Genomic DNA, 144,179 nt, shown 5'->3' on the forward strand with positions numbered 1-144,179 from the left:
GCGCAGAAGAACAAATTTGAGCTGGACTCACACTGGTGCGAACATGACTGGCCCACCCTACTTATTGTATTTGTTGTATTATTTCTAGTGATCCCTGGAGTCAGGTACAAATTCTTTCCATAGTAGGCTGCTGTACCTACGGATGATAATAGAGGTCACTGCAGTCAGGTGCATGCCATTGTTGTAACCAGGCTGCAGTGCCTTATGCGATAACTTGAGGTTTCACATGTGTCCACCATTTACAACTGAATCAGAGTTTTACGAAGAGAGATGTCCTTGAATGTCTTTTGTTGAAAGCGGAACAGAACTATGGCAAAGAGTTGACTCTTTTTGCTTTCAGTATACTAGTTAAAAGAGAGAACTTGGCTTCCATGTAAATGTACATATTCACTTTCACATGTCTAATGATTTTTACCTAAATTCTTTGACCTACATAAGTAAACTAATGATGGGTTGTGATGAAAAGTAACTGTGTACAAGTTCAGGAGAAGGGCATGGAGGCAAAGGATATAGAGTAGTAAAGTAAAGAATGGAGACAGTGATAGACAAGAACACAGGAATGAGCAATGGAAGGGAAGCTAGGGTACCAGTAGCACAGGCAGCATAAGTATATATACAATGACGATTTTTTGTACATCACCATACAATGGGATAATGTAATCTTCCACAAAATACCATGGGCAATATTGGCAGCCCTCCCAAGGAATAGTGAATCATTAAAAAACACATCAGAATCAGTGGTTGTGGGAAGCTGACACAAAGCTCCCACTCTTTGTACTGATTTAATTATGTCTTTTTTTAAAGTATTGGTGACACGAGAACTCCCAGACTCCCAAATCAGTCTGTAGTGAGGCCTAAAGAAACACAATAGGCATGCTTATGAGTGCTAGCCTCTTGTCATCTTGCCTAGTCAGATGCTGGGAGCAGAGCTGTGAAACAATTACTCAGGAAGAAGAGAGTGTGGTAACTACAACAAGAAGCTCGAAGTGTCCTGTCTGTGGCCTAATCTGTGTGCAGAGAGCAGAGGTCAGCAATGAGCACAGAGCAGAGAGAATGTAGCACAGAACACAAGGAGTACAGCATTCAGTAAAATGTTTATTGCACTGACACAGCATACACTGAGTAGAGTGCATGAAATTAACCAGCTGTATGCACGACTAGTTCATACACTCGAGGTTTGTAGCTTTGTATTTTGGGAATTGTAGCTCTGATCTTACAATGGGATAAACTGTACTTCAAACTCCAGAAAATAATGTAAAATTTGGACTGTGTGAGCTATTAGTAAGGGTTTGAGAAACGTTATAGCTCTGTACACTGTGCCGATTGAGTGCATTGAAGCACAAATAGTGCACAGGACAAAGTACAGCACTCACATCAGTTCAGATTGCAGAACATAGTGAGTACACCACAGAGTGCAAATTGTAGGCTGCAGAAAAGAGATAGTATAGCACAGAGCACACTAAGCCCACAGAGCTGCATAGTGAGATCAGAGAGACACAGAACATGTACTAAATGCATGACAACCCTGATCGCAGACTAATGTATGCTGCACTATACAACAGTGACTGATCAGAATACAGCACCCAGCAGATAACAGGGTGTAACTGTGCTTGGTAGATCTGGTACATCAAAAAAACAATACAATTGTAAGTTTGCGCTGCTTTTGCGTAAAAAAATGACGCAAATGCGGCGCTAAAAAAGAATAAGTATGGGCCTTAGTGCAGCGATTTTGGACTGGTTGGGACACATTAGCTAAAAAAAATGAAGCCAATGTGGCGCAAGGAGGCGCTAGGGGCTCTTAAATCTGCTCCATAAAACAGGAGCAGGATGGAAACTACCGAGAGCAGAGTTTATAGAGAGTTTACTTTAGACACCTTTGAGTCAACTGTATGAAGAACTAACAAAACAAAGCCAGTGTCTAGGTTTAGTCCGCGTTCTATTCCTACCTCTTGCTCTAACAAGGGAGCAATGGGTGGGAAATAATATGCCCTTCAGTGAATTACATGACGCTAACCACTCCGTATCTTCCGCCGTGGTTATGAATAACAATGTCTTATTCGCAAGTAGCTGTTATTCCTTTTTGACAGTGTTTCTGTTTATGTTGATGATGGTCGTACAGAAAAAAATATATATCTCAGTCGTTGAAAACAAATTTATGTTGAATTACTCTGGCACATGGAGTGTGAAATGAAGAACATCTAACTGTGACTGAAAACACCAATATAGGTTTCAGATCAACTCTAAGCCAAAACTTCTCTTCAGTGATGTTGGTGAGTTTGAAAGAGCGGAGCGAGGTGAATATTGGTCCAATAAAGCCAGTGTTATGAGACAAACTGAATTCGTGCAGCATTTGTGTGCTGGAGCATAATGGGCGCTTTACCGTAATGCAAGGATTAACGCAAATGTTGTGCTGCTTGCCATGAATTCTGTTCTAAATGAATAAAATATGAGTGCTGCTAATCCGCCGGAATGGAAACAGCAATTACAATGAAATAACACTTAATGTGTGCATTTATTTTCTTGGGGAAAATAATAAAGATGATAACTATAGCCCATCAAGTGCATCATTAACCACTCAGCGATAGTAATCTGTGATCCGGCTATACAGAAAAAATAGCTCAAATCTAATAAAACTCACAGATCCTGCGCAATCCCAAGTGCCACACGAGCTAAAGAAACAGTTGGGAGTTGCGAATATATCAGGGTAAGGATACATTTCCTGTTTATCTAGTGCTATAGATTTTGCTCAGGCCATGTACATGTTATAGGTCAGAGCCAATTGAGTGAAAGCTGCCCTGGCCCGATCTTTACATACGGACCGCGGAGTGGAGTGGCTGCTACAGGAGCGCAACGACTGAGCGTCTAATCCTTAATAAATAAGATTTCGGACATTCACCAAACTCCGTGTTCACACCGGAGCCTTTGCATTCTGATGGGTGTAGAGATAGAGCCAAGCTTGTTTTAAGAAGTATATCTTTCCTTGATGCAGACATCGAAAATCCAGAGACCTGGGGACAGATGTAGCAAAGGGTTTTACCCATTCTGTGTCTATGGGAAAATGTGTTTGTACTTATGGCCTGGTCTTAAATTTCCAGCCTTAACTTAACATTTTGTATACTCATGAACAATTTAGACTTTTCAAGATTTACAAGGGCCTGTGTGCTGTGAGGGAGGGATGCTATAGGTAATGCAACTAGGATCATAGTGTGTGTGTGTTTTACCAATTGATAAACACTCTACTTCATGTTATTGGCTGTTTTGTGAATCATTCTTCCTCCTACACAGTGCTTGCGTTGCAATACATGAGGGGCCATTTTACCATCTCAAAATGATAGTAATCACACATTCAGTTATATGTGACATACATTCATTGTATATGTACAACGCAATCTATTTTTATTCAATTTTCGTTCACTTCAACTGTATTATAAATGTTTTTATCTGAACACACGTTTGAGTGTGACCCTAGTATTGATGCACTTCTGGGTTACCCCTTTGCAGAAAAGGCAGCCATACCCTAAGATGGAAGTCATATAACTAGACCTTACGATATAGCCATTTGAATCTTCAAACACCAATGCCTTCATGCCATGCAGCCAGTGGCGCCGGAACGAGGGATGAGAAAACTGCTGCCGCACCCCTTAAAACCTGAAATAATCTAAACTGAGAGTTAACAGTAAACGTGATTCCAAATGTTTTTTTTCTGGCATCATTTGTTGTGTTTTTAAAGACTGCCACACGTACACCGTTACTGAGGTAGCCAGAACCCCCACTCTAAAACTCATTGCAGCACCCCTGCATGCTGCCTATCTCAATACAAATGCCTTGATTTTCTATTGTTATGTGTACTTTACATTTACATTTTAAAATTGTACATTTTACAGTTCGTATGTCCAGCAGCACCTCTGCCCTTCTGCAGCTCTCCTTTTACGCCAGAATTAAAGGTGCTAGGTGAAAATGTCAGTGACAACATAACGTCATTTAAACATACAAAACCACTGGAATTCACCAGTTATAGTTCTATCTAGTAACTATAACTTTTGCCGTAAGGTAACTATAAATTACACCCTCCTCCATACACAGTTTTCTCATCAATAATTTAATTGCAAATATTCCAGTGATATTATCGATGATATCACCGAAGATGTCATGAGTGATCTAATATATTGGGTAATTAGCAGTGCATGGCAAGATAACGAGTGGGTGGATGCACAGTGTATCAAACAGTACGTTGGAGGTCCGGGAGGGCATTGTGCATGTTGCAGAATCTGGTATTGCTGCTACCCGGCAGGAGCAGCTCTTTATGTTTGCTCCCACTGGGCAGGAGCAATGTGAGTTTCTGTGCCAGCAAGAGTGCTTCAGGGAAACAAAAGTCTGCTCCCGCTGGCAGGTGCACTTTTAATGCTCTCAGTAAGTGGGAGCAGGCCTGCAAACCCTGCCTTGTTTTTGTAAGCAGGAAAACGTCTGAGTACCAGGGGTGGGCCCTTTCAAACACACTCATTGATCTAGCCTCGAGGGATGGGATCCTTAGGGCCTTTACAGGCTCGGGGAGGAGCACTGCACACCTCCTCCCCTTTAATATTTATACAGTGGGCCTAGTGAATGGGATCCCTGGGGCCTCCCAGAGGCTTAGAGAGGGGAGACCCCCAGTCCTATGAATTAGGTTTTCCGACACACCCTGGTCTTTAGCTCATCCTGAGGTGTATGTATTTCAGCCGCATTATATCAATATTTTAAACACTTTTAAAACAAAATGGCCCAGGTGGGGTTCCTCCACCAGGCTTTGGGAGTCAGGGTATCCCTGCCCCTTATCCTACTTTTTAACCTTTTTGTAGGACTCAGGTGGCTGCTGGCACATCCTTGTTGATGTGGTGGTAGGCAATCAATTTTCAGTATTAAAAAAACACTCTTTTTAGACCAAGATCTAGCTTTCTGCCAAATCTGGTGTAAATTTGTTCAGGCTTTTAAGCTGTAGCTGTGTCTAAAGGTCTTATGGAAAAATTAATGGTGAAACCCATATCTCAGGTAACTATACCCCATGCCCTATAGTAACCATAACTTGCGCCCCCGCAATGAACAGTTTTCTCATTAATAATTTAATTGCAAATGTTGCAGTGATTTTATAAATGATGTAATCGAATATGTCTAGAGTAATGTATTATGTGGGGTAATTAGTAGTGGTGGGGGAAGTTTAAATTCTGCCAGGGGAATTGGAGGAATTTTGTTATTCCGTGTTAATCTTGTAATGAGGAATTACTGCTAAAATTCTTGTGGAATTAATCTGCAGTAATTTTTTCATTTAACAGGTTTGGAAGAGGGGGCAGTCCCCATGTGTTTTAAAAAACACACTGCAGATAAAGTTTAATCTGCAGCATTTTTTAAACATAGGGGACTGCTCACTCTTTCAGCCCTCAAACCACTGCATAACAGGGCATACCCCTGGGTGCTCTTACATACATATGTAAGGGTGCTGAGGGGTATGAATACAGTCCAAGTGGGAGCAATGATGGCTGGGCCTGGGCAACGGGGCTCTTACGTTCCCCTACAGCCCCAACTAGTGGTTTGTGGGTGACCTGGGTGGGCACCCAATACTAGAACTTGAGAACTGGATCCCTGGGGCTCAAGGAGTCACAGGGCTGGAGGGTTGCATGCCCCCTCCTTTTCATTAAAAATTAGGCCCCAGGAATGGGGTCCCTGGGGCATAAGGAGACTTGGGGATGGGTGACTAGGCACCCCTTCCACTTTATGAGAAAGGCCCCAGGGATGGAGTCTTTAGGCCCAAGGGGCTTAGAGAGGGGGGCTGCACTGCCTCCCCTTTATTTATATGAATGGCCCCGGGGATGAGGTCCAGGAGCCCAATGAGTGGTTGGCTGCTCAAAAGAGACTTGGGTGCAGGGCCTGGCCACAGCCCATGCCCTGTGGCCAACCCACCGCTTTGCGCGGCCAAAGGCTGAATGCTGAATGGTGCAGGGGGTTTGGCTTTATGTATGGAAATAAAATATTACTTTAATTTAAAAAAAAAAACTAGAAATTCACTGAAAAAAGCGACAGTTAAAGTGAAAGAGTTAGGTGGAAATTTCAATTTAAACATGTCAATGTGAACATATAAAACCACTGAAATTCACCAGCTACAATTATTATCTCAAATAACTGTAACTCAAGCCCAAATGTAAGTCCTGCTCTAACTCTGCAGTGCTAATTACCTCACATATTACTTCACTCATGACATCTTCTATGACATCACTGATAATATTACTGCAACATTTGCAATCAAATTATTGATGGCAAAATACTGTGCTTGGCGGAGGTGGGATTTATAGTTACCTTAGGGCACAAGTTATAGTTACTTGAGGCAACTATACCTGATGAATTTCAGTGGTTTTGTATATATTTAGAATTGCCTGTGGTAAGTGACATTTTCACCTAATCATAACATCACTTTAATCTTAGATTTTTTTGGGTATATATATTTATGTGTGTGTGTTAATATTGGATTGATTGATGTTGACACATACAGCTATACATTTATATACCTGAACAAAGTTGCATCACCACTATAAGGTTCTCCTATTGTGAATTAGGTACATGGTCAGGCAGGCCCTGAGAACTAGGCCTGAAGTTAATGATTGACAGGTCACAGTTGAGGTAACACTTTGCCAGCAGGCAAACCACAAACAAAAAAGTTTAAATTGTATCCAACAAGATAGGCAGCAACACCACAATGGTCCCTGGATACCATTGCCAATAAAGCAGACATGACCAGAGGGATGCATTCATTATCAAACACACCATAAAGTTAGATGCTACATGTAGTTAGGAGCACACAGCCAATCAGGACACAGCATACCCAGCACACACAGCAACCACACACCCCTCAGGCCAGACATCTGGATGCATACCTGCTGGCCCACGTTGTGTCCACTCCAGGTCAAGGCCCACCTGCGTTCACTATCTGGCATTGGATTCATCACTCTGTGAAAACATTTCAAATTTGTTACCAAGAAAATAATGTATTTTATGGTTTTATGACACCCACAGAAATTTACTAAACCCTTCTTCAATCCGATGTACAACAAGAGACAATCCTTGGATCCCAATTGTGTAACTGTCCTCCCGGCTGTAATGTTTAATTAAACAAACCATTCCTGTTTTGCCAGATGTCTCTTGTCTTTTGTGTGTCTGTGTGTGTTTTTGGGTGTGTTTTTGGGTGTGTGCAAGTGGGTGTGTGTGTGTGTGTTATAATGGCATGTGTGGTAAAGACTGCGTGATGAAGGCAGCGTTGTGAAGGTGGCTATTTCCCTCCTTAAGCCTCCTCTCCCCTTTCTCAGCGTTCCAATTCTGCCAAGGTGATGCACACACACTGAGTACATCAAGCAGGTCCTCTCTCTTGTTGCAGCTTAGCACACCTGGTTAAGGATATGGAATTACTTTGGTCATTTTTTTCCAGGGAGGTCCAAATGCTGCATCTTTCTACAAATTAATCCTGTAATTCTTTTCCTGTCAAATAGTCTAAATTCCACACTGAAGGACAGGAAACTGCCTCATCCATCATGTCTCACTTAATATAAATGACAATAACAATCATTTATGCTGCAAGCTTTGCCGTAAAGGTGTGCTTCCAAAAGATTGTGCTTAGATCTAGTATAGCCAGGTGTGGGTTTTGGTTTGAAATTCATTACTACTATCAGCTTGTGTGACTGAGATCCAGGAAGAAAGGAGAGAAAGCTAAAAATTAAGAAACTATTCTGAAGAATAACAAGCTTTGCAAAGGATATAGATCTGGCTTTCACGTTACAATACATGCACTGGCCTATTGTTTTAGCCTGTGCTTCTTGTATGAAGAAGCCAGGTTATCTGAAAGTAAATAAATAGTATGAATAACTGTATCAATAATAATAAGCTTTGAGATAACCTTGAATTCAATGTGATAAGTGCCAAACATCTCCTATCAGTCGGTTATCTGCATACTAGAGTGGGGTGCGCAGGTAAGATTAAAAAACAAGTGGGATGGTTGTTGTGAAATATGACTCACACCATCTCAATACTGAGAACAAATCAACTATTAACCCTAAACTTAGGCGGACCTGATACATATGCTATGGAAATGTAGAGCTTTAAAACAATACTATGATGAGGTTATACACGACATTATGATAGTGACAAATAGGAAGCTCGGAACCACCCCAGCGGTGGCACTGCTGGGAGGTTTTCCCAGTCCTCACCCGAAGAGAACCACAACTAAATACATAGACTTAGCATTGATCCTACCAAAAAGGGAGATCACAATGCACTGGAAGGACCCCAGAGGCCCACAAACATCTAGATGGCGGGACGCACTAATCAAATGGGCCAAAGCTGAGGGAGAGGCACTACACCACGAAACGGCAAGAGGGGCCGGGAGCTTAGAGGGGGTGCAGCAGTGGTTGATCGCTTAAAGGATTCAACAGCCAACTCTCTGGAACAAAGCGCATCCTCGGAGGAGTCAGATTCGGCTGAGAACAGTGTCACTAGCTCACATAGAGGCTAGTGCAGTGCCAGGCAATCACTGGGTGTGACTAAGAATGACAATGTCAGGGAGGAAGGAGCACAAGGAACTGAGCCGAAATAGAAGTATGGGGTGGTGGGAGGGCGTTGAGGGACGAACTGTTTTTTTTTTTTGTTGTTGATAAAATGACAACAAAAATATATATAAAAAAAAAACTTTTAACCCTAAACTTCGGGTACCAGTGGCTAGGAGTGGGCATGCATAGGCGGACAGTCACAATGTACCTTTGATGTTTATCCGATTATAAAGGACAACGTCCCCCTCTTTGACCAGGTAGTCGTATTCCCTAAAGTTTAGGGTTAATAGTAGATCTGTTCTTCTCAGGTAGACTCATCTGAATACATAAATAACTTTTTTTCTTCTTTTAATATTACAGCATTTGGCATATCAGCCGGTAGGAGTGACTTAGGGATACTTGGTTCTGACGAATGCCACCCGGTCTCTTAGGGCAATCTAATAAGGGCAGAAAAATGTTGGCCTAAGTATTGAGATGATGTAAGCCATACTTCTCAACAACCATCCCACTCATTTTTTAGTCTTACCTATGGTCCCAATGTAATCTAAGAATCTTCTCCTGCTTTGAGTCCAACAGGAGGTTGAGTCCACCCTGATGGCACTGTCCTACCAGGGCGGGGAGAGGTTGCTGATGATGAGGCTTCCTCTTTCACAAGAATGATCTTCCCTTCTCTTGCACCTGTACAGGAATTCAGAAAGTATCCAAATTGGATTTAGCTCCACTTTCGTTGAGGCAGGAATAATGTAACTTGTATTCTGCCTCTAGCTGCCACACTGATTTGTGATAGTTGTTTGTACATGTGGCAGCTTGACCTCTGTCTCCCCCTTGTGTATTAAGAAATGACCAGCAATAACATATATTGGGCAAATCAGGATCATGATCATCACTAAACCTATTATAGCACTAATTCATTTCTACGGTAGAGAAGATTTTCTGTTAGCTGCCACATCAACAGCAGTTTGGATATTTAGAATGCAATGTGAAACATTCTCAAGAAAAGACCCATACCCTTGTGTGCTAGCATGCTTGCATTGGAACTTACAGATGAAACATACTTAAGAACATTACATCAGGAACATGATGAAAAAGGTTCATATACTATACATAGTCTCAAAGGAAAATAAACCAATATGTAACAGTTTCATGTGCTCAGCAGAAATTGTGGGGTGAGATGACTTGCAGGGGAACACTGATTAGGAGGGATGATAAGCAGGAGCAAGATGAACAAAACACCAGAAACAGCATTCATTTTAATAAAATGGTGACTCTATTAAAATGTGGTATACCTAAAGTACATTAATAAACAATATTCTAAACCTCTAAGTACAATTTATTTAAATGTAACAAGTGAATATTCTTCATCGGTTATGACAGCATAAAAATAATTTCTCTGCTTTGGACCTCAGGCATAGAAGGCCTGGATAGGGCAATAAAACATTGGTCATTGCATGCAGGGATCAACTCTCAGTGCATCTGGGCCATTTATATGTCAGATCACTGAACAAAATACTCTCACTTTGGGAGTTTGTGCTAGAAAAAGAAAGGAAAATGTAGTGATGACAAAAGACGCAGTGGTCAGTCCGTTAAGTGTTCCGTTTCCTGACTGAATGCTTTAGTAATGGCAGCAATAACAGTGAAATCCCAGAGAGGGAGGTGGGACTCATAGTATATGGTGTCCCGTCTTCTGCCACAAGGGTTGTACAGCATTATTCTAAGAAAAGCAATAATAATATACACATGCTTTGGTGAATAAATATTGAAAACTTTACTAACATGATCCTATGTTTAACCCCTTCGCAGCCAAGGACGTAACGGTCATGTCCTTGGCTGCGGTGATGAGGCGCCAAGGACGTAACCGTTACGTCCTTGGACAGGCTTATGGGGGAAGCGCTAGCGCTCCCCCTATGAGCCTCGGCGCCCCCTGTGCAGGGATGGGAGGGGAATCACTTTCCCTTCCATCCCCCCGACCCCCGTGGCGTCTGAGGACATCAGCGTACGATCGCTCACTGACCTCATCAGAGGCCTACCGCTCCATGCTGGAAGCTCAACTTCCAGCGCCGAAAGGAGGTATTTTTTGGAAAGTGCCTAGCTGTGGATTTTGATCTTTAGCTCAGCCGACACCTAGGTAAAGCTACCAAACCTGTGCATTTCTTAAAACTAGACACCTAGGGAAATCGAAGATGGGGTGACTTGTTGGTCTATCACCAGATTCTGTTACCAAGAATCCTGTGCAACCCTCAAAACTTTGGCAAAAAAAAAACACTTTTTCCTCACATTTCGGTGACAGAAAGCTCTGAAATCTGAGAGGGTCCACAAATTTTCTTTCACCCAGCGTTCCCCCAAGTCTCCCGAAAAAAATATTACCTCACTTGTATGAGTAGGCTTAATGCCCTCAACAGGAAATGCTCCAAAACACAAAGTGGACACATCACATTTTCCCAAAGAAAACAGAGTTGTTTCTTGGAAAGTGCCTAGCTGTGGATTTTGGCCTCCAGCTCTGCCGGCACCTAGGGAAACCTTCCAAACCTGTGCATTTTAGAAAACTAGACACATAGAGGAATGCAAGATGGGGTGACTTGTGGGGGGTCTCACCAGGTTCTGTTACCCAGAATCCTTTTTCAAACCTCAACATTTGGCAAAAAAAACACTGTTTCCTCACATTTCGGTGATAGAAAGTTCTGGAATCTGAGAGGAGCCACACATTTCCTTCCACCCAGCATTCCCCTAAGTCTCCCAATAAAAATGGTACCTCATTTGTGTGGGTAGGCCTTGTGCCCACGACAGGAAATGCCCCAAAACACAACATGGACACATCAAATTTTCCCAAAGAAAACAAAGCTGTTTTTTGCAAAGTGCCTAGCTGTGGATTTTGGTCTCTAGCTAAGACGGCACCTAGGGAAACCTACCAAACCTGTGCATTTTTTAAAACTAGACACCTAGAAGAATCCAAGATGGGGTGACTTGTGGGGCTCTCAACAGGTTCTGTTACCCAGAATCCTCAACAAACCTCAAAATTTGGCCAAAAAAACACTTTTGCCTCACAATTCGGTGACAGAAAGTTCTGGAATCAGAGAGTAGCAACAGAAAAAGGACAAAACCTGTAGAATTTGAGGGGATAGCACAGTAAGATGATAAGCACATATTTTTATTTTATACATCTTTAGGCTGACTCTGCTTTGAAGACCCACACAAGTGAGGTATCATTTTACTTGGGAGACTGAGGGGAACGCTGGATGGTAGGACACTTGTCTCGGAGCAATGATCCTACAAAGAAAAGTAAGGAAAATATGTGTTTTTTAAGCAAATTTTGAGGTTTGCAGAGGAGTCTGGGTAAGAAAATGTTGGGGGATCCACGCAAGCCACACCTCCCTGGACTCCTTGGGCCTGTCTAGTTAAAAAAAATGTCTGGGTTTGGTAGGTTTCCCTAGATGAATGCCGCACCGGGACCAAAAACATAGGTGCCCCCCCAACCACAGGTAGTTTTGTAACAAATCATTCTGATGTATCCACATCCTTTTGTGATGTTCCAAACACTAAAATTGTGAATAGAAATGCACTTAGGTTATGTTAAAAGACCCCTCACCCACCAACCAAGCTGTCGGCATGCTTCATTACTGGGGTCCCACCCGAGACACCTAATCCCTCATTAGGACATTGGTGGTGAGTGATAAAGTGGCGGTAATACCGCCAACAGGCTGGCGCTAATTACCACCAAATTATGACTATGGCGGTGATAACTCCCATAGACAGACAATATACCACACCAACCGCCAGGGCATTAACACCACTGACCACGGAGGTAGCCATCAACAGTCACGCGGAAGACAAAGTACTGCCCTCCATATCATGACCTAGGAAACTGCCACGATTTTCGGGGTGGTACCAACGCCATCAAAAGCCTGGCGGAAACAGAACACAGAAGACCAAAGACTCACTATCGGAGACATAGGGAAGAACAACGCCGCCATTGAACCAGAACTGCAAGTCTTCCCGATACTTATCTACGCCATGCTCCACCTGGAACACCAATGCCGGCGAAGACGACGACGGTGAGTACAGCTGCCCAGCACACAAGGGAGGAAAACAAGAGTGACACACACATGCACGACACACACCCGACACACACACCATACACACAAACAGCCGCAGACAAAAAACAATGGGACACGACACACGGCATAATAATGCATGGACAACAAGAATGTAGTAATGAGAATGTATTGATTGCAAACAGCTACCAAAAGAACCAATTGTATGAAAAACATATATATAAAAATGTACACAAAGGTCCAATGCCAAGTCCAAAGTAGTAAGGGCCCACATGGCCACAGTCCAAGGCCCAACTCGAATCCTGACTTCATCCGGATGGAACTCTACAGGGGCATCAGTTTGCAAGTGGGCAGGAACCTCAGGGGAATGAGGGGTGGGGGGCTCCTCAGCCGAATACAGGAAAAAGCCCACTGGTTCTGAAGGGGGCTCCATGCCCATTCCTCTATGCTGGGGAGTGCAAGGTCACAGTCTCTGAAGTAGGTGACTTTCCCACTGGTCCTGGAGGGGGCTCCATGCCCATTATCCTCTGCTGGGGAGTGCAAGGCCACAGTCTCCAGAATAGGTGACTTTCCCACCACTTCTGGAGGGGGGTCCATGCCCATTTCTCTCTGCTGGAGAGTGCAAGGTCACAGCCTCTCAGGTGAGGAACATGCCCACTGCTTTTGGAGGGGGGCCCTTCTACAGCAGTCCTTAGAGGGTGGCCTACATGGCTTCCACTGGTGGTGAGGGCTGCACGGTGTCATCTGGAGGTGAGGGCTGCACTGTGTCAGCAGGTGAAGATGCCTCCTGGGCAGAATCTGCTGGAGGTGAGTGCTGCACTGTCTCAGCAGGTGAAGGTGCCTCCTGCGCAGCCTCAGCAGGAGGAGTGGGCTGCACTTCCTCAGCTGGTGGTGAGGGCCCTGTGACCACTGGTGGTGGTAGTGTCACCCTGACAGCCTCTGCAGGAGGTAAGGTCTGCACTGTGTCAGCAGGTGAAGGTGCCTCCTGGGTAGCTTCTGCAGGAGGAGTGGGCTTCACTTCCTCAGCTGGTGGCGAGGGCCACGTGACCTCTGTTGGAGTTGAGGGCTTCTTTCCCTTCTTGGCAAGAGGTGTGGGATCCTTAACCTTCCTGACAGGGGTTGAGGGCTTCTTCCCCTTCATGGCAGGATGTGCGGGCTCCTTCCCCTTCATGGCAGGATGTGCGGGCTCCTTCCCTTTCATGGCAGGAGTTGAGGGCTTCTTCCCCTTCAAGGCAGGAGGTATGGGATCCTTAACCTTCCTGGCTGGTAGAGTGGGATCCTTCACTGTCTTGCCACTACGACTAGGAGGTGCCTGCACTGTCCACGTGGACTGTTTAGCTGAGGTGCTGGGCTGGGTCGGTGGGACCCTGCTCTTATGGGCATGACTGGGGGGTGGAAGGAAGAGGTCAAGTTAGGAAAGGAAAAACTTCTTAGCTACAGTGGGGTGGGATGAATAAGGATGGATGGGAGTGGAGTTTCCATCGCCCTCTGTCCCACTGGTTCCCTCGGCGTTGGTGGACTCTGCCTCCAGGGTCCTGTGGGATGCAGCTCTCTCTGCCGCCGGTGCCCCTTCTCCTCCCCCAGATGATGCTATTGCACACATGGACAGGATGACAGAAGAAAAAAGGGGGGAAGAGAGAAAGGAAACACGGGGTCAATTACTGCACCAACACCACAGTTGGCATACACAGCACCGTCACACACAGGGATCAGGATTGAGCACTATGATTTGCACTGCCAGTGATTTAGCTAGATGCCACGGCAAGATGAGGGCCACACACTGCCAACTGCACCCCTCCTGGGACCCACAAAGCCCTGACTGACATGCAATGCTAACAAGCTTGGTTACCTGCATTTGCATACACCCATTACCCTTGAGCTGGATCACGCTGCAATGTCTGACCTGACATTAAGGGGCTCCCACTAACTGACACCAACCACCAGGATCCCATGCCACCTACAAATAATTGTAGTAAGGCCCACTGTACTCAACCCCTTGTGGCTGCTGTGATGCCCTCAAGCGTCCATCCAGCTCTGGGTAGGCCAGCGTCAGTATGCGGGCCATCAGGGGGATCAGGTTCCGACGGGCAACCCGTCCTCATTGCGAGGCCTCCCCAGCTAGGCCTCCACGGTCTTTCGTGCCCAGCGTCTCAGGTCCTCCTTCTGTTTGCAACAGTGGGTGCTCCGCCTGCCATAGACCCCAGGATCCGCACATCCTTGGCGATAGTACATCATAATCTCTACTTTTGATGGGTGCTGGCCTGCAGAGGTAAAACAGACAGGAGAACACCATTAACCATACAATCCAGCCTGTCACACATATGGCCCACCAATCCCATTTCCATCACCATTTGCACACACATCGTCTGGCGCACACCATGCACACCACCAGAAGAGATTCCCCCCGATGACACGATGCTTGCACACACATCTCAATGCATCCTTCCCACATGCATTGTGCCCAAAGTGTACTCACCTGTTGGTCTGGAGGCCCATGCAGCAGTCCGTATTGGAGTAGGACCCCATCCACCAAACTCTCCAACTCCTCGGAAGTGAAGTCAGGGGCCCTTTCCCCAGTCACACAGGCCATGGTAGGTTGCAGACACAGGTCACAGCAGCACACGCAGTGTAGGTGTTCTCCTGTTGAAGGTCAGGAAACAAGTGAGGAATCTGGTGGAAAATGGAGGTCATGTCCGTGGCGGGCTACACCGTCACTGCCGGCGCTGATCCGCATTGGCCACTGTACTCCATAGAGCCCCATATTATCCAATGAGGAGTTGCACGGTGGAGCAAGACCGTCTTCTGCCATGATGCCAGCGTCGGTGGAGCTACCTCACTTCCACCTGTCCCTGGATACAGGACAGGCGGTTGCCATTTCCTGTTGGTGTACAACAAACATATCAACCTTAACTGCGTCACAGCCTAGAATAACACATACCTCGCCATTCCCACTATCCCATCACATAAATGACCTATGTACACGGAGGTGGTGGTTCCATTGTTCAAATTGGGACAGCCTACTCACTATTGTGTCCCTTAGATACCTACTGCTTGCGGATGAATAGGAGGAGGAGACAAACCCTTGTGTACAGACTGGAGGAGAGGCACACTCACCTATAGACTGTACAGGGCCACAATCACAGAACTGTGCTCCCAATTGGAGCCTGACCTCATATCTGATATCCGTCATCTCACTGGGATCCACCCTCTTGTGCAAGTGCTATCAGTGCTCTATTTCCTGGCAACTCGTTCTTCCCAAGTGACAGTGGGCTCATCAGCAGGAATGTCACAGCCAATGTTCTCAATCGTGCTGGCAAGGGTTTTGTCTGCCCTGGTGAAAAGCATGTGCAGCTACATAGCTTTCCCCCAGGTAGAAAATTTGGCCACTGTGAAGGCCCAATTCTATGCAATGGAACATATCCCCAATATTGTTGGGGCGTTTGATGGGACACATTTAGTGTTTGATCCCCCCAGCCAGGTGTGCAGGAATCGTAGGAGTTTCTACTCACTGAATGCACAACTGATGTGCCTGGTGGACCAGTACATCTCCCACGTCACTGCCCGGTATCCTGGGTTGGTGCATGGCACCTTTGTCCTGAGGAATAGCAGCATCCCAAATGTGATGGCCCAACTACAGAGGCACAGGGTGTGGCTGATAGGTGAGCCAAGGTGCCCACCCACTGTATGTTAGTGTATGCCTTCAGGTGTCACCCCCATAGGATTGTGTATGGCTAAATGTTGTCCCTGAAAACTTGAGGGTGACTCTGGCCACCCAAACCTATTTTGTCTGCTGACCCCTGTGAGGAATGCCAGGACAGGGGCTGAGTAACGTTATGATGAGGCACATGGGTGAACCAGAAGGATCATCGAGAGGACCTTCAGGCTTCTGAAGGCCATGTTCAGGTGCCTCCATCTGACAGGTGGATCCCTGTGCTACTCACCCAGGAACGTCTGCCAGATAGTAGTGGCATGCTGCATGTTGCACAACCTGGCCCTCAGACGGCACATACCTTTTCTGCAGGAGGAGGAGACTGGAGGTGCCCCTGTGGCAGCAATGGAACCTGAGGACAGTGAGGATGAGGAGGCAGAGGAAGAGGATGAGGAAAACCGAACATCAGTTATACGTCAATACTTCCAGTGACATACAGGTGAGACAGTGCAACTGACCATTCCCCTAACTATTGATGTTTTATGTGTGGCTGTAGCATGATGGCATTAACTTCCTTTGTATCTCAACTTACTGTCACCTATGGTTTGTCATTTTACAGATGATGGTCATATAACAACTGTCTACTGATGTGATGACTACAGACAGCTACAGGTCATTATTTGAATGCACTCACAGTGTTCAGATCATTTGCACTAGATGTGGCTGTTTCCATAAATGCACAATATCAACACATAAAATACTAGTAGTCAAGTTGTGTTTAAAGGTGTTTATTGTTGTGCTATGAAATTGAGGGGAAAGTGCAATGGAATGGGGTGATGGTGGAGGAAAGTCCAGGGTATTGTTCCAGTCTCTTTGTAGCACAGGTCCAGTGTCAAAGGGGATATTGGAAGGGGAGCAAAGGCAGTTCAAAGTGGACAAGGTGACTGAGTGGGACACAAGGGGGACAATCAGTAGAGTCTAATTTCCTGGCGGGGTCTTGGCAAGTGTCTCTGGCTTCTGTCTGGGTCACTGGGAAAGTTTGCAGGGTGATTCACCTTATGTAGGGGGAGGGGTGCTGGTGGCCTGTGGGTCCTGTGGCTGGGCCTCCTGCCCACTAGCTGCAGCTGAAGTGGAGGGCTGGTCAATGGACTGGCTAGTGGTAGGGGCCCGCTGCTGTGCTGTTGCTTCCCTCATGATGTTGGCCATGTCTGCCAGCACCCCTGCTATGGAGCTAAAGGTGGTGTTGATGGCCTGCAAGTCCTCCCCAATCCACTGATACTGTTCCTCCTGCAGCCGCCTGTTCTCCTCTACGTTGTCCAGGATCCGGCCCATCTTATCCTGGGAATGTTGGTAGGCTCCCAGGATCTCAGTGAGTGCCTCCTGGTGAGTCGGTTCCCTGGGCCTGTCTCCCCCTGGTGCACAGCGGTCCTCCCAGTGCCCCTGTTGCCCTGTGCCTGTATCCCCTGAACAGTGTGCCCACTGCCACCGACCCCAAGTCCCTGATTGTCTTGGGTATGAGATGTGGGCTGGGGTCCCTGTACAGATGGGCACACTGCTGATTGATGTGTCCTGGAGACAGAGGTATGGGGATGCTGGCTGGGTGCTGTGGTGTTGAATACTGATGAGGGAGGCTCTCTGGTGGACTGCGAGTAGGTTGGGGTCACCGACTGCCCAGTGGTCCCAGATGGGCCAGGTTGTTGGTCCAGATCTGAAGTCCAGAGTTACTGCCATCACTGGGGGCAACTTCGGTTGGGGGACCGGATAGTCATGGCACCTCTTCTCCACTGCCATCGGCTGGGGCACCTGTGGGGATGTAAGAGATATACTATGCTTCATGTCTGTGACATATTGTACATCCTGGCTTCCCCTCTATCACTGCTATTGCCCTGCCACTTTTGTTTGTGTATGGTGATGTATTGTGGGATTGTATGTTTCCCTATGCTGTGCATGCTTTAGTGATTGGTGTCCATGCAGGGCTGGTAGGGCTATCCATGCATTGGTATTGAATGCAGGATTTGTCATTGGGGTTAGTCATATGTGTAGGTGCAATCGCATGGGATGGAGTTGAGTGATGGGAGTGAGGGGGTGTGATGGCATGCAGGTATGGGTGGTGATTAATTATATATATATATAGTATTAAATATTGACTCACCAGTGTCCAGTCCTCTGGCTACTTCATTGAGTCCTCTGGATGGCAAGCTGGTGCCTTGCTGCCACGGAATGTACCTTCCCCTGTAGGTCATTCCACCTCTTCCTGATGTCGTCCCCTGTTCGCGGATGCTCTCCTACGGCATTCACCCTATCCACATTTCTCCACCATAGCTCCATCTTCCTGGCAATGGATATTTGCTGTACCTGTGCTCCAGCTGTGGCTCTAACCTGACAATTTACTCCACCATGACCCGTAATTCCTCATCAGTGAAATGGGGGTGCCTTAGTGGGGACATGGGTGTTGTGTGGTGTGTGTTGGTGAGAGTGTATTGAGTAATGTGGTGGGGTGTTGATGTGGGGTCCGTGAGGGATGTATGGGTGTATGTGGTGTGTGTGTCTAGTTGTCTCTGTGCTGTTCGTGTCACTCTCCTGGCAGTAACTGTTGTTCGTAAAGGGTTGTGGGTAATGTGGGTGTGTGTTTTATGGTGCTGTGGGTGGGTGGGTGTGGTGTGTGTATGAGTGTCAGGTGTGTGTTGTTTTTAGTGGCCAATGTAGTGTTGTTTTGTATGCGGGTGTTCATTGTGAGCGTGGCAGTAAGTACTGCCAATGGTTTACCGCCATTGAATGTCTGCTATGGTGACTCGTGGGTCATGATGTGGTCGGCGTTGTTTTTTTGGCGTAACGGTGTAGGTGTTGGTACCGCCACTTTAGCACTGACCTTTGGGCTGGCATATTTGTGTATATGGCAGTATTCTGTCAGATTGGTGTGTGTTTGTCATAATATGGGGAACGGATATTCACCACCGCGGCGGTATGTTGGTGGCCGTCACCTTGGCGGTAAGTGGGATTTATTGCCAATGTCATAATGAGGGCCCTAGTGTGCCACGGGTGTGCTGTGATTCCTGATTACAGCGGGGAGGCTTTGGCATTTTTATCACACATACTGGTTGGATTTGACACAACGGTGAGTGATGGCTCAGTAGATCAAATTTTATTAACAAGAGATTTCACACAATAACATGCACTGTTAATAACTGAAAGGCTAAAAAACTGAACCAATGACTCACAGCTCGTGAGCTGTAAAGCCATGACAAGGCACCAACAGCTTTACAGTCCATTCGCACTCCTTTCATACATGACATGCACATGACCATTCAAGCCGCCAGCCATGGGTCCAGCACATTAAAACACTTGCATCGACAGACAGCACCACCAAAGGGCCCATCACTTACATACGCCCACATGCCTGATACAGCAATGAAACTAGCTGAAGGGAGTGTGTGGACTGGTGTTTGGCTGACAGTGTGTTGCAGTAGCCAACAGCAAGTCACTATTTACACCGTCAGCCAAGTGCCACTCCGCGCACACCACCATAACATTTTATTTTATTCAACAAAGAAACCACTAACTAATTATAAGTAAGTACAAAACTACAAACACAAAAGCTGTAACTAAATACATGACAGTAATGCTAACAAAGAAACTGAACATATGAAACAGGCAGTTGATGCTCATGGTATTTCCCAGAATTTTGTTTTGTGTGGTAACTCCTGAAACAGCCACCCACACACAGCCCAGGCTCTGAAGGACAATCTGGGCAGTATGTTTAAGTCTCCCTCCAGATAACTCTTTGAACACAGACTCTACATTTCTTAGCTGGAAAGTCTTTCTTGGGCATTGGAGGAATGTGCCTAACAAAGTAGTGATCTCTCATTCTAGCCACATCCTCCACCACTGCTTCTCTAGGATCTCTTGCCTGTTCCACCACAATAAGGCTCTCTATCACTGACTCCTGAAATTTCACAAATGTCATCTTTGACACTAGAGAACTATCCTTGAACACAATAAAAGCATTAAAAGTTGCCAAGTGTAAGAGGTGAACCACTAACTTCTTATCTCAAATGTAAGACTTACGAACAGCAGTATAAGGTTCCAACCTCTAATCAACTCTATTCACACCTCCCATGCGCTTATTACAATCAAAAATGCACACAGGTTTGTGCACTTCGGCAACCTGATCCCAAACAGTCACAGGGGAAATACTCTTATCATGGATGATAGTTAGCTTGTAGGCATCCTTCCTATCTGCAAATTTCATAGCTAGCAGCTCATCATTCCGCAAGGCACTGCACTGTCCCTTCTCAAGTTTTTTACAGACAAGTTCCCTTGGATAGCCTTTCCGATTTGAACAGATTGTGCCACAAGCAACAGTGTCCACTCTAAACAATTCCTTGAACAAATTCACTCCAGTGTAGAAGTTAGCTACGTAAAAATGGTGACCTTTGTTAAACAGTCGTCTACCAAGTTCCCAAACAATTTCTTCACTACCTCCAAATGTGGGCGGACATCCAGTGGGGCCAATACTGGAATCCCTATCAGTGTAGACTGGAAATTATACACATATCCTGTACTACTTTCAGACAGCATATACATTTTAATTCCATACCGTGCCCTCTTGCTAGGAATGTACTGTCTAAAAACCAAACGACTCTTGAACAGGATCAAAGACCCGTCCACAGCTATTTCTGTGCCTGGAACATAGGCCTCTGAAAAACGATCTACAAAATGACCTAAGACAGGCCTAATCTTAAAAAGACAGTCAGAATCAGTGTGATCTTTTGGCAAGGCTAAAGCATTGTCAACAAAATGCAACAACCGCAGAAGAAGAAAATACCGATTACGACTCATGGTTGCAGGAAATATAGCCGTTGCATCAAGGGACTAGTAGACCAATAAAAAGCCAGTGACAGCTTCCTTTTGAACCCCACCAAAAAAGTCAAACCCGAGAACTTTTTCATCTCTTCCAAATTTCTGGGAATCCACTGGTAGCTGTAGAATGTGGCCTAAGTTTGGCAGCATTGTCCCTCAAATCCTGCTCCACATACAAATTACTCTGCTCAACAGTCTCGTCCAAAAATACATCTTCCATAAACAACTGAAAGAAATTGACAGGCAAAAAGTTTTCCATATTGACTCTACACCACAGGAGACCAGTAAAGGCAGGCAAATCTGGCTGCTCCATGTTTGGGGCAACCCAGAGTTCAGGTCTTTCAATGGGAAATGTTTCCACTCCAGGCTGCTTCACTATTGGCACATGAGTGTCCTCCTCTAAAACAGGCCCTTCATCTGCACTGAGAGTGGCTTAATCATCAGAAGATTCCCCTCGGACAGAAAATTCACTGTCAGAATCTCTCACTTCCTCCTCTGCCTCAGATGCAGAGTCAGGCTCATAATCACAGTCAGAAGATGACTTAAAAAGAATTCCAACAACCTGCTGAGAGGTCACTCTGCGGCTAGCCATGATCCTGTCTGAGAAGTGTAACTTGACAAATGTGCCAACAGCAACAAGCACTGTCTAAAAAAAGTAATAAACAATGTGTGGCTTTATGAAAAGAGTTAGGTACTCAAAAATTATACCACTCACTTGCCTGAAAAAGCTAGACTCACCAGCAACTACTCTGCTCAGACACAGCAATCACCAATAATATCCCAATAAAAGAAAAAAAAGCTAATTAGACATAAGACAACACAAATATCATTGTGCACAAATCTAAGGACAATTTCACACACAATCCTGCATTTAGTATACCACCTGCAAACATGTCATTCATGCATGGCAACAATACTCCTTTGGAGTAAATTGTTTTTACTTACCTAAAACAAGCAACTACGCAAACCGCAGGTCAACCACTGCCAAAACTGCAAGGACCCACAGCAAAGGAAGCAAAAGCTTTGAACTAGAAAAAAAAGGAGTAATAAACTGTTATAATCACAAATGCAAATAGTTCGCCAGTTGACAAACACCACACCACCAAGCATTTAGAAATTTTCCTTGGTGCCTAAGTGGATTCTGCATCCCTTGGGGACAGATTGACCTACACAAAAAATAGGCCAATCTGCCCCCGGGGGAGGGGGATAAATGCCCACCAGTTCTGTGCCCCCTTTGGGGGCTAACCCTTGCCCAAGAGGCGGCCCCCCACACACAAAAAACAAAACTAAAACAATCCATGGTGTCTTTGTGGCTTCTGCCCCCCTTGGAGGCACATCAGTCTTTAAATTAATAGGCCTATCTGGCCCCAAGTGGGGCAGAAAAGGCCATAAATATTATGCCCACCTAAACGGAGCAACCCTTGCCCAAGAGGCCGGCCCCCCAAACAAAAAACAAACACACACTATCCCTGGTGCCTAAGTGGCTTCTGCCCCCCTTGGGGGCAGGTGGGCCTAAAACAAATAGGCCGATCTGCCACCCTTGGGGGCAGAAATGGCCAACAGTTCTATGCCCTCCTTGTGGGGTGATCCTTGCTCAAGGGGCCGCCCCCCACAGAAAAAAATAATAATAATCCCTGGCGTTCCAGTGGTTTCTGCCCCCTTGGGGGCAGATCGGCCTAAAAATAATAGGCCGATCTGCCCCCAAAGGGAGCAGAAAAGGCCATAAATATTATGCCCACCTACCTCTGACAGAAAAAAACTAAGAAAAAAATCCCTAGCATTCCAGTGGTTTCTGCTCCCCTTGAGGGTAGATCAGCCTAAAAATAATAGGCTGATGTGCCCTTTGGGGAGGTGACCCTTGTTTAAGGGGCTGCCCCCCACAGAAAAAAAAACAAAGGAAAAATCTCCCTGGCGTTCCAGTGGCTTCTGCCCCCTTGCAGGCAGATCAGCCTAGAATTAATAGGCCGATCTGCCCCCAAGGGGGGCAGAAAAGGCCATAAATAATATGACCCCCTGAGGGGAGCAACCCTTGCCCTAGGGGCCACCCCCCAAACAAAAAACACACAGACACATTTTCCATGGTGCCTAAGTGGCTTCTAAGGGGGGCAGAAATGGCCAAAGGTTCTATGGCCCCCTTGGGGGATAAGCCTTACCAAAGGGGTCACCCCCCCCCACTGAAAAAAAAGCAAAAAAACTAAATAATCCCTGGAGTTCAAATGGTTTCCAATATTAGGCTGATCTGCCCCCAATTGGGGCAGAAATGGCTATAGATAATATGCCCCCATAAAGGGAGCGACACTTGCCTAAAGGGGCGCTCTCCCATAAACAAATACCCCAAAAAAGACAATCCTTGGTGTCTAGTGGGCATTCCTGCTGCCCAATTGCATTGTGATCGGCAGCAGGAATGCTAAAAGAGACATTGAGATCCCCTGATGCCTCTTTGTTAAGAATCCCCTACCCCCGGACGGTGGAGAAACTCACCTGTTTCTCCTAATGTGCGCTGGAAGCAAATGGCTTCCAACGCGACCGGCACCCTCTAATGACGTCAGCGCGCAATCGTGTGCTCATGTCATTAGATGGGGAGAGGTGGCTGAAGGAGAAACGATTCGCCTTCCATCCGTGCCCTTGGGGGTGGAGGGAAGGCTCACGGGGAGCGCTAACGCTCCCCCATGCTCCAGTACGAGGACGTAATGGTCACGTCCTCGGCACAGGAGCACTGTGCCGCGGGACATAACTGTTACATCCATGGCACAGAACCGGTTAAAGGAAGGAATTTACCTGCAGGCAGCGTCACACATACTGTGCTGCCATGGAGCTGATCACACACTTCCTGCTGCTGCTCATAGGTGAATCAACTGATGGTAAGATTACACACCTACCCTTGTTCTTAAAGTCAACAACAGATCGAGACACTACTATCCACCTGGTAGATGGATATGCTACCTGGACCAAGTATACCTTTTATGTGTCCCAGGGCAGCCTCATTCAAAACAAATGACCCATACACAGCAACATGATGCTCCCTTTGGGCAGTTCACTGACACTGCGCCGCAACACGCCACAAAAACACACATCTGCTCATCCCAGTGTCAGGGACAGTGAAGTGTATAGAACATTGTGTCACACAACAGCAACACCACATGAGCATCACGCATTATTACACTGACACCCTCACATTGCTCACATGCCATGAACTGCTGGTATATCGAAGACACATATATATGGGTTTGTCTTTTAAACCAAACAGACGTTCTATTAAATATCCCTGTGATGGACCCACACATATCACTCACATTGCAACACAATGGAAGGTCAATGTGATGCACAATATTTTGTGAGACAAATATGCAAAGCTCAAAATGTAAACAATACCTGACCAATAGGGATGACTGCATCAGGGGCAATCCAGGAAGGACACTGTCCTGGGACACAGTTCACTTTGCACATGCCCCTAAAACACCCTTTTACCGGAACTGGACCTTCATGTACCTCAGGGACAACCAATAGTATAACCAAGTGACATGCCTATGTGCCAAATATGTAAGTGCAAGTCAAAAAAGAAAATACAACAGCATAGGTCACACATGTAGATGAAGTAGCTGAAAAATGCACACATGAAAATGAACACATGGTCAGTCAAATGTAAAGGAAGGCAGCACAATTGAACATCCTCCAAGGGTGGACAAACAAAACTCTAGCTTGAAAACCTGAGACAAATGTGCAATCTACATCAGGGGGACAAATCTAACACAATACATGCCGACAATGGTCAAGTCAAGATTAAATACTTACCATATGAAACAAAGCACAATGTAATGACCCCCCAATTGGGTTACCACCGACATATCCATCCATTGAACATCTACCCTTGTCTTGGGTGACACCAACACTGCAGACAACGTCAGGGGCCAGGGGCCAGATGTAGCAACCCGTTTGCGAGTCGCAAACGGCGAAAATCGCCGTTTGCGACTCGCAAACGTGGGTTTGCAATTCAGAAATGCATATTGCGAGTCGTTACCGACTCGCAATATGCATTTCAGACTCGCAAATAGGAAGGGGTGTTCCCTTCCTATTTGCGAGTCGCATTGGGATGCAATACCATTTGCGACCGCATATGCGGTTGCAAATGGCATCGCAGTTACCATCCACTTCAAGTGGATGGTAACCCAATCGCAAATTGGAAGGGGTCCCCATGGGACCCCTTCCAGTTTGTGACTGGACCCCAAAATATTTTTTCAGGGCAGGGAGTGGTCCAAGGCACCACTCCCTGCCCTGAAAAAAAATCCGAAACTAAAGGTTTCGTTTTTTTTTTAAGTGCAGCTCGTTTTCCCTTAAGGAAAACGGGCTACACTTAAAAAAAAAAAACTGCTTTATTTAAAAGCAGGTCGCTAACATGGAGGTCTGCTGACGTCAGCAGGCCTCCATGTTAGCGAGTGCCTATACTCGCAATGGGGCCGCAATTTGCGACCCACCTCATGAATATTCATGAGGTGGGTCATTGCGACCCCATTGCGAGTTGCAGTCGGTGTCTGAGACACCGTACTGCATAGCAATTTGCGACTTGCAAATTGCGAGTCGCAGGGACTCGCAATTTGCAAGTCGCAAATTGCTTTTTTGCTACATCTGGCCCCAGATGTAGCAAAGGTTTGCGACTCGCAAACGGGCCGAATCGCAATTTGCGACAGTGCAAAATCGGAAATGGGATGCAAAAAGCCCATTTCCGACTCGCAAAAAGCGATGGGACCCGTTTGCGAGTCGCATCCCTTGCGACCCCATTTTGCGACCCGCAAATAGCAAGTCGCAATTTGCGAGTCGCAAACCTTATGCAATTGCAACTCGCAAATTGCGACTAGTCGCAAAAAGCCCAGTTTGCATGTCCCATTTACCACTAACTCAGAGCAGGTGGTAACCATTACCAAAGTATAAAAGGGGACCCAGAAGCCATCTGGGTTACTCAAGATGGCGGAGATATACCTGATAGCAGTGAGGAGGAGAGTCTACGCAGCCCAGCAGAGGAGGAGGAGGGGCCACAGACAGGAGAAGATATATAGAACCAGGCAGACTCTTTTTCAGCAAACTGAAGAGGAGATCTATGACAAATACCGCCTTAGCAGCGCAGCCATTCTAGAATTAATAGATTTACTCAAACCACAGCTAGAACACCAGACTCTGCGTGGCTGCGCCATTCCTACGCATGTGCAAGTACTATGCTCACTGCACCTCTTGGCCTCAGGGAGCTATCAGGGGGTCATTGCTGTGGCAGGTGGGGTATCCCAAAGTGCAGTGTCAAGGTTCCTCAGGGCCTTCCTAGATGCCTTAGTCATGCACATGTCTCACTTCATATACTTACCAAGGAATGAGGCAGAAATGAACAGCACCAAGCTGGACTTTTACCGCATTGCCCACTTTCCCCATGTCATAGGGTGTGTAGATGGGACACACATTCAAATATGCCCCCCTGCAAATCTGGAACACATTTTCCGCAACAGGAAGTGTACCCACTCACTCAACATACAGGTTGTGTGCGATGCCCATTATGTCATCACGGACATCGTAGCTAAGTTTCCAGGCAGTACCCATGACTCATACATTTTTAGGCATAGTGGGATACATCAACGCCTGGAACGTGGGGAATTCGGAGACGGTTACCTCCTAGGTAGAGCCACAGACACTTGCAGACATACACACAGGTCACTGTGCACGACTATCTGGACTTCCTAACAGTGTACTTTTGTGCCCAACAGGTGACAGTGCCTATGCTCTCAGGCCTTGGATCATGACTCAGTTTTTAACACCCAGAACTGAATCTGAGAGGCAATACAACAGTGCGCATAAGAGGACCAGGAACCTGATAGAGCGCACCTTTGGACTCCTGAAGGCAAGATTCAGATGCCTCCACCGCAGTGGAGGCGCCCTCCATTACACCCCCATTACTGCATTCAAAATTGTGGTCGCATGCGCCATCCTCCACAACATAGCCACCCGACGTGGGCTACCTCTCACCCCTGCAGACCCAGATCCTGATGATGAAGAGCAAGAACAACCACATCGCCATCATGGGGATAGGAGTCTAGCTAATCAAGGCAGACTGAGACGGGACCACATTGCAACACAATATTTTGGACGGTACGTGTCAACTCCCACCATACTCACCTATTAACCAAAAGATCCATTTGTTAAGTGGAACAAAAATAACTGTTTTATTACTGTAATTAAGAACTATATACAAGTAGAAATTGTCCATGGGCAGGAAAATGGCAACCAGTCATGTGGCACATTAACGCCATGTGCCACAGTTAATGGTCCTGAGTGTTATCTATGTTCTCCTGCCCCTCCTGCCAGCCTGGCTGGTCCCTGCTGCGTCCATGGTGCTCTGCCTACCACTCCTCAGCACCCTGCTGTCAGTGGCAGAGACACTGCTCACTGTTGAGCCCTCTTCACTGTCTTGGGGTGTTTCCCCTGTGGCCCTTGACATTTCCCGTGTCTCCATAAGTTCTATTATGTGGGTGAGACGTCCCAGGCCCCTGGCAACATCCCCAGCAAAATGGCCCATCCCTATTTGCAGCCCAACTGTCCTCCTCGACAGGCCTGTTGTATTAATGGCGAGCCTGCCAATCGATGTGGCCATCCTGTCCAGTCGTTGCATTATTTGGCGATCTCTGCGCCGCCCAGCCTCTGCCTGGGCCAGCAGTCCTCCCGCCAGTTCCCTAATGGCAAGGGCAATGTCCCCAGTGTTCTGGCACATCATGTCCATGCGTCTGTTGAGGTGATGCATGCTTGCATGGTTGGTTCTCACAAAGCAGTGCAGCACACCACTAATCCTGCCCAATATTCTGTTCTGCAGGCGCTGACCCCGCAGCAGATGTGCCTCACTGTTGGTTGGAGGAAGTCTCCTGGATGCAGAGAGCAGCCCAGATGGTCTTGCCCTGCGACGCCTGCGCAGCGGTGGCTGCCCTGTGCTCCCACCTGTGTCCTCCCTGCCTGTTGCTGGGGCAGCTTCTGGCGTGAAAGTTGCAGCAGGTGTTACTACTGCAGGGATGCTGCTGACGGTGCAGGTGGGGGTGCTGGCGGGTCCTGGGGTGTCCTCCTGGGCCTGGGTGCTTGGGGTGTTGGGGGTGTCTTGCTGGAGACCTGTGGGACATGGGGAACAGACTGTCAGTGTCTACTATCTATTGCACACATCCTATTAAACATTTGTCTATGAACTGCCTATTTGACTACATTTCCCATAATGCATAATTCTGGCAATTTCTACCCTGAAATGGAGCTATTTTGGTTGTGCATGCCCCTGTGTACATGGTGGCTGGGGGTTGACATTGATAGGGGTACAGGCTTATCACATGGTACTCACCGGTTGATGTGCTGGGCTCTGAGGTGTCCAGGTCCCCAAATCCACACACTGCCTCCTGGTCCAATGTTTCTTCCACCCTTTCTTCCAGGGGTGTGGGTGGTGGCACAGATGATGGTCCCCCTCCAGTGCCTCTCATCTCCCGGAGCCTTCAGCCACCCTCTCCTTGGTCCGGGAGCGGAGGTCATACCACCTCTTCTTAATGTCCTCGATTGTCCTGTGGCTCACACCCAGGGAATTGATTTTATCTTGGATGTCCTGCCAGAGTTTTTTTTTGGTGGCCTCAGGAACATTGAGGGCTGCTCTCCCAAAAAGCTCATCATGGTGCTGACAGCATTCCTCTGTCAGCACCTCCAGCTCCCTCTCAGAAAATGTTAGTTTTCTTTTTCGTGGGGTTCCCTCCATGGCAGCTGCTGTTTGTTCTGTGTGAAGACTGGCAGTTATAAAAGGGTGTGGTCCTCCCTCCTCCCAGATGTATTAGTAAACTTCCTGGCTGTGATGTCATCATCATGTGCCAGGAAGTGTTTCCAGAGTGTTCTGGTGTGCTTTCTGGAGTGTTCTGCTGCACCTGCAAGCAATTTTCGAGGTAATCGCTATTTGCGACATCTACTCGCTAATTGCGAGTTCGTTTTTTGCACACTCGCAAAAAGCGACCTCGCAATCTGCGGACTTGCACAATGCGTTGCGAGTCTGGCTGCGAGTCGCAAAATCGGATCGGTTTTTTTTCTGGCATTCCAAATTGCGACTCGCATTTTGCGAGTCGCATCAACTCGCAAAATGCGAGTCGCAATTTTTATTTTTGCTACATCTGGCCCCAGATCTTGACAACCACAGCAGATGAATCACCAATCAGGGTGAAGCACACACAACGGAAGGCATACAACACAAATTACTAAAGAACAACACAAATGTAGAAAAGTAATGGCAGGACAAATGTGTACCCAAAAAAACAACACCTTGGGTTAATTAACAGAAAACCATAAAGTTCAAAGGCCATTGGCCAGTCCAAATATAAGTCCAAGCACAGTACTGTGCACTAACTTGACTCCAATCACTGCCGGAGAACATCCACAGGGCATCAAGTGGACATGCAGGCACCTCTGGGATCGTTCGTGGGCGGAGGTGGGCGGAGGCGGGCGGATTTGGGATGGGTGGGCTTGGGAGTGGGGCTTCTTCTCAGGAGGTGTGGCTTCTTCTTCAGGGTGGGAGGTTTATGGCTGCCTGCCGGGAGAGGCAGGTGTCACAGGGGAGGACTTCAATGTGGAAGGGATGGGTTGGGATGTGGGTGGGGTTCTCTTGGTTTTGGGAGGGTGTGGGGATCCCAGGGGTAAGGGCAAGGTCAAAAAGGAAACTTTCAGAAAATGGGTAGGCTTTCTTTGGGGAAATGGGTAAAGTGTGTAGAAAGAGTTAGGGGTTGGGAGGTCGAGGGAGTGATTGTCTTGTCTGAGAGTGTTGATGCTGCTGGTGTGCACGTGTCTGAGAAATTATTGGGTTTGGGTGGTGTCTGTTGCCTTTGTGAGTGTGGGCATTCATAATTCTTCAGTGGGCTGAGAGGAGGAGGTGCTGGGTAATGTGGGAATGGTCGCTGTGTGTGGGTGTTGGGGTATGTCTGGAGGTATAGTGGATGTGGTGGTTGTGGGTGTTGGGGTGGTGTCTAGGAGCATGTTCAATGTGGTGGCTGAGTGTGTGGTTAATGGGGTGGTGTCTGGGGGTATGGTTGATGTGGTGGCTGTTTTTGTGTATGTTGGGGTGGTGTATGGTGGTATGGTGGATGTGGCGGTTTTCTGTGTGGATTTTGGGGTGGTGTCTGGGGGTATGGTGGATGTGGTGTCTGTACCTGTGGGTGTTGGGGTGGTGTCTGAGGGTATGGTAGGTTTGGTGGCTGTGTGTGAGTGTTAACATGGTATGTGGAGGTATGGTGGATGTGTTAGTGGGTGTTGACATGGTGTCTGTGGGTATGGCGGTTGTGGTGCGTGGGACAATGGGAGGTGCTGTCTGTGGGAATGGTGGTTGTTGTGGTGTGTGTGAGTGACTGTTGAGTGTTTGTGCACCAGTGTGTCTTGTGTGCTTGTGTTTAAGTATGCTTCTTGTGTGTGTTGAGGTGGGTGCATGTGGATGTGTCTGTGTGCTTGGGACAGGTAGGGGAATAGGGAAATTGGATAGGGAAGAGGTAGGTGGTAGGCTGGAGGATTGGGAGGTGGGTGGCTGCCATCAGTGAGGAGGCCAGAGCCTGAAAAGTTCTCTGTAGGCCAGACATTGCACTATGAATGCCTTCCAGGTATGTAACCATCTGCTAGAGCTGACTGCCCTGCGCCTGGATGGTATTCAAAATGGCAGTCTGTCCCACAGAGGTACTCCTCAGGAGGTCAATAGCCTCTTTACTCAGGGCAGCAGGAGTAAGAGGGGCAAGGGTCGAGCTGCCTGGGGTGAAGGAGACACCCACACTCTTGGGTGAGCAGGCATGGCCAACTGGGTGGGGAACAACAGGGAGGATGGAGATGGAAGTGGGGGTGGCAGACAAGGATCAAACAGGAGCAGATCCTGATTGATCCGCCACCACTAGGGAGTGGTCACTGGAGGATGAATCTTAAGATAACAACATGGATCCTGTGTCCTCTGTGACACTCCCCTCACCCTCGGGCCACCGGGTCCCTCCATTTCAATTGTCTCATGATTGGAGGTATCATGGCCAGCTGCTATTTGGTTCTGCTCTGTCTCCTCCGCTCACCTGGGATGATCCTGAAATTGCAAAGAGAAAGATGGTCCCACATGTGTCTGATCACACTTGAACAGCTGTGATCTGTAAACATTATCATGGTGTATGGTAGCCACCAGCCACAAGCTCCGGCAAAGTGGCTCCAATATTTGCCACACCATATGCATGCATGCTACATGACCTGTCAACTGTTTCCCACAGACATTTTCGAACCACAGACAACTCCAATTGCATAGGTGACGATCTGCAATCAAAGTAGCCATTGAATAAGTAGGAGACCTCATCACCTTCAATGGTTTGTCTCATGTAGCATCTCTCAGTTACCTGTTGTCACACAATTGCAGGGCAATGCCAAGTTCAATTCCAGAGATCCCAAATAAGGTGATGCATACAGTTATTCTTCATGTATCCAATGCCACATCACGAAGAAATGATGACCAAATAATTCATCCACATTGCTGAAAGAAGTACAGTAGGCAGAAGAAAGAGACATAGAAACACCCACGGCACACTGGAAAAAATCAACAATGGTCACTTCACTATATGTACATTGTCTAAATGGACTCCTGGGAGTTGTGCTAAAGTTTGCCAGATAGATAGTACATATTGCACAGAAATATACACTGGAAACAAGTTGGGCAAAATTTCAGGGAGATGTGTCCACAAAATCAACAGCATAACGAATCATGTAGTCCCAGGGAAATCACTTCTCTTGATTGGTACTCCAGAAAATACCATTCTTTGATTGCATCAGTAGAAGCCAATAGCCCATTGAATGTTGTAAAAGCCCTTAACATGTTACTCAAAGGGAAGGCATATCACTGTCTATTTTTGTCATGAAAACACAGATTTCCTTGGCTGAACGGTTGTACACAACCATATTTGATTTCCACATTACTGCAAGTCATTCCTTGATGCATGTCAACACTTAGGTAATGAACCTTCATCACTTAACATGTTCTAAGCATATGACTAAAGGGATCTACATCAATGGCATGCAAAAGCATATTGGTGTAAAAAAGTGTATTCCTACCTGTCATGTCCTTCATTGCTCCTGCAGTTGTGCATGCCAAATTACATGGAATAACAGGTGAGGGTAAGTGTGAGCCACCAATCAATGGTGACACACTCTTGACTGTAGCACTACATGTACTGTAGCCCCATCACGTATGTCCAATTCCAAACATATGTTGGCATGCACACATGTGTGGGGGAATCAGACATCCCCCGTGAAGACAGGTAGACCATGCATGAAACAGCAGTGAAAATGATATGGCAAAAGAGAAAGGTACACATCCTAACATGTAGCCACAAGGAATGGTGGCAACAGTGATGTCACCAAAATCATGTCACTGGACAATCACTACTTACCAAGAAAAAGTACTGATCTGAGACTGCACCAAAGGGCAATGTATGCTCTGTCACAAGTATGATGAAAACCTTCACATGACAGACAGTAGTCAGGCACCACCACTCGTCACACACTGAAGACAAGTGGCCTATGGGGGACAGATGCCAATAGACTCAATGACCAGACACATGGATGAGTACAGTGATCTATTACTCCATGTTGTTTGGGCTGACACACTGTAGACAAGTGGACTGTTGGGTACAAATGACACCCACAACAACAAACAACAAGACCAGATTGATATCTGTTTTCAGCCATATATTGGCCCCGGAGAGTTAATTAGTTGTCGACTGTACTTGGTTGTGTCCTACATCACTGGGCCAACAGGCAAGGCACATCGGCAGGCAACAACTATCATACCTACACAATCACTCATCTTGTGTGTCACACATAGCCCATCTCTAATCTTCAGGAGGGAATGGCAGATTCTAACACATCAGCGTGGCAATGTAACAGGCAAGAATATGTCCAGGACTCACCCCCTTGTTGTTGCTGTGTTCCCCTTACATGCGCTTCAAACTCAGGGTAGGCCACCACTAGAATGCAGACCATTAGGGGTGCCGAGGTCTGAAGTGCTTCCCACCCACATTGGGAGGACAGCCTCACCTGGACCTCTGTGATCTTCCCAGCCTACCATCTCAGGTCCTTCCACCTCTTCCGACAGTAGGTCCTCTGCCACCTATGGGCCGCATCTTCCAGACAATGGCTCTACAAATCCCCTTCTTCTGCTGTGCAATGACCTATATGGATGCAAGAGAAAAATCGAAAGGTTACAAATCCATTTTTTTCCCCAAATGGCTGTGTTACACACATTTCAGAAACACCACCCACAAAAGTTTAGTAATTCTAAACACAACACAACTGTAAAGCACACATGCTGATAAGTACAGGGACATGACTGCACACTTTTGGAGTCATCTGCAGACTAACCCACTACCCTGCTCATGACCTACTCTGACTAAGCAAGCCTACTGACATCATTCAGTCCAGCCTGAAGAAACAGGAACAGTGATGTGAGCCACAATGATGCACAACACATAATTGTGGCCTTCTAAAGGATAAAATACTTGACCCAGATTAGGCAGACACATTCACATCCAGCAACATCCAGTCCCTCTGGGCAACTACTATAGTACAGACTTCACCATAACACTTATGTTATAATGAAAGGGCGTTCATGTGTGGCACAGAAAGTCTCTTTTTTGTGGATGTGTGGACATGTGGGCTACCCAGTGTTAACTCATACCACTTCATGGTGGGTTTGTGTGATGTGTACTTGTAGCACACAACACACCATTTGCCATATGTTGCAATCCTAAAGAGATACCATCCAACATACTTAGTCAGTTTGGTTTGATTGGTTGCATGCACCCAAGCTAATGAGTCACATGTCATGCCCTCCCCAGACTCAACCAAATATCTGCACTGTTGGTTTGGCACTCGTGCAATACACATGTATTGGACAAATAAAATTTATGTATAGGTGACAACAGAGCTGTGGGATTAAGGTACCTGTCAAAAGCCAATGACACACATTAGAAATGAGGCAAAATGCACATATGTACTAGGTCATGGAGTAACCTTAGTATACATCCCTAATGTAGTCAATGGACAAAGGCCTTCAGGCCAAGTCTTGTCACTGGAGACCATTATGGCCACATGCCAGGATCTGAAGGTCTACAGGGAATGGGCCTGGTGCCACAGTAGCAAAGCCACAGTTACTCTACACCAGACTGGCCTATGTGCCATACTGGGACATAAACGTGACAGGCTCTGGTCTCTGCAGGCTGAGTATACAGAACTTAAATTTTACTCATATGTCCACCACTTCCATGCATGACAATACATCATGTGCCTATCCCCTATGTGGGCTGTGGCTTTTGAGGCACTCTGAAGGGCAAGGGCATAGTCACTTTCATATGCTTCTCATACAACAGTTTGCCACTACAAGATGTGGAATGAGTGTTCTGTGGCACTATACACATTGCTAACAAGATCCTCATGTGTCTCAAACAGTATACATACACAGCTCATGCTGTGATGCACATATATGTAATTTGACATTTACAACCATCATGTCCACAGAAATGTCATTGTATGGCTACAAATTCACCTGTCTAGATGTAGGAATGCAACACAAGGAGGATCTAGGTCTTATCTCACATCACACAACAAAATGTTAATCTGAAATCAATAGGTACTATTCTACACCACCCACACAATGTACATTCTTATGTAAGGCACACAAAATGTGACAACAGGCACCTAAAAGGTCCAACTGGCACACAGAGGCACATTGTACCTATAAGGAAGGAAAAGATGGTGTTGAACAGTGTCAAGTATGCCTATGAGGATCCTACCTGCTCCTCTGGTGAGCCATAGAGCTAACAGTACAGGGGAGGCACCTCCTCAATGAGCCTCCCCAGTTCCTCAGGAGAGAATGCAGGTCCTTTTAACTGCTTGGCCTGTCCTGACTGCTGCGAGAGGCAGCAGAGAGCAGCTGAAGTGGTGGAGGTGTTGAAGACAGCAGTGCCAGGAGTCAAATGAGTGAATCTGCAAAACGTGGCATACATGTAATGCATGTACGTGGTCATCACTGCCAGCAGTCACACCTATTTGCCCACGACTGCGACAGGCAACAATGTTAGCCTATGGCTGTGTCTGCATTGTTGGAACTGCCCATTGCACGGTCAACTTCTGCCAGTGGCCGTGGGCGGGTCCTAATGTCTAGTGAAGTACGTCAGGCATCCGCCATCTTGGCAGTTGGAAATACAGTATTGGGCCCTGATAAATGCATCACAACACCAATATAAGTGTTGGATCATCACAAACATTCTAAAATAGCCTTGTTGTGTAGGCTGTACTACACAATCACCAGTGTAAAGTATTGTTAGGCACAAATGGCATATGACATTGGTGCACTGTCTACCGCCACTGATGGTATTTTTGGTGGTCAGAACAGACTGTTAAATTTCAAGGGGCATCTTAAGAGCAGATAGTTGGGTATTGCTCAAATCCATGTTGAGGACACGTGTTGCCAACCATGGGGGTCACATTTGACCCTTGTGTAGTTGACAGCTGTGATGTGTACTGCGTGTAATGTATTTCCAGTTAGAAATGCTTTGTCACATGATTTTGATACTATATGCCATGTCTGTTGTGTGGACATAGTGACTAATGCTCCAACTCATGTATTTTCATATATAGGTACCTTAGGAGAGGGAGGAGGCGACAACCTCCAGTGTACCATACACTGCCAGACCTTCAAAATATGGAAGATTGTCACATCATTAAACTGTATCATCTGAATAGGAAAACAATTGTGGATTTATGTGGTCAGTTGGAGCCAGATCTGATGCCTGAAGACAGTAATACAACCTGCATACCACCCATTGTTTAACTCATGGCAGTATTGCACTTCCTAGCCACAGGGTCCTTCCAATATAAAGTAACCACATCTGTTGGCATATCCCAACCTATGTTCAGCCTTGTGTTAAGAGATGTCCAATCAGCAATGATTAAACACATTGACAGCTATATCAGGTTTCCCCCTACGTGAGGATTTAGCCAATATGAAGGCTGACGTCTATGAATTTGGTCACCTCCCACATGTGGTGGGAGTCATTTATGGCACACATGTTGCCTTGGTGCCAAGACAGGCTAGTGAACAAGTCTACTACAAAAAGAGAAACATCCACTCTATAAACAAGCATGTTGTCTGTCTGTCAGATTTCTACATCTCAAAAATCTGTTCTCGATTCCCTTGTTCAGCCCATGAATCCTCTGTAATATGGAACAGCACTATACCCCAGCTGATTTCACAACTGCAACCAGAGAGGGCCTGGCTGGTTAGTAAGTCACATCTGTCTTAATTTTGTGCGACTCATTGTTTCACTTATGTCTCATTCCTAAAGAGGAGACTCAGCATACCAAAACCATCCTAGGTTATTGATGCCACTGAGGAATCCACCTATGCCAGGGGAAGTCCATTGCAATAAGGACCATGGAAGAACATGACGGGCAGTGGAGTGGGCTACTGAAGGCCAGACTTCACTGTCTGGATGGGACTGGTGGAGCCGGGAAAGTGTGTCAGATCTCTTTGGCATACTTCATGCTCCATTACATCACCCTGCGGAGGAATATTCTTTACATCCCAGAGGGGGGAAGCCTGCAGTGCCACTGGGTGAGAATCCTGAAATGCCAAATGAAGATGATAGTGGTGAAGAGGAAGGAGCTGACGTGACAAGATCTCATTGACAGCTTCTTCTCATGAGTGTAATTATGTCATGTGATGTCATGACTTTGAATGTACAATGAACTGTAGTTGTGATAAAGTCTTCAGTAAATTCTTCGAAATAGGGAGCTGATGCTCAGACAAAATCAGACAAATGGTGCTGATGAGGCACCTTTTGAAACATCCACATCTTGATGATGTTGATTTGTTTGTGTTAGATTTATTGTAATGTACTTTGCTCTCCAGATGCTTGCTATGTGACTTGTGTTATATGTATGGTTTCATACCTATCCTCCTTGTTTTGTTCTTTCTTCAGGTACCTTCACCATGACATCTTCATGTTGGCATTTCAGAACTGTGACACTGGCAGATATGTGATGCTGTTCGGACAAACGAAGTGGACATGGATTGTTCCAGGGAATGTAAGTCACATGCTTTGGGTGTAGAAGACCTGTGCCAAGAAAGCTTGCACAGTGTTAAGGTGGAAGTATTGAAGACTCCATTGGACTTGTTCCTTATTGTGTGGTTGCTCTGATGCATAATGTGTATCAACACTCTTTTTGTGTGAACTGTATGTAGCTGTTGATGTGTTTCATCATTGTAGTCCAAAGTGCCTGTGCCTCACCAACGACATTTGATTATGTCATATCACCAGACTGGATGTAATGACCTTGCGATCAGAAACTGTTGTACTGCCATTTGCCTGCATCTTGCACTATATGATGTTGGATACCTTCAACAACAAAAACTCCACTCAAGATTGGCACTCCGCATTATCACATCACCATACAGGAAAAATACTATAGGTGGTACATCCTTCGCCATTCAATCAGCCAAACTATGGAGTTCATTACCCCCAAATATAAGTTCCACGGATAACTATCTGATCTTCAAAAGACTACTCAAGAGTTGGCTTTTTCCGTCATAACCACCATATTCAAACAGCAATGGACTGCCTATGCCTGTGTTGATAAATATTTTACATCTGATTATGTGTATATTCTAGATATGTATAGTTCTTTAGGAAATATGTATCGCTACAATGTCATAACAATAAATTACACACATACTCTTTAAACCTGTTTAACAAATGTATATTTCCTCATGGTTAAATATATATATATATATATATATATATATATATGGGTATATATGTGTGTGTATGTGTGTGTATATGTGTGTGTATATACATATGTATGTGTGTGTTATTCTATACTTAACTTGTTCATAGGTCATTGCAAAGCTCCTGATACGTTGTTTTATTAGATACTTATGAATCCCTGCTCTCGTTTTTATATCACACTGATCAAATGTTTTATTATCATAAGCATTTCCCTATTCAAAAATTCAGGAAAGATAAATAAATATTAGAAAAGTACACTTATTAATTACCTTCAAATATTACAAATCTTGAAAGTCTGGGGGTCATTATGACCCTGGCGGTCGGTGACCGCCAGGGTCACCGACCACGGGAGCACCGCCAACAGGCTGGCGGTGCTCCCTCGAGCATTCTGACCGCGGCGGTTCAGCCGCGGTCAGAAACTGAAAGTCGGCGGTCTCCCGCCGACTTTCCGCTGCTCGGGAGAATCCTCCATGGCGGCGGAGCGCGCTCCGCCGCCATGGGGATTCTGACCCCCCCTACCGCCATCCTGTTCCTGGCGGGTCTCCCGCCAGGAACAGGATGGCGGTAGGGGGTGCCGCGGGGCCCCTGGGGGCCCCTGCAGTGCCCATGCCAATGGCATGGGCACTGCAGGGGCCCCCGTAAGAGGGCCCCACAAAGTATTTCAGTGTCTGCAAAGCAGACACTGAAATACGCGACGGGTGCAACTGCACCCGTCGCACCTTCCCACTACGCCGGCTCAATTCTGAGCCGGCGTCCTCGTGGGAAGGTAGATTTGCCCTGGGCTGGCGGGCGGCCTTTTGGCGGCCGCCCGCCAGCCCAGGGCAAATCTCAAAATACCGTCAGCGGTCTTGCGACCGCGGAGCGGTATTTTGTCGGGGGAAGACTGGCGGGCGGCCTCCGCCGCCCGCCAGTCTCAGAATCACCCCCTCTGTGTTTACACAATACTACCTTTCTTCTCATATCATTACACCCATTATACTATTCCTTGAACATATATTCCCTTACTATGTATTTTCATACCTATTTATGTATTACTCTAGTCCTACTGTACTAGAGAAACAATTGAATAAAAATAAATAAAATAAAACCTATTAATAAAATTCAAATTATAAATAAGTAAATTAAAGTAAAAATAATAATAATAATGAATACATAAATTGAATAAAATAAAAATAATTATTACAAAATTTATATATATATATATGTATAAAATAAAACTAAAAAAATAAAAAAGTAATAATATAAATGCACTATCTTGTAAGCTTTACTTTGTCTACCCATCACTATATGTCATGTCTCTATCAATCTACCCTCCATTAACATTCTGACTCATCCCAAACCCATTCTACTACTTTCATCTCCAAAATAATCCTGCATAAGCTCTCCCCTCCTCTTCCACATCTAGCTCTCCCAAACCTCAGTTTACTACCATGATCTCCCAAACAACCCTACTAAACTCTCCCTCATTTGTCTTACCTTTGACTCATCCAAAACCCCTCCTGCTACTATGATCTCCCTAACCCATTTCCACAGACTCTTCCATCCTCTATCTCTCCTTTACTCACCCCAAGCCTCATCCTATTATTATTAACTCCCAATTAACACTTCTGGCTTCTTCCCTCCTCTATCCCTCCATTACTCTAGTCAATCCAGCTAACAAACTCACATACCCTCTGCTCAAATTGACTCATCATAATATTAAAACTGTACTCATATGTCTCTATACTAATCTACCACTAATTTCTCTTGGGTTCAGGAGTAGTGTGCTACTCATCAAAAAGTGCTTCTACACCTTGTCATGGGTAGTAAGCACTATATAAAAACAATTACAATAACAATTACTTTTGTAAAGCAAAATGGTTCCAGCTAATGTTATCAACCACTTTAATGTTTGCTTATTCTAGAGGACAATGTCTGATAAATCCCTTCCTTCTATGGTCTGGAGGTCTGTGCCTGTAAATTTTATTATTTACCCAGTATGATTCAATCATGTATGATTTGCTATGTTTCAGGCATATTGACAGCCTATGCGCTGAACAACGTAATAACATTTCTTCTTTGGCAAGACACTTCCATGGATGTGTTTGTGTGGCATGGTTGTAATCCTGAGCTGGACACGTAGAACATGCAACATATCCCTGCTTGCCAAGCACTTTGGATCATCATTGCATGGTTCACATGGTCTGACATACCTACATGGCTAAATGTGAAATTAAAGAAAGCCAACAATAAGTTTGTGATGGGTTAATTTATTGCACTGCTACTACTAACAGAACATATTTGTGACAGAAATTAACAAAAATGTAAAGCGAAGGGGTCAGCCATGGTGAATTAAATCATTGGAGTCCAGTGGAAGTCCAAAAGCCAGAGATTTAATCCTATTGGAAATGGTATGTGGTTCAGGATCAGTCCACAGAGTGTATGTGTGACACACAAAGGTGGATATTAAGGAAGAGTTTTATTGCTGCATTGGTGGGTGTCTTGCCATCCGCACCTCCTGGATTCTTTGCTGGAAATTCCCGCTTGCGAGGGGGGATCAGCTCCTGCAGAGCCAGGGGTGTTTGTGGGTGTTTGTGCCTCAGGCAGGGCCTCCCTTCCTGTGGCTGTGGCAGATGTACTTTGATGTGATGAAGTTGCCACACAGGGAGAGGTAGAGGATGGGGTGAAAGCCCTGTACAGGGTGGTGTTGATTTCAGTCACCACCCCTGTTGGGGTGTCCATGTCATTGTTATGGGCATCCATTTTTTCAATCATGACCTTCTGAAGCTGCTTCATTTCCCAGAGTTCAGTCAACACCTGGCCCATCATGCCTTGGGACTCCTGATACATCTCCAAGATGTGGCTGATGGTGTTCTGGCCGACAGCAGCCCCAGTGCCCTCATTTTTCTGAATGAGAGCATCCCTCCCATGCACTCTACCCCCATGAGCCTGTGCCCTTGCCACAGGGTGCCCTCTCCAACTGGGTCCTGGACCCTCAATGTGACAGGTTGGGGGCGCATCATTGCCTGGGATGTTGATGCAACAGAGCTGGGAGATGATGCTGTGAGCACAGTGAGACTCACTGTTGCCATCTGACCAGGTTGCCCGGATGGGTAAGGACTGTACTCCATGTCCACAAGTCCAAGAGCTTTGTCATTATTAAGGGCTTCATCCAGGCCAGTAGTGGGTGTCTGTTCATTGGCCTCAGTGTGCCCAGTGGCAGCTCAACCTGCTGATGAAGGAAGTACATTGTTAATTGTTGAGGAAAGACATATACCTCCAAAGGTTTTGTGTTACAGTAAGCAGAGACATTGAACCTTTTTAAGTTGTAGGTTATCCTATTGTGCCATGTTACCACGGTATTAGAGTATTTGACATGACATGTGTAAAGCTTGACTAAACTATTTGATTCAAGCAGCTGATGAGATGTGCAGATAAGCTGCACTTTGGATGATGGAATGAAAATGGCAGCTTGCACAGTGGAGAGGAAACATATGCTTTTGACCATTTGGAGCCTTCGTTAAGTAAGATACAGATAAACACAGAACTTTGTTGTATTTGTAACTACAGTCATCATGTGTGTAGTGCTGTGTTGATGTGTTTGCTGATGACAGCAATCTGATGATGCAGCTTGAGGCTTTAGGAATACGTGGTGTATACACTTGGTAAGCTGTCATTCCTTTTGTCAAAAGTTTAATCTTGGCATAGCGGGTCAAGATAGGTATACAGAAACGTCTCTGAGTTGAGCATGATCTGTATATTGGTCACTCCTAGGTGAGTAAACTTCAATTGAGAGTTGACAAACAGGTGGATTTGGGCAAGTGACCACTGGGCTGGTGGATGGAAGCACAGATACAGGGCCTCCTGGGAGTTGCAGTCAGGTCACTCCCTCTACTTCCCACACTTGACAAATGGTATCCTCCCAGCTGAGTACACTCAAATTGAGAGTTAACAAACAGGGGTATTCGGGCAAGGGAACACTGGGCTAGTGGTTGGTACTACAGACACATGACCTCCTGGGAGTTGTAGTAAGATCACTCCCTCTACTCCCCACACTTAAGAAATGGTATCCTCCCAGCTGAGTATACTTCAATTGAGAGTTAACAAACTGGGGTATATGGGCAAGTGACCACTGGGCTGGTGGTTGGGATTGGAGACACAGGACCTCCAGGGAGTTGAAGTCAGGTCATTCCCTCTTCTTCCCACACTTGACAAATGGTATCCGTCCAACTGAGTACACTTCAATTGAGAGTAAGTAAACTGGGGTGTATGGGAAAGTGACCACTGGACTGGTACTTGGAATTACAGACAAAGGGCTTTGTGGGAGTTGCAGCCAGGACACTCCCTCTACTTCCGACAAGTCAAAAGAAAATCATAAAACAAAAATATAAAACATCTAATACAGCTAATGCAGCTAAGATTTCCAGGAAAACTAAAAAAAATCAAGGAATAAGTTAAAAAAAAATTGGGTTAGGAAGTAACCAACCCTTTGTCCTTGAAAAAAATAATATATGCAGCCAATTTAAAAACAAATTTGTAATGGAACATCATGTAAACCCACCCAAGACCACTTAAAACATTTAAAAACATGTGTACCTCTAGTACAAATCAAAGCACAGTATACAGACACATAAATACATGTGAAACACATTGAACACATACATATAAAAATAAGCGTTACCTTTCACAATAAGGCTTAACAAAATATTGTAAAACAGCTTACATGTACCAAACTGAAAAAAAGGAAAAAATCACCAAAACTACATTGATTACCGAGACTGGCTTACATAAGTCTATATCCTTCCCCCTACTACTAAACTCTTAGAAAATAAGTTTAAAATTGTTTTATCAGAAATGGAGACTACAAGAAACTATGATCACAAACCCCAGGAATAGCCCAACATGCGAAAGAAAGGGAGGGTTCAGAATATTATTTTCAGTCTAAATTAACCACCACTGGAGAGAGTTGCACTTTGAGGGGTTTGCAATTACTGGTCTCTCTTCAAACTTAACCACATTAAGAAGGTATTGGATGTTTGTGTGTTTATATTTACTGTTCCCACTCCACATCGGGAACAGTGCTGGACTTTTGGGGGTTCAGATTTACTACTTCCACTCCAAACTTAACCACACTGGAGAAAGTGTTGGACTGTGGGAGGTTCAGATTTAGTATTCCTGCTCCCAACTTAACAATATTGCCTAAGTGTGGGACTTTGGGTGTTCGGGATTACCTATTCCAACTCCAATTAACAAGATTTTGGAATGTGTTAGACTTTGAGTGGTTCAGATTTAGGGCCTATTTATAGGCCCTTAGCGCCACAGGGGCGACACTTTTAGTGATGCTCCTTTGGCACTAAGGACAGAGCCGCATTTACAAGGTGGCGTTAAGGTACTTTTGTGGCTTAACGCCTCCTTGTAAATGCAGCACCTTCCCAAGCAGCACTGTGCATGGAAAGGGCACACAATGGGTATTGCTGTGGGCGTGCCACAGTGACACGCATTGCAGTTTGATGCTTCCTCAGAATTATGAAATCTCGTAAACCTGTGGAAGCGCCAAAATCTAGGTGGCGTTAGCAGAGCGCAATGAGGAGGAATACAAATGCCAGAAATGATTTTTTATGTGCGGGGCGGTGTCCCTTCACGCACATAAACAATCATTTGAAAATTACGCTTTGGCACTTCTGTGTGTGCTGCATTGTGCAGCACACAGAGAAGTGCCAAAGTGCCATTAGTGATTGTGTATGTGCAGGAAGGGACACCTTCCCACACATAAACAATCACACCCCTCAGCACAGGCATCCTTGCACGATGGTGCAAGGATGCCTTTGTTGGCAATGGCAGCTAAATTTATCACCAGCGCAGGGGGAAACACAAGGGTGCGCCGTATTCCCTTAAATACGATGCATCCCTACGTTTCTAAAGTGATGCAGCGCACGCTGCCAATTTTGGTGCAGCACCGCACTGTGCAACTTTTCTTTAAATCTGGCCCTTAATATTTCCACTCCAAACCTAACCACACTTGGAGAAGTGCTAGACTCTAGAGGGTTTAGATTTACCATTCCAATTACAAGAGTAACCACACTGGAGAAAGTGTTGAATTCTGAAGGGGGGGCTAAATTTACCATTCTAAACCCAAACTTCACCACATTGAGGAATCTTTTGACTTTCTGGGGTTCAACTTTACTAAGCTCACTCTAAATATAAAGGAAAAAGCTCTACTTTAAAATTTGAAAATGAACTAATATCTCATTTTTAATATGCATAACGCATAAGAGAATAGATTACAGAAATACATTTTAATTGTTCAAAAAAACTCAACCTAAATTGTGAATTGATTTAACTACTGAACAATAAAAAATATAACAGTTATTTAATATAACTTTAAGATTAATAATAATTATAATTATTTACATTTTCACATTTGGAATTAAGTAACATAAATTTAAATCCCCCAATGCAACAAAATAAAATGCCTTAAACTAAAATAAAACAACATGATGAATTTAACTAAATTAATTTACGTAAACAATAAAAATATAAAAACAAATATTTTAGATTATCAAGAAACCATAAACATTTGATCTAATTATGTAGATAGCTAGAAAGTAAAAATGTTTTTAAAAACATAACAATGCTGAAACAACATTATAAAAACTTACAAATATTACTAATACAAATTTGAATTTTACATACCTAAAAAATAAAAACAATATTACAAATTAATATATATTTTCATTAAAATAATGTATTGCAAACCTCTTTCAAAATAATGCTAAGAATGAACCCAACTATTTTAAACATAGCAAACTTAAAAAAATTAGTAATGTCAAATTACTCTCAACTCTATCCCCTTATGAACTCAGCATCATAGTCCTAAAGTTATTATGCCAAAACAACAATTGGATGACAAATATAGGCCCTCATTCCGACCCTGGCGGTTTCAAACCGCCAGGGCCGGGTTACACGGAAGCACCGCCAACAGGCTGGCGGTGCTTCCTGGGCTATTCTGACCGCGGCGGTAAAGCCGCGGTCAGAAAAGGGGATCCGGCGGTTTCCCGCCAGATTACCCCTGGCCCAGGGAATCCTCCATGGCGGTGCTGCTTGCAGCGCCGCCATGGGGATTCCGACCCCCTTCCCGCCATCCTGTTCCTGGCGGTAAAACCCGCCAGGAACAGGATGGCGGGAACGGGTGTTGTGGGGCCCCTGGGGGCCCCTGGGAACCCCTGCACTGCCCATGCCACAGGCATGGGCAGTGCAGGGGCCCCCTAACAGGGCCCCACAAAGATTTTCACTGTCTGCTTAGCAGACAGTGAAAATCGCGACGGGTGCTACTGCACCCGTCGCACCCCTGCAAATCCGCCGGCTCCATTCGGAGCCGGCTTCCTCTTTGCAGGGGCTTTCCCGCTGGGCCGGCGGGCGATCTTTTGGAGATCGCCCGCCGGCCCAGCGGGAAAGTTAAAATGACCCCCGCGGTCATTTGACCGCGGTGCGGTCTTTGGGCGGTTTCCGCTCGGCGGCGGAATGACCCCCATAATGTATTAAAAAAAAAAAAATACACCTAAAAATATTATAAATGACCATGATATAACACATAATGACAGTTTTAATAATGGTTCTGAAAATACTTTAGCAACAGTCTGATTATGGATACTTTGACATCACAATATTTAAGACACAACATTTTTGACTCTGGTTAATATTTCCATGGGGAAACCCCCTGAAGGCCGACTCCGGAACAACGAAGTTGTGGGCAACGAAAGCGTAACTACGCTTCCGTTAACCACAACTTTGTTGTTTTGTGCCTTAACCACGCATGTGCTGAACAACGCACATCCGTGGTAAAGGCACAAACAAGGGAGTCGGCTGAGGAGGACGACGCGACGAGTCAGGTAAGTGGGGTGGGGGCGGGGGCGGGGGGTTGGGTTTTAGTTTTAGGGGCGGGGTGGGGGGTTGGGGTATTTTTTGTTTTAGGGGCGAGGGGTGGGGGCAGGGGTGGGGGGTTGGGGTTTTAGTTTTAGGGGCAGGGTGGTGGGTCCGGGTATTCGTAGTTTTAGTGGCGGGGCTGGGATGGGGGTATTAGTTTTAGTTTTAGGGGTGGGGGGACTTAGTTTTAGTGGTGGGGCGTGGGTGGGGGGTCAGGGTATTTTTAGTTTTAGGGATGGGGTGGGGGGGTTGGGGTATTTTTAGTTTTAGGGGCGGGGTGGGGGGGTTGGGTTTTAGTTTTAGGGGCAGGGGTGGGGGGAGTCTGGTATTTTTAGTTTTAGGGGCGGGGTTGGGGTTTTAGTTTTAGGGGAGGGGGCGTCAGGCGGTTTAGGGGCGGGGTGGGGGGTCGGGGTATTTTTAGTTTTAGGGGTGGGGGTGGGGGATTGGGGTTGGGATTTTAGTTTTAGGGGCGAGGCAGGGGTATTTTTAGTTTTAGGGGCGGGGTGGGGGTCGGGGGGTTTAGTTTTAGGGGCAGGGTGGGGGGTCGGGGTATTTTTTGTTTTAGGGCAGGGGTGTTGGGGTGGTTTTAGGGGTGGGGGTTTGGGGTAGTTTAGGTTTTAGGGATGGGGTGGGGGTTGGGGTTGTTTTAGGGGTGGGGGTTGGGGTGGTTTTAGGTTTTAGGGGTGGGTTTGGGGTCGGGTAATTTTAGGGGTGGGGTGGGGGTTGGGGTTTTAGGTTTAGGGGCAGGGTGGGGGCTCAGAGTAGTTTTAGGAGCGAAGTGGTTTTAGGGTTTTAAGGGTGGGGTTTGGGGTACTTTAGGTTTCAGGGGTGGGGTGGGGGTTGGGGTTGTTTTAGGTTTTTGGGGTAGGGTGGGGGTTGGTGTGGTTTTAGGGGGTGGGGTGGGGGTGTGTGGAAAATTTTAGGGGTGGGGGTGGCGGGTCAGAGGGGACGCATGCTGGAACAATGCATGCCTATCACTAATGCCTTTACCAGGAATGCCTTCACAACAAAAAATCGTTGTTAAGGCATTCATGGTAAAGGCATTAGTGGTAACAACGCGGTCGTTGTTCCGACCTCGTTGTTCAGGCATGCGTTGTTGCGGCATGCATTGTTCCGACATACATTCATTTCCATGATATTTTGTTGGATCTCCACCATGGCAGTGGAACGCTTTTCTGCTGCATGCCATCTTCCAAATGAGGCTGATGGTGTGCTGTGCAACCCAAACTTCAAGCTATTATGAAGAAGACAATGTGTACCACTATATAATATAATTAATCTCACATTTGTAGAAAGAAAACCTCCATGCTCATCAATACACACAGGAAGGTTAAAAGTTAAAAGACAATCTTTCACATCTGGGACCAAACTATCTCCTTACTTAACCAATAACAAGACTCAGTGACAGAAAATCTACATTAGTTAGTAACACATACATGTACCACACATTAATGTAGGCTGTGCACAATGCACTCATATAGGAGGCTGGCTCTCTATATAGTGTGCAAACCCAGGCACATTGTGCAGAGAGTCCGGGCATCCACACGTTGCTTTACAGAGGTAAAAACTAGACCACATAATGCTCTTTTATTTGTGGTAGATTGGTTGAGCAGTTAGGCTAATCTTGGAGAAGTGCAAAGCGTGTGGTGTACTCACAGTATCAATAAATGAAGACGCACACTCAAAGGAATAACTTAAGACCAATCTACAAAAATAGGTCAGATTTTTATAAAATGTTTGAGACCAAGATCATCAAAATTGGGCAAGGATGTTTAGGTTATGATTTTTTTAAAGTTTAGAAAACGTCTTTCTTTCTGTGTTTAATTACGCTTTGTAGAAATCTATGGGGGATATCTTTTAAAAAGCATAAAATCAGCCAATGTTTTACCAATGTCGCCTTTTGCTTTTAGGTCTAGGTCATCAAAAAGTCCTGTAGGCCATTCTGGCAGCTCCTGGTTTTGGCAGGAAGAACTGCTGAAAATCCCTTGGAACTGGTGCAGGACCACTGCGTGGGGCCACTCAAGGTGACTCAGGTGGGTCCCCTTGGATTGTATAGGTTACCAGGGGTGGGGGACCCTTAGAGCACAACTGGTTCTCTGATGCAGGGCACAGGGAGGCTGGGTGCAAAGCAGATAATTGAGGCAAGATCTGTGGCAAAGGTGCCCTTGGAAGCAGGAGGCAGGTCACTTTGAGGATAGTTTACAGGTCAGCAGGGCCACTCTGGAGGGTGGTTTTTATGGTTCCTGAAGACCCATGACTGGGGGTTGTTCCTGGTCCTTTTGCAGTCCAAAGTATACTTTTCTTCTGGATGTCCGATGCTGGGGGTCCAGGACCCCAGCTATAGCATGGTTCAACTACTGTAGGTTGCAGTGCTACCAAACTTGGCACACTTGCAGGTTTTGTCCTCTGGGTCTTTAAGTTGAATTTGGTCCAGCTGCAGTGTCCAATTCCTTGGTCAACAGCTGGTCAGTGAACTGGACTTCATTGGTCTTTGGTTGTTTGTTGCCGGGATTGATGCCTTCACTCTGGAAGGAGATCTTTAGCACTTTTAGAAGGGTGGGGGCCCTCTAGGGTTTGTAGAGTCCATCCAATGTCTGGGGAGCCCCTCAGTGGCGATTGTTGAGTCCTGGGTGCAGCAGGGTTTGGTGCCTTTTTCTTTTTGCATCAGGAATGCAGTTCTCGAGCCTTCGGTCTCCTTTATTGCAGAACTTCTTGTGTCCTTGGAATCTGATATGCAGGTCTAGGGGTGCCCAGTAAATACTGCACTTAGTGGTTGTTTAGGGAAGTTAGTAGTGGTGACCAATGGGTCATCTAGCCTAGGTGGCTACACCTACTATCTGACCATTTTATTTGGGCAGAGGTCACTTCCCTATCCCTGGTAGGCTATTTCCCTTCCATGCAAGATGGAGGAAATGAAATGGAGGGGTCATCTCATATGCACCACCTTAGGTGTGGTGCAAGCTGGGGGTGGCCACTCCTCCTGTTCTTTGTGCATTTTCCCGCTGTTGCTCCCACAAAAAGTGGGTGTTTGCAAAGGGGTGGCCATCTGCTGCTAGCAGGAGGGCTGGGGGTTGAGTTTCAAAGGCAGTAAGCAGTTTGAACATCATAGGCAGGGCTGTGCACATTCCTGGGGGAGGACGTGTAACACCTCTGCCCAGGAAGGGCTTTGTTCTCCGGACCCTGAGAGAACAGAGTCTCACCCCAGTGTTCCAGAATCTTTTGTGGTAGAGACTGGCTGGCTGTGACTGGCCTGCACCATGCCAGGGTAGTTAGCATTTGCAGGGAGCACCTCTAAGGCAACCCCTGGGTACATTTGGCAATAAATCCAATACTGATACCAGTTTGGATTTATCATTCTGAGTTGTTTGTTGTCAAACAATCTAGGATGCTGTGAAACTTGTACTGGCCTATGTCCGGCACCTGCATGTAAAAGGGTTGCCCTCTTTGGGCATATTGCTCATGCAGCTATCCCCACAGTGCAGTATAATGCACTCTGCCATAGGGCTGGAAGGCCTGCCAGAGGGGTGACTTACCCATATTGCAAGCAATGTGTAGTGGACATGGCACACAGGCTGTGGGCCATGTAACTTTTTTCAGTTTAGGATTACACCAGGGTGCTCGGCCAGCAATGGCAGTACTGGGTGCACTTGGATGCATGGTCCCTAAGGGTGACACATTCTGTGCTGCTGGCCTCATGGGCCTACCCTAGCACCTCAAGTCCTGAGTACCTTAGTACCATTTACTAGGGGGTTATAGTGGCACCTAAAGGTGTTTCCAATTGTTCCAATGCACCACAACAGTTCTGGGAAAGAGATCTGGCCCAGGAAGCCTGGTTAGCAGGGGCCCTGGACACTAACAACTTTGAAACCACATCAAATACCAGTCAAAACATGTAGGTAATAATATCAAAAGAGGCCCTTCCTCACACTACCACCCCCCCCAAATGAAAGAGGATGACACTACCTTTTCCCTAGTGAGTCTCCATCATCTAAGTGGAGAACCTAGAAAGGCCATCTGCATTGGCATGGGCAGTCCCAGGTCTGTATCCCACTTGAAAGTCCATTCCCTGTAGGGAAATAGACCGCCTATGCAGTTTGGGGTTTTCACCTTTCATTTGTTGCAACCATCTGAGAGACTTGTAGTCTATTTGAACAATTAAGTGAGAGCCAAACAGGGATGGCCTCAGCTTCTTCAAGGCGCAGACCACAGCAAAGGCTTCCCTCTCTCTTGCACTCCATTTTTGTTCCCTAGGCAGTAGTCTTCTGCTTATAAAAGCAAAAGTCTGGTTATGTCCTGCATCATTTTTCTGGGCTAGGAACACTCCAATCCCCAATTCTGAGGCATCTGTTTGGAGAATAAACTGCCTGGAGTAGCCTGGAGGTTATAGGACTGGAGCAGAGCACATAGCATTCTTCAGAGTGTCAAAGGCCCTTTGATAGCTCACTGTCTGGTTAAACTTTTGGGGCATTTTCTTGGAGGTCAGTTCTTTGATGGGGCACTATCGTGCCATAATCCTTCACAAATCCCCTATAATCCCCGGGCAAGCCAAGGAATGCCCTGACCTGAGTCTGAGTTATGGGAGCTTCCCAAGCCAGAATGGTCTAGATCTTAGGATGGACTTGAGTGGGTTAGATTTGGCCTCCGCCTATTAAGTAGCCCAACTAAACAATTTTACCCTGTCCTATCTTGCACTTACTGGCCTTGATAGTGAGGCCTGCCTTTTTCAGACCCTCAAGGACCTTCTCTAGGTAGATCAGGTGATCCTGCCAGGTGGAGATGTAGCCAGCTTTATCATCCAAATAAGCTGCACTAAAGGGTTCCAGCCCAGCAAGGACTTGGTGCACCAACCTTTGGAAGGTGGCTAGGAAATTGTTCAACCCAAGAGACATAGCAGGAAACTGATAATGCCCGCTTAGAGTGGAAAATGCAGACCTCTCTTTTGTTCCAATCTGCCAGTACCCAGATGTCAAATCAAAAGTACTCAGATATCTGTCCCTAATCTATCTATGAGTTCATCAGCTCTTGGAATTAGGTGTGCATCTGTCTTGGTTACTGATTTGAGGGCCCTGTAACCAACACAAACCTCATTTCTTTTTTCTCTCCTTTGTAGTGACTAAAACTACTGGCTAGATCTGGAGGTCTCCGAGGGTTGAATGACACCCAAATCCAACATTTTCTTGACTTCTGTTTAGATGCTTCCCCTGACATGGTCTGACTGTCTGTAAATTTTGTTTTTGACAGGCAAGCTATCACCAGTGTCCACATCATGGCTACGCCAATCAGTTTTTCAGGGGCAGGGAGAATAACTCAGCATACTGCTTGAGAACCTGCCTGCAATCTGCCTGCTGTTGTTCTGTGAGGGTGTCTAACAAAACCACCCTATCTACAAAACCATCTTGTGGGTTGCTGGAGAGGAGATCAGAGAGGGGCTCACTCTCTTCTTCCTGTCCCTCATCTCTAGACATGAGCATGGTCACATTAGCTCTGTCATAATAGGGTTTTAGGAGGTTGATATGGATAATTCTCTTGCGGTTTTTGCAACTGCCTAAACCAACCAAGTATGTGTCTTCCCCTTTCTTTCCAAGGATGGGATATGACCAAGACCAGTTGTCCTTGAAAGCCCCAGGAGCCACAGGCTCAAACACCCAAACTATCTGCCCTGGTTGGAAGTCCACCATAGCAGCTTTCTGGGTCATACCAGTGCTTTTGCTTGATGTCTCCATGTACACTGTCATTCTTGAACATAGGCCAAGTACATGGTTTACTATGTCTTGCTTGGGCTCTCTAAGAAAATTCTCTCAGCCTTCCCTTACAAGACTCAGCAATTCCATAATAGCATGTCCAAGCAAAAGGTTAAATGGAGAGAATCCTACTCCCTTTTGTGGCGCTTCCCTGTAGGCAAAAAGCAGACATGGGAGTAAAACGTCCCATCTCCTTCCAAGTTTTTCAGGGAGTGCTCCAATCATGTCTTTTGGGGTCTGGTTAAATCTTTCAAACCACCCATTTGTTTGTGGATGGTAGGGTTAGTGAACTTATAAGTCACTACACACTCTGGCCACATGTGTTTTAAGTATGCAGACATGAAGTTTGACCCTCTGTCTGATACTACCTCCTTAGGGTAACCCTACCCTGCTACAAATACCCAGGAGGACGTTTGCTACTGCAGGAGCAGTGATGGTCCCAAGGGGTATAGCCTAAGGATATCTAGTGGCATGATCTACTACCATTGATGCTGTCTGAGGGTCAAGGGGTGCAACAACATTAACCCCAACCCCCTCAATGAGTACCCCAACCACAAGTAGTGGAATTAAGGGGCCCTTTAGGTGACCACCTGCCTTGCCACTGGCATGACAGGTGACAAAGGACCGGTAAAAGTCCTTCACCTTCTGGGACATTCAAGGCAAGGAGAAGTGCTTCACCAGCCTTCTCCAAGTTATATTTTGGCCCAAATGCCCAGCTAGAGGAATGTCATGGGCTAGAGTGAGGAAAGATTCTCTGTACTGCTGAGGTACTACCAAACTCCTGGTTGCACCAGGCTTGAGGTCTCTGTCCTCAGTAAACAGGAGTTCATCCTCCACATAAACCCTGTGGGTACCACTGACACTACCCTTTTCCTCCCATGCAGCTTACTGTCTTGGGCCTTCAGGAGTTGGACAGGTTCTTTGTCCCTGGCAAAGATCCTCCCTGGAGGGTCTCCCTGGGCCTAAAAGCTCTGGGTGGTAAGGCACCAGCTATGCAGGCTCACTTCTCTCTGGCAATACCAAGTCCTCTTCCTGAGAATCAGACTTGAGATCTGTTTTGAATCTGACTCCTCTGTATTCCTACCTTTTCTCTTAGGAGGTTGGTCCACCATTTTAGGATCCACCTCTCCCTTTTCTCTCTGGAGTTTGCACTGTGCCCTAGTCATAACACAGGCCCACACTGGGACCCCAATCATAGCTACATGGGTCTTCAGTTCTACTTCAGTCCAGGGGGAATGCTCCAGGTCATTTCCAAGCAGTCAATCTACCGGGATGGATGGGGACACAACTACTTCTTTTTGTCTACTACTCCCCCCAATCAAATGTTACCATAACCATGGGATGCAATTTTGTCTCATTGTCGGGGCTGATGACAGAATAAGACTTCCCTACCAGGAACTGATTGAAGGGGACTAAGTGCTGGGTCACCATGATGACACTATCTCCTGTGTCCCTCACTGCTTCTACTTTTTCCCCATTTATCAAAGGGTGCTGCTGTATTTTTGTATATTACTAGGTCAGGCAGCGCAGGATAATTCTACCCTTCCCTCTGTGACTAGTGTTGCCTGAGTGGGTTCACTGACATGGTCAGGCCACAACTTTGATCCCACCTGGAGATTAGCAATTGCATTTACTCCAGATTGGCTAGAGGCATTTTTCTTGTTTTTACAACTAGGCTCTTCAGTTTGGTGACCTCTATTTTTGCAATCATAGCACCAAGCCTTGTTGGCATCAAAGTTTGTTCCTTTGTACCCATCCTTAGACTGTGCAGTTTTTTGGAGACCTTGGAAAGACTCTTTCCTTTGGTCTCCTCCACCAGTGGTAGGTTTGGTTACCCTTGTCTTGACCCAATGATCTGCTTTCTTCCCCAACTCTAGAGGAGGAAGTGAGCCTAGGTCTACCAGGTATTGACATAGCTTGCCATTCTAACAATTACTTAGCAGATGCTCTTTCATAAATAGGTTATACAGCCCATCATAATCTTGTACCTTGTTACCACTAAGCAACTACCCAGCATTTTTACTGAATAGTCCACAAAATCTACCCAAGTATGAATCTTGTTTTTTTTAGCCTCCCTGAACTTTATGCGATACTCTTCAATTGTAAATCCAAAGCCCTGACTCACAGTACCCCTCATAAGGTCATATGATTTAGAATCTGCCTCATTCAGTGTCAGGAGCCTATCCCAGCACTTTCCTGAGAAGAACTCCAACAACAGCATGCCCCAATGTTTCTTTTCAATTTCCCACCCCATGCAGGCTCTTTCAAAGGCAGAAAACCATTTAACTTTATCATCCCCACCTGAGAAGAGAGGGACAACTCTTTTTGGGTGTTTTAGGTTGAAAGGTTTCTCTCTCAACATTTGTATGCTGCCACTAGAGATGGGTCCTAGGCCCAACTTTTTCTTTTTGCTTCAATTTCCAAAAGCTGGGTCTCTAAGGCCAGTCTTTTGGTGAGTCTGGCTAGGGCCAGGTACAATAGCCTCACCAGAATGCAATTAGAAATTGACACTACTCATGTAAAACATCTTTTTCTGGTGCTTGAATGTTTTTTTTCACCAGCCAGATAATGAGGCACAAATACATCAATGGATGCCATTGAACTTCCTATCATAGTTGCAAGAACTCAATGCCTTCTACTTCTCAATCTAAACAAGGTTTCCAGCTGCTAGATGTTCAGCTCCAGGTTGCACACAACCAGCTAGCAATGCAAGTTGGTGCCACTGCATCACCTATCGTCACCTTTGCTGAGCAGCCACCACCCTATACTAGTTCAACAATTCATGTGATTTCTGCACAGACTATGCACTGTGGTGCTCTGCCCGAGAAAAGAATGCCATTTGGCCATACATCAATTACTTAAAAAACAACAGAGTGAACTGATTGAAACACATGAGGCAGTGCAGGCTGTTGCAGACTAGTGTTAGGTGCAACAAAAAATGTTGGCATGAACTGCAAGCCAGGATGTTCACTTTAAGGACATCAAGAAGATAGTGTCCAAATGGAATGAAGATAAATACTGAGTTTTGGAGGCTAGAGACCTCCATTACCAGATCATATTTCTAAAGTTACAGTTGTTATTGAAGGTAGCATCCACATTGTGTTGTTTTGCAGCTAATTTCATTCCTTTCCTATTGCTTACATCCAACTCTAGTTCAAGGCCAAGAACTACTCACTACATCCATGTTGTTCCTGTACAGCCTAAGCTGTGAATCCGACTGCTACATTACTGCCCGCCAACAGTGAACTGCAGGAACAGCTGCAGAAGAAAAGAAATAACAATAAAAGTCTTATTATGTTTATGTTGCACTGTGTAAACAACAACAATGTTCTTTATTGATTGCAGCTGCTGTGCCATCCTTTAACCCCTTCCCCGCCATGGGCGTAATGGTTACATCCATGGCTGCGGTGCTCAGGTGCCACGGATGTAACCATTACGACCTGGGACCAGCCCTCAGGGGAAACGCTGGCGCCCTCCCCGAGGGCCTTGCCCCCACTCCCCAGGGCAGGGCTGCAAGGGGAATTGCTTCCCCTTCCAAGTGTGACGTCTGATGACGTCAGCACGCCAACACATGCTGAACTCATCAGAGGTCAACTTCAGTCGCAATGGAAGCAATGCTTCCAGTGGGCCCAAGGAGAAACTGATTAGTTTCTCCTCAGTACAGGGGGCAGGGGAGGCAGAGAGGCATGAAAAGGGAAGGAAAGGCTTTTTTCCCTTTTCTTTTCTTTCTGTGCATTCCTGCAGCATGATTGCATAGCGATCATGCTGCAGGAATCCACTTTTTATTTTTTGGGAAATTGTCATAAGGGCAGCAGCACCTTTTTTTTTTCAAACATTTATAGGCAATTTTTTTATTAGCCCTTTTCTGCCCCCCGGGGGCAGATCAGCCTATATCAATTAGGCCGATCTGCCCCCAAGGGGGGGGGGGGGGGGCAGACGCCAGTAGACACCAGGGATTTTTTTTTTTAATTTATATTGGTAAGGGAAGCGACCCCTTAGGCAAAGGTCGCCCCCTGGGGGGGCAATTTTTTTATTAGGCCTTTTCTGTCCTCCCGGGGGCAGATCGGACTATATTAATTAGGCCGATCTGCCCCTGGGGGGGTAGAAGGCACTAGACACCAGGGATTTGTTTTATTTATTTATATTGATAAGGGGAGCGACCCCTTAGGCAAGGGTCGCTCCCAGGGGGGGAAATTGTTTTTAGGCCATTTCTAACCCCCTGGGGGGCAAATCAGCCTATTTTTGGAAGGCCCACCTGCCTCAAGGGGGGGGGCAGACAGCCCACCAGAGATCAGGGAAGAATTTTTTTTCAAAATAAGAGGGTGGGGTTATGGCCATGCACCCACCCCAAATAAATGGGACCAAGGTTGTTCTGCCCACCAGTGGGCAGATGGGGCAATTACCCCCGATCCACACCCCAGGAGGGCAGAAAGTGTACTAGATGCCAGAAAATTAAAAAAAAAAGTGGGGTGGTAGATACCAACCAGTATGGGCCTGGTTATGCCCCCACCACAACTGAAGGGGGTAACAGTCTTCCAGCTCTCCCCCCGCACACTAAAACATCTTATCCCATGGCAAGCAAGAGGTCATTTGAATATTTTGGGTTTTGGTTTTACATTTGGGCCATGAGAGCTTGGCTACCTCTCAAAATCGTCCCATTTGGATTGGTGAGGGCTGCATTTTTTGGACTTTGGGACCCTGCCATGTAGAAAAATCCACAAGACCTAGACACATCTGAAAACTAAACATCCGGGTGAGTCCAGGGTGGTGTGGTCCACATGCATCCTGCGCCATTTTCTTACCCACAATGCCCTGCAAACCTCCAACTTTGCTGGAAAGCACACATTTTTTTCCACACTTTTGTGCTGAAACCTTCCGGAATCTGCATGAATCGACAAAATTCCTACCACCCAGCATTGTCTCATCTATAGCTAACAAAATTCTGCCCCACTTGTCAGCCTAAAAATGTTTTTTTTTCAAACTGCCCTTTTGGACCTGCGTTGGTTCCCTCTCCGTTTTGACATGTTTTTGGCTCTTCCCTGTCACAGGCACTTGGCCCACCTACACAAATGAGGTATCGTTTTTACCGGGAGACTGAGGGGAACGTTGGGTTGTGGGAAGTTTGTCCTGGTGCAGTGATCCCACAAAGAAATGTGGGAAAAATGTGATTATTTAGCTAAATTTGAGGTTTGCTGAGGGTTCTGGGTAAGAAAACACTGGGGGATCCACGCAAGTCACATCTCCCTGGACTCACTCAGGTGTCTAGTTTTCAGAAATGTCTGGGTTTGGTAGGTTTCCCTGTATGGCTGTTAAGCCCAGGTTTCCCCCCACCGCAAAAATAGGTAGTTTTGTATTTGATCATTTTGATGTGTCCAGATAGTGTTTTGGGGCATTTACTTTTGCAGACACTAGGCCTACCCACACAAGTGAAGTACCATTTTTATCGGGAGACTTGGGGGATGCTGGGTGGAAGGAAATTTGCGGCTCCTCTCACATTACGGAACTTTCTGTCACTGAAATGTGAGGAAAAAGTGTTTGGCCAAATTTTGAGGTTTGCAAAGGATTCTGGGTAACAGAACCTGGTGAAAGCCCCACAAGTTACCACCTCCTGGATTTTCCCAGGTGTCTAGTTTTCACAAATGCACAGGTTTGGTAGGTTTCCCTAGGTGCCGGCTGAGCTAGAGTCCAAAATCCACAGCTTGGCACTTTGCAAAAAACAGCTCTGTTTTCTTTGGGCAAATGTGATGTGTCCACATTGTGTTTTGGGGCATTTCCTGTTGCTGGGGCTAGGCCTACCCACACAAGTGAGGTACCATTTTTATTGGGAGCCTTGGGGAAACACTGGGTGCAAGAAAATTTGTGGCTCCTCTCAGATTTCAAAAGTTTCTGTCACCAAAATGTGAGGAAAAAGTGTTTTTTTGACCACATTTTGAGGTTTGCAAAGGATTCTGGGTAACAGAACCCGGTGACAGTCCCACAAGTCACCCCATCCTGGATTCCCCTAGGTATCTAGTTTTCAAAAATGCACAGGTTTGGTAGGTTTCCCTAGGTGCCGGCTGAGCTAGAGGCCAAAATCTACAGCTAGACACTTTGCATAAAACACGCAAGATTTCAATGTAAAAATGTGATGTGTCCATGTTGCATTTCCTGTCATGAGCATTAAGCCTACCCACGCAAGTGAGGTACCATGTTTATCAGGAGACTTGGGGGAACACAGAATAATAAAACATGTGTTATTTCCCCTTGTCTTTCTCTACATTTTTTACTTCCAAATGTAAGAGAGTGTGTGAAAAAGACATCTATTTGAGAAATGACCTGTAATTCACATGCTAGTTTGGGCATCCCGGAATTCTGAGATGTGCAAATACCCACTGCTTCTCAACACCTCATCTTGTTCTCATTTTGGAAAGAAAAAGATGTTCTTAATACCTATTTTTCACTCTTTATATTTCAGCAAATGAATTGCTGTATACCTGGTATAGAATGAAAACCCATTGCAAGGTGCAGCTCATTTATTGGCTCTGCGTACCTAGGGTTCTTGATGAACCTACAAGCCCCATATATCCCCACAACCAGAAGAGTCCAGCAGACGTAACGGTATATTGCTTCCAAAAATCTGACATCGCAGGAAAAAGTTACAGAGTAAAACGTGGAGAAAAATGGCTGTTTTTTTACCTCAATTTGAATATTTTTTCATTCCGTGCTAAATTCAGAATTTTGTCTACTTTTTAGAAATGTTTATCTGTCTGGTTTCCAGCATTGTTTTCACACCCATTTCTGTCACTAACTTGAGGGAGGCTGAAAGCACGAAAAATAGTAAAAATGGTGTCGGTCCCAGTAAAATGCCAAATTTGTGTTAAAAAATAGGTTTTTCTGATTCAAGTCTGCCTGTTCCTGAAAGCTGGGAAGATGGCGATTTTAGCACCGCAAACTCTTTGTTGATGCCATTTTCAGGGAACAAACCACAAGCCTTCTCCTGCAGCCTTTGTTTCCCTTTAAAAAAAATAAAAACATTCTTGCTGTATTTTGGCTAATTTCTTGGTCTCCTTCAGGGTAACCCACAAAGTCTGGGTACCTCTAGAATCCCTAGGATGTTGGAAAAAAGGATCAAAATGTGGCGTGGGTAGCTTATGTGGACAAAAAGGTATGAGGTCCTAAGCACAAACTGACCCAAATAGCAAAAAAAAGGCTTGGCACCTGAGGGGGAAAAGGCCTGCCAACGAAGGGGTTAACAGCAAATGGCTCATCCTCATCCTACATCTTCACAATTTAATCCACAATTACATAATGGTTTTTGCCTCTGAATCTCTTCACTAATAGATGCCGATTTACTGCCCAAATGACATCTTACAAAATGAAAAATGAATACTGCAATCTTGTACATTTCTCATTTGTGCCTATTTATCCTGGAGCTGACATGTCCAGACTTGCCCACTATCAAAAAACATTAAACACAATTCAAGTTATACATAAAAGGCATTCCAAAGGAATAGGATCATCATAGCTATAGAAGTAAAATGTAACTTAGGATGGAATAGGGCCTACAAAAGTATATTTCTTGTACATCAAAATATACTTACATTTTAATGGTTAAAAGATAATACTTAATGACTCAACATACCAGGTTCATTGCAACAAAAGCAGGGAGAAATTGAGAAAATAATATTTAATATAATGACTCACTATAATAACATATGCAAGTGAGCTATCCATACCACAAAGTTCATTTTCAAGAAGCCAAACATACCAGAAGAGTGTATACAGCATCCTTGAACAGTCAGTCACACGACTTCACAGTTTTGTACTGAGCAAAACAGTAAGATGTGTGAAACACCAGATGACATACCAAAAACAAGTGATAACTATTCCGATACAGATGAACACAGAATTTTGAAATGTCAGCAAACAGGACAGTCCCTGAAAACATGAGTCAAGGATAACAACATGTTAAATGGCATCCAAGCAAATTAATTCAGTTAGTTGGCAGAGCACATGTATTTGCCTATTCTAAAACAAAACATAAGTAGTTGCACAGCAATATTAAATAAATGCAAACTACTAATGTCTATGGAGTGTATGATGCCAAACTAATTAAAGTCACAATTTGAGCGCGTTTCCTCAGACAGTTAAAAATGTGAAGTAAGATGCTAGGAGCAATCAGCCTGAATAAGCGTGGGAAGAGAAATATCTCTCAAATTATTACATATTGTGATTGTTGGAAAGTGGATTACTTGTAAAGGCTGGTAAGTACCTACACTTAGCAATAGGCCACAAACCCTCACTAGGTCCAGTCAAGGTCTCAATAAATTAGTTGTGTCTCAACCCTGGGTAGCTTGGCAACGAGCAGTTAGGCTTAACTTAGGAGATAGGTGTGTAAAGTATCAAATATCAGCAAAACAGTAAATAGGTGAAACACAATAAAAATCCAACACCAATTTATGAAAATAGATTATATTTTAATCTTTGAAAATGATTCCAAATTGACAAACATTCAATAAAGGGACTGAAGCGCAGGTGGTGAAGACTGCCCCATTATGAGTGTGGCGGGTTGGTCTCTACCAATCCCCAACACTACCCTGCCTGTATCGCCAGGGCAGTTGGACAGCCAGTGGTATTAAGAGTCGACTTTCCACCAGGGTTTCTGCAGTGGTAGCACTGCCATGAGAACCCTGGCGGAAAGGCTACCAGTAACAGGAACTTTCTTTCCTGTCACCGGTAGAGGACTCCCCCACCCCCCTGCAATCCCAACACCCCACAACCCCCTTCCATAAAAGAACCTCCCTCCCCTACTCCCTTCCAGTACAGTACCCCAACCCCCTTCCATACCAGAACCCCTCTCCTCCAACCCCCCTTCTATACCAGAACCTACCTCCCCGCATGCACGCACCTCCATACACTCATTCACCAACACTCACATAACCGCATTCACTCACATATACACACATTCACTGACATACATGCATTCACTCACACAAACACATACAGACATTCAGTTCAACAATCATACACACATTCAAACACCCATACATGCACGCATACACACACCCATGCACACACGGACCACCCTCACCCTCCCACCCCATCCCCTGTCAGGCGATCAACTTACCGTGTCTGACGAGGAGGTCATCCGTCAGGGAACGGGTGCTTCCACCGCCGGCAGCGCCCCACCATCAGGACACCGCCAAGCTGTATTGCTGCTCGCAATACGGCTGGCGGAGTTCTTTTCACAGGGTGGGCTGGTAGTGGAACCACCCCTGCACCTCTGACCGCCAGCACGACTACTGAAGGATTTCTGCCCAAATTGTGGCAAAAATCCTTCAGTACTCGTAATATGGTGGTCGGAAGAGCTGACAGTCATCTGGCACCTGTGGCTTCGGCAGTCTTGTCAAAAGACCATCCAAAGTCGTAATGAGGTCCTAAATGTTTTCTAGTACTTAGAAATCAAAAGTACCACTCTGGGCATCTTGTTGCATGCGACTGGAGCAAAGTCAAAAGTTGAGACTGACCACGTGGAGCCCTGTTGGCCACACTGAGCAGGAGGCCTCGGTCAACGTTTTACCCTCACAGAATATTTTTGAAGATTTCTTTCCGACTGGGATGAAGTCACAAGTTTAGGCCAACCTCATTGGATCCCTCTTCGGATATGCATCACAGGGGGCCTCAGTCAAGTGTTCTACGTTCAGACATAGAAACTTTTTCAGGATGGAACTCTTCATCCTGGACCAAGTCGAAAGATGAAGCCAACATCGCTGGAGCCCTCCTTGGATACACTGCATGGGAGGCCTCAATCAAACTTTTACCTTTGGACTTACAAACTCTTCTGGAGCTTTTCTTCCCTGATGTCAAACAACCCTCCACAGCAAGCCGATTTTGATGCAACGTCATCAGATTGTCTTTCCACAAGCCCCCAGTCAAATCCTGGAAGTCTGGGTCTCCGGAGATTTTCAGCGGGATGTCAGGCCAGGTTGCAGTCGGCATTGGCTGACTTGACTCATGACGTTGGGTTGGTCCACTTCTGGATCTTTTTTTCAAAGTTGCTCCGAACTTCTTTAAACTTCTGGATCTTCTTCCACAAGTACATGTAAGGTTCTTCGGGTGTCCACAACTCACCCCAAGGTTCCAGAAGCTCTGAGTTGTTCCTAGCGGATTAGGATTGCAACTCCCACAACTCACCTGGTCCAAATCCTAAAATGACCACTGGTCACAGGCCACTGGTCAGCTGGGCTATTTTTGCAGGACTTGATGCAGGGGACTTTGGTCAGCCCATTTCTACCTGTAGCTCACAGTGAGTCCCTTCGTGAGGTTCCAGAAGTAAGGCAAAGTCATTCTCTTGATGAAGCCCAAAGTGTGCAGGTGCATGCCAGGGGTCCAACAGGGCAGTCCTTCTTCTTGTCTTGTTCCAGTAGAGATGATCTGAAGTGGGGTGCAGCTCTGCCACATTTATCCTTGCTTCTGGGATGGAAAGCAGGGGGATGGTCCTGTCCAATCTCATGCAGACCACCACCCTCTTGAGTGACCACTTCCTGGAAAGTGTGGCAAAAAGCAATCGCAGAGAGCATCATTCCTCCAAAATCCAAGATGGCAAATGTTCTATCTTAGAGTTTAGATCTGGCTGAGCCCACCCACTAATGTTTCTACATTTTCCTTAAAACACCCCTTTCCAGCTCTCTCTTAAGTTAGTCAGGGGGCATCTGGTTGTCTGTGGCTGCAGATAATGGGGGAGGTCCTGTTTCTGTCCCAAATACACTCTCTCCTTTCAAATCCAGTTTGGCTGCTCTCCCTCGTCCTGTTCTACCACCTGCTGAGGCAGATCTCCTCCCACCAGATGCTCCCTTTGTTTCAGCTCAGGCCACTTCACAGCTCATCAAAACAACCTGGCACAGCCTGCAAAAGGCTGACCAATCAGATAAGAGCACTACAGGGCTGAAATTTGTACCTTTTAGCAAGAGTTCTAAAACTCCTTTCCTGCTGAAGTTATATTAAATTAAACAGTGGCAAGTTGTTGGATTTATCACAACTTTTAATTTGATACTAAACGTGCTTTATTTAGTGTCTTCCTATGGAAAATAACTTTATCATTTTAAAATAAAGTCTCTTCTTGTTAGTTCATGGAACCCATTTACTACATTGGGGAAAAACAAGTGTGGCTATTTTTCCCTCACCAGGGCATAGAAATCATATTTTATAAAGTCACTGCTTATACTTACACTGCACACAACCAGGGGGCCACTTAGGGAATAGCTTAGGGGTGACGTATATGTACAAAGAAGGTAGTTCAGGACTTTGGAAGCACTTTTAATTCCAAATTTGAATTTTTGGTTAATTTTAACTAAAAAGCAGCAAGCAAGGCAGGCCTGTGTTGCCTTGGAAGCTAATGGTGAGTGATGAGTCCAGGATGAAGCCAAGGTTACGTGCATGGTTTGTTGAGGGGGGTACCGAGGGTGGATGGCCACCAGGAGTCCTCCCAGGTTGATGTGGATGGTCCCAGGCTGAGAATCTCAGTCTTGTCAGAGTTGAGTTTGAAGCAGCTGTCCTTCATCCAGGAGGTGACAGCTTCCATCCCGTTGTGGAACTTCTTCTTGGCTGTAGTGGGGTTTTTGGTCAGTGGGATGATCAGCTGGGTATCATTGGCGCAGGAGACAACGTTAAGCCTATGGTTCCTGACGATGGATGTGAGCGAGCCCTGTAGATGTTGAAGAGTGTGGGGCTCAGGGAGGAACCCTGTGGAACTCCACAGCTGATTTCCATAGATTGTGACAGGAAAGGTGGGAGTCTAACTCCCTGTGTTCTGCCAGATAGGAAGGAATGTATCCATTGAAGGGCCTTTCTACTGATTCCAGCTGCATGGAGTCTGGAGCAGAGGATGAGGTGCAAAAATGTGTTGAAGGAGGCCGATTGGTCCAGTAGGATGAAGGCTGCTGTATAACCATGGTTGAGGAGTGAGTGGATGCCATATGTGTTGGTGAGGCAGGTGGTCTCTGCCGTGTGTTTGCTTCTGAAGCCTAATTGGGAGGTGTCAAGGATGTTGTTGTCCTCCATGTGCTTACGGAGCTGAGTGTTCATGGCCTTTTCGATGACTTTGACTGGAAAAGGCAGCAGAGAGATGGGGCAGTAATTCTTGAGGTCCAGGGGGTCGGCCGTGGCATTCTTCAGGAGCGGGTGGATCTCGGTGTGCTTTCAGTGGTCTGGGAAGGTGGCTGTCTCTATGGAACAGTTGAGAGTGTGGCGGAGCTCAGGTGAGATGGAGGAGTTGACTTTGTTGAAAATGTGGTGAGGACATGGCTCCTCCTTAGGGGCTCCATAGGGGCTCCAGAGTAGATGCTGCTCATGATGGTGTGGGTCTCGTCTGTGGTGAAGGTGGTCCAGTGGTGCAGGATCTGTGATGGTTCGGTGGGTCAGAGCTGGGGGTTGTTGGAGGGCTTGGAGGGTCTTGGGATCCGAAGCTGTCATATGTCTTTGATTTTCTGGTGGAAGAAGTTTGCTAGTCTGTCGCAGAGGTCTTGAGATGGAGGGATACTTGCTGTTTCTGATTGGGGTTTGGCAAACTCTTTGACAATGGCAAGGAGCTCTTTGGCGTTGTGAGCGGTGGCGCTGATATGGTCCTGCAGGGTGGCTTTCCTGGTGACTCTGATGAGGTGGTGGTGGGATCTGGTGGCAGCTTTGAAGGTCTTTCATCTTTTCTCTAGCCGTCTGGAGGTGCGTCTGGAGTCCTGGAGTGTGGGGGAGAACCAGCTGAGCTCCTGAAGTGGTGTTTAGCTGATGTCTTACAGAGAGGTGCAAGGGTGTTGGCACATTCGGAGATCCATTGGAGGAAGTTCCGTGCTGAGATGTTAGCGTCAGTGATGAGGGGTGGGTGAGACTTGCTGAGGGAGAGCTGTTCCTTGGTGATCTGGTTCAATTTTCTGCTTGGGCCTCAGTGTGTGCAGAAGAGGATGGTCAGTGAGGTGGTGGTGAAATGGATGCAGTGTTAGTCAGTCCAGTGAAGCATGAAGGTGTTGTCGACGGTGATGTTTTTGCTGGTGGAAAAGATGGCACTGAGTGTGTGTCCAGCGATGTGTGTTGGCGAGGTGACCAGTTGCTTTAGTCCTATTATAGTGAGGTTGTTGAGGAGGGAAGCAGTGTTGGTGTCGCTGCCGTTGTCAATATGGTAGTTGAGGTCACCGAAGAGGGAGCAGTTCGAGGAGGCGAGAGTGCGAAGACAAATTATGTAGATGATGGAGTTGCTAAAGGCTAGTCAGGGCCTGGTGGCCTGTAGTTGAGGGTGCCACAGAAGATTAACGTCAGGGTGGCATGTATCTGGAAATGGAGTTGCTCCATGAGGGGGGACTGTTCTTCTGCGTTGTTTGTCAGGCGGAGGGAGGATTTGTGTACGATGGCCAGGTGGCCGCCATCTTTTCCGAGCAGTTTGTAGTCGCTGGGATGGGGATGATGATGGCGATGTCTGGTGCAGATGCTAGATTTGTTCATGTTTCTGTGAGAAAGGTGATGTCTGAGGGAGTGGAGTCTAGTAGGTCAATGAGTTCTACAACGAGTTTGTGAAGGGAGTGAATGTTGAGGAGGATGCTGCTGAGGCACCCCAGATGGTATTTGATGGCTCAGTGATGGGAGGGTCAGGTGCTTGGTGTAGGGTGAGGGTGTGGTGGGATTAGAGGCAGGAGAACGGTCCAGGGGTGTCTATGGGTGATGAGAGATGGAAGGTGGTGGAGCATCCTGGGTTCAGCGCATGAAGGGTCCTGTCCTGTAGCGATGGAAAGTCAAAGGACCAGGGTTTGTGGCACTGGCCATGGTCCAGGAGTGGACGGGTGCAGATGGGCTTGCCTTTTGTGTGCCTTCATGCACCAGCTGTGTGCTGTCGCTATTAGTAAAGCAAGGGAGGCAGGGGGTCCAGACAGCTGAGAGGTGGGAGGGCGAGAAATCACTTTACAGGAAGGGAGTGGGGCGAGTCAGCAGAGGTGGGGATTGAAATGTGGTAAACAAAATGAGAGTGAACAGCCGAAGCAGAGAGAAAGAGACAAGAAAGAGAGAAAATAAAAGAAAAGACAGGAAAATAAGCAAAAGTAAAAAGAGACAACAAGATACTTACAAACAGATAGCCACTAGGCTACCAGGGATGAGGAGCAGTCAGGACCCTGTGGGTGGAGGTGGGCTTCAAACTAAGAGTCAGGCAGGCTCTTAGTTCAAAGGCAGCAGAAGCAGCAGCAGCAGCAACAGATGAAGCTGGGCAGAGGACAGGAGGTCAGAGGAGTGGCCCTCTCAGTGTGCAGCGACCGCATTTAAGAAGGGGAGGGAGGCAGGGGTCCAGACAGCTGGTAGGTAGGATGGTGGGAAAGTGCTTCACAGCGATGGAGGGGCAGAGCTGCAGGGCCAGCAGCGGTGGGGAATGAAACGTGGGAAATGCGGGGAGAGTGAAAGGCTGAAGAAGAGGGAAAGAGACAAGAAAGACAAAAAAAGAAAAAAATAAGATGGCAGAAAAATAAGCAAAAGTAAAAAGAGACAGCAAGATACTTACATAAAGATGGCCACTAGGCCACCAGGGATGAGTCACAGGCGGGAGCCTGCGGGTGGAGGTGGACCTCAAACTGAGAGTCAGAAAGGCAGCAGCATTAGCAACAGGTGAGCGAGGAGACGCTGACCAGGAGGTCCGAGGGGTCACTCCAAATTTTGCAAGGTGTTTTAAAATGGTAATTTTGAGACCAGGGAGACAATTACCTGCCAGCCCTCTTTGTAACGGAAATACATGTTTAATGGTATGTAGATATTGTGTTGTGTTGTATTGATTTGCTAAAATTATAATGTCATTGTTAAGACATATTCATAGTGGGCTCTAGAAAGAAATAGCGTATTCTGTTCTTGACTGTTGAATTCATCGTCCATTGCCTTCCGATCTCCACATGGCCAGCCCTATGTTTCCCATTATTTTTCAACTACATGTATAGGATTTTATCCCAGATGCCTTTCAAACATCACGTTCACACACCATGAAGACAACTCTTTCTGCTCTTGGTGCTTTTGGAACCCAATGTAACACAATATAATATAATTAAAAATAAAAATTCATAAATTTAGCTTTCTGTACAGCAACACTATTTTTCCATACATGAACATATGTGACTTTATATAATACAATTGTATACCTCTGTGATATTTTCCATATACAGGTATAGCTTTTCTATGTAGGTATGTAGCTACATATTTATTACTTTACTTCCATGTAGACAATAAATACATTAATTAATAAATAAAGAAAGAAAGAAAAGATTTTTAAACAAACTCTTCAACTCTTTCCAATTCACTGGTGTCTCATCCTATATCTCTTACATTATATCCTCTTTCTAAAGTCTCTGATTTATCCCAAACCTCATTGTCCTACTTCAATCTCCCAAATAACACTTTCTGGACTCTACTTTCCTCTGTCCCGCTTTTATCCAGTTCAATCCATGTCACAGACTCTCATGTCCACCGCTCTAATTAATAACTTAGATTTCCAATTCTAATCTACCATGAATGCACTTTGGGTGTAGTATGCCAAATAATACTTCAATACCTTGCCAGGAGTAGTAAGTGCTATATAAATACAATTACAACTACGATTCCTAAGGTGGTAGCTGAGGTTTGCTCCATCATCAAGTGGTGGACATCAGGCATTGGACATCAACTCCAGTGTGACTGGACAGGTTACCGGTGTCCATGCCTGCCTAAGGGCGTCATTACAAAAGCTCGCAAGCCCCGCGGAGAGGAGACCTCCATGGAGCTGGTGGTCTCCCCTGGCCAGTTATAAGGTTTACACTGGGCTGATCTCAGAAATCTGCCCAGTGGAAACTAGGTGTGGACATTGGTCTCAGCCCTTAGCTATGGAACACACTACACATTCTGAGTGTGCTGGAAAGAGGGGCCCCTGCACTGCCCATGCCATGTCATAGTCGTGGGCAGTGCAGGGGGGGCCCTGTGGCACCAAGCACTGGTTTTATGCCAACCTTTTCCTGATGGGGTCCCCACCATGAAAAGGCTGGCAGAAAGTGAAGTTGTGATCAGCACTGAGGTGCTGCTTTGAGCACTGCCGTGGCTGAGCATGACTTCGACCGCCGTCTACCCATTGGGAACCTTGTTCCTGGCATTGGCGGAGGTCCCCTGGCAGTCCAACCACCAGGGCCTTATTTTGGCAGTCGGATCTCCAGGAGCATGGCAGTCAAACCACCACTGTGAATCTGGCAAATAAAATACCACAAGACTCATAATGAGGGCCTAGGACTGCTGCCTTTGTGTGCTCTTGAAGTGTTTACCATTCCTGGTGCAATTTTCCAAGCTCTCCTATTCACCATGGCTTTCCATGCAACTATTCCAATAAGCAGTGGGTGATTCAGGGTTGTGGTCTGAGTTGGTGGGGGCATTAGAGCAAAGCAGCTTTATTGCCAGCAAGGAGCTCCTTGCAGGAACTCCTGACGTGTCCCCATAATCTTCCAAATCTCTGTTGCAAATGCTAAATCAAATCATTTACTAGGTCCTTCAAGACTAAAGTGTACAACACAGGAACCACAGAAATGGAGAGACATGGTTTTATGTATTTTCTTATTGTGGTCTGTACATTTGCTATAGCCATCACAGTCAAATTGTTGGTCACATCCACCCAGTTTGGGCCACTGACTAATGTGACACATGTACATTAATCTACACGATCCTGACTCTGAAGCACCTCCAAACTGTAATAGTCACAATTTTGACACCTATATGTTAATTTCACAAATGTGTCAAAGGCAGCGCCACTGGCATTAGGTGGCAGTAGAGGGTCAAATTAAGCAGCAGGGTTGAGTAAATTATGTGGCAAGAAAACACAACTTTTGCAGCATAATGCGGCACATTTTGTAATAGTGTTACTTCATTATTTCATCATTTTTAAACTTGGTAACCCTGTCTGGGCATTGGTTGCACCTTATAAGTACCATTTAATACCCAAACATCGCAATAAGCAACAAAAAGGTTTGTAAACGGCAGTATGCAGTGCTGCATTCTTAGTAACTTTTGAACCATTTGAGTTAGGAGCAAAATTATTTTTGTTAAAATCTGCAGATTATGTGGCAGATGATGGATTATGTGACAAAAGTGGCAAATCTATAGCTATGTAAAAATTGCTGTTGCTGCACATTCACATAATTCCAGTGGCCCTCATCATAGGCTCCAGTTCACATAGAACATCTGTTGGGTGGCTAAAGGCATTAGGGAGTGTAGATTGCCACTGAGGTAGATACCAAATGTGCTCATTGTAATAACCATTTTGTGTTAGTCAGGACATGTTGGATGAATTCCCTTACTATTGTTATGCCTATGATTTAAAATGTATGGTGATCATGTGTATTCGACTTGAGGCAAACTCAAGAGAAACTCAAGGAGACACTGGTAATACAGCTTGTAGGAAAGGCCTCCTTTTTGCCCTGGTCACCCCAAATTTTTTGGACAGATACTGGTGGTAACTGACTCTTGGCTGTGCCGTGGGTACTGCTTGCCAGTTCCGGGGCCAGTGCTCTATGTAAAGTGAATATGCAAATTAAGCTAATTCTAATTGACAATATTAATCTACCTATAAGTCCCTAGTGTATGGTAGGGCATGTAGGTTTAGGGACAACAGCATAGGTAGTGCACCCATAGGTGCACTGCTGAGGTGCCCAGTGTCATTTTAAAGGCAGGCCTGCCTTGCTGGCTGCTTTTAAACTAAAGTTATATACAAATTTGACTTTGGAATTAAAAGTTCTTCCAAAGTTTTAAACTACCTTATTTTAACATATAAGTCATCCCTAAGGTGTGCCTTAGGTGCCCCTAGGGTTGGGTGCCATGTAACTATAAGCAGGGACCTTATAAAAATAGTTTTATAAGCTCTGGTGAGGTAAAACAGGCAACTTCATTTTTCCCTCATTGTAGTGAATGGCCTCCATTGGCTAGAATAGAAAGACTTTATTTTAATTTATAAAGTCCCCTTAAGTGTCAGATTCCTCAAGTTTGGTATCAAATGTATTGTTATAACAAATCCCACAACTTACAATTGTTGGATTTAAAATAACTTGTTCAGGTAAAGAGTTTAAACTCTACATAAAAAGTTGCCAACTTCAGCTCTGTAATGCTCTACTCTGATTGGCCAGCCACTGGCAGTCCAGCCAGATTGCCCTGATGAGGTGTAAAGTAGCCTGGGCTGAACACACAGAGATGTGCCTGGGGGAGGAGAACTTCCCTCAGCAGATAGAAAAGCAGAAAGGGGGAGGGCTGCCAAACTGGTCTTCAAAGACAGGGGAGGACATTTGGAGCAACCCAGCAACTCCCTCACATCCTGCAAATCCAGATAATTAGGTGCCCCCTTGATTAGATTAGGATAGGGCAGGAGAGGGGTGTGTTTAGGATTTTTAGCCACTCCAGTGAGTGGGCTCAGCCAGATGTAACCTCCAAAAATCAGTTTCAGCCATGATGGATTGTTGACATTGCTCCCTGGGTTTCATTTTTGCCACATTTCCCAGGAAGTGGCCATCACAGGGGAAAGGGCCCTGCACCTGTTTGGAGAACCAGGACCCCTCTGTTTTTCACCCAGGAGCAAGGATAAAACTGGTAGACCTGCACCCACACCTCAGATCCCTACAAGGAAGAACTACAGGAGAAGAAGGACTGCCCTGCTGGACCTTTGACCTGCACCTGGATACTGCACTCTGGAGGACTGCACCAGCTGCACACTTGGGCTTTACCACAAGAAGGACTTTGCCTGGCTTCAACTGGTTCAAGGAGGGACTCATTATTTGCTACAGGTGAATAATTGCTAACCAGAGTCCCCTGCACCAGTTCCTGAAGAAACTGACCAACTGACCACTGTCCAGTGGCCAATTTGGAGTTTGTGCCAGGTGCATTCTGGGAGTTGTAGTACGCACCCTCAAGGAGAATCTCAGAGCTTCTGGAACCTTGGGGTGAGCTGTGGACCTCAAAAGAACCTTAAAAGAACATCTGGGAGAAGATAAAGAAGTTTAGAGAAGTTTGGAGAACTTTTGGCAAAAAGCTCCATAAAGGGATCGACCCTCCATGGCCACTCTATCCGGCTTGCTTCAACCGCGCCCCGGCCAGACTTGCAGGTTCGTCCCGGGGAAGAAAATCTCTGAAAAAGTGACTAAGTCCGAACGTAAAAAGTTGACCGGGACCTCCCAGGCAGTGTATTCGAAGAGGGCTCCAAGGACGCCGGATCAAGATTCAGGTTTGCCCCAATTGAAGGATTTTCATCTTGAAAAATCGACTAAGTCCGAACGTAGAAATCTCCAACTAGGGCTCCCGCGACACTTATCTGAGGAAGAATTCCAGGAGGTCGGATTGGACTGGTGACTTGGTCCTGCTGAAGAAAATCTTCAAGAAAACGACTAAGTCCGAAGGTAAACTTTTGACTGAGGTGCAACCAGATTGGCGCTATTCATTTCTAAGGGCTAAAAAGCATGAATTCTTTAAAAATGCATACCTTGGATCCCTTTATCTGATTTGATTCATTTTGGTGTGATTTTAAAGCTAAAAATATTTCCTATTTTTATAAATTGATTTTGGATTTTTGAACAGTTTCCTGTGTTTTATTTAATTACTGTTAATGCTTTACGCTTTGTCTCCTAAGTTAAGGCGTGTTGCTCGTTGCCAAGCTACCAAGGATTGAGCTGGGGTTAATTTATTGAGACCTAACTGAACCTAGTTGGGGTTAATGGCCTATTGCTAAGTGTAGGTACTCACCTGCCCTTACCAATAACCCATTTCCCAACACAGTTGAGTACTTAGAGGTCCCAACGGAGTCAGAACGTGCTAGAAAGAGACCTGAGGTTCCAATACACTCAGACAGTAAAGTTTGAAGGTCAGCACGTGGACTGACAATACCAATATGTAATACAGATACTTGTGTGCCTTGCCACCCACAGTGATTTATATGGAGACCAGATCCTGAAGCCATATACATTTCTGTCACTCATGCATCCTTAAACACACAAAAGGTTATGGGAGGAATAATGCTTGCAATCCGTCTAACTATTGACAATTGCTTGGAGTGGCATTCTAACCAGTCGCTCTTTTGTCCACTATGCCATCTCGGTTTGGACCTGGCCAAAGTGAGGTGACATCATTTGCAAAACAGAGATGGACATGGTGTGGCACCCACGTATCTGCCAGTGGCTGAGATTAATTCAAACATTCCATTGTTCGCTTTTTGTATTCTTCCATGCACCATCAGCTAGGAAAGGGTCGCACACTTGAAACATTGGGATGAGATCTCCTTTGTTCAAGGAATTTCACTCCTGGACCCATGAAACTGCTATGTGGAATCCTGAAAACAGTGTAGGTGTTGCAGGACAGCTGTGCTGGACAATCGGCACTTATGGGTGTATTCCAGGACCAGAATCAAATGTTGAACAAGATGATGAATCTCCTAGAAGGGTAGATATTCACTGCTGACCAGCCAGCACAAAAGTGTTCATGGTCAGGGTGCTGCTCAGGATGCAGGGACCTCTCTTCTCATCATATCATCAAGACCTGTATCCCGACTCTACTCTATCCAGTTTCTGCTCTCTGATGCACCATCTGCCATTTTTTTGCTCCGGTGTCCGGGCATCTGATCCAGAGGTCAGTAACCCCAAATGCAGAGGAGGCCAAATAGGTTGATAGCATGACTGGGGTATTGCCAATGAAGGCACTCCAGTCTTAAAAACTGCCATTTATAATTAAGTATGATTTTGTTGTTGCCATTTATACTGTTTTGTTAGACCTGTACATACTTTTACGTTTTTTCCTGATATTCTGTTCATAGAAATGTATTATAACTTTTCTTATTATTTTTTTACAAGACTCCCCCACCCATCTCACAGCCAACCAAGACTTATGGAATATATGTTATTGAATACATCTTCCCATTGTAACGTTTAAAAAATCATTTAAAATTAATGGAATACTAGCATTATGGCTGTGTTTCTCTCTGTACATCTCGGTGACAAGGTCATTTGGAATTCAGTATTTGGAAATAAAGACAGTGGAGTAACTTGGTAATACAGCACTTCATTGTCACTAATTGATAATTATTAGTCGTATATTTTACCTTTCCAGTGTTAATGAGAGGGATCTTCCTTCTGTAGGGAAATAGACGAGCACTGACTGTATGTCGTTTGTGGTACCGTAGACTAGCTCTTGGCTTGTCATTAAGGTAATTTTGTGTGCAGCTCAATCTACCACTTTGCACATTGCGTTACAACTCCTGTGCTTGCAGTACACACTCCAAGGCATCATGGTAATAGGTGCATTCAGTGCCTTTTAGTAAAGCCTTACACTAATACAACTGGTTTCACAAAAAACGTTAGACGATATGTGGTTACTGGACACTCAACTCTTTACAGAATATGTGATGGTATAGATTAAGTTGACCACTAAACTGACTTTATTTATATGGTCTTCCTTACACGTCACATTTTTGGAATATGTGAATTGCCAAAATGCATCCGCGGATTCATGGTATTGACAAGGCAGGGTCTAGTTTCTTGTGCAGACATGATTACTAGGGGTATTTGATGGTGTAGTGGTGACAATATTGCCTGTTTGACTTCTTTTTCCTTACTTTGTTACATTCATTGTTTAGTTGATTTAGTTGGTTTCACTCTGGGGTAAAACCACAACGGTACTCCTTGGCTGTTTAATTGACTTTTCAGGCCAAACTAATCTAAATAAGGTGGTAAACCATAAACGTTTTTTTAATCCACCTGCTTTTTTGCTGTGATTTGGCCACAATGGTGGTCATGGATGATGGTGGAAATGGTAGAGAAACCATAACGCACAAACCACCATACCTCTAACCTCTACGCAGGGTGGATAGCATACTGCCAGGTGAATGGGAGTTTCATCAATATATGGGGGTTCGTATGCATTTGCCAAACTCTAAACGGCACCATTACTCTACAGACAATAAAAGCTTGAGAAATTATTATGTTAAGGAACAAATATAGATACACTGAAGGCTCAGAGTGTGATTTGTGCTAAGTGCAGTTGGAAACCCTGGATTCAGTCTGCCTCGCAGCACAATGACCTTCCTTTTCTTTCTCATACTTTTTATTCTTCAATGCAAAAAGTAATCCTCTAGGAGTGCTTCAAATGGGCCAATACTCACTGGCACTTCTCAGTTTCTTCCCTTTCAGTGCCTGCACTTCTCCTTGCACAAGGAGAGTACCAGTGCCCATGAAGTTGGTACAGGGTGAGGTAAAAGAATGTTGGGGGGGGGGTTATTATTATGGGGCTGTCAAAGCAAAGCCAGCCTGTTCTCTCTGACAGTTGAATTCCAGTGTGTCCCAGCTGAGTCACAGCAGCAATATTAAGCAGAGACTAATTTTCATAGTGGCAAGGTACTGAGTACGGTAGGTTGTGCATCAATCACACTGTGACTTACAGCACAGGGACCAATCACACCTTACACCGGTAATCACACTATATGTAAGATGTCCGGTGTCCTGTCTCTGATATAAGTTGACACACAGCCTTGTCCCATACTTGATGTCAGTTTACAGCAAGAGTCTGTGACTGTGTGCTGAATAATGTGGTGCATGTGTGAGCACATCCACCTGCATGTGAGTGCCAGTCGTGTGTGTCTGTTTTGTGTCTGGTTTCCAGCCCTGATAAAATGATGACAAAGGTCCAGATGTGCAGGCATGCCTCAAAATATAGAAGCACAACATCAATTGGGTCTGCTGGAAGTGTATAGCCGTCACCTGCAAGATCAATGTAAAACAATTAAGGGGCATATGTATGAGAACTCTTCTTCCTGGCATCACGCAACGTAGTACATGCATTATGCAAAACTCTAAGCCAGATTTTTTGAAGCCAAGTAAAGACACTTTGTGTGACATTGAACGGCTTCAAAAACTAGAGCAATGCAACATAGAGCAAATCACATTGTGTGGGTGTTCCCACACAACTCCAAAGGTTTTTAACGTATTCACAGATTTACCAAACCTGGTAAACCAGGGAATGTGCCAAATAGAATATCTTTATTCTTCCTTGTTACTTCCTCTGTGTGTGCTGCACTCTAGATGGAGGAATAAGCCTCTAAGATTGCTTTTGTACGGGAAGGTGCCCCTCCCTGCACAAAAACAATCCTGCACGTAAAGAGGGAACGCTTGCACCAGGGTGCTAGGGTGCCTGCGTTGGCGCTAGGCAGCCCATTGTGCACCAGCACAGGTGGAAAGGACAAGGATGCCTTACATGCAGCACATTCCTGCATTTCCCAGTAACATAGTGCAGCCCAGCAAGGTGACTTGCTGTCCTGCACCACTTTGCCATATGGCCCCAAGTGTCCCAGTCCTTAAACCACAGAGGGGCACGATGTGGACAGCCAAGGAATTCAGAGAAGATTAAGAAGAGAAGCAGGAGAGTCACTCCAAATCCTCAGTCTAGTCCCAGGCCAAGGCCCTTTATAACACCTGGATTGTCACCAGGATCTCCAATGCCAGCAAGGTGCAAAACCAGAGCCCACACACCACTCTGCATGTCTCAGCCCCGAATCTGCCACTGAGTCCCTTTGCTAACCTGAGGAGGGCCATTCACTACCTAATGTATTCACTCTGACGGAAGCCCACTGATCACAGTGTCTGACTGAGCCTAACAACCTGCCCTACTTGTCCAGAAACTCACTCATTATGACCTACCACGTTCAAAGCCCCCCCCCCCAGTCGCCATGGATGCACTCCTTGAAAATGTGATCCCATTTAATTCCCCCATCCAAGCCCCAACCCTGACCCCTCACCGAACCCTGCCCCTATAACCACGTCCACTCAATGGGGTGAGTACCTGCACCTTTTTCCTCAATTAAAGCACTGTCCTTTAGTGAAAGCGAGCTCCAAAACGCACTTATTGGTCTAAACGTACTTTTATATTAATTGAAAAACTGAATGGTAGTGTACATTATTCCTCTTAATATTAATATTTACTGACACTTAAATAATAAAAGATATCACTGGCAGAGACGGGCATCGATGCGTGTCTGATTTCCATACGGAAAAAATCCTTAAAGGTAGCTGTGTTTACCTATCTATGATTGAAGCTCAAGGCCATTTGTCTCTCTGTATTTACTCAGCTACCTTCTTGTCGATACACTGCAGGAACTGTAGAAAGTGTGTTTACAGCGTTCTTCCTATTTTCAACAGATACGTGTTTTATAGCCCTTCTCCTCCCGAGAGTTTTTTCTTTGATGTATTTTCAACAAGCTTTTAATATTCTTTGGAGGCGGATAACACGTTCCCCTGGGACTGGGTTTGGTTGCAAAACTTTCAATGAAACCACTGTTAGTGCTTTGAGACGAGGTGGCGCTGCAGTTTAGCCGGGGACCGGCAATAATAACACGATGACAGGAAATCTATAAAACACATTAGAGCAATTTCAGTTTCACTAGTCTTTAAAAACCTCTGTTTCATTGAAGATTGGACTCGCCAACAGAAGAACAAGGCTTCAGAAACAAAAGCGGTCTTAAAGGCTTTACCAATAAGAACTTGTACGCACAATGTCAAAGATTAGCATCTAAACAAAGCCTCCCTCGTCCAATAGGCCATATTGATGTTTCTATCTACGCCTGAGAATTATTTTATCCAAAGTCTATCCCACGATCCTGTGAAAATGAAGAGGTTGACTTTGCCTGCATTTTCACTCTGCCATAGTGCTCAATATTACACGGCTCGTTGCCTGGAGATATTTATTTTACATGGAGTACAAAGGATTTTCATCTAATCTGCTGCCTCACGTGACTCTGTTGCTGAACACGGGCATTTAGTCAAACAATTCATGACTGCAATGCAGCAGACTCGAGCGACTTGTTTACAGTGTATTACTTCTTGCCTCTTAAAGCAAAGAAAGTTTAGCTGAAGGTTCTTGAATCCGCATTGTTAAATTCTGGACACTTGCCTGTTAGCGAAGATAATATGTGGCTTCTTTGAATGTGAAAAAGCACAACGCTTCTTTCAGCCCATCATTCCCTCCCGCGGGAGATTACAAAGTGGAGAAATATGTTTCCAAAAAGGGAACACACAAGCTGATGCATAAATATTTAAAAATCATCATAAAAAATCTAAATAGTTGTGCAGCTTTATCAAAAATTATTGGAACAATCATTTCTGTTCAATTCATATGCATTGGTTGTCACTTCGCTTGGCCCATTTATAAACTATTAATGGCTTCATTTGCATTTTTACATGGCACAAAAGATGCATAGGCAAAGCATAAGTACCTTCTTTTCTAGACACTGGACAATTATTTAAGTACTGATTATCTTTTCATGCCTTTTCCCTTTCCAAACTCGCACGGAGGTACAATTTTATCTTTAATTTAGCCCTGCGACTCAAAGATGCATGAACCATAAGCTTTTTGTAATGTAGCATAAAACATCAGAAGCACTTGACCGGCTTTGTGACAGAATGCTGGCGACATGGCGCTGCGGTGACTGGCTGCCGTGACTGACATGTTCCTGTGGCCACTTCCTCCTGGATCTACATGAAGCATCCCTTGCACAACTGCGAGGACAAGTTCTCTAAGGCAGAAATGCCTGACACTGTGAGCAATGTAATCTTATGCTAAAGGTCCTACTTACTTGAATTGTTTTCTTTGAGAACTAGATATTTACGATTTTATCGGTTGTGGTAGCTTGTGGTGCCAGCAGTCTTGGAGGTACTATTAATTCTGCTGCAATGATGAAAGCTACTGTTTAGATTAGACACATCCTGTCTCGTTGAAAGTATCCTTCAAAGATAAGGTTATAATAAATTTACAACGTACATTAAAGAACTATTATTGTAATATGTGGTTAGACTCCATGCAGAAACTAAGCACACCAGTTATTCCAACAGTCTCTAGTCAACCAGATCATTTGCAGACCAAAGTTCAAGAGACCAATGGGGTGATTTATAATTTGGCTGGCAGGGTGCTCCAACGCAAATGCAATGGAGCATCCTGTATACCAAAATGCTGGTTCACTTACCCTATTTCGGATCGGGAGCACCATCAGGGTTTTGTCAACAGAGCTTTCTCCAATGTCCTTCCTGATGGACTGCGCTCTGTCAGAGGAATGGGATTACAATACCCATCCTAACTAATACGGGAGGTGTAATACCTGGCGTTGAGAGACATCAAAAACCAACAATGATCACAACACCCAGGAAGACATCACCCTGGATATGGAGGCCATTCGTTTTGTGTTTTTCAATAACAATCTCCCAAGTTGGAGTTTGATTTTGAAAAAATGTTAAATATGGTGGACAGTCGTCTGTCTCTGTGGTGGATGTAATGTCTTTCACCACCCTGATAGATGGAACACAGTCTGCCAAACTTTTGATCTGACCCCAAATCACATGTGAGAATACTTGCAAATCTGAAGCCACAGAATGATTTTCAGTCTGCCATGAAAGAAATGTTGAACTCCTTTTCATGTGACTGCAGGAAACAAAAGTATTTACAACACTCAAAAAGATCCCCCAATGTTAGCAACATGATGGCGAGCAATAGGCAATTTATTAACCCGTACATGGCATTCAGCTACAAATTATATCCATCAACAAAATACTTGACTGTATTGTTTTTTGTGTACTTTAAATTTTAAAATATGCAGCACATTATAAGAGGTTTTCTAACAACATAGTTCTTGTACAAGACACATACAATTACATCAATAAGTCTTTGTAAGTAACTAATGAATTACAAGTATCTAAGTATTGTAGAGTGCAAACAAATAACAGAAGAGCAACTGTGAAGTGTCCCCTAACAAGTTAAAAATATCCTGTTCCTTTGTCCAGTACCCAGTAAAAGAGACACCCCCTTAACAAATTTTAGTCAAGTCATGTCCTTCCTTATACAGTGGGTAATACTAAGTAACCTTTGGATAATTCATTAAAGTTTATTGTAAAAACCACGTCTTTCACTTCGCGTTTCCTACGCTAAACCTGTTAAGATGTAATTTTTGGAGATTCCCCCCTTCTAAAATGTTGGTCTTGGCTAGTTTTCTCACAACTGACAGCTCCCCCTCTCAATATCTGTTTCAAAAGGAGGGTTAGAAAGCAAAGATACTATGTTAATCACCTTGTTTTGATCAAGGGCAGGCTGGCCGAATTACGTTATGTTTGCCAATGTTGAAGCAATAAATCACTTGGATTCTAGTCCTGAGAGTGTGTTTCCTTTGTACCCATTTAGATATGGGGTCTGCTCCCGATACAATGTGCCACCCCTATTAGGAGCAGCAGCCTTAACGCGGAGTTAGTCAGTTATTATATATATATATATATATATATATATATATATATGTGTGTGTGTGTGTGTGTGTGTGTATTGGTGTATTTTGACTTTGTACTCATACAAAACCATTGAAATTCGGCAGCTATACATAAGTTAATAAACTATAAAACATGGCCCAAAATTACTTAAGGGCCCAAGTTATAGTTTCTTCAGATAAGTATACCTATGGGCACTGAATTTTAATGGTTTGTATGAGTAAAATGGCAACCTTAATAGAAAATCCCTATAAACTTTGGTTTGGTTGATGCAGCCCTATGCGAAAGGCATTGACAGGAACCACTGCAAAAGCGGTTCCTGCCAGTGCTTTAGAAATGACTGCCTGCTTTATGATCATTTATCAATTTGACAGGCAGTACCTCCATCATGGTGACAGAGTAATTTAGACCATCGCATATGGTGGAATGGCAGGTCATCCTTATATATAAAAATCTATCCCTAAGTCTTTTCATATGTGAGTTCCTATTATTCCTCAACCTAATAAATATAAGACGAAATTGGGGGTATAATGATTCTGTAATAAATCAGGCTAATTATTTCTAACAAGCAATAAACATTGTAAAACAACCTGATAAGCCTTAAATTAACCCAGAGCAGCATTTGTCAGTCAAGGCATATCTATTCACAGAGACAACTTTGTGTGTGAAATTGCAATGTTAAGATGGAAAAAGCCTTTTAACTGCTGAGCAGGATATTTGCAAGGGACGCATTCGCTGCTGTGGGGATTTCACTTAAAATCCTCAAGCCTATGCAAACTACATGCATGGAACTGTATCTGGTGATTACTGGTTGAGAAGCAGGGACTAGAAGTTTCAGCATAGAACATTGGCGAGATGCCCAATGTTACCACTTTGTTTTACGTTATACTAAGGTGGTCATTACAACCCTGGCGGACGGTGTTAAAGCGGCGGTAAAACCGCCAACAGGCCGGCGGTAAAAAAATTGGAATTATGACCGTGGCAGAAACCGCCAACAAAGGCAGCCACTTTAACACCCAGACCGCCACGGCGGTACAGACAAACAGCGCAGCGGTCACCGCCAACCGACAGGCGGAGGACAATGTACCGCCCACAGTATCACAACCTACCAATCCGTCACCTTTTCCGGGGCGGATTCACCACGGATAAAAACACGACGGAAACAGCCATTTCAAAGGGAAAACGCTCACCTCTACACACTACATGAGGAACGAGGGCACCATGGAGCCGGAACTCCATATACTCCCTGTGATGGTCTTCCTGCTTCTATACGAGGATCATCAACGCCGGCGGGGAAGACCACGGTGAGTACTGCACCTACGACATAGGGGAGGCAAAAACACAGGGACACACACAACCAACATCCCAACCCCCACCCGACCCTCACCCACTACAACACACACACCAATGCATATCTATACATTACAGTAACAACCCCCAACCCCACCCGGAAGAATGCAAAGACAAAAGGAAATGAGTTGAACCATTGTAATATATCAAAATATAGTAAGCAAATATATACATATATATATACACATTAAACAAAATATACACTACGATTAGTAGTGCAGGTATTGCACCATTCATTGTCCGTGGACCACTGGGCCCAAAATGCATGGGCGAGGCCCACACAAGATACCCGATCAAAACGGAGAGAACACTGCAGGGGCATCAGATAGAAATACAACAGGCACCTCAGGGGGAAGGGAAGGAGGGGCACCTCAGCCGGATGAGTGCAGCATGCCAGATCCACGAGGGGGCTCCATGCCCATTGATGTATCCTGGGGAGTGCAGAGCCACAGTCTCTCAAGTCTCTGCAGTGGGTGGGTTGCCCACTGTACCATCCTGGGGAGTGAAAAGCCACAGTCTCTCAAGTCTCTGCAGTGGGTGGGTTGCCCACTGTTCCATCCTTGGGAGTGCAAAGCCACAGTCTCTCAAGTCTCTGCAGCGGGTGGGTTGCCCACTGTACCATCCTGGGGAGTGCAAAACCACAGTCTCTAAAGTCTCCCAAGTGGGTGGGTTGCCCACTGTACCATCCTGGGGAGTGCAAAGCCACAGTCTCTCAAGTCTCTGCAGTGGGTGGGTTGGCCACTGTACCATCCTGGGGAGTGCAAAGCCACAGTCTCTCAAGTCTCTGCAGTGGGTGGGTTGCCCACTGTACCATCCTGGGGAGTGCAAAGCCACAGTCTCTCAAGTCTCCCAAATGGGTGGGTTGCCCACTGTACCATCCTGGGGAGTGCAAAGCCACAGTCTCTCAAGTCTCTGCAGTGGGTGGGTTGCCCACTGTACCATCCTGGGGAGTGCAAAGCCACAGTCTCTCAAGTCTCCCAAATGGGTGGGTTGCCCACTGTACCATCCTGGGGAGTGCAAAGCCACAGTCTCTCAAGTGGATAACAGTCTCCACTGGTTCTGGAGGGGGCTTTGTGCCCAGAGTGCTTCATCCTGCCAAGGACTGAGGTAGTGGATGCAAGTCTCCACTGGTTCTGGAGGGGGCATTGTGCCCAGAGTGCTTCATCCTGCCAAGGACTGAGGAAGTGGATGCAAGTCTCCACTGGTTCTGGAGGGGGCTTTCTGCCCAGAGTGCTTCATCCTGTGCAGGACAGACGGAGTGGATGCAAGTCTCCACTGGTTTTGGAGGGGGACTGGTGCCCAGAGTGCAGCACACACCCCGTGACGGTCCCAGTTGCGTCACTGCCCCTGGCGCAAATGAGCTAGCGGTGCATTCCATGGCGGTCTTTGCCCTGTTCAGCGGCCCCTGGCCTGTTCAGCGGTGCTTGAGTTGCCAGTGTCAGACCTGTTCAGCGGTGCATTCCATGGCGGTCTTTGCCATGTTCAGCAGTCCCTGGCCTGTTCAGCGGTGCTTGAGTTGCCAGTGTCAGACCTGTTCAGCGGTGCATTTCATAGCGGTCTTTGCCCTGTTCAGCGGTCCCTGGCCTGTTCAGTGGTGCTTGCCAAGGCGGTCCTTCATTGCCCAGCAGGGCTGTGGCTGGCGGTCCTTCATTGGTTAGCTGGGCTGTGGCTTGCGGGGCCCTCCTGGCCAGCTGGGCTGTGGCTGGCTGTGGCCTCCTGGCCAGTGACGATGGGGCTGGCCTCCTGGGCAGTGACTCTGGCGGTGGCCTCCTGGGCAATGACGATGGGGCTGGCCTCCTGGGCAGTGACTCTGGCGGTGGCCTCCTGGCCAGTGACAATGGGGCTGGCCTCCTGGGCAGTGACTCTGGCGGTGGCCTCCTGGGCAGTGACTCAGGCGGTGGCCTCCTGGCCAGTGACGATGGGGCTGGCCTCCTGGGCAGTGACTCTGGCGGTGGCCTCCTGCCCAGTGACGATGGGGCTGGCGGTAGCCTCCTGGGAAGCGGGGATGATGGCGGTCTTCTCCGCCGTGCTGCTCCTCCCAGACTTTTGAGATTTCTTCTGCCCCTTCCAAACCTTGGGAGGAGTCACAGCTGAGTCCACACTCCACCCGGGACCCTTGTGAGCGGCTTTGCTGGCTGGAGTCTTCCCCCTCTCCTGCCGGGCACTGTCCAACTTCTGGTGCTTCACAGGGGGTGGACTGGCTGTGCTGTGGCTCTGTGCCACACTGGCTGTACTGGTGGCCGGTGCACTCCACATACCTGTAACAACAGGCACCACTGGTCCCGGAGATATTTTGGCTGAGGTGCTAGTACGGGACCTATGAGTTGGGGGGGGGTTGGTGGGAAATAGGTTAAGGGGCACAGGAAAAGTTGTTTGGAGACACTGGTATGGGTAGATGGAGGGGGTTTGAGAGTGGAGGAAGAGGTGGTGGTTGTAGGAGGTGTAACTTTTGTCGATTTGGGTGCAGGTGCATGGGCTGGAGGCTGTCGTGAGGTGGATGGCTGTTGGGTGGGTGTGTGCCTGCGTTTGTGTATCTTCGGAGGGGGTGTCACGGACACACTGGGAGAGGACACAGGGGATGTGTAAATGGTAGTGGGGGTGGTGAGTGCACGTGAGCGGGGTGTGCTGGTGGGTGTGCTGTTGCGGGACGTTGTGGCTGTAGTGGTAGTGCATGCAGGTGTGAGTGTAGACGAGACTGGGAGGGAGGAGGGAGACGAGGAGGAGGGGGACACAGTGGAGGCAGTGGATGTTGGTGTGTCTGTATGTGTGTGATGCTTGCGTGAGTGCCTGTGGGATGTGTGTTGCTTATGTTTGCCTGAGCTTCCCTTGTGTGGTGAGGAGTGTGCAGGCTGGTCTGATGGTGCGCTTGGGATAGGCTGGGGTACAGGGTCTTGGGCCTGGGTGGAGGAAGTTGGAGGGGGGAGGCTAGATACAGGTACAATGGCTGCCATCAGTGCTGAGGCCAGAGTTTGCAGGGTTCGATGAAGGGCAGCCTGACCAGAATGAATGCCCTCCAGGAATGCATTTGTGTGTTGCAATTCCCTTTCTACACCCTGGATGGCATTCAAAATGGTAGACTGCCCAACAGTGAGGGATCTGAGTAGGTCAATGGCCTCCTCACTGAGGGCAGCGGAGGTGACTGGGGCAGGGGCTGAGGTGCCTGGGGCGAAGGTGATGCCCACCCTCCTGGGTGAGCGGGCACGGGGCACACGCTGAGGGGCTGCTGGAAGGGCGGTGCTGGTAGGGGGGGTGGCGGCTGTACCTGTAGAAGTGGGGGGCACAGATTTTGACGCCTCCACAAGGGAGCTCCCATCGGAGGACGAGTCCGTGTCGCTGGTTGCAGATCCTGTGACCGCCGTGGTGCTCCCCTCGCCCTCCGTCCCACTGATGTATTCTGAGTCCATGGTGTGGCCTTCCATGGCCATGTGGGATGCAGCTCCCTCGTGCTCCAGTGCCACTGTACATCCGCCTGATGATGCTGATGCACACAAGAACAGGGAGACCACAAAAAGAGGGGGGACGACAGAAGAAAGACAGGTTAAGTGCATGGCTTACCGCTACCGTTGGCGGACAATACAGACACAGCAGCCCCCTGCATTATGTCGTGCTGTTGGGCTCTACAGATGCAATTCCTGGGATATGGCCTACATGGCTATGGACGACATCTGCACACATAGATGACACAGGGGCATGAATACCTGTACTTGGCACTCTACAGAGTTGGGGTGGGGTGCCACATGGCCTGCATTACGGAGGGGCCTAGCCTACAGAACTCGTCCTGGCCTAGGGAAACCCACAGCCCTCCTCCCCCACCCAGACACCTTCACTGCGCGCAAAGTCCGCTGAATGATGTTGTACTCACCCCCTTGTGTCTGCTGTGATGCCCTCAAGTGCCCACCCAACTCAGGGTAGGCCACCGCCGGGATCCGGAACATCAGGGGGATCATGGTTCGACAGGCACCCCTCCCACGTTGGGAGGCCATCCCCAGCTGAGCCTCCGCCGTCTTCTTGCTCCAGCGGCGAATGTCCTCCCATCTTTTCCGGCAGTGGGTGCTCCGTCTGTGGTGGACCCCAGGGTCCGGACGTCCTTGGCGATGGCACGCCAAATATCCTTCTTCTGGTAGGCGCTGACCTACATGACATGTACAGGGGAAGAAGAGAAGTCATTACCAACTGCACCGTCTAAGTGAGTGGCCCACATCCCTACCCTTGCCATGTGGCACATGCATTCACAGTCCTTCATGCACGCTTACAACCAGCCCTCTCCACACAGGCATAGCCCATACAACGTGCTCCCTGTGTACTTACCTGTTGGTCTGGAGGACCGTAGAGTAGCGTGTACTGGGGGAGGACCCCGTCCACGAGCTTCTCCAACTCCTATGCAGTGAAGGCAGGGGCCCTTTCCCCAGACGCACGAGCCATTGTCTCTTCCAGACCGAGGTCACAGCAGCACTTGCAGAGTTGGTCCACTCCTGTCGAAGATCAGGTATCGAGTGATTGAACAGATAGAAAATGGCAGTCACGTCCGCGGCGGTCACGTCCGCGGCGGTGCGTACCATCACCGCCGGCGTACATCGTCATTGGCTCTTGGGACCCATAGGGTCCAATGTTAACCAATGCAGCATTGCGCCGCGGTCTTCGACCGTCTACCGCGACAGTGTACAACGCCAGCGCAGTTACCTCACATCCCATTGTTCCACTTTAGAGGTCAGGCAGCCGCCATTTCAGGGGCCCACATGGCCTAGTTACCAACTGCGTCACACATACCTAGGCCTTGTCTCACAACACAAATACAGGCCCCATTTTGTGTATTAATGGTGTTCTGTGTAGACTGTGGGTACATACCTCTGAGTTGTTTGACTCTGTGGTCGCTGTTGTCCTTCCTAGGCACCGTCTGCTGGGACATGTGAGAAGATGGCCGAATCCTCCGGTGTACCGACCGCTGGTGGACCTGTCGACAATGGAGGAAAGAAGTTTGATCATCACCTACAGGTTTGACCGTGCCACAATCCAGGAACTGTGTGCCCAGTTGGAGCCTGACCTGATGTCAGCTATCCGCCATCCCACAGGAATCCCCCCTCAAGCGCAGGTGCTATCAGTACTCCATTTCCTTGCAAGTGGGTCATTTCAAACTACAGTGGCCATGGCATCAGGGATGTCCCAGCCTATGTTTTCCAACGTGTTGTCCAGAGTGTTGTCTGCCCTGCTGAAACACATGTGGAGCTACATCGTTTTCCCTCAGGTGGAGGATTTGCCTACAGTTAAAGGTGACTTCTATGCCCCCCTGGACATATCCCCAACATCATAGGTGCCATTGATGGGACCCATGTGGCTCTGGTCCTCCCCCACAGGAGTGAACAGGTGTACAGGAACCGGAAGAGTTATCATTCCATGAATGTACAAATGGTATGTTTGGCAGACCAGTACATCTCCCAGGTAAATGCTATGTTCCCTGGCTCTGTGCATGAAGCCTACATCCTGCGGAATAGCAGCATCCCTTATGTGATGGGTCAACTCCAGAGGCACCGTGTGTGGCTATTAGGGGACTCAGGTTACCCCAACCTGTCATGGATACTGACCCCAGTGAGGAATCCCAGGACCAGGGCAGAGGAACGCTACAATGAGGCCCACGGGCGGACTAGGAGGGTGATCGAACGCACCTTCGGCCTCCTGAAGGCCAAGTTCAGGTGCCTCCATATGACAGGTGGTTCCCTATTCTACTCACCAAAGAAGGTGTGCCAGATCATCGTGGCCTGCTGTATGCTTCACAACTTGGCTTTGCGACGACAGGTGCCTTTTCTGCAGGAGGATGGTCCAGATGACGGTGTTGTGGCAGCTGTGGAGCTTGTGGACAGTGATGAGGAGGAAGCAGAGGAAGAAGACATTGACAACAGGGACTCAGTTATCCAGCAATATTTCCAGTGACACACAGGTGAGAAAACATTCCTGCATACTACAAGTACTTTCACACTTCTACCTCTATCCTGTCTGTTGATTTCAACCTGTATATGGTCACTGAGTTGTACATTTCCCTTACGGTTTCACAGGTGTGGTTTCCAACGTGTGTCATGTGCTTAGATTCCTCATGGACTTGAGATGTGTGACATAGGTATGTTGACATTACATTTGAAAACGCATTTTGTCACTGACATTGCTAATACACATTTTTGAAATCACAGACTGACTCCAGATTGTTTTGTGCTTCAAGGGTGTTTATTGAAGTGCTAAATATTGGAGGGGGGTTGTAAAATGGTGAGGGGTGATGGCGGAGGAATGTCCATGGCAGAGTCCAGTCTATTAGTCTCACAGGTGCATTGCCCATATGGGCATAGGAAGTGGAGCTGGGGCAGTTCCAATATGGACAGGGTTACAAAGTGGGACAGTAGGATGACAATCAGGGTGGTCTCATTTCTTGGCGGGGGTCTTGGCATCGTGCTCTGTCTTGTTCCTGGATCTCAGGGACCGCTTGCGGGGTGGTTCTCCCTCTGCAGGGGGTGGGGTGCTGGTGTGGTGGTCCTGTGGCGGTGCCTCCTGTCCACTAGCGCCGGCAGAGGTGGTGGGCAGTTCATCGTCCATGCTAGTGTCAGTGGCCCCTTGGAGTGCCACAGTGTCTGTCCTGGTGTTAAGTATTTCCTTCAGCACCCCTACGATGGTGCCCAGGGCGGAGCTGATGGTTCTGAGTTCCTCCCTGAACCCCAAATACTGTTTTTTCTGCATGCGCTGGGTCTCCTGAAACTTGGCCAGGACCGTTGCCATCGTCTTCTGAGAGTGGTGGTATGCTCCCATGATGGAGGAGAGGGCCTCGTGGAGAGTGGGTTCCCTTGGCCTGTCCGCCCCCTGTCGCACAGCAGCCCTCCCAGTTCTCCTGTGTTCCTGTGCCTCCATCCCCTGGACTGTGTGCCCACTGCCACTGCCCCCAGGTCCCTGTTGTTTTTGGGATGGTGGGTTATCCTGGGTTCCCTGTAGTGGTGGACACACAGCTGATTGACGTGTCCTGGGCATGGAGGTATGGGCCCGCTGGGTGGGTGCTGTGCTGGTGTTACCAGAGGGTGGAAGGTCTGTGGTGGGCTGTGCCTGTGTGAGGGGAACCGACTGTCCCGAGGCTCACGATGGTCCGGGCTGGTCATCTGGATCCAGTTGGACAGAGCTGCTGTCATCACTGTGGGCCTCTTCTGTGGGTGGGGTGGAGATGTTTGGACCCTCCTGTCTGGTGACGTTGGGTAGTGGTCCTGCAGGGGTGTAAAAGCATGATTATTGCATTTGTGTGTGTCATGGTGTGCAATAGGTGGGTGACCATGTACCCCAGTGCTAGCATTCCTGTGTGGGGGCTTGTGTGATAATGGTTGAGGGGGGTGTTATGGGTATGTGCAGTGGGCATTCTTTAGTGATTGGTGTCCATGCTTTGTTTTGTCATGCAGGGCTTGGTGTTGGGATGGGTGGTTTGTGTTATTAGTACATTTGTGAGGAGTTGGAGTGATAGGGGAGGGGGCGAGGGTGGGGGTCTGTGATAGCATGCAGGTAGGGTGGGGGATATGATAGTTAAGATTTGACTTACCAGAGCCAATGTGGTGGTGTTTTGTATGTGTGTGTGTATTTTGAGGGCGGCGGTGTGTACCGCCAATGAAATACCGCGGTTGAAAGACCACCACGTGGATTCGTGGGTCGTGATAGCATGGGCGTATTTCTGTTGGCGTGACGGTGGCGGTTTTGTTTTCGCCAGTTTATCACTGACCTTTGGTGTGGCGGACTTGTGTGGGTGTCTGAATTTTGTCGGATTTCGAGATGTGGGTTGTAATAGCTGTGGCGGAATTCCGCGGCGGTGTTTTGGTGGTCTTCTGCACGGCGGTAAGTGGCTTTTACCGCCAATGTTGTAATGACCCCCTAAGTCTCTTGTGAGTATAATGTGGATTAGTGAGCTGTTGAAAAGCTACATTTCTGGGTTGCCTAAAAAAGACTGCCTTCGGGTGACCTGCAAAAAATATAGGGGGTCATTTTAACCCTGGCGGTCGGAGACCGCCAGGGCTAAAGTGGTGTCCATACTGCCAACAGGCTGGCAGTACGGAGACCCATATTTCGACCGCGGCGGTAGCGCCGCGGTCGCACCGCCGGGGCCGGCGGTTTCCCGCCGTTTTAGCCCCGGCGGTGATAATCCGCCAGGGCAGCGCTGCCCTGGGGATTATGACTCCCCTACCGCTAGCCTGTTTCTGGCGGTTTGCACCGTCAGGAAGAGGATGGCGGTAAGGGGAGTCCTGGGGCCTGGCATGGCCTGGCATGGCATGGGCAGTGCAGGGGCCCCCTAACAGGGCCCCGTGCAGCTTTTCACTGTCTGCATAGCAGACAGTGAAAAGCGCGACGGGTGCTACTGCACCTGTCGCACGGCCGCAACACCGCCGGCTCCATTAGGAGCCGGCTCCTATGTTGCGACCGCATCCCCGCTGGGCCAGGCCAGCGGGGATGTTGTAATGGGGACGTGGGAGTGCAGCCGCATTGGCGGTTACAGCTTGCCGCCCGCCAAGCTTGTAATGACCCCCATAGTCTGACACTAACATGGAAATGCTAAATATTTCCAGTGCACTTCAGATGACTGGAAATTTGATGGCATAAAGGTGTACATAAGAAAAGCAGCGAAGACAGGGAATCTACATTGCGTTTGGCCTGATTGGTATTAATTTCTACTTTTACTTATTCTGTTTAATTACTTGTATGTCAGACATCTTTTTGCGTTTAGTGGTTAGACGATGGGATTATTTACTCTCTGCAGTTGATGGCAAGTTGAAGGTGCATCATCACATTTTAGAGTCTACTGTTTTAAATAAACACGATTTATATTACACAATTTTAATGTAAGTGATCACATGGTCTTTGTAGATATTTCGTTCTCCCAAAGATTCATAAAATTCTCTAAGACATAATTGATGGTTCTTTGAAGCCTTTTTGGGAAAAATAGGCCTTTATGTGAAATGTGTGATGTGTGCGTCGTGGTTGCTACACATATCATTTAGTTAGTTTAAGGCATTTCAGAAGCTTCATTATCAAAACAGAGGCCCATATTTAACAAAAATGACACACAACTCCACTAGCGCAGTTGTGCGTCAAAAACATTACTGTGAGCTTATGCCATTCCCTGGCACCATCTGTGCGGCATATTTATAAAATAACGAACAATGGCACTAGGGAATGGTTAATGAAAAAAAATGACTCTAACCGCTGTGCCATGCCGCTAGAAAAAATTATGTTAATGCTGCAAAAGGGCGTTAGAATGTTTTGCGGTACGCTTTTTGACTCAAAACGGGTTAGCACCATATTAAACAGCATTAGTGTGAAAAAAAAACACACAAGCAAGATAAAAACATTTGGGAAGACAAGATGGAGAATGGAGGCTGGGAGAGCACCAGCCAGGAGGGTCCAACAAAGTCTCAGAAGAAGGAGAAGAGGAAGCAAAAGTGTTGCTTTAGTGAGGAGGAGAATGACATCTTTGTCTGAGAGGTGACAAAGCACCAACACCAGCTCTTCATCACCTCCAAATTGCCAATAGGTAGGAGAGAGGTTATACGTCAGGCAATAGCAGATAATGTCAACAGCGTGGCAGAGGTGAAGATGACTGTACTGATTGGAAGAAGCACTGGCAAGATTACAAGCACACAACTAAGGAGAAACTGGCCAGGACCCGAAAGGCAGCACTGTAGACTTGAGGTGGAAGTCCCGTACCCTAGGAGGACCTGCATGAGGTGGAGGAGATGGTGGCAGTGGTCATCCTGGTGGAGCTGGTCAGTGGAATTGCAGGACACGAAAGCGCAGACTGCCAAGAACTACCCAAATGCAGGGTAAGTTGCAGGGGGGACCACCTTGTAAATATGCTGAATGTTGCCAGTAAGGGGTGTGCAATCAGAGTGGCTGTGCCACAACAACACCCATTTCATATTGTTGTTGCCCCAGATCCAAGAAAACATGTTCACCAGAGACTGTGACTGAAGTCAACACCACCCCAGGGGTGGTATCGGGATGGCGCAACAAGGCAAAATGCTTTCCATCCTCCTCATGTCATTGCCCTTCTCATGTGTGCTGCATCCTGCAGCACACATAGATATGCCACCTTTCCATAATAGATTGTTTATGTGCAGAAAGGGATACCTTCCTGCATATAAATGATCCTTCTCCTCAGTGCAGGCACCCTTGCACTATGGTGCAGGGATGCCTGTGTTGATCCAGGTAGAACAAATCTACACAGGCACTGGGGGAAAAGCATGGGTCTGCCGTATTCCAGTAAACACAGCGCATCTCTGTGTTTCAAAGGTGGCGTTGCGCAGTGCAATTAATATTGCTGCTGCACTGAGCTGTGCAACTTAAGAAAAAATCAGGGCCTCAGTGTGCAACAAGTGGAACGCAACCAACACAGGGTAGCCCAACAACAGCTCTCACACACCTCCAGGTACCATTTGGGAATAGGTACAAAAGTGAACTAATACAACACATGGGGCATGTCTATGATCATCATTTGTGCTGCTGTACAAGTAGCTTCAATTTCACCATAAAACAAGGTTGTCAGTGTTTTATGAATGGTTGGAATTCTGCATAAAGGGACAGCTACATGGGTAAGAACTGGCACAAGTGGCATGAATGTTGACCTACAGGCACAATGTCACAAGCACATAATGCACCTGTACATCATACAAATAGTTGCCCATGTGGATCCTAGCTGTCCGTTCCCCTTGTGCCACATCAACAAAGTCTCAAAATGCATGCATTGATCCACATTGTATATTCTTACACCAACTTATGCCTGTGGCAGACATGCTGTATGCAAGGAAAAGTCCCAAATGTAGGGAGGTGATGAACTAATGGGCAGACAATTCATATTTGCACTGTCCCACCCAATTAGCACATGTGGGGCCTGCTAAAGGCAGATTATAAAGTAGCACATGCATTGTAAGCAATGGGCCTAGCTGTGCTTTGCTGCACTAGCACCATAATTCATGGTGCCAATGCAGTAAAGCGCCAAAAGAGTGACAACACACATTACACTACTCTGGGAATGTCCACTATGGTGAATAGGAAGGTAAATGATGTGTCAGTGGAAGGGGCAAGGGGCCTGCAAGGAAGATAGTAGTGTGGGATCAATGCCCAAAATACCTTGAAAGGTTGCCACATGTGTGATGCACAATGCAACATATAATTAACAGCTACAACCTGGGGCCTGTAGCATGTCATTGAGCCTCTAGTACCAAGTAAACGATGAGCCATGTCAACAGCCACTACAGCCAAAGAATGGCATTTAACTATCTCATTGCAGAGCATGATGCCTTACCTCCTGCTGACCTGCCTGTCCTGGATTTTACAGATGATATGGATGGCCATCTGCCTACCATCAATGCAGAGACTCCCCAGGATGTCCTAGGTTCCCTCCAGACACCACCTTCTGTCAAAGGGAGGACATACAGCATTGCCAGGTCTCAACACGAACCGCCCTGCTACCAGTACAGAGCACCAACCAGTCCTGCCACAGTCCTGGACTCCGAGGACCAAGATATCACCTTTCAGAGGACTGTGGTAGGAGTCCAGTGGGAGATGGCCAAGCAGGTGTAGGTGTAGGTGAGGATGGAGACCATGGCAGGCAGCCTAGATGGAGTGCAGAGGTGCCTCTGTTCAAATAAGGACAACTCAGGTACCATCAGAGGCACCCACTGTCATGAGGCTGGCTTCAACAAATGCCCTCCCATAGTGGCAGCAGCATGATAGACAACAGGCTGGGAGCTATACAAAATACCCTGGAGTCCATACAGCGGGAAGGGGCCTCCCTCAGGGAAAACATGGCTGCCTACCACCTTGATGTTGCTGAGGTGTTGAAAAATCAACAGTTCCTCCTTTCTGCAGTGATGCCATATGTGTTCCCACAAATGGCTGCTGCCGGGACCTTTGACTCCACATTTCTATCCCCTGATGTGTGTATGGCCCCCTCAACTTCTACAACAGTACCACCCATGGCACAGGAGACACCACACACATCAGAGGATGAAGATGTGGAAGGAACAACATTCACATGGAAAACAATCCAGTAGCACCAGTCTGTGCCACATGAACAGTATCTCCTTAGTTTTGTGCTTACAATCATGCCAGTGTTGTGACAGCTTGGAATGTGCCCTGTTCACTCAACCACTGTTGACCTATCTGCTATAGACTGTCATCATCTCAATTCCTACCTATGGTCAGTTTGAACACCTTCTCACTAAAGCATACTTCCCCTACTCATGTCTTATGACATGTCCCTCACTCCTGGACTCTGAATGTACAACAAATGGCTCAGGATCTCTCATGGGGTCTGTGAACTGGACATTGTATTGCATTGGAAAATACACTTGCACATGTAAATAAATCTCCACATACACATGTATCATGTCAACGTTTACTGTGACCCATCAACTCAGCTAAATGTATGCATTGTGTGAAGTTATGGTATGAGGACCTATCCTAATTACATGTCTAGTCTATTGTCAGACACAATGCCACACATTAGGAGTCTAAGATGAAAAAGATGACTGCTAGTGTTGTGGGCTACAACCAACTTACATAGCCCTAAAAGCATATTATGAACAGATATCCATTCAAGTTGACATATGGCATTATTGGGTCAGAACCAAGTGTCTGGATTTTTCCCTGATGAGAGCACCAGTACTACTAACATGTGTGAAACAGAAGAGGAATTTTTTATCAGTGATGGGCAGTTGTCAGTGTGCCAGGATACATACCCCAAATGAGTTTAAGAAAGATGTGCCACTCTTTAGAAGATTTCTTCTGACAGACCTCACTGATGATAGTTGACGCTCCATACTTACCTGACAAATAATCTGTATACAGACACAATGTGAATGTAAGGAACTGGGGATGGAAAATGTTTTGAGAAGCAGATGTCATGTTGCAGCCAATCTGACAGCCCCTTGGTCATGGGGGATACACATAGTCATACAGGTAAATCAATACAGAAAGCATATCCCAAGGCATTCCTCTAACATGCCCAGTGCACAAATGAGAACACACGGACACTCAATCAACATGGAGACCTAACTGTCTAAAAGTAACAGGATTTATTGTAACATTAAAACAACACCTTATTAAAACCTAACCTAGACACTATCCTATACTAAATTAACATATACTTACTTTTTGAAACCTACCCCTACAGGTATTTATCCTAATCTAAAAATGTCTTAAACATTTAACACCACACACCAAACATTGTCCTCCGCCCTCCTTAAGAGACAAGGCACGAGTAGGACAACATAAACTAAGGCTACACATATACTAACTTATATCCTAAATATATGTATATATCTATATATCAATATATATATATATATATATATATATATATATATATATATATATATATATATATATATATATATGCACATATATATTCCGCTATTTCTTTCTTTTGTGAAAGAATAACCGCACTCCAAAGTTGTGATGTTGTTTTCCAGCTTTGATCGTGAGCTCCAAACTCTATGCGAACAAACAATAAACCGCTGCCTAACGCATTTCGGTTACACCGACCTTGTTCACAGGCACTTCCTGTCGAGCTCATTACAGTGTTTATATACAAAAAAGGAGAGGAGACCCAATTTGATAAAACAAATAGCATATCTTTCTACAATTCCATCATGTCCTGCACTTACAAAACCAAAATTTGAACTATTATAACTCCATTCTATTCTAAACAAATGACACTGCCTAACGAATGTTATTTTCTATCTTTTCATACTTTTGGTTTTGTTTGACAGTTTCAGCTTACAGCACCACCAGGAATCGAAAGCGCGCTGCAGTACGCCATAGCAGGGCAACAATGTATTTTATATATATATATATATATATATTTGATTTTTTTGTTTATATATTTTTTAAACATAGAACTCCATACATTAGCCCCTACCCAATCACCCCAAAGCAAAAAATAATACTAAAACTCCCCTAACTATGCTTACTCTATCCTACAACTAACCTGATCTAATTAACTAACCTATCACTACCCACCTAAAACCCATTAAAAATGATAACAATACACAAAGGGAGAAGGGAAGGAACTTGGAGGGTGTGCAGCTTCTTCAGTGTTTTCTTACAAAACTTAAGCACCTTGTAATCTCTAGTATTGTCCTTCTCAAGGTAGTCCAACCTTGCCCTTATGGCTGGCATGTGCCACCTCATGTCCGCTTCAAAGTTTGAGATTGTGGCTGCTCCAGGTGGCTGTTGCAGTGGCTGACTAGTCATAGGTGCAGATGATGTTGAGGGGGTTGGACTAGCTGAGGCCCACCTGACCCCAGATGTTGTGCCTGATATACCCTGCACAGTTGTGGCCTGTGCAGAGGTCCCCCATGTTGAAATAAAAGCCAAGCACCTGAAGATTTTTCATGGCAATAACTCCTGGCCATCTTTCGGTAGCCTACCTGGAACTCCATGATGTGGCAGAAATGTTCTGCCCTCTTTTCAAAAGCACACTTCTGTGCTGTGGTCATAGTGGCAGCTCAACCATGAGGAGAACATGGCATCAAAAACTGTATTGGATAGAGGTAGAACAAACATGCAATGTACACAGCATCCTCAGATGACACATGCTGTCCACCAGATATTCCACAACAATCTCAATCTCTAAATCAAGACTAAACTTCCCACCAGCCATCCATGGTATCATGTACATGTCACTGGGTTAACGGCTATCCATTGTTGACCATTAGGGTGAACTACTGCCTCCTTGTGCAACATTTGTGTCATAATTCTAGTGAGGATCAAGTGGCCCAACAAGTCTAAAATCCCTGTGCCATAGTCAAAAAGTGGTGCAATGCATGCATTCCACCACTTTGACACCACTTGTGCTACATCAAGCCTTGGCCAGGCATCATGGATGCAATATGGGGTTTGCCCAGTAGGGGGAAAGGAAAAAAGGCACCGCAAATTCTAAGGAATGCCAATGCATCATTCATGTGTCCTTGGGTTAACACCCGCTCAGAGCCCACATTACAAGGGGGCACACCATTTCTTACAATGGGCCCCTAGGTACAGTTCAGGGTTAGTGCTCAAATAGTTTGCCCTAAACCTGAACAGTGCATCTATATTGTCTACAGATTTTGTACCTATTGCCCCTACCCTGTAGCATGGTGTGCAAAATGTCTAATGCGGCACACACATGTTGGATGTAGGGTGCCCTAAGGGGCACTGGAAGAGTGGAACTGCACTGGGTGCAGCTATAGTATTCCTTCTTATTGAACTACCTGGGCACATGCATGTCTGACGTCTCCTAAGTACCAGGTAAATACTCAGCAATCACATTCTATACACACGTGATGTGACTAAGCTCACTCACAGTTATCATGATGGGTTGATCATGTTGGTAAATCTGCACACATCTACATTGCTTCAATCTGTAGACATGTCCCACATCCATCTGGAGCAGAGTTGTATTCTCATTGAGTACTCAACGGACTGTTGGCCAGCACAATAAGCATCTTTGCATGGTTGCTGCCTCACTAAAAGTCTGAAGATTAGTGAGATTCCGGTGGTACAAGTGTCTCCTACATAAGCCCACTAGAGACCTCAACATATGTACATCATCTGTACCATTTCCTGAGTAACTTAAAGCAACATGTGACATACAGTGCTGTAAAAAGTGCTCTGACAAACATGTTGCCAACAGGCATGCTTATCAGAAAAACAGCACCTTTGATACATATCTTGACTGACATCACTGTGTATGTGGGCATACTTTCCTCTTCCTAACACCCACAGTTCCATTGCAGCACACGTTGACGCGTGTGCAACAATCAACTTAATCTACGTCCTCAACATTGCATCAAACATAACTTCTATATCCTAACTCAGATGATGTCACTTTATTGGTCACACATGACATTTCAACATTGCATTACACACATCACACCCTCTCACACAAAATCCTGGAATGACACATGTGACGCACATAGTGACACTTACTGGCTGCATAAGGGTCCTCAAACTGGGACATCTCTCCAATTGTGTAGGCTGGAGGTCCACCTGCAATACATGACAGGAACACATAGCTTATTGATTTTTGAATAGTTATGTGAATGGACAGCTTTTACACATTTAACTTGTTAAGTTGAGTAAGCAAGTCAAGTTTGTGGTAGGACTGAACAACTGTCAAACATTACAATTCTGTCTGTAAGATATAGGGACAGATAATACAGGCCCTGGAACCACCGAAGCATCACTTTTCCTCACACTCCTGTGGTGCTTTTCACTGCACCATATGTAGAAGGATCTGTTATGCAGCTTCTGTAGTGTAACACCTCCATGTACAGCATGAACCAGTATTCTGCATCAGAGGGGCATGGAATGGGTATTGTAGTAGCCATCCCATTGTAACACCCATTGCTTTTGACGCTGCCCCAGATGTTGAAGGCATCTTATTTGTTGCCAGCACCAAAAGACTAACAACTGCTCAGGGGTGGTGTAAGCATTGTAAAGTGTTGAAGAATGCATTGATACATCCTTGTCTTTTGCTTCTTAAATGTGTGCATATTTGAAGGCACACACAGTAGAGCTAAAATTCCATGGATGTTTGCTTATGTGCATCTAGGAGTCCTTTCCTGCACAATAACAAGATTAAGTAATGGATGTCTTGGCACTACTATGTGGGCTGCTATTGTCACCATTGTAGACTGTTTATATCCAGGAAGGGATATTTACCTGCACATAGACATTCCCCTCAACACAGACACACTTGCAGTGTGGTCCATGTTTGCCAGCATTGGCACAGGCTGCTGAGTTATGTGCTGGTGCAGACGTAGGCCTTTCCGTTACTCCCGTTAATACGGGGCAGGCCTGTGTTGCAAAATTAGCACATGTGTGTCTGGTATGTGACACCTATGGGGGTATATGTGATACACAATGTACACAAAGAGGAATGTGCAAGTAGTCTGCACCTGGTGCATAGCTAAGCTCTCTTAAATGCATTTTGTTCAAGACACAAAACTTCCTGTCCTGACTCTCGACAAAACATGCTGCTGTCAACCTTATGTCCCCCTATTAAGCACATGCAAATGAGGATGTTGCAATGTAAAAGGGGTACTTATCAACTGGCCCACCAATCTGAATCACTAGGTGATCCAGTAGATCTCACTCTCGTGCAACAAGGTCTTCCCAACAGTGTTTGATCTGGTGGTCGGTGCGTGCAACTCCAAAGATCCGGCGTAGGTGAAGCACCTTGCCCCACCGCTTCTGTTCCTGTGTTGGGTAGCCCTGGATGACCCGTCCACCCAGAATCAACATCATGAGTAGGTAACGTTTGACCAGCCAGATAAATCCTCCCAGGTCATCTTCACTCATCCTTTGTGCTCCCCCTTTCCCAGACATTTTGCAGTTTAGCTTCACTGCAAATCAAATAGCCCCCCCAAAAAGTTGAGCACCACCCTACCTAATCCCAAATACCCCAACAGACTACAGTACCCTAAGACAAACACCCTACAATAGAATTACAATGATAGAACAAAAACACTACATAAGACACAGCAAAATGACAAAAGGCACAGAACAGCAACAGGACACTACACAAATCTCTCAACTACCACCACTCCTCGACCAGCACCATCTCCACACACCCTCTTGCAATTACAGACAAAAAGACTGTAGAGTAAAAGTCAAAGTGAAATCACTATACTATGTATGCAGCAAGGAAGTCCTGCTTCATCATTTCCTGGGTGTGTGTGTCATTTCTTTTGACGCATGACAGTCATGTATGGTTTTTTTTCCCATTAAGGTTGAGAAGGCCTGTCGACTTTTTGATTGAGGCACAGGGGCCAGGTGTCATTTTGTTGGTTAGCAAGTATGGAGTGTTAGCATTTGCGTTAAGAAAATTGACTCATGATGGTCATGCGTGGTATTTCTTCCCATGAAGGCTGAAAAGGTCTTTCGACTTGCGATTGACACGCAGGGTCCGGGTGTAATGTTTTGGAATAGCGTAGTATGAAGTATTGCCATTAGTGTAAAAATGTTTGACACATAACGGGAATGCGTGGATTTTGTAAGAAAGGCTGACAGTGCATCCAGATACACATACCTTGTTACAGGGGCAATGCATGTATGTAGTCAGCATGGTATGGCTATGTGAGTGTGCATGTGCATTCATATTGTAACGGTAACATCGGAATGTACTACCATATGTATACATGTGATGCATGCAATGACTGATACCATTTGCATATGTGCATTTGTTGGTAGACTTTTTCCACATACATGTTAGCTCATGTGTACTGGGAGTGTACATATGTGAAGTAAGACATAATTGTGGGTCTACCACTTTGTCATGTCTGATTTCCAAATGTAGGTTTGACAGCACCACTTTAAATATAATGGGCTATGTCTCAATACATGTTCATGCATGTGAAACCCTTCACAAATTGTACTCAGAAGATGCATTGCGACTGCATGTGTGTCCACACTGTGGTGTGTTGTATGATTTAGGGTTCATGATGCTATGCTACATGTGTAACATATGGTTCCCTATTCATCTATGATGCAGGAGATGGTGTACTCACATGTGTCAATGAAGGTTGGTATGTAACGTGTGTGTGCAAAGACATGTTTATTGTGATATGTGTGAAGAATGCCAAAGACATGTGTTAATGGGATATGAAACCTCACAAATCTTTGTTCCTGCATGGCCATACGTTGGCCATTGTTTAATGGCTTTGTAGTCATATCAGTGCCACCTAGGCTTCCTTATTTTGGAACATAGCTGAAGGTCATTTAAGTATGTGTATGATCATGTGATAAAAATACATTTTCATTAGCGAAATGTATACTTTTGTGCATACTCCCCTGACTGTGGCAAGAGTCAATGCAGCCTCAGCATAGGAGTCAGGAGGTGTTAGGCGGGGATCTACTCTCATCATGATAGCTCTTCAGCAGTGCAATGCACAGTCCCCTGCAGACAGACACCTGCACAAATGTGATCCCTTGGCCTGGCATTTTTAATGTCCTTTGGGGTACATGATGTAAGGCTTGCCCTATCATGTACAGGGTACTGGCTGCTTGCTCATGTATGACATGTCTCATCATTTGGCATGGTCTGACACAAATGGTAATACATTGTTAGTATTTTCCATATGCAGCTTGGTTAGGGCATGTATCTCTAGTGTAACTTGTTTATGTTTTCCGACTCAGGGGACAGACGATGTCATCTGTCACCTGCTTCTGTCAGAATAGTATGTGATGGGCAACTACATCATTGTTGTTGTTGCAAACATGAATGGGTTATGTACTGGCCTAAACATTCTCTGTGAACATATGTCAGGTTATCACATTGTAACATTGTCACTATTGGTCTATATGTGTACCTTCTCCAACATTACCGGGATATGGATTGGTCATACACTGCTGTCATTCTTTAGGCTGCTTACACTATGCACACATCTTCTACTGTAACACTCTCCAGTCATACGTGGACAGGATGCCATGTGTGACTTGTATTATTTGAAGATGTACACATCATATTCTACTGGCTATGTGATAGTTTCCCTTCCATTGCTAGGCTTTGCTAGATTACATGGTTCCACACACACATGACAGTACACCGGCCGCAGAACTTGTGTAGTGTCCAAGTGACTTCCCTATGTTGTATCTCCAAGTGTATGAGGGAATCTCTCAGCTGTCCTTCCACATCTTTTGGTGTGCATGGGCATGCACTCACATCTACATTCCACAACCTATGTCACTTTCACCATGAGTGCACCTTGTTAGTATGTGAAGTCATCTCAGCTATGAATATTTGATTTGTGACATGCAGCATATCTGTCTCCTTCTTCACCCATACAATTTAAAATGGGTCTGTGACATGTTTGGAAATTGCTGGACTGACATGCACACCCCAAACCAGATTGGCATGTGGGAGATCTAGACATTTTAGGGTATTGCTCCCAGTAGGTCACTTTGTCTTGGTCAGGCATGTGTGTGTCAATGAGAGGTGTGTATTCATATGTGCTGTGAGATTGTATCATATAGACTATACTGGGTTAGCTGCACACACATATCTGCCATTGTAAGTAATTACAAACCTTTTCCTACCTAGGCCATACACCAGTAAATCAGTCTCCACGTAATTCCAGATTAGCTGCAGGCAGATGTCAAGTTACCACAATTGTGTGACATGTGTGTAAGAATATACATTGGAAGTGCTACAGACTCTGCCTACATTCCACCCACACATGTGGTGGTGCATTCTCCCATTTTATTGATCATTCCTGGCTATGGGGCATATGTGTGGAGAGTGGATCAGCACCCATTGCTGCTCCACTTTTCTACCGACACTTAGCGCACTCCGCAACCAACATGCGTGTTCAATATTTGCTTTACAGCACACTATGTGGCAGGGTTGGGACCAATAGCACTCACGTAATGTAACACCTCTGAAATAAGGTACAGGGTTAGGGTGAAACTTTTGTCCCTAACCCTGACCAGTCTATGAAGGTCCATTGATGCCAATGGTGTCCCCCCTTGTCACATGTGCTCAGTGTTGGTGCTACAGCTACCCGCCTGAGATGTGACACAGTTTAGTTCCTCATTTTCAAATAAACCATTTGGAAACAGCCCCTACTGTATGCACGCCCCCATGCATACATCTTGCCGGGCGTAACTATGAGGTGGTGAAATGGTTTGGATTTTGCACTATCCCTACTTAACAGCCCTTATTGTTTCTGGTGCATGGATCTAGGCCTTTGAGAGCCACATGAACATGAGTAATGTGATGCTGATGTGTGGCATGGAGGCGCTAGAACCTCTTACATCACGACCTATGTTCCAGCAATCTTTGTAACTGTTGTCCTTTTTTCCTGCTCTCTGAGGTATGAGCAACATTCCAATGGCATAGGTAGCAGAGAACGAGCACACCATGGGCATTCTGAAGCTAAGTGATTTAATGGTGATATTTGCAGGGCGATATTAGTTGTACAGTGTCTAGGTGTAGAAGCTCAGTACAATTTTTTGACTCCTGCGAACTCCTGTTTAGTTGTTTCCCCTCCACCTGTGCTGAATCATTGTCATCCTCCTCCTCATTGGGGACATCTACCAGTTCATTTCAGAGGACATTAGTCCGAATACATATGTTATGCAAGATTGCACATACACAGAGCATCTCACATACCAGAGGCTTCCTCCTGTCAGGACCAGGCACCTGAATCTTGACTACAGGAGCCCAAATGTGCTATCCACCACATTTTGGGTCCTTCTGTGCCCTTCATTGTATACCCACCCTTCCACCATTGTCGGGTTGCCAAAAGGAGTCATCACCTATGGCTGGACACTGTAACCTTGTTCGGCTGCAAAGGAATAAGTTAACATGTGTCTGTCATGCATATTTGTGGTTGTGTAAGTACCATGGCAGATGTTAGTTTTTGATGGAGTAATGACTCAGATTTGCTTCTGGTATTGTATGTGTTCCTGTTTTGTTCAATGGTCGCATTGGTGTGCGGTAGCGGATATTACTATCATGGGTTGTGGCTCAGGGACCTGGTGATTATCAATTTAAATCTGGACTGACAGTTCGACCATGCAAAACATGTGTTGTGCTGTGCATATTTGAGGCTGTGTCCTAATGTTAGTGGAACATACCACCTGCTTGCATCACAATACCGTTATTTGTATTAACTCTTTGGTAGCCCTACAAGGCCAAACTCAGGCCTCCATGTTACCATTTGGCACTACGCATGCAGTGCAACACTTAGGGGGTCATTCTGACTTTGGCGGGCGGCGAAGGCCGCCCGCCAAAGTCCCGCCGTCAGAATACCGCTGCGCGGTCAAAAGACCGCCGCGGTAATTCTGAGTTTCCCGCTGGGCTGGCGGGCGACCGCCAGAAGGCCGTCCGCCAGCCCAGCGGGAAACCCCCTTCCATGAGGATGCCGGCTCCGAATGGAGTCGGCGGAGTGGAAGGGGTGCGACGGGTTCAGTTGCACCCGTCGCGATTTTCAGTGTCTGCTTGGCAGACACTGAAAATCATAGTGGGGCCCTGTTAGGGGGCCCCTGCAGTGCCCATGCCATTGGCATGGGCACTGCAGGGGCCCCCAGGGGCCCCACGTCACCCGTTACCGCCATCCTGTTCCTGGCAGCGAAAACCGCCAGGAACAGGATGGCGGTAAGGGGGTCGGAATCCCCATGACGGTGCTGCGAGCAGTGCCGCCATGGAGGATTCTTTGGGGCAGCGGGAAACCGGCGGGACACCGCCGGTTTCCCGTCAGAATGCCCATGGAAGCACCGCCAGCCTGTTGGCGGTGCTTCCGCGGTCGTTGGCCCTGGCGGTCGGTGACCGCCAGGGTCAGAATGACCCCCTTAGTGAGCCTTGGTGGCAGATTATGCATGTGCCAGTCATCATGTGTACATAGGTGAGGTTCACGATTAGGAGTACTAGCTAAATGGGTGTAGAGGAATCTCAAAGGTTCTTAGACATTATTTATCACAAACACTTTCAGCCCCTGCACAGAACAGGCATTAGGAGGGGGCACATCATAGTTTTGAATGGGTCGCTATGTACTGTGCATAAAATGGTCAAGTATGTTCTTAATAATCCTACAGAGTCCTACTATGGCATCCATTATCTTGACACTATTTGTAGGAGGCTGGCCAGGCTTGTAGTGGGTAACAGTGGTATTTACACTTTATGCCTGGTCCAGTTATCCCTTATTATTAGAGTGTAGTAGTATTCTAGCAGCTTAGGCTGATAGAGGTAGCTACAGCAGAGCAGCCAAGGCTGAACTAGGAGACATGCAAAGCTCCCCTATACCACTTATGTCATATAGGTACTATATCATAAGAAACACAATACTCAGAGTTACTAAAAAATAAAGGTACTTTATTTTAGTGACAATGTGTCAAAAATATCTCAGAGGATATACTCCCTTAGGAGGTAAGTAAAATACACAAAATATACACAATTAGCCAAATCAGGTAAGTAAAACAGTCAGGAAATAGTGAAAACACTGTAGAATACAATAGTATGCAGTAGGCCTAGGGGCAACACAAACCATATACTAAGAAAGAAGAATGCGAACCACAAATGGACCCCTAGGCTAGTGTAGTGTGTAGAGGGTCACTGGGAGTTGAAGAAAACACTAAGGGTATAAAGGAGACCCCACCCCAAGACTCTGGAAAGTAGGAGTAAAGTACCACTATTTCTCCAGAAACACACTAAAGTTATGATAAAGGATTTTGCAAGGACCACAACAGACTGCAAAGCACTGAAGACGGATTCCTGGACCTGAAGACCTGCAAAGGAAGGGGACCAAGTCCAAAAGTCGCTAAAGTGTCCACGGGGGGCAGGAGCCCACTAAACTCCGGATGAAGGTGCAAAATGGCTGCCTCTGATGGGAAGAAGCTGCAGGTTTTGCAACAACGAAAGGAGGTAGGAAGTTCTTATTCATGCAGAAGATGTCCCACGGCGGGCTGGAGGATGCAGAGTTGTTTCCTTGACAAAATATGGCAAACAAGCCTTGCTAGCTGCAAGAGTCGTAGTTGGAAAAAAAGGGTGCTGCCCCGGCCCAAGAAGGACCAGGATGTCGCCACTTGCGAGAGGAGACAGAGGGAGCCCTCAGCAATGTAGAGAGCCCATGCACAGGAACAAAGCACCCACAGATGTCCTTGAACACAGGTTCAAGAAGTCTGAACACAGCAGTCATCTCAACACTGCAAAGAGAGGTCCCACAACATTGGAGATCAGCTCAGGGAGCTGAGCATCGCAGGACAGAGTGCTGGGGACCTAGGCTCGGATGTGCATGCAGGATTTCTTGGAAATGTGCACAGAAGCCCTTGTAGCTGCAGATCACATGGAGGACAGGATTACTGTCTGGGGAGGGGAGTCAAGGACTTACCTCCTCCAAATTCAGACAGTTGGACCACTGGACAGTCTGGGTCACTTGGGTCCACCACCTGTGTTCCAGGGGCCAAGATCGTCAGGATGAGAGGGGACCCAGAGTACTGGTGAAGCTTTGGTACCTGCTGGAGCAGGGGGAAGATTCAGTCGACCCACAGGAGATTTTTTCACTTTCATGGCTTCCAGTGCAAGGGTGAAGGCAGGCAGTCCCCGGAGCATGCACCACCAGGACACAGTCGAGAAAGCCGGCAGGATTAGGTGCTACAATGTTGCTGGTAGTCTTCTGGCTACTTTGTTGCAGTTTTGCAGGCATCCTGGAGTAGTCAGCGGTCTATCCTTGGCAGAAGTCGAAGAGAGAAGTGCAGGGGAACCCTGATGAATTCTTGCAAGTTGCAATCTGAGGAGAAGCCCACTGGAGAGACCCTAAATAGCCCTCAGAGGAGGATTGGCTACCTAGTCAGGTATGCACCTATCAGGAGGGGTCTCTGACATCACCTGTTGGCACTGGCCACTCAAAGACCTCCAGAGTGCCCTCACACATCTGGAAACAAGATGGCAGAGGTCTGGGACACACCGGAGGAGCTCTGGACACCACCCCTGGGGTGTGAACAGACAGGGGAGTGGCCACTCCCCTTTCCTTTGTCCAGTTTCGCCCCAGAGCAGGGACTGGGGGTTCTCTAAACTGGTGTAGACTGGCTTATGCAAGGAGGGCACCATCTGTCCCCTTTAAAGCATTTCCAGGGGCTGGAAGAGGTTACCTCTCCCCAGCCTTTAACACCTATTTCCAAAGAGAGAGGGTGTAACACCCTGCTCTCAGAGGAAATGCTTTGTTATGCCTTCCTGGGACTGAGCTGCCAAGGCCACAGGAGGGCAGAACCCTGTCTGTGGGTTTGCAGCAGCTGTTGCTGCAGAGAAAACCCCATAGAGCCGGTTTGGCAGTACTGGGGGTCCATAGTGGAGTCCCCAGGATGCATGGAATTGACTCCCCAATACCAGATTTGGAATGGGGGGACAATTCCATGATCTTAGACATGTTACATGGCCATATTTGAAGTTACCATTGTGAAGCTACATATAGGTATTGACCTATATGTAGTGCACGCGTGTAATGGTGTACCCGCTCTCACAAAGTCCGGGGAAATGGCCCTGAACTATGTGGGGGCACTTTTGCTAGTGCAAGGGTACCCTCACACTTAGTAACTTTGCCTAACCTTCAGCAAGTGAAGGTTAGACATATAGGCGACTTATAAGTTACTTAAGTGAAGTGAAAAATTGCTGTGAAATAACATGTGCGTTATTTCATTCAGGCTGCAATGGCAGTCCTGTGTAAAGGTTTGTCTGAGCTCCCTGTGGGTGGCAAATGAAATGCTGCAGTTCATATGGAATACCATGGGTACCTAGGTACCATATACTAGGGAATTAAAAGGGTGTTCCAGTATGCCAATTGAAATTGGTAAAAGTGGTCACTGGCCCATGGTGACAAATTTAAAGGCAAAGAGAGCATGAGCACTGAGGTTCTGATTAACAGAGCCTCAGTGACACTGTTAGGTACTACACATGTATACACATTTAGGCCACAAACTATGAGCACTGGTACCCTGGCTAGCAGGATCCCAGTGAGACAGGCAAAAACAAACTGACATACATGTAAACATACATGTAAAATTTGGGGTAACATGCCAAGAAAGATGGTACTTTCCTACACTATTGCACCTGCTCTCATCATGGTGCGCTGCTTATTGTATACGGGGCCCACATGGTGGCAGGAGGGTGCGGCAAAGGGACACAATTAAAGACACTGCTGTACATGATGCACCACTTTCCTTACATGTGGCCCTCACTCCCTTCACTTTAGACCTGCAAATGAGTGATGTTTTGGGACTTTGAACCTATTTTGTGTATTGTATGCCTTGAAAGAGGTGTTGTGCCCTGTGTGTAGCACGTGATACCCATTCCTTTTGCCTTGGATATGCTCCCTTGCACAAAGTTTTGTTGTTGGCAATTTTGCTGGCTGGCATATGTATCTGCATGTGGATCATTATTTCTTTTAAAAAGTGTGTCCTCACTGACAGAATGCCTAAAAACTTTATCAACTGTGTGCTTTCAGCTACCATTTCCATATCATAGGTCTGATTGTGATTAAAATGTTTACATAGATGTCCATTTGGGAAAATTCCAGAAAAATAATTGCAAGTTATTTTCCATTTAATTTTCAAAATCTGCTATAAAGTTGATATCAGATTTTAGTAACTTGTGGAAAGGTAACTTTATAAAAGTGTTCTTGGGGCTACCTGTGGCAGAACCACCTCAAAACCAGTCCTGTCACTTTTCACACTTCCAGGGGCCAATATTAATTTGTGGCTGAAGTTAATGATCTTGCCAGTAGGGGACAATGTATTGGCCCCAGGGACCAGAAAGACAGGAGTCTTGTCAAAAACTAGCCACTTAACAGAAATTAGCCAACCGGGTGGAGTACAGGCTATCATAAAGGATAAAGGACAGACTTGATACTTTTAACTTGCTGATTCCAAATGATGTTGACCAAATCAGATTTCATTAATTTTCAGAGCATTTCTAGGTCTATTAGCTCTAATATCTGCAGGAGGCAACACTACTTTGGATTCCCCAGGAGGAAACTCTACTTTCAATCCTGAAGGAAGAGAGGTGACTTCATCTACATGGGAGAGTGGTTTGGAGCTTGCTGGAGTTCTTCCATTGGGAAAAAGGCTTCAACCATCTTGAATTTAAAGCTTATAAGATGTTTTACAGTAAAGCAAAGAGGAAGTACTGTTAAACAGGTGGGCACAGAGTGATAAAGTAGGTGATAGTGGATGGGAAATGTTCACCAATCACTAGTCAGTGTATGGGATAAGACAGGCACCTTACCCCACCACCTTATATCATTCCTAAACCTAGGCAGACTACACCTGAAGAAGCAGGCCCTTCTAAAACAAAGAAACACCCCTCATTACTGCCTGCCCACCAGGGACTGGAACTGCTGTCTAAACATCAGGTGGCTGTCCTCCTGTTTGCCAGATGCAGGAACACAAAAAGCAAGCAGCTTCCTGATGTAATCCTAGCCATGCTAACCAGAGATGACTGGATGCTGCAAGAATCACTGCCAAAGAAAGCCCTGCTACAAAGAAGTCTGCCAAGAGGACCTGGAGGTTTCAAGAGTGACCAGAAAGAACTTTTTCCAGCAGTTGGAGAAAATTCAGACTGAGAAATGTTTCTGCCTCTGTTAGATTGGGAGCAGGTTTTAAAGCTTGCTCAGGGAAGTCACATATAAGGCAGGTAAAAGAAATATGTTGATCCCACTCTGAGCTTTTTGCTGCATTCAATATGGGTTCAGATGGACCTCAGAGACATAGTATACAGACTCATGGACCCTTGCCCAGCTGCGTCCTCCAGTCTAGCCCCTCTGGGTTCTCTGAGTTCCAAAAAAGTGGCTACATTCAAAGGTGAAATTATGGACAGGGGTGAAGAGTCAAACCCATTCCATTGATGTAATTACCTCATCCTCTTCAATAGCTACCTTTACCCTGCTCAGAGCTTTTAGCCAAACTCAGCTGCTTCCGAAGGTGCTCAAATTATTCAACAATGATGCCTCTTCTCTGGTCTCAGCCTTGGAACTTGGCCTGCTGAAGGATTTTGACTTTTATTTCAAATAATAGGTCCTATGGTAAGAGGCTAGACTGTAATGACTAAATGGGTGTCTCTGACATCTGCTTCATTGCGGTAACCCTGAAATCACACCTACGTCACATTCAACCATGAATTTTTATTTTTCAATGGGGCTTTATTTTATCTGAGCATTTTTCCTTGAATTTAATAAAAATCATATTTCTGCCACATATTATCCAATTCAAACTATTTGGTGCATTTTTGCTCATTAAGGCCCTCATTACAACCCTGGCGTCAGTGTTGAAGTGGCGTTAATACCGCCAACAGGCCAGCGGTAATACATGTGGAATTAAGACCACGGCGGAAAAAGCTCAGACAGGCAGCCACTTTAACACACTGACCCAACGTGTGGAATCAACAGGCACCACACCGGTAACTGCCAACAGCCAGGCGGAAGACAATGTTCCGCCCACTGTAATATGACACACCAATCAGCCACCTTTTCCGGGGCGGTAACAATGACATCAAAAGCCTGGCAGAAACACTGCCTCTGGAGACTCCGGGAACAACCACGCCACCATGGAGCCCGAGTTGCATGTCTTCCCAATGTTGTTTTATGTCCTGCTACACTATGAACACCAACAATGGCGAAGACAACCACTGTGAGTACAGCCGCCTAGCACACAGGGGAGGGAGGGAAGAAAAAGAGAGTGACACACACATGCAACACCCCACCCCCAACACCATACACACAAGCAGATGCAGTAGCATAACATATTCACGCCATACCCCTCAGGAATAATGCAAGAACATCTCCAATAGATAAAAGTGAGTGTAATAAGATAAATTAGTAGCAAGACGTGCATCCAAATAAAAAAATATATACATATTTACAAATGAAAGGACACTGCCCAGTCCTAAATGTCTGCGGGCCACAGGGCCATATCTCAAAGTCCAAGGCCCCACCTCACTCCTGCAACAACATGGAGAGAACACTGCAGGGGCATCAGGTCGAAAATAGCCAGGCACCTCAGAGGGATGGGGAACGGGGGTCACCTCAGCCGGAAGATGGTACAACACCACTGGTTCTGTAGGGGGCAACATGCCCTGTTCTTGGTCCTGGGGAGTATAAGGCCACAGTCTCTCAAGTGGGTGACTTGCCCACATGCTCTGGAGGTGGCAACATGGCCATTGCTTTGTCCTGGGGAGTGCAAGACCACAGTCTCTCGAGTGGGTATCTTTCCCACTGGTTCTGGGGGGGGTAACATGCCTTGTGCTCTTCATTATGGTAAGGATGGGGTGAGTGGATGGCTTCTCCACTGGTTCTGGAGGGGGCATCGTGCCCTGTGATCTTCATCCTGGGGAGGATGGGGTGAGTGGATGGCTTCTCCACTGGTTCTGGAGGGGGCATTGTGCCCTGTGATGCAGATCTTGGGGAGTGCAAGGTCACAGTCTTTCAGCTGGGTGTCTTACCCACAGGATTTGCAGGGGCCAGGCTGCACAACAGCCCATGGATGCAGGACTACACACTGTCTGCCAGCGGAGACGGCTGCACAGAGGTGGCAGTGGTGCTGTCGGTGGTGGAGCTGGCAGAAGTGGGGGAAGGCTCCATCCCATCCCCTGCAGCCCCGGACGATTGCCCACTGGGGCTGCTGCTGGTGGCGTTGCTGTTGGTGGTGCTGGCAGTGGTGGGCGGACCCTCCAGCCCATCCCGTGCAGCCTCAGATGGCTGCCCAGTGGCGCTGCTGCTGCTGGTGTTGGTGGGGGGAAGCTCCAGCCTATCCCCTGCAGCCTCGGACGGCTGCCCACTGGGGCTGCTGCTAGTGGTTGTGGTGGGGGAAGCTCCAGCCCATCCCATGCAGCCTCAGATGGCTGCCCATTGGGGCTGCTTCTGCTGGTTGCCATGCTGGTAGTGGTGGGGGGATGGCTGCACCACTATGGTTGGTGGTGTGGGATCCGACTGAGTCCCAGAACCAGGCCACTTGTCCTTTCTGTTTGCTGGTGCAGGCCCCTTGTCCTTCTTGTCAGCAGCTGTGGATGGCTCCTTGCTCCTTTTGGCAGCAGCTGGGGATGGCTCCTTGCTCTTTTTGGCAGCAGCTGGGGATTGCTCCTTGCCCTTCCTTGCAGCAACTGGGGGTGGCTCCTTTCCCTTCCTTGCAGCAGCTGGGGGTGGCTCCTTGCCCTTCCTTGCAGCACTTGGGGCAGGCACCATTTCCGTGTGGCTGCCTGGTGCCCGGGATCCTTTCCCACCTGGAGTTGCTGTGGACACTACTGGGCCTGCGGACTGGGTGGCTGAGGTGCTTGCCTGGGTTTTGACCACCCTGGTCTGACATGAAGGACGGGGAGGGAGGAGGGGTAGGGAAGAGGTCAATGGTGGAGAGGAAAAGCTTCTTGGGGACATTGGGGTGGGAAGAGGGAGAAGGTTTGGGAGTGGAGGAAGAGGAAGTGGTTGTAGGAGGTGTCTGCTGTGTTTGGGTGCAGGTGCATGGGCTGGATGCTGTTGTGAGGTGGATGGCTGTTGGTTGTCTGAGTGCTTGCGTTTGTGTACTTTGGGAGGAGGGGCACAGACACAGTGGGAGAGGACACAGGGGACGTGTGCATGGATGTGGGGGTGGTGACTGCCAGTGAGGTGTGTGCTCTGATAGGTGTGCTGGTGATGGTGGTAGTGGATGAGGATGTAGTGAATGCAGGTGTGAGTGTAGACGCAACTGGGAGGGAGGTGGAGGAGGATGAGGAGGGGGACACAGCGGAGGCGGTGGATGTTGGTATGTCTGCATCTGGATGGTGTTTGTGTGAGTGCCTGTGGGATGATGTGTGGTAGTTGTGTTTGCCGTGTCCACTCTTGTGTGTTGTCCTGTGTGCATGCTCATCTGCCTGTGTGCTTGGGATAGGGGAATGGGATTGGGTAGAGGACGTTGGAGGGGGGATGCTGGAAACAGGAACAATGACTGCCAGAGCCTGTATTTATCTCTGTTGGGCTGCCAAGCCAGTACAAATGCCCTCCAGAAATGCATTGGAATTTTACATTTGGGCTGCCAGCCCCTGGATGGCATTCACAATGGTTGAGTGCCCAACAGAGATGGATTGCAGAAGGTCAATAGCCTCCTCACTCAGGGCAGCAGGGCTGACTGGGGCAGGGCCTGAGGTGCCTAGGTCGAAGGAGATGCCCACTCTCTTGGGTGAGAGGGCATGGGAAACACGCTGAAGGGGCTGCTGGGAGGGCAGTGCTGGTACGGGGGTGGTGGCTACACCTGTAGCTGGAGTGGGTACAGAGGTGTCCGCAACCACCAGGTAGCTTCTATCGGAGGATGCATCCATGTCTGAACTGTCCCCTCCAGTCTCGGCCGTGGTGCTCCCCTCGCCCTCTGTCCCACTGGTGCCCTCACTGTCAGGGGATTCGGCCTCCTGGGTCCTGTGGGATGCAGCTCCCTCAGTCGCCGGTGCCTCTGCTCCTCCACCAGATGATGCTAATGCACAGAATGACAGGGTGACAAAACAAAAAGGGGGGAAGACAAAGGATACACTTGGTCAGTGGCGGCACCAACACCACCGCTGGCGTACACAACACACTCACACACAGGGAACAGCCCTACGCATTAGTCAATGCACTACCAGTCACAATGCTAGTCACCAGCCCATGGATAGGGACACCTAACGTAAATTGCTGCATACCTGAGATCCACACACCCTTGCCCAGTAGTGGATACCTACTAGCTTGGTTGGAGGACTTTCACATAAGATCCCTGCCCAACATGGGACCTACTCTGCAATGTCAGGCCTGGCCTAGGGGCACCCACAGGCCCACATCCCCCACACAGATACCAACCCACCAGGCATAAGTAGTAATGAAGGTCACTGTACTCACCGCCTTGTTGCTGCTGTGATGCCCCCAAGTGCAAATCCAGCTCCGGATAGGCCACCGCCAGTATGAGGGCCATCAGGGGAGTCAGGGTTCAACGGGCACCCCTCCCTCGTTGGGAGGCCATCTCCAGCTGGGCCTCTGCCGTCTTCCGTGCCCAGTGTCTCAGGTCCTCCCACTGTTTCAGACAGTGGGTGCTCCACCTGCGGTAGACCCCCAGGGTCCGCACGTCCTTGGCGATGGCACACCATATACCCTTCTTTTGATGGGCGCTGACTTGAAGAGGAAATATACACAGAAAAAGGTATTAGTCGACCGTCCTGCCAGTTACACTTATGGCCCACCTTGCCCCATCCCCATTAGCACAGACATGGCCCACAATACATGCTGCAAGCTTCCCAGGTACACCTCCCCCCCACATGAGGCCTACACACACAGCACTCCATGCATTCATGCCCCATGCATCGTACTCACGGTGTACTTACCTGTTGGTCTGGGGGCCGATACAGCAGTCGGTAGTGGGGTAGGACCCCATCCACCTGTCGATCCAACTCCGCTGAGGTGAAGGCAGGGGCCCTTTCCCCAGTCACACAAGCCATGGTCAGTTCCAGACACAGGTCACAGCAGCACATGCAGTGTAGGTCCTCCCCTGTTGAAGGTCAGGTAGCAAGTGAGTGAACAGATAGAAAATGGCGGTCAAGTCCACGACGGTGCGTACCATCACCACCGGCGTACATCACCATTGGCCACTGTACCCCATAGGGCCCAATGATAACCAAGGAGGAGTTGCACAGCGGTTCTAAACCACCTCCCGCAACGGCCCACAATTTCAGCGGAATTACCTCATTTCTACATGTCCTCCATGCAGGAGAGGCAGACACCATTTCGGGGAGGGGGGGCAGGCCATGGATCCTAACTGCGTCACAGTACACAAATTCACAATATGGACATATCCCACCAGAATATTGTAACAATCACAATATGCATTGCACTGTAGTGGTTAGAATGTACAGATAATGATAAGCTGCTCACTCTTTTGCCCCATAGATTGCAACCGCTGCGGAGAAATAGGAGATGGAGACATCCCCCCTGTACAGACCCTTGTTGGACTTGGCAACAATGGAGGACAGGCACATTATCCTCACCTATTGACTTGACAGGGCCACAATCACAGAGCTGGGTGTCCAATTGGATCCTGATCTGATATCTGATATCCATCAACCCACTGGGATCCCCTTCTTGTGCAAGTGCTATCTGTGCTCCATTTCCTAGCAACTGGTTCTTTCCAAGTGACATTGGGCTTGGCAGCAAGAATGTCACAGCCAATGTTCTCAATAGTGCTGACCAGAATGTTGTCTGCCCTGATTAAACACATGTGCAGCTACATCGTTTCACCCCAGGTGGAGGATTTGGCCACAGTGAAAGCTGAATTCTTTGTCATGGGACATATCCTCAACATCATTGAGGCAATAGATGGAACACATATTGCATTTGTCCCCCCCCCCGGCAAAATGAACAGGTGTTTAGAAATTGAAAGAGTTTTCACTGCATGAATGTCCAGATGGTGTGCCTGGCAGACCAGTACATCTCCCACGTCAATGCAACGTATCCTGGGTCTGTGCATGATGCCTTTATCCTGAGAAATAGCAGCATCCCAAATGTGATGGCCCAACTCCGGAGGCACCGGGTGTGGCTAATAGGTGAGCCCTGGTTCCCACCCAGCCGATGTTGGTGTATCGGTATGGTGTGGGCCCTAAGGGTGAGTGTGTGGCTAACAGTTGTCCCTCAATATTTGCAGGTGACTCTGGTTACCCCAACCTCTCATGGCTACTGACCACTGTGAGGAATGCCAAGACAAGGGCAGAGGATCATTACAATGAGGCACATGGGCGTACAAGAAGGATTATAGAAAGGACCTTCGGCATCCTGAAGGCCAGGTTTCGGTGTCTCCATCTAACTGTTGGATCCCTGTGCTACTGACCCAAGAAGGTCTGCCAGATAATCGTGGCATGCTGTACGTTGCACAACCTTGCTTTGAGATGTCATGTGCCTTTTCTGCAGGAGGAGGCTGGAGATGGTTGTGTGGCAGCAGTGGACCCTGTGGACAGTGAAGATGAGGAAGCAGAGGATGAGGATGAGGACAACAGAAGTGCAGTCATTTGTCAATACTTCCAATGAGACACAGGTAATACAGTGTTATTTAGCATATCATAGACGATTAGATGTGTGACATTGTCAGTGGCAGGCTATGGATTCCTACTTCTACGCCCACTCACTGTACCCTTTGGCATCTCTTTTTGCAGATGCTGGCGCCCCACTATAGCTCCTGGTGTGTTCAGTGCAGCCAACTACAGGTCTTTCCTATTTAAACATTACTGTATAGTTGAATTGCAATGTTTGAACCTTGTTAATCGAATACATTTTGAAATGACTTGACATACACCATACTTGTATTTTTTCAAAGGGTGTTTATGTAAGTGCTAAGGAGTAGGGGGGGCAAGTGCATTGGGCTGGGGAGCATGATGGAGGAAAGTCCAAGTTAGAGTCCAGTCTATTTGTAACACAGGTGCAGTGTCCAAGGGGGCATAGGAAGGGGAGCAATGGCAGTTCAAAGTGGACAGGGTGACAGAGTGGGACACAAGGGTGACATTCAGGTGAGTCTTATTTTCTGGCGGGGGTCTTGGCAATAGTCTCTGGCTTCTGCCTGGATCACAGGGAACATTTGCAGGGTGGTTCTCCTTCTGCAGGGGGAGGGGTGCTGGTGGCCTGTTCCTGTGGCAGGCTTCCTGTCCACTAGCGGCAGCAGCGGTGGAGGGCTGTTCAGTAGTGTGGCTAGTGTCAGGGGCCTGCTGTTGTTCCACTGCCTTCCTCATACTGTTGGCCATGTCAGCCAGCACCCCTGCAATGGAGACCAGGGTGGTGCTAATGGCCTTCAAGTCCTCCCTGATCCCCAGGTACTGTCCCTCCTGCAGCTGCTTGTTCTCCTGCATCTTGTCCATGATCTGGCCCAGCGTATCCTGGGAATGTTGATATGCTCCCAGGATCGCAGTGAGTGCCTCCTGGAGGGTCGGTTCCTTGTACCTGTCCTCCTGCTGTTGCACAGAAGTCCTCCCAGCTTCCCTGTTGTCCTGTGCCTCTGTCCCTTGAACCAGGTACCCACTATCACTGACCCCAGGTCTCTGATTGTCTTGGGTTTGTGGTGTGGTCTGTGGTCCCTGTTGTGGTGGACACACTGCTGATTGACGTGTCCTGGGAACAGAGGTATGGGCCTGCTGGGTGGTTGCTGTGCTGGTGTTTCCTGAGGGGGGAGGCTCTGTGATGGTGTGAGACTGTGCCTGGGTAACCGACTGTCCGGAGGTCCCTGATGGGCCAGGTTGGTCATACAGATCCAGGCAACCAGAGCTGCTGTCATCACTGTGGGCCTCTTCTGGGGGGGGGGGAAACTGGATGTCATTGGAACCTCTTCTCCGGTGACATTGGCTGGGTTACCTGTGGGGATGTAAATGCAATGTTATTGTTTCTGCGTGTGACATCTTGTGCATGGGTGTGTTGCCCTCTATGGTTGTTAATGCACCTGGCAGCTTTGCCTTGTGTGAGTTGGTATTTGGTGGGCTAGCTGTTTCCCTCTAGTGCGCATGCTTTGGTGATAGGTGTCCATGCAGGTCTGTGAGTGGTGTCTATGCATTGGTGGTGCATGCAGGGCTTGGCATTGGGATGATGGGTTGTGATGGTGGGATGTGTGGGAGGTGGTGGAGTGATGGGAGTGAGGGTAAGGGTGGGGATATGTGATGGCATGCAGGTAGGGGGGTGATAGTAATAGAGAGTTGACTTACCTGAGTCCAGTCCTCCTCCTACTCCTGCCAGGCCCTCAAGATGCATGATTGCCAAGACTTGCTCCTCCCATGTTGTTAGTTGTGAGGGAGGGGGTGGGGGTCCATCCAGTTGGTGTCTTGCTACAATGGAACGCACCTTCCCCCGTAGGTCGTTGCACCTCTTTATGATGTCATCCCTTGTTCTGTGGTGCTGTCCCATGGCGTTGACCCTGCCCACAATCCTCTGCCAGAACTCCATCTTCCTTGCAATGGATATCTGCTGCACCTGTGATCCAAATAGCTGTGGCTCTACCCGGATGATTTCCCCCACCATGATCCTTAGCTCCTCCTCAGAGAACCTGGGGTGTCATTGTGGTGGCATGAGTGTAGTGTGAGTGGTGTGGGTGAGGGTGTGTAGGGTGATGTGTTGGGGTGTGTGATGTGGGGTGCGTGGGTGGTGTATAGGTGATGGTGGTGTGTGGCTGTGGTCTTGTCTGTGGTCGTGGTGTCAGTCTTGTGCCAATTGTTTGTAGTTGTAAGGGGTTGAGGGTAATGTGGGTGTGTGTTTTATAATGGTGTGGGTGTGGTGTGTGTATGTGTGTCAGGTGTGTGTAGTTTGAAATGGCCAATGTTTTATAATGGTGTGGGTGTGTGGGTGTGGCGTGTGTATGTGTGTCAGGTGTGTGTAGTTTGAAATGACCAATGTGGTGTTGTTTTGTATACATGTGTGTGTGCATTTTGAGCGCAGTGGTATGTACCGCCAATGGTTTACCGCCATTGAGAGTCCGCCATGGTTATTCGTGGGTCATAATGTTGTGAGTGTAGTTCTGTTGGGGTAACAGTGTGGGTTTTGATAGCACCAGTTTATCACTGACCTTTGGGCTGGTGGACTTTTGTATGTGGCTGAATAGTGACGCATTGGTGTGTGTGTTTCATAATATGGGTAGCGGATATCCGCTGTGGCGGTGGTATGTTGGCGCCAGTCAGCATGGAGGCAAGTGGGACATACTGCTAATGTCATAATGAGGGCCTTAATCTCTATTGTTTGAAGCGGTGTTGCTAGCCTGGTATGCATTGAAATGCACCATTCTCTACTTCTCCCTAAAAGTTCTTAAGGGGAAATCCATTTCTCCCACAACTATAAATCACTTTGCATTCTGATAAATGTTACCTGCTCACATAATTTTAAAAAGTTACATTTTTAGGCTTCTCTGATCGCACATAAAGGTGAGAAACTGATCAATTTGATGCATGGATTTGTGAACTTTGAAAGCATATTTTTCTTTATCCAGTTTGAGAGTTTTGATGGATAGGCATCTACACCATAGGCTAAAGTCCACTGAAATAGGGCCCTTGCTGCATCTACTACTAGCTTTGCTGATGAGCATGAAAGGTAATGTTTAAGAGGATACTTTCAACATAAGCAATACCAGTTGATCAAGGTTTCTGATGCTGGGTATTTGGCAACTAAATGACCATTCGTAATCCAAAGACTAGTTTCTTGACCTTTCTGCAAGGTTCTAAAATATTTGTTTTCTTGTATTTACTGCCATTCTCTTGTTTTCATAGTACATATTAAGGGCACCTAATTGATGGTGTAGGCCAATGCTAATTCCATTTAAAATTGCCATATTATTGTTGTCAAGGCCTCTCCTGTTTTTGGGATCAAGGTCTGTGATTTGGCCGAAGCAGTCCCTTAATCTGCTGCATAGGTCCTGAATAAAAGAGTACAGAACCTTGTATCAACCCCTGTCAGTATAGGTCCTAGAGGATCAAGCAGCAGTGCCGCTAAGTTTTACTTGAACCCAGGTTCTACTGTATTGCTGCTTGATAGCTCATAACAGTATAGAATTCCACAGCTATTCAATTTATTCCACAAAAAGTTGCTATCCACTCCATCAAGTTGGTGAAGCAAGGATACAGTAGATTTCCAGCATTAACATATTTTGGGTTGACCATAGACTGTGCTGAAATGTTGTCTGATTTAACATTTGCAGAAGCCTGTTTGAAAGAATGAACAAAGATTTTCGGTGTAATATTTTGTTTCAATGTGAATTAGTGCATTAAGTAGTGCAATTAGGTAGTTTGGGGGTGGGGGCAAAGCTTGAACTCCCATGTATCTGGCAAACTTTGGTTGATTTTACCCTGTTCTTCTCATGCATCTTCATGGCCCACCCAGGTGTTTTCATGGCCCTCTCACATTGCGAATTCAGGAGCCAGGCCTGCATGGAAATAGAAAACTTGTTTTTGTCTCACTTTTGTTTATGTTTCATTAGAGGTTTTCTATTTGGGCCACTCAGTCCTCTAGTCCATATAAAATTGCCATGAAAAAGTCGGCAATTAAACATTCTACTTCCCTAGCTATTGGTCTTAATATGCCCATTAGTATTTTAGTACATAAAAGGAATGCACTAGAGATTAAAATTGGTAGCATTACCCTGATTTTCTTTTTTACATCTTGTGAAGACATAAACATAATAGCACTTCAGAATCTATTCCCTTGATGCTTATTGGACATTTAGGCCCTCATTAGATCCCTGACAGTAAATCCCGCTTACCGCCGTGCTGAAGGCCGGCAACATACCGTGGCCACGGCAGAAATCCGCTGCAGGTATTATGACCCACATCGTGTAATCCGCCACAATATAGACACTCACACAAGTCCACCACACCAAAGGTCAGTGATAAACTGGTGATAGCAAAACCCACACCGTCACGCCAACAAGAATACGCCCACACTATCATGACCCACGAATCAACGCGGCGGTCTTTCAACCGTGGTAATCCATGGGCGGTACACCCTGCCGCGCTCAAAATACACACACACTTACAAAACACAACCACATTGGACAAATCGAAATACACACACCTGATACACATACACACACCACACCCACACACTCACAACACTATAAAACACACACAACATTTTTGTGAAGAAGCACAGAGAGAGAATAGCAAACACTACACCAGCATCCACAAGCACACAACACCATCACTCATACAACATCCACGTACCTCGTAGAACACACACCAACACAACACATCACACAGCACAACAAACATCACCTCACACATTACCCACACCACATCATGGCACCTCAAAGACACCCCAAGTTTTCTGAGGAGGAGCTCAGGGTCATGGTGGAGGAAATCATCCGGGTAGAGCCACAGCTTTTCGGATCACAGGTGCAGCACACCTCCATTGCTAGGAAGATGGAGCTATGGTGGAGAATCGTCGACAGGGTCAATGCAGTGGGACAGCATCCAAGCACACAGGATGACATCAGGCAGAGGTGGAACGACCTACTGGGGGAAGGTGCGTTCCGTGGTTTCAAGACACCAGATTGCTGTACAGAGGACTGGCGGTGAACCCCCACCTCCTCCACCACACATAACAACATGGGAGGAGCAAGTCTTGGCAATACTGCACCCTGAGGGCCTTGCATGAGTAGCAGGAGGACTGGACTCTGGTAAGTCATATCTTAACTACCATATCCCCCCCACTCCACCTGCATGCCAACACATTCCCCCACCCTCACCCCTGTCACTCCAACACCTCACATATGCCCCACTATCACAACCCATCCATCCCAATACCAAGCCCTGCATGCAATACCAAAGCATGGACACCCTTTACCAAAGCATGTCCAGTACAGAAACCCACACAGACCCCAAAACACTAATCACACAATGGCATACACAATAATGCAAGCATAGGAGTAGAGGGTAACTCACCCAATACACAAGATGGCACACACAGATACAACAACTATACATTCACACCCCAACAGGACCCCTACCCAACGTCACTGGACAGGAGGTGCCAGACATATCCAGTCCCCCCCACAGAAGAGGCCCACGGCGACGAAATCAGCTCTGCATGCCTGGATCTGGATGACCAGCCCAGCCCATCAGGGACATCTGGACAGTCGGTTCCCCTACCACAGTCACAAACCACCACAGAGCCTCCCCCCTCAGGAGACACCACCACAGCCCCCACCCAGCGGGCACATCCCTCTGTCCCCAGGACATGTCAATCAGCAGTGTGTCCACCACTACAGAGACCCCAGGCAAACCCACCAACCCAAGGCAATCAGGGACCTGGGGTCAGTGGCAGTGGGCACACGGTTCAGGGGACAGAGGCAAAGGATAACAGGGAAACTGGGAAGACTGCTGTGCGACAGTGGGAGAACAGCCCCAGGGAACCCACTCTCCACGTGCCACTCTCCAACATAATGGGAGCATACTATCATTCCCAGGAGACCATGGGCACGGTACTGGCCAAGTTTCAGGAGACCCAGCAGCTGCAGGTGGAACACTACCTGGGGATCAGTAAGGACTTGAAGTCCATCAACACCACCCTGGTCACCATTGCAGGGGTGCTGGCAGACTTGGCCAACACCATGAGGGACACAGTGGCACACAAACGGGCCCCTGACACTAGCCCGAACGATGAACAGCCCTCCACCTTCGCCGGCGCTAGTGGACAGGAGGTCCGCCACAGGACCAACAGGACACCAGCACCCCACCCCCTGCAGAAGGAGAACCACCCCGCAAACAGTCCCTGAGATCCAGGAACAAGACAGAGAACATTGCCAAGACCCCGCCAGGAAATAACACTCTCCTAATTGTCACCCTTTTGTACCACTTTGTCACCCTGACAACTTTGAACTGCCATCACTCCACTTCCTATGGCTCCTTGGACAATGCACCTGTGTGACCAAGAGACTGAACTCTACCATGGACATTCCTCCACCATCACCCCAGCCCGTTGTACACCCCCCTCCACTTGTTAGCACAGAAATAAACACCATTGAATCACAAATCAATCTGGAGTCACTGTGTACTTTCACAAGTGTGTAATTGCAACCTCTCAGAAATATAGAAATGTCTATGTTCCTCTTCACATACCAATGTTACACAGTTGTTGGGCAGCAGTAAACATAGCAGAGGGCACAAAGTGGGACCCAGATCTGTGAAATGGAAAGGCAAAGTGACATTTCAGGGTCCATACTCAGAGGTAAAAAGGCAGATTTATGCAATGTGCTACAGTAGTATGACATGTGAGAAGCAGTGCCATCCTCTTACCTGTGTCTCACTGGAAGTATTGCATGATGATGTTGTTTCGGTTGTCTATATCTTCTTCTTCTGCCTCCTCTTCTTCACTGTCCACAGGCTCCACAGCTTCCACAAGACCAGCATCAGGCCAATTCTCCTGTAGAAAAGGCACCTGGCGTCGCCAAGCCAGGTTGTACAACATGCAGCATGCCACGATTATCTGGCACACCTTCTTGGGTGAGTAGTACAGGGAGCCACCTGTCACATGGCGGCACCGGAATCTGGCCTTCAGTTGGCCGAAGGTGTGCTCTATTATCCTCCTAGTTTGCCCATGTGCCTCATTGTAGCGTTCCTCTGCCCTTGTACTGGGATTCCGCAGTGGGGTCAGTAGCCATGACAGATTGGGGTAACCAGAGTCACCTGCAAATTTTGAGGGACAACTGTTACACATATTCCAACCCTTAGGGACTCTCCCATATACAGACACCTATGTCAACTGTATTGGGACCTTGGGCTCACCTATTAGCCACACACGGTGCCTCTGGAATGCCCCATCACAAAAGGGTATTCTGCTATTCCTCAAAATTTAAGTGTCATGCACTGAGCCTGGATAGTTGCCATTCACATGGGAGATGTACTGGTCTGCCAAACACACCATCTGCACATTCACTGAATGGTAGCTTTTGCGGTTTCTGTACACCTGTTCATTCCTGCGGGGGGGGACAAATGCCACATGTGTACCATCAATGGCATCAATTATGTTGGGGATATGTCCCAGGGCATAGAGGTCACCTTTCACTGTGGGCAAATCCTCCACCTGAGGGTACACAATGTAGCAGCGCATGTGTTTCAGCAGGGCAGAGAACACTCTGGACAACACGTTAGAGAACATTGGCTGTGACATCCCTGATGCCATGGCCACTGTTCTTTGAAAGGACCCACTGGCCAGGAAATGGAGTACTGACAGGACCTGCATTAGATGGGGTATTCCTGTGGGATGGCGGATAGCTGACATCAGGTCTGGCTCCAACTGGGCACACAGTTCCTGGAATGTGGCACAATCAAGCCTGTATGTGATAATGATGTGTTTGTCTTCCATTGTCGACAGGTCCACCAGGGGTCTGCACACCGGAGGATGCCGCCATCTCATCACCTGCCCCAGCGGATGTGCCCTATGGAGGAGAAGGGTGAGCAGAGGGTCATACACCACTCTGGTTTCACAAGGCTGTTTAGCACAATCGTGAGATAATCGGTGTGTGCCTTTGTCTGTCTGTATTCCTGCCCAAAAGTTCTGTGACGCAGTTAGTTGGCCTACCATGTGGCCCCCTGAAATGGCGGCTGCCTGACCTGTAAGGAGGGACAAGGGGAAATGAGGTAACTGCGCTGGCATTGTGCAGCGTCGCGGTAGGCATTCGAAGACCGCAGCGCAATTCAGCATTGGTTAACATTGGGCCCTATGGGTTCCAGGAGCCAATGACGATGTACGCCGCTGGTGACGATACGTACCGCCGTGGACGTAACTGCCATTTTATATCTGTTCACTCACTTGATACCTGACCTTCAACAGGAGAGGACCTCCACTGCAAGTGGTGCTGTGACCTGAGTCTGGAAGCGACAATGGATACAGTGTCTGGGGAAAGGGCCCTTGCCTTCACTGCAGAGGAGTTGGACAAACTGGTGGATGGGGTCCTCCCCAGTACATGCTAATCTACGGTCCTCCAGACAAACAAACAGGTGAGTAAACTGTGTGCATGGTGGATGGCACATGAATGTATGGAGTGTTGTGGATGGAAGAGATGGGGGGGCACAGGCCAGCATGTGAGGATGGTGAGTGTATATTTTATTGAGTTGGAGGTTTGTGGGCAATGAGTGAGAAGAACCGGATGGGGGAGTAATATCCATTCTTACTTCACTATTCCTCTAGGTCAGCATCCACCAGAGGAAGGGTACTTGGTATACCATCGCCAAGGAAGTGCGGACCCTGGGGGTCTACCATAGAAGGAGCACCCACTGCCGCAAAAGATGGGAGGACCTGCACTGCTCGGCCAAGAAGACGACGGAGGCCCAGCTGGGGATGGCCTCCCAACTTGGAAGGGGTGCCCGTCGCACCATGACCCCCCTGATGTTCTGGATCCTAGCGGTGGCATATACGGAGTTGGATGGGCACTTGAGGGCATCACAGCAGCCACAAGGGGGTGAGTCCAGTCTCATTCAGCTGACTCTGCGCGCTTTACGAGGAGTCTGGGTGGGGGAAGTGGGCTGTGGGTTCCCCTATACCAGGGCAGACACGCCAAGGTAGATCCCTTGTTTTGCAGGCTCAGTGCCACTCCAACCCCAAAGGTGGTAGTTGCCCTCCACACCTAGTCAGGCTCCTGGGGGTTCCACCTGTGCATCAAATGGGTCTAGGCAGAGTCCCCCATGGGCATGTGCTTTTCCCCTGCACTGTTAGTGCATGCGCTAGTGAATAGGGCTGCTCCCTTTGTGTTGTGTCCGCCAAGGGTAGTGTTTTTGCAGGCACTGACAATGTGTCTTTTCTGTCTTTCCCCCCCTTTTTGTTTGGTCACCCTGTACTTGTGTGCATTAGCATCATCTGGCGGAGGAGCATTGGCCCCGGAGCAGGAGGGAGCTGCAACCCACATGGCCCAGGAGGGTGAATTTAAGAAGTCTGAAGGCACCAGTGGGACGGAGGGCGAGGGGAGCTCCACAACGGGGACAGGAGCAGACATCAGCGACAGCAACTCCACCTCTGATGGGAGCTCTCTTGCGGTGGTGGGCACCTCTGTGCCCACTGCAACAACAGGTACAGCCACCACCCCCCCCCCAGCAGCCCCTCATTGAGTTTCCCATGCCCGCGCACCCAGGAGGGTGGGCATCTCCTTCGCCCCAGGCACCTCGGGCCCTGCCCCAGTCAGTCCTGCTGCCCTCAGTGAGGAGGCTATTGACCTCCTGAGATCCCTCACTGTTGGGCAATCAACCATTTTGAATGCCATCCAGGGTGTCGAGAGGCATTTGCAGCATACCTGGAGGGCATTCATTCTGGCGTGGCGGCCTAACAGAGAGCATTTCAGGCTCTGGCCTCAGCACTGATGGCAGCCATTGTCCCTGTGTCCAGCCTCCCCCCTCCAACTTCCACTACCCAGACCCAGTCCCCTGTACCTCAGCCTATCCCAAGCACACCATCAGACCAGCATGCACACTCATCAACACACAAGAGTGGACATGGCAAACATAAGCACCACACATCCCACAGGCACTCACACAAGCACCATCCCAATGCAGACACACCAACATCCACTGCCCCCACTGTGTCCCCCTCCTCCACGTCCTCCTCCTCCCTCCCTGTCTCGTCTCCACTCACACCTGCATGCACTACATCCTCAGCCACTACCTCCATCACCACACACCGCTGACGTGCACTCACCACCCCCACTACCATGCACATGTCCCCTGTGTCCTCTCCCAGTGTGTCTGTGAGCCCTCCTCCCAAAGTACACAAACGCAGGCACACACCCACCCAACAGCCATCCACCTCACAACAGCCTCCGGCCCATGCATCCAAATTCAGCAGACGTACACCTCCTACAACCACTGCCTCTTCCTCCACTCCGAAACCCCCTCCATCTTCCCGTCCCATTGTGCATAAAAAACATTTCCTGGCTAACATTGACCTCTTCCTTACACCTCCCCCCCGTCCTTCCCCTAGGGCCATGATGTCCAGGTCCCAGTCCAGCACCTCCACCACCAAATCCTCCAGCACTGTGGCCTCAGCAAGTCCTGTCACATCGCGGGCGGAACCCATCAGTGCTGCCAGTGTGCCGACTATGAGGCCAAGGATCAGCCCATTCCACCACCTGCCAAGGTGAAGAATGTGCCCACATGCCATAGGGAAAAGCCGCACCAACCACCCAGCAAGGCCTCCTCCAAGCCAAAAGGGGACAGTGCCAAGGACCCAGCAGTGACATCCATGGTGGGGAAGGGACACAAGGCTAAGGGTAACTCAGCACAGGGCACAGAGGCTCCGGCTGAGGGACTAGAGTTACCCCTTCTGGCAAACAGAACAGCAACCTGTACGACAGTGGACACCGCCACCTGCACGTCTGCTGCCTGAGTAACAGTCCCAAGCATCATCCCCAGTGGGCAGCCATTCGAGGCTGCAGGAGAAGTCTTTCTGTCTCCCTCCACAGGTGCTGACACATGCACTACCAGCAGCATCTCTATCACAGACACCGCTGCAACCACCGCCACCAGCCCCGCGACGTGCTCAGACAGTGCCACCACAGCCAACATGGCAAACATTTCCAGTGGACAGCCGTCCGAGGCTACAGGAGACGTCCTGGACCCTGCACAGCGTACACCAGGCACCACACCCAGCACTGTTAGTACCAGCAGTTGGCAGGCAAAGTCGCAGCAGGGTGGAGTGTGTCTCTGACTCCATGGTATCATGCTACCTGTTCCCAGGCAACCTCGTGGCACACACACCCAGGTGAGGGAATGGGACCTGCCACACTGCATGTGCAGCACTCTGGGCACCAAGCCCCATCCAGAACCAGTGGAGAAAAGCATCCACTACCCCAGTCCTTGGCAGGATGAAGTATTCTGGGCACAAAGCCCCCTCCAGAATCAGTGGAGAAAAGCATCCACTACCCCTATCCTTGGCAGGATGAAGCACTCTGGGCACTAAGCCCCTTCCAGAACCAGTGGAGAAAAGCATCCACTACCCCAGTCCTTGGCAGGATGAAGCACTCTGGGCACAAAGCCCCCTCCAGAACCAGTGGAGAAAAGCATCCACTACCCCAGTCATTGGCAGGATGAAGCACTCTTGGCACTAAGCCCCCTCCAGAACCAGTGGAGAACAGGATCCACTGGACAGACTGTGGCTTTGCACTCCCCAGGACCAATCAGTGGGCAAACCACCCACTTGAGAGACTTGTGAGACTGTAGTTTTGCACTCCCCAGGACCAATCAGTGGGCAAATCACCCACTTGAGAGACTTATGAGACTGTGGCTTTGCACTCCCCAGGACCAATCAGTGGGCAAACCACCCACTTGAGAGACTTGAGAGACTGAGGCTTTGCCCTCCCCAGGACCAATCAGTGGGCATGGAGCCCCCTTGTGGAGCAGTGGTGTCACCCTTCATCCGGCTGAGGTGCCCCCCTCCCCTCCCCTGAGGTGTCTGTTTTTGTTTCGACCTGAAGCCCCAGCAGTGTCCTCTCCGTTTCGAGTCAGGTATCATGTGTGGGCTTCGCCCATGCATTTTGGGACCACTGGTCCACGGACAATGATTGGAACACTATCCGGACTTGTGTAGTTGCCGTACATATTTGTATATACTGATGATTTAAAGTTATCTTAGCCTATCTGAATTTTCGATGTTTACACTCATTACAATCATTTCATTTTGTCCTTGCGTTCTTCCAGGAGATGGCTGGGTGTAAATGTAATGTTGATGCATGTATTTGTGTGTATGTTGTTGTGGGTGAGGGTGGGGGTGGGGGTATTGCGTGTTGCGTGTGTGTGTGTCACTCTCTTTTTCCTCCCCCCTCCCCTGTGTGCTAGGTGCAGTACTCACTGTGGTCGTCGCTGGCGTCTTTGCTGCTCCTGGTAGAAGAGGAGGTAAACCTACATGGGCAGGACCTGTAACTCGGGCTCCATGGCGTCCTGGTTCCTCGTTGGGTGTCGAGAGGTGAGTGGTTTCCGTTCCAAGTCCTGTTTCTGCCGTGCTTTTGATGGCATTGGTACTACCCCGTAAAAGGTGGCAGATAGGCCTGTTGTAATACAGTGGGCGGTACATTGTGTTCCGCCTGTCTGTTGGCGGATATCGCTGCGGTGTTTGTTTCTACCGTTGTGGCGGTCGGAGTGCTAAAGTGGCTGTCTGTGTTGGCGGTTTCTGCCATGGGCGTAATTCCATTTTGTTTTCCGCTGGCCTGTAGGCAGTATTACCGCTGCTTTATCACCGACCACCAGGGTTGTAATGCGGGCCTTAGTGTCAGTTAGGGTTAAGCCTGGATATTATTTGCTTCATTGCACAAGGCATCTATGCTTCGTGATCAATAACCCACACGCCAACGAAGCCCGAGACACATCAACCATACAGTTGCGTGGCCCTTTTATTTTGCTCTAGTGAGGTGAATTCTCTTTATGCTACAGAACTAAGGGCTGTTTCCAGTTTTTCTTTTCTTCTCTGTTGGTGTGGGTTGTAAACTATTTGTGACTCCTGCTTACAGGGTGTAACTATTCAATTGCCTAAAAGAAGCATGTATTTTCTGAATTTTTTCAAACAGTGGATGTTTTGTAGGCCTGAAGACTGGGGCTTCAAGGATTTCACTAAATTACTGGGTACAGGTTACCTCATCTCTATTTGCCTCTTCGCTCCTTTTTCTTTAGTTCAAATGCTGCCCATAGTGTGATGTTCTGGGTTTTGCTGCCGATTGACTGACTTGCCAACGACGTGATGTCAGGAGCCACGTGGTGGGTTTTGGGGCACTTGAAGGAAACGCTGTAATCTGTGGCACAGTGGACTATCCTCGTTAGTCTGGTCAGATTTTCTCCTCCTAGATCTGCAGATCTGCTGCAATGCTGAACTAAATTTGCAAACCTCTGAAAAAAGAAAGTTAATTTTTCCACATTGATCAGCACTCTTTATATAGATTTCGAGTATAAACCCAACAACTCAAGAACATCTGAATATGGAGATTTCAATAATCGCCCGCCAGGAACAGGATGGCGGTATGGGGCCCCTGGGGGCCCCTGCAGTGCCCATGCCAATGGCATGGGCACTGCAGGGGCCCCCGTAAGAGGGCCCCACTTTGTATTTCAGTGTCTGCTTTGCAGACACTGAAATATGCGACGGGTGCCACTGCACCCGTCGCACATACCCACTCCGCCGGCTCCATTCGGAGCCGGCTTCCTCGTGGGGAGGGGTTTCCCGCTGGGCTGGTGGGCGGCCTTCTGGCGGTCCCCCGCCAGCCCAGCGGGAAAGCCAGAATGGCCTCCGCGGTCTTTCGACCGCGGAGCGGCCATATGGCGGCTCCCTCCAGGCGGGCGGCTCCCGCCGCCCGCGGGGGTCAGAATGACCCCCAAAGTCTGCTAGCTGTCAGTCTGAATGCAATTAATCATAATTAGTCAACCTGGCATAATAGACCAAGGAGATCCTCTAATTTTACTCCTGGAACCACTAGCAAAGATAATAGTTTTGTCCTTGGAAAGCTGGAGCAATAGATACATTTTTTTAAAGCAAAAATACCTATATGGATGTCTGGTATTGAGTGATAGAGTTTTCAATTGCTTTTGAAAATACAAATCGTTAATTATTTCCTATTCTGATTGATTTCAATATTAAAGTGAATCTAATAGATTAGATACCTGGAATATTCTCAGCCCACAGAGTAGCTGAACTAATTACCTTTACCTATTTCATGTATCATACCTTGATTTGAGTTTTACATTAAGTTTGTCAATGTTAAAAAGTGACTAAATACCCCCTGGTTAAGTCTAAGCACAAGCTTAAAAAATGGTGCTCAACCCCTGTAGTTAAATCACTAGCGGCAGGGAATTCCATAGAAATATTTGTGTAGAGTTGATGCATTCCCCATATTATGACACACACACACAAATCTGATAGAATACAGCCACATACAGAGATCTGCCAGCCCAAAGGTCATTGCTAAAGTGGCGGTACCAACACCCATACCGTTACGCCAACAAAACAACACCCACCACATCATGACCCACGAATCACCACGGCAGACAATCAATGGCAGTAAACCATTAGCGGTACCCACCACTGCGCTCACAATGGACACCTACAAACAACACAACACTACATTGGCCAATACTAAAAACACACACCTGCCACTCATACCACACCCTCCCACCCAAAGCACCATAAAACACAGATCCATATTACCCACAACCCTTTACGAACAGCAATTACTGCTAGGAGATTGACACGAACAGCACAGAGACAACTAGACATACACACCACATACACCCATACATCCCTCATGCACCCCACATCACCCCCCCCACATTACTCAACACACTCTCACCAACACACACCAACACTCATGTCCCCACTAAGGCACCCCGTTTTACTGATGAGGAGTTAAGAGTCATGGTGGGCGAAATCATCAGGGTAGAGCCATAGCTATTTGGAGCACAGGTGCAGCAGATATCGATAGCTAGGAAGATGGAGCTATGGCAGAGAATCTTGGACAGGGTCAACACTGTAGGACAGCACCCAAGAACTAGGGATGACATCAGGAAGAGGTGAAATGACCTATGGGGGAAGGTATGTTCCATTGCAGCAAGACACCAACTCGCTGTATAGAGGACTGGCGGTGGACCCCCCACCTCCTCCCACACAACTAACAGCATGGGAGGAGCAAGTCTTGGCAATCCTGCATCCTGAAGGCCTGGCCGGAGTAGGAGGAGGACTGGACTCTAGTAAGTCAACTCTTTACTACTATCACCCCCCTACCTGCATGCTATCACATAACCCCACCCTCATCCTCACCCTTACTCCCATTACTCCACCACGTCCCACACACCCTGCCACCACATCTCACTCATCCCAATGCCAGGCCCTGCATGCCATACCAATGCATATACACCACTCACAGCCCTGCATGGACACCTATCACTAAAGCATGCACACTAGAGAGAATCAGCTATTCCACCATATACCAACTTACACAAGTGAAAGCTGCCAGGGCAAATACAAACCAGGAGGGCAAGCCACGGATGCACAATATGTCAGACACAGAAACAATAACACATCACTTACATCCCCACAAGTATCCCAGCCAATGTCACTGTAGAGGAGGTGCCAGCACTATACAGTCCCCAAACAGAAGAGGCCCACAGTGATGACAGCAACTCTGGCCTCAGGATCTGGATGACCAAACTGGTCCATCAGGGACCTCTGGACAGCCGGTTACCCAGGCCCAGTCACACACCACCAAAGAGCCTCCCCCATCAGGAAACACTACCACAGAACCCACCCAGCGGACCCATACCTCTTTCCCCAGGACCCGTCAATCAGCAGTGTGCCCACCTCTACAGGAACCCCATGCCAAACCTCGCACATAAGACAATCTAGGACCTGGGGTCAGTGGCAGTGGGCACACGGGTCAGGGGACAGAGGCACAGGCCAACAGGGAAGCTGGGAAGACTGCTGTGTGTTAGGGGGAGGACAGGCCCAGTGAATCGACTCTCCAGGAGGCACTTGCAGAGATCCTGGGAGCATATCAACATTTTCAGGACACGAAGGGCCAGATCCTGGACAATGTGCAGGAGAACAGGCACATGCAGGAAGGACAGTACCAGGGGATCAGGGAGGACTTGCAGGCCATTAACACCACCCTGTTCTCCATAGCAGGGGTGCTGGCAGACATGGCCAATATTATGAGGGAGGCAGTCATACAACAGCGGGCCCCTGCCACTAGCCAAACATCTGAACAGCCTTCCACTGTCGCTAGTTGCCAGGAGGCCCTGCCACAAGACCAACAGGCCACCAGCACCCCTCCCCCTGCAGAAGGTGAACCACCCCACAAATATTCCCTGCGATCGACACAGAAGCCAGAGACACTTGTCAAGACTCCCGCAGGAAATGAGACTCTCCTGATTGTCACCCTTTTGTCCCACCATGTTACCCTGTCCACCTTGAACTGCCATTGCTCCCCTTCCTATGGCCCATTGGACAATGCACCTGTGCTACAGACTGGAACAATACCCTGGACTTTCCTCCATCATCACCCCATCCCATCACACTTGCCCCTCAATATTTTAGCAGTTCAATAAACACCCTTGGAAAAAAAAAGTATGGAGTATGTCAAGTTTTTCAAGTATGTATTCATTTAAACAGGTACAAACATTGCAATTCAACTGTACAGAAAATGAGCATCGTTAAATGACCTGTAGCTGGCTGCAGTGATCACACCAGGAGCATGTGTGAGGTCACCAACATCTGTAAAATGAATTGCCAAAGGGTACAGTAAGTGGGCATAGAAGTGGGAAATAACAGCATGCCAGTGCCACAGAAATTCTAAATAATGTCATTGGAATGTGAAGTAACACTGTCTTACCTGTGTCATTGGAGGTATTGTCTGATGACTAATGTTCTGTTGTCCTCATCCACATCATCTGCCTCCTCATCCTCACTGTCCACAAGGTCCACGGCTGCCACACGGGCATCTCCAGCCTCGTCTTCCTGCAGAAAAGGCACATGGCGTCACCAACATCCACAATTTCCACTGTCTCCCCCTCCTCCTCCTTCTTCACCTCCCTCCCAGTTCTGTCTACACTCACACCTGCATGCACTACATCATCATCCACTACCAGCATCACCACCACACCAAGCAGAACACACACCTCACTGGCAGACACCTCCTTAACAGCCATGCACACATCCTCTGTGTCCTCTCCCACTGTGTCTGTCCCCCCTTCTAAGGTACACAATACAAGCACTAAGACACCCAACAGCCATCCACCTCACAACAGCATCCAGCCCATGCACCTGCACCCAAAATCAGCAGATAGATACCTCCTACAACCACTCCCTCTTCCTCCACTCCCTAACCTTCTCCCTCTTCCCACCTCAATGACCCTAAAAAACTGTTCCCATCCACCATTGACCTCTTCCCTACCTCTAACTCCATCCTGCATGTCTGGCCAGGGTGGGAAGAACCCAGCCAAGCACCTCAGCCACCCAGTCCACGGGCCCAGTCGTCACCTCACCCACTCGCGGAGGAAAAGGATCCTGGGCACATGTCCTGAGGGGGAAGGAGCCTGCACAAGGCAACCTCAAGGGAAAGGAGCCTGCCACAGCTGCTGGAAAGAGCAAGGAGCCTGCCAAAGCTGCTGCCAGGAAGAGAAAGGAGCCTGCCTCAGCTGCTGCTAAGAAGGTAAAGGAGCCTGCCCCAGCTGCCAGGAAGACTGAGGAGCCTGCCCCAGCTGCCAGGAAGACTAAGGAGCCTGTTCCAGCTGCCAGGAAGAGCAATGGGCCTAGGGCAGGAACTGTGACAGAGCCCCCACCACCAACCATGGTTGTGCAGCTATCCAAGGTTGCAGGGGATGGGCAGGAGCCTCCCCCCACCAGCAGCAGCACCACCACCACCAGTGAGCAGCCGTCCGAGGTTGCAGGGGATGGGCAGGAGCCTACCCCCAACAGCAGCAGCACCACCACCACCAGTGAGCAGCCGTCCGAGGTTGCAGGGGATGGGCAGGAGCCTCCCCCCACCAGGACCAGCACCACCACCAGTGAGCAGCCATCTGAGGTTGCAGGGGATGGGCAGGAGCCTTCCCCCACCAGCAGCAGCACCATCACCACCAGTGAGCAGCCGTCCGAGGTTGTAGGGGATGGGTAGGAGCCTCCCCCACCAGCAACACCACCAGCAGCCGGTATGTAATTCTGCCTCCATGGGCTGCTGTGCGGCCTGCCCCCTGCAAATCCTGCGGGTATGACACCCACCTGAGAGATTGTGACCTTGAACTCCATAGGATCAAGACCACAGGGCACAATGCCCCCTCCAGAATCAGTGGGCAAGACATCCAGCTACCTCAGACTCCCCAGGATCAAGAGCACAGGGCACGATGCCCCCTCCAGAATCAGTGGGTAAGATACCCACCTACCCCAGACTCCCCAGGATCAAGAGCACAGGGCATGTTGCCCCCTCCAGAACCAGTGGTCTTGTTCCATCTGCCGGCTGAGGTGTCCCCCATCCCCGGTCCCCCTGAGGTGCCTGCCTATTTCCCAACTGATGCCCCTGCAGTGTTCTCTCCGTGTTGAGGCAGGTGCCATGTTTGGCCTTGGTGCCACAACTTACGTGCTGCTTTACCCTGGAGGCCGCAGAGCAAGTGGTGTGGATCCTGTTAAGGAATGTTCGGCCTTGGCCCAAGTAGGGGCGACTCTTTCTGGTAGCCACGGTGCTGCAGGCAATGGGTACGCCAAGAGCAGGCCGTGTCCCTCAGAAGTAGTGCCGGAGGGAAAAAAACCCTGAAAGGGGGGAAAAAACTCCAAAAAGATAGAATCCTGCAACAGGAACAAAAAGAATAGGTAACAGCAGGAACAAAATACAGGAAAATACACTGAAACTGATGAGAACCAGCACAGGAATACAAGGAAGCAGGAGCGAAGACACCATCCAAACAGAAAGTGTTGCAGCGCAAGGAGAGAAAGAAACACAGCCCTTAAATACCAACAAACAGGAAACGACCAACAGGAAGTAAAAGGACACCATCTTAGATAGGGAAAAGCACATAGAACAGAATGGACTAGGAACCATAGAGAGTAGGGAACAAGTAATGCTGGGAAGAGAAGGGTACTATGGGAAAGGGGGAAAAACATAAAAGAAGGCACAACCAGATGTCCAGAAAAAAGAAGAAAAGAAAAGAACAGGTGAGTGGGGGGTCAGACCTGCCTAGACACGCAGTGCGCTAACAAAGAACAAGGCCCCATGCCCAATTTGGCGCCTCGTAAGGTACAGAGCAGGCTGGGGGTGCGTCGCGTCTTATGACCGCTTGCTGCGGCCCGAGCCGAATGTTCGGCTCGTGCCACGTGCAGCGGCGCGACACTTGGACTTTGGCCTGTGGCCATGTGGACAATGTACATTGTGGACTAGGCTGTGTCCCTTTTTATGTACATATGTATATATCTATTATCTTGCATCATTTATTTATCTTGATGTGTTGCTCTCATTTCATTCAGTTTTCCAAAATCATTTTGTCCTTGTATTATTCATCCGAGGTACGGGGTAAAAATGTTTTAGTAATGCTGCTGATTGTGTGTATGGTGTTGGGGGTGTGTGGTGCATGTGTGTGTGCCAATCTCCTTTTCCTCCCTCCCTCCCTTGTGTGCTAGGCGGCTGTATGCACTTCATTGTCTCCACCGGCATTGGTGTTTGTGGACGAGCAGCAAGTAGAAGATCTTGGACAAGACATGCAGTTTGGGCTCCATGGCGGCGTGGTTGTTCCCTGTGTCTCCAAAGGTGAGTCCTTTCCCTTCTGAGGTCTGTTTCCACCAGGCTTTTGATGTTGGTACGTCCCAAAAAAGGTGGCAGCTTCCTGGGTCATAATATGGTGGGCGGAACATTGACTTCCGCCTGGCTGTAGGCTGCTACCTCCATGGTGCCTGATGTTTCCGCCCTGGCGGTCGGTGTGGTACTTTGGCTGTCTATCGCAGATCTTTCCGCCATGGTCATAATTTGACATTAATTACTGCTGGCCTGTTGGCGGTATTACCGCCACTTTAACACCACCTGCCAGGGTTGTAATGAGGGCCTTTATGTCCATTTTCTGCCAAATTATTCAATAGTGCAATGGTGTCATTTCTGCAGAATTATTATATCTCTGACGATACAAGTAAGGCATGGATGTTCTGCACCAGGACTGCATTACAGGGCATTATCAATGATTCCAGATTATTTTTCAGGATCTGGTTGAAAATAGAAGGACTCTCCGTATAGCCTTGTGGGATATGACACCATGATAATACTTTTTCTCAGAACACGAAGGAAAAAACATACTGGCTATCTTCATGCAATGGAATTGAGAAGAAAGGTTGGTAAAGATCAATCACTGTGATCCATTCAGCTGTACATGGAATTTGGTAAAGTATGGTGGCTGGATTTGGTACCACAGGACAACATGGGAATACAATTTCATTCACTTTCCTCAAATCCTGAAAAATCCTAAACGTGCCATTGGGTGCTCATAACCCCATTATTGCTGAGTTGCATGGAATCCCGATTATCTCTTTTAGAAACACTTTCCGTATCATGTCCTCAGCTATTGGTGTTATCCTCGCTATCACTTCAGGAGTAATTTGATAAGGTGGTGTTTTTGGAAAAAATGCATTTGATTTAATATTTATTTTGAATAGTTCTACTTCTTTGATTGGTTCAATGTCTTTTCCAGTGAAATCCCACACTTCTGAACTCAATCTCTCTTTTAAATCTGAAGGTAAGCCTTTTATTGTCATCACTGGATAGATACCTATTGTTTCTTATTAAGCTATTTTGAAATTACCATCTTTATTGTGATTTTAAAACTCCCTGGGACGTGCAATAGAAAGAGCAATTTAACTTGCACAACAAATATCTTTCTCACAGGAATACAGGGCTTGAATCACAAACAAAAGACTAATGATTTTCTTCAAATGATCCTGTTTTGCCAGGAAGTTCTTCTGAAATTGGGTTTGTAACCTGTGGTTTTGCAACTCTTAGAACATGGATCTTTTTTACTAAGAGGGGTAGGTCTGGTTCTTCCTCTGTTCTCACAGTTGAATGGGTTGCTCCTGTGTCAATAAGGAATGACACTTGGTGGCCATTAGGTTCACCTTTTCCAAATGGGGTACTCTGGTCTAGCTCTAAGGCTATGCCAAGCACCCTATCTACCTCCCCTCTCAGGCGCCGTCATTGTGATGTGCCTCAATCTGAATCATCACTATTAAACATCAGAAATTGTTGTATCACATTTTGATTTTGCATCTGCATCAAATTTTGATTTACTTGAGGTAATTGATTCTATGTAAACTGGTGTGGTTTACATTCTGTTGAACCACAGGGGCTTGTGGGACTGGAACAGTTTGAACTTGGTTTTGTATTGATACTTGTACCTGTTGTGTAGGCACATTCTGCATCTGTATTTTGTTTACTCTCTGGAATGGATTATTGTTTACTCTACCTGGATTGAGCCTACATTTGTGCTTCCAATGGTCCATCCTTTTACAAAAATGACAATGAGTCATTTCTTCAGCATTGCACCATCAACACCTGCACTCGGGTCAATCAGAGCACCTCTATCTCTCACCTGAAACACTGCTATTCCTCTTTAAATACCTTGCATTCCTGTTTAAAAACCAGCTGCTTGTATTCCGTTTAAACCATTAACATTCTGTGCTGCACCACCATTTCCCACAAATGACTGATTCTGAAACCCTCTTTGCACCAATCTCATTTGCGCCAACATGAACGTCTCTTTAAGTTTCCGCAGTTTCATCTCTTGTTCATCACTGCAATACTTTGCATATTTCAGGATCTCATCTAGAGATTTTGGGGGTCATTCCTACCCTGGCGGTCTATGACCGCCAGGGTAGGTGACGGAGGAAGCACCGCCAACAGGTTGGCGGTGCTTCCGGGGGCATTCTTACCGTTGCGGTAAAGCCGCGGTCAGCAAAGGGAAGCCGGCGGTTTCCCGCCGGCTTCCTGCTGCCCCAGGGAATCCTCCACGGCGGCGCTGCAAGCAGCGCCGCCATGGGGATTCCTACCCCCTTCCCGCCAGCCTGGTTCTGGCGGTTTTCACTGCCAGAACCTGGCTGGCGGGAACGGGTGTTGTTGGGCCCCTGGGGGCCCCTGCAGTGCCCATGCCACTGGCATGGGCACTGCAGGGGCCCCCTAACAGGGCCCCACATAGATTTTCAGTGTCTTCGTGTCAGACACTGAAAATCGCGACGGGTGCAACTGCACCCGTCGCACCCCTTCCACTCCGCCGGCTCCATTCGAAGCCGGCATCCTCGTGGAAGGGGGTTTCCCGCTGGGCGGGAGGGCGGCCTTCTGGCGGTCTTTTGACCGCGGTACGGTCTTCTGGCGGTTCCAGCTTGGCGGGATCTAGGAATGAGCCCCTTTGTCTGCCAACAAATCACTTTCTGCTGTATGTGCTGACTAATCTCACTCATCCCATATCTTTTGGTTCAGGATGCATTCGACCTGTATGCTGCTGAGATACTTTTACCAATCTCTCATAATATTTGTCCACAGACTCCTTAACTTCCTGCTGGATTTGATTCAATCTGAAATATTCCACATCCTTCGGAGGAACTTTGCCCTTCAAAAACACAATTGCTTCATTATACTTAGCCATTACAAGTGGCGAAGGCAATTTTGTGTGAGGATCTCTTGCTTGTTCTGCATCTGGCCACTGTACATCAATCTTACATTCTGACCACAAATCACTTGGAACAACAATATCAAAGAATGTATTCAAATCAGTCCACAACACCTTGTGGACAATCTTTGAAATTTTAACAATCCTTTCAATTTGAATGTGTCACTACATAGAGCTTTCCCTCAGCTTTGGAAAATTGTGCGATGCAAGGTCTCCTCTACTCCAAGGCACATGAACATAACCTCCACCTGGTATCTCTCTTAAAGGATATGCAGAAGTTTCCTTATCTCTTTCACTTCGTTTTCTTTTTCCCTCAGTCCCCTCTGTTTCTTTTTCTGCTCATGTTTCTATGACATTTGTTTTCTAATTTATCAAATTTGCTCCATCTGCGTTCACGCTTTATTAATTCTGTAAGATGAATTTGCATTCCCGAAGAACGCATGTTTTCATCTGATTTGTCACCAATTGTACCCTAAAACTTCATTGCATTTCATTACTTTTAGAAATGTCAACTTTGTATTTGTTTGCCAATTTGGTTAATCTGTCATGAACAGTTGCAGCTTTTCTTTTTATTTCTTTGCATAAGGAAATTAATTATTTTTCTTGATACTGATTTACATGATGAAGATCCAAATGTCCTCTAATTATTTCCTCTAATTCAATTTTTTATTTTGGAACATTTAACGCTCCCTGTTTATGCATCTGTACTAGTACTTGGCCTTTCTGCATACCCTAGTTTTGCACCCTTTCTTGCGGCTTCCTTAAATAATCTAGGAAAACTCCCTTCTCCCAATAAACCTTTCCTTCTTGCAATGTCTGCGTGATGAAACCAAACCTTCTTTCTTCTTATAAAACTTCTACTGTCTGTGGTGGTGTCCATGCAACAATCTGTGAACTTTGAGTTGTGGGAGTACATCCCATTACCGGAGTACCACCAGTATCTTCTCAAAATACTGTAGACAGTGTGCAAACAACCATTACTAGTACTTGGTCTTTCTGCATTGTCTAATTTTGCACTCTTTCTTGCGGCTTCCTCAAACCATGGAGGAAAAATCCCTTCTCCCAATGAACCTGTTCCTCCTTGCAATGTCTGTGTGGTAAAACCAAGCCTTCTTCCTTCTCATAAAGCTTCTACTCACTGTGATGGTGTCCACACAACAAACTGGGAAATCTGAGTTGTGGCACTACATCCCATTACCAGAGTACCTCGAGCAGCTTCTCAAACTACTATAGCTGGTGTTCATGCAATCTGTGTAGGCACTGCCCGAGTTGAAGTCAATTCAGTTATTTGTGCTAGAGTCATTATCACAGAAGCCGTAGCATCTCTGAGTGCTAACATTTGAGCAGGTCCCTTTTGTGCTGGAACACTTGTGATCACTTGTGAGTTACATGCTGTGTAATAATAGGCTGTGCTACAATCGAATAAATCAATACTGGTTGTGCAACGGCAGGCTATATTGTTTGCATTAGTCTAGCAACATTTGACACAATAGGATCTTTCGGAGCGGTAACTACTGTCACATCATTAATCAATTGTGCTCCATCATTGGGTATGGGACCCACATAAGGTGGCGGGCATGTACCTAATAATTATTCCAAAATATCATTACCCGAAACAGTATCAGATTCCATTTAATCTTTCATTTATGTATCCTCTTCAACCTTTTTCTTTTTAGGCTTCCCACACTTTTCAATTTGATTGTTCTTTTCGTTTATTATTACAGGTTATAATCTAGCACCATTTACTATACTTTCTCTCCATCTCTGACTTTGATCATCCCAAATTGCATCTACATAAATCCTCATTGCTCTTTTAGTTTTTTTTTTTATTATATCGCATTCTCTCTTTGTTTTGAGACATTTCCTCCCAAGCACTAAGTACTTCAAACTGCGTAGGTCTAAAAGGTGGCTTAATTTCACGAAACGTTTCTCATGATTTATCAATAAGTCTTAGATTAAATGTAACCCATCCAGGAAAGCTCAATCCACCTTCTTTCTCAGTTATCTTGCACCACTAGTGAAGCACAACACATGTATGTCACCCTTCCTTAATCGTCATAGGGTATGTTGATGTACCCTCAGGAGGTGCTTCTATGCCCTCCCTATTGGAATCATCACATCACCTCCTATTAGACTTTTAAGAACTTTGAAAAATGTAATTAATTCAATTTACCTTCTACAAAAATCTGCAATGAACTTGTTTTGAGGGTATTATGTATACGTCAATTCTCACAACCCTTTCTTCAAATCAGAGTACAGTTACGTAATTCAATTAACCAATGATTTTGCTACCCTTGCCGTACAACAACCAATTACAGTGTTACTCCAACCAACCAATAACTCAGTGGCACAACATGATGCAACAACTCGCTCCTTGCAGCAGCTCACTCTCCTTTACAATTTCTTTATACAAAGCAAACATTTCTACTCTAGTGACTAAGCATCATAAAATAACATCAATCTTTGCCTGCTTCTTCTAATGAAAACAGAAGTATAATTCAACAGTCATAATTTTTCCAGTTTTCACACCTTCTGATTTTTCAATCGACCAGAATTTTTCACTCACAAAGATAAGTTCTTGACTAGCGGGAAATCACAATCAATGTTGTGTCATATTTGCACATTAGGTTTTGAAAACACTGATCAATGTTAGTACAACCACAACAATTCATTATATCCCTATCTTTTTGTGTAGTTAAGGTCTCTCAACTTATACTTCATCTAACAGACCAGAATAGCAAATCTCTATCTCTATTGCATCTTTATCTCTGTCTCGATCCCAGGAGCTTAGACTACTTGTAATTCTGATAACCTTTTATCTCTTCTTCAACAAAAGCATATATCACATATAAACAATAACTGAGCTCCAAAACAACAATAAACAATGAACAATGTTCAATACAATTCATATTTCCTGTGATAAAATAGTTATCACAATTACAGAGTGTTAGAAATGGGGTTTTTGGTTGGCAGTCAGGTTACCCCTTGTCCAAGCAAGGACTCTCACTCTAGTCAGGGTAGAAGAGAATCGCCCTCTGCTAACCCCTGCTTACCCCCTTGGTAGCTTGGCATGAGCAGGAAGGCTTAGCTTCAGAGTGCTAGGTGTAAAGTATTTGTACCAACACACACAGTAACTTAATGAAAACACTACAAAATGACACAACACAGGTTTAGAGAAATAGATAATATTTATCTAAACAAAACAAGACCTAAATGACAAAAATCCACAATTCACAAGTCAAGTTATCAATAAAAATGCAAAAAGAGTCTTCAAGCAATTTTAAACACAACACTAACGCTGTTAGCATGAAAATGTACCTGGGCGCGTCGAAAATAACCCCCCACAGGCGAGTGTGCATCAAAAAGGGCTTGCGATGCGTCAATATTACTCACAAGCGAGACCTTGTGTCGTTTCTCCTTAAGTCAGGTTGGCGTGTGTCGTTTCTTCTGCCCGCAGTAGAGCGATGCGTCAATCCGGTCAGCACTCTCAGGTCTGGACAGGCCTTTCGTCGTTTTTACATGCCCAACAGTGTTTGTGTCACAATGATCCAAAAACCACGCAGCACGGGTTGCTATCTCACCAGCCTCCGTTAGCGATGCTGCACGTCGTTTCTCCAGGCGCGTCCGTTGATCTTTCAGTCGCATCGCAGACAAGCGTCAATTTTCAGCTGCAAAGCTAGCCGAGCTTTGATTTTTCAGCTGCGGACCAGAGTTGCATTGTTCTTTTCCCTGCACTGTGGTCTGTGCATGGATTTCTCACTCTTGTTCTGCCAGGTTCTCCTTTCAGGGCCCCAGGAACTGGATGGGCACCACTTGGCAGAGTTGGAATCTCAGCAGAGGCTCCAGGTGCTGGCAGAGAGAAGTCTTTGCTGTCCCTGAGAATTCAAATAACAGGAGGCAAGCTCTAAATCAAGCCCTTGGAGAGTTCTTCAGAAGATGGAAGGTACACAAAGTCCAGTCTTTGTCCTCTAGCACAGGCAGAAGCAGTGACTGCAGGATAACTCCACAAAGCACAGTCACAGACAGGGCAGCTCTTCTTCCTCAGCTCTTCAGCTCTTCTCTAGGCAGAGGATCCTCTTGGTTTCCAGAAGTGTTCTAAAGTCTGTGGTTTTGGGTGCCCTTCTTATACCCATTTTGCCCTTTGAAGTAGGCCTACTTCAAATAAAATCTCTCTTGTTTGTGAAATCCTGCCTTTTCCAGGCACACACCAGGCCCCAGACACACACCAGGGGGTCGGAGACTGCATTGTGTGAGGGCAGACACAGCCCTTTCAGGTGTAAGTGACCACTCCTCCCCTCCCTCCTAGCACAGATGGCTCATCAGGAAATGTAGACTACACCCCAGCTCCCTTTCTGTCACTGTCTAGTGAGAGGTGCAACCAGCCCAACTGTCAAACTGACCCAGCCAGGGAAACCACAAACAGGTGGAGTCACAGAAATGGTTTAAGCAAGAAAATGCCTACTTTCTAAAAGTGGCATTTTCAAACAGATAATCTTAAAATCAACTTTACTGGGAGGGCGTGGTCGGGCCACATCGAAGATGGCCGCGTAACCCGGGAGCTCCACGCCGCGACGGACTCGGGGAGGCGGTGGGGGCATTGCGGCCGCCGCAAACGCGGTATTACCAACTCCGGAGGATCTCTGAATATGCCGAGCCCCGATCCATATAAAGGAGGATCGAAATAAATGTCAAGGAAGACCGCCGTGCAACTCAGCAATGAAGGCCTTGTTGGGGGGCGGAGCCACATCTATCAGAATCGGACCAGATTGGACAGGCAAAGACAGAGGTGACGACCCAAAAATGTCTGAATAAAGGCCTTTTAGCGCCGTGCCACCTATCTACCCATCATACCCATCCCCCCTCCCCCAGAGAACGGGAGCCAGCAGCTACAGAGGGGAAGGTGTCTGCCCTCTCTAGTAAACCGAGGTGACAGGACACTGGCATAGGCCCGCATTGCCTGCCCCCTTCAGCGCAATTATTAGAGTGCCCGCAAGCACTCAGGCACCAGCAGGGCCCCTACCAGGGAAAGGGGCCCCCGGAGGAGAACCCACTTCTGAACACAGCAGTCTGGGCACAGCACAGCATAGAGGAGAGCGAAGCTAGAACGTGACCACCCGCCCTCTCTCAAATAATCTCCAACATCCAAAAGACGGGCAGCTTCACAGCGGCGAGTTCAGTTCAGACAAGTGACACAAGTAAGCAGCAGCCTTTGTTTCTCCCCTCTACCCCTTGAAACACCCCTATCCTGGGACTTCTCACTACAGACACTCAGTATTAATAAGCGAGACCTGTTCTATTGCCACTTCACGGCTCTCAAAGGGGCACCATAATCGCCCGACAATATGTCCCATCGACTGGTCCCCATAACCTCGCCAGTCCTATGCTCCTACTGCCATTCCTCCTCATGCCCCTCAACACAACTCTCTTAATCTGTACTATTGGATGACCTTTGCATGTCATGGAAGACACCAGACCCTCACAGGAATAAGGAAGAAGGACCGAGTGTCGACTGACCTGTGCATCAGCAACCTCACCAGCCCCCGGGAGGGAAAACCGACCTGGGCTCAATAGGACTTCTCCTACAAGTTAGCACTGAGATGCCCAGCGGCCAGACAGGACACAAATCCACAGGTAAACTGGCACGACAACTGCTGTTTTCCGAGGCGCTTTAACACAAGCGCTCTACTTCTCCCATAGTGGGACCTCACACATCCTCGATTCCAGCCCAAACCCCTATGATGTCTGACAAGGAACGGCCCACAACCATGGACCGGATACTACAGAAGATCACCGCCGTTAGTCGCTGGATAGAGGGGATGGACACCTCCATATCCTCTCTGACCCTGGAGACCAAATCCATGCGATCAGACATTGCAGGCTTCCAATCCAGAGTGGCGGGATTGGAGCATCGCATGGGGACCTTAGAAGCCCACATGTCTACAGTTCAGGACAGGGATCAGGACCTTCTCTACCTTTGGAGCGAAATAACGGACTTGGAAGATAGAAGCCGAAGAGATAACATCAGCCTTTTCGGAATTCTGGAAAATGAGGAGGGACCAGATGTACAGACCTTCCTTGGCTCTATCGTCCCCAAGCTGACCTCGCTGACCTCTGACCCACCACTGGAATTCCAGCGAGCACATAGAGGGGGCCCAAAATGCCTTGACGGGACCTCAAGACCCCGTCCGATCATCGCATGCCTGCTACGTCACGCTCAGACTCGCCAACTCCGCCAAGCAGCACGAAATCATGGACCTTTTCAGATGGAAAAATATGAAATCCGCATAACGGCTGACTATTCCAAAGACACCAACGAACGCAGAAAGGCCTTTCTGGCGCTAAGACCTTGACTTCGTCAGCTGGAGATGAAATTCGGCCTCTTCGATCCAGCGAGAATGTGGGTCACCAAAAATGGAGTATCTAAAGACTTCTACAACCCCAAGGATTTGAGACTCTTTTTGGACTCCTTTCAGCATCAACCCACGGACTCTACCACTTCGATCCGACCGGAAGACAGCTTGGGAGACAACAGTTACACCCCTCCCCCAGGGCCGGAGAGGGGAGGAATGGAACGGTATGACCCAGACAACTGTCCCAGAGGCAGAGACCTGGAGAGACTTAGCAGGTCACACGACGACAGGGGTCAGGTCTTGCATGCCGTGGCACTCCACACCCAGCTCTCGGAGAGGGACAAATCCCGCTCACCCCTGAAACTGGCACCTATACCCCCCTGAGACAGTGATCTGACACAGCAGCTATATGAGACAATGGCGAGAGCCTTGGAGCACGATCACTACCAACCCGACAGACGAATGAGTACCTGCCTGGACTTTGTGTTTTCTATACTATTGTTGATGATGTTGCTATTATGTTACTAATATGTTCCTACCCCTATAATGTAACGTAACGTAATGTAACAACGTAACATAAGTTATCTCTAGCCTATTACCGAGTACATGTTGCTTGCATTTAGACTAAACCTTGTTGATACCCACTGTTTACACATAGGCCAGGGATTTGCCTTATAGTTCAATGCCTTATGTGCAACATTATGATATTGCATCACAGAGATGTTATCTATGACCTGGTAGCCGATATGTATACTTTACAGTCTTCTCCTGGCCCAATACTAACCTGCTCCCCCATCCCTCTCCCCTCTCCTCTGCATTCCTCCTTCTTCCTTGCTATCCCCTCACCATCCCCTCCACCCACCCTCTCCCTTCCCCACAACAGACTGTCTATATGGTAGAGGACTCTGCATGACAGCGGCAACTAGTCCTATCGGTTTCCTGCCCCAATACTAGGGGTATATAAATAATTTAAATCCCCTGGACAGCAGAATGCCCGCCCCTTTATACACGCCTATACACCCCACCCCTACCACCACAACAATAGGATGCTATACTGCCAATAGCTATAGATCCACTATACCCCCCCCTGTTCTATCCTCCGCCCCTATGCAGGCTAATAAAACCCTTTACCACCACTTCCTCCTAAGTTCCTCCGTGGCATACCCATAACACCCCTCCTTCCTCCGGAGACAGAGGCTTCCTTAAATGGTGGTGACGGCGGCCGTTCTCCCTCCCCCCCGCCTCTCCGGTCGGGACCCGGTCAGTGGCGCAGCGAGTTCCTATAGGATTGGAACCGCAGTCTACAGATTTACCCCCAGGGGACATTGTTCCCCTAGTTACTCCAGCCTAGTTCCTTCCTCCTTATCTCTTCCCCTCCCTCCTTTACCTTCTCCCTTTCTCTCCCTTCCCATGTCCCTCCCCTCTCTTCTCTCTAATACCTCTCTACACAAGCCTCTTCCTTCTTCCTCTACCCTACCTTCTCCTCTATCCCCTCTTCCC

Source organism: Pleurodeles waltl, chromosome 2_2 (assembly GCF_031143425.1).
Source record: "Pleurodeles waltl isolate 20211129_DDA chromosome 2_2, aPleWal1.hap1.20221129, whole genome shotgun sequence".
NCBI lineage: Eukaryota > Metazoa > Chordata > Amphibia > Caudata > Salamandridae > Pleurodeles > Pleurodeles waltl.